The sequence below is a fragment of the Micropterus salmoides genome, unplaced genomic scaffold, assembly GCF_014851395.1.
Source record: "Micropterus salmoides isolate LMB-PRFRI ecotype aquatic unplaced genomic scaffold, ASM1485139v1 Ms_hic_scaffold_21, whole genome shotgun sequence".
In the NCBI taxonomy this organism is placed as follows: domain Eukaryota; kingdom Metazoa; phylum Chordata; class Actinopteri; order Centrarchiformes; family Centrarchidae; genus Micropterus; species Micropterus salmoides.
In genome coordinates this window covers 24283356-24425149 of record NW_024041262.1, presented here as the reverse complement: position 1 = coordinate 24425149, position 141794 = coordinate 24283356, and the positions used below count along the sequence as shown (strand labels likewise).

Genomic DNA, 141794 nt, shown 5'->3' with positions numbered 1-141794 from the left:
CAAGACAAACTTATCAGCCCGGTTAAAATGACAGTTAACATGAGTTACAGTTGCACCTAGCTAAGCAAGCTAGCTAGCTCCGCACACGGCCGTTAGCTCCGCCGTATCGTCACTTCCGGGCACTTCCTGGTTGCAAAAACTCGACATGGCGGCGCCCTAACGACCAAACTCGAGGCTTCAAAACGGCAGTCCACAGACCAACAGGTGACATCACGATGGACTACGTCCATTTCTTATATACAGTCTATGGTTTAAACATTAATGTGTGTGATGTTATTTTGAGGGGACAGCAAATTTACACTGTTATACAAGCTGTACACTCACTACTTTACTTTGGTTTGGGGTTTTCAGGTTTTATTTTGTTTTTTTTGGTTCCATGTTTTGTGTTTCTATTGTTTTGCCTCGTATATTTTTTGATGATTTTATGTTTGGTCTAGTACTGTTTTCACCATCCCCTGTCATGTACTAATTCATGTCTTAGTGTCATACCTGCAAGCGCTCCAGCGGCAGCCACCCACCTGTTTCCTGTGCAGCTAGCGCCCTGGCAGCTAGCCACCTGCCTGATCTTCTGCCTGCCTCCCCTGGGAAAGGGGATTCATAGCAGGCTAAGGACACTGGGATTATGACTCTCCTGGCTTTCTTTTCCATGAAAGCCAGGGAGTCAGAAATGGCACAGACAGCTAAAGTAAGGCTTACCAGCATGAAGGCTAGTCTTCCCCTGGGTTCCCCGTCTGAACCACCTCCGGAGAGGCCGTTGTTGATCTGATCGAAGCCTGTTCCTGACTCTCCGTCAGTGGTCCAACCGGCACCTGCTCCTGATTCTCTGTCAGTGGCCCGACTGGCTCCTGCTAAGCTGTTCAGCTGCTGCTGTCCCCACATCATGCTGTCAAGCCGCAGCAAGTCCCTGTCTCTACCAGGCAACAGCAGCCTCCAGACCTTGCTGAGCCACAACAGACCCCTGACACCCCTGAGCTTCCTGCCTCAGAAACTCCCTGACTATAACTGCTGTTGCTTAACTGCTCCTACCCTTGGACTCTGAAAAGCAGCTAGCTCTGGTTTCCCCTGGGCTACAGCAGACCCCAGCTCTAGAGTCACTGCTGTCTCCAGTTCCCCTGGCTCAACTGGCTTCTAGCCCAACAGCACCGTCACCAGTTAACAGTCCAGCTCTTGACCTCCAGTCATACCCAAACGCCTGTCTCCAGCCTTGCTGCACTGTTGGTGGCTCTCAGTCCAGTTGTACAGTCATCAGCCTCCAGTTCTACTGTCCAGTTGCCGGTAGCAAGCCCAGCTGCGCAGTTGTCTGTCCAGTCGCCTCTGGTTCCGTTCTACTGGTTCCCTGCTGGCTTTCAGTCCTGCTCTACCCCCTGAAGGTCTTTGCCTTCATCGCCGGCCTCCCGCTCGACCTCAGGAGAGGCCTTGCCTTCATTGTTGTTCATTCTCGTCACAGGCCTCCTGCTTTTTGATCGAAAACGTGAGGGGTGTACTTACTTTGATTCTGGAATTCATCTAGCTGATCTGATTGAACAAAAATATATTTATGTAATTTTAAAAATAAGCACACCTGCAGCGTTAATCATGGCTCATGACATGAACATTTAACATTCAGCTCAATAGTCAAGGGTTTGTTTTTAGCTTTACACCATTATTAGCTAAAGCCTATGGCATTTCACACTACTTCAATTAGCCTTGTGGCTAGCGGACTTTCCCTCTCCTCAAAGCTTAACAAATGACATGTATAATTCATACTATTACTCACCGCTGGTTTAAATCACTGCCTCTCCCGACAGAACACCACAGTTGAATTTCGCTCTGCATTCATGTTGTTTATACAGAGCAGCTGACCTTAGAGACAGCAACAAGCTAGCAAATGATGTCATCAGAAGGCGACATCCCATGTTCTTCGAATGAGTCCAAGTGAAACGAGTCTATTTTCACTCTACCAGCGGAAATTTGTTTCAAAACTTGTGTAGAACTCAGATCAACAAATTGCAAATGCTTTTTTAAATAATTTATCATTTAAAACTGGACTCTCAAATGCCTATTTGAAAGTTGTAAACGTTAGGATCACAAATTATGTTTATTTGTAAATTTTGTATATATATAAAAAATATAGATATCTTTTATTTGTGGAGTTTGTGTATTTGCAGATCTGTTTTCTATTTGCTAAATATTTTTTTGAGTTTACAAATCTTAATTTTGTGGAAAGTGTTTCATTTTTACAGATTACACACTTGCACACGGAACACTCATCTGTAATACAAATAATAATGAAACAAAATTAACTCCATAGAAAACTTTCTTTGAACTTCTAAACGTAGATAGCTTCAGTAGGCAGCATTTTAACCACAATACTTCTTTATACATATTTTAAAATAAATACAAGAGAAAGACAAAAACAAAATACAACAAAACACTGCTGCTGCACAAATGCTGTGGTTCTTACCAATGGGCTTGGTAAATAATTTCTATCCTGTGTGGACTATCACGTGTGTCTTAAGATGTATCAGCTGGTTAAATCTTTTACCACACACGTCACAGCCAAATGGTTTCTCTCCTGTGTGGAGTCTCATGTGTGTCTTAAGATTTACCTGTACTGTAAATTTCTTACCACAAATATCACAGCCAAATGGTCTCTCTCCTGAATGAACTCTAATGTGTCGCTTAAGCTGTATCTGCTGGTTAAATCTTTTACCACAAACATCACAACCAAATGGTTTCTCCCCTGTGTGGACTCTCATGTGTGTCTTAAGATTCCACTGTTCTCTAAATTTCTTACCACAAACATCACAGCCACATGGTTTCTCTCCTGAATGAACTCTCATGTGTTCCTTAAGATGTGTCTGCTGGTTAAATCTTTTACTACAAACATCACAGCCAAATGGTTTCTCTCCTGTGTGGAGTCTCATGTGTGTCTTAAGATTTACCTGTACGGAAAATTTCTTCCCACAAAGATCACAGCCAAATGGTTTCTCTCCTGTGTGCACTCTTGTGTGTTTCTTAAGTTGTATGTGCTGGTTAAAGCGTTTACCACAAAGATCACAGCCAAATGGCTTCTCTCCAGTGTGGCATCTCATGTGTGTCTTAAGATTCCCCTGTTCTTTAAATTTCTTACCACAAACATCACAGCCAAATTTTTTCTCTCCTGTGGGGCCTCTCATCTGTGAATCTACATTTTCCTTCACTCTGAAACATTTCTTATTATCCACACGGTTGGAGGACCTTTTTCCTAAATGACACATAATGTGTTTCTGAAGAGACCCCTTATAGTGATATTGTTTACCACATTCAGGGCAGCTAAAGGATTCTTTCCCAACATTACATTCTGCATCACTTACAGGAGCTTCCTTATATTTCAGAGCATTTCCACCTGACTCAGGTGCTCTGGTCTCCTTCCAACCATTGTCACTGTCTTCAGTTTCAGCTTCAGAATCTGACAAAGGTTCTTGCCAGTCATTTTCACTGACTTCAGTGTCTGAAGCTTTTTCATCAGTATCTGGTTGTAAATGACTATCTGGATCAAGGTTCCCAGCAGGTTCTGATCCTCCATCAGTTTCTGTTTTTATCTGCGTAGCTGAGCTGCTGGCTGAAGGCTCTGCCTCTCTGTTGTCCTCAGTTTGTCTTTGATGAAGCTGTGGAGACTGAGGTTTCTCTTCCTCATCTTCACTCTTCACAGTAACAGCAGTGAATGGGAACCTGGTGATATCAGCCTCCTCCAGCCCATTAAGCTGCTCTCCCTCCTGACTGATCCAGAGTTCCTCCTGTTCTTCTTTTATGTGTAGGGGTTCTGGGTCCTCCTGGTCCAGACTGGGGCTCCACTCAGAGGGAACCTCTTCTTTAATCACCAACAGCTGCTGGACATCTGCAGGCAACACTGAAACACACAGCAAAAATTGTTGGCAGCCATTTTCTAGGAAACTAATACAGTGCATCAAACCAGTTAATACACCCCTCACATTTTTGTAAACATTTGATTATATCTTTTCATATGACAACACTGAAGAAATGACACTTTGCTACAATGTAAAGTAGTGAGTGTACAACTTGTATAACAGTGTAAATTTGCTGTCCCCTCAAAATAACACATCACACAGCTATAAATGTATTAATCTCTAAACTGCTGGAAACAAAACTGAGTACACCCCTAAGTGAAAATGTCCAAATTGGGCCTGAAGTGTCAATATTTTATGTAGCCACCATTATATTCCAGCACTGCCTTAACCCTCTTGGGGCTGGAGGTCACCAGAACTTCACAGGTTGCCACTGGAATCCTCTTCCACACTTCTCCAAAGTCATTGCAGACAACCAAAACAACCCTAAAGTCCTCTTCTCAACAATTGATCGTTTAATTAACCCAGTTTTAACAAAATCTAACAGCATGTCAACAAACTCCAAATGTGAAGACTTTGCACTCCACTTCAGAAGTAAAACAGACACTATTAGATCAAATATATCACTACATCAGCGGGTACATTTTAATAAAGTGGATCCTATATTTACATCTGGGGAAACATATGCATAGTTTTGACCTGGTTGACGCTGACATGCTTTGTAAAATTGTTACTCTACTGAAACCAAAAACTTGCCGGTTAGATCCTATCCCCTCTTCTCTTTTTAAAAACACATTGGGCCTGATTTACTAAAGGTTTGCGTAAGAAAAAACGTGTGCCAACTTGATATCACCAGCAAATTAGCTGATCCACTAATAGTGTGCACACAGAATGACATCTTTCAAAAGCGAAAGATAGCACCTGTTGTTAATTTAGTACTTTTGCCTTTATGAATATGCAATTTGGGACGTCATATGCAAATACATTTATTTACTACACACAACGTGATCTACCAAGCCTAAACGCTATTTCACTTGAGTGCAACAGCCTCTATATTTAATACGTTTGATTGTTGCTTGTTGCATTAACATTCATTCCAATAAAGCAAATTTTGTTTCGACCTGGCTTCTTTTCTCCTTGAGATGGAAGAATTTAGAAAGTAGCGTGGCGCTGCGGAGAACCCCTAGCTGCAGTAGTGCATGGATCACATGTAAAATTCATTCACCCAAAGGGAACGATCACCAACTGTTCACAGCGTGCCGGTGGTAATAGCAGCACAACCCATTCTAGGTATCGAAGAAAGAATGGGCCGTTGGGGCGTACAGGGACAGGAAATCGCGGAGCGACCAGGCACAGTGCGGACGGTCGGTGATTGTTCCCTCTGGCTGGATGAAGCACGATCTGCTGGCATTTTCTGCCGTCTGGGTCATTCCAGCACACTGTATCTGTTTCTGCTGCCGTTTCCCAAAGCAGTTTTTTCAGGCGTTTTGTCCCAAGTACTTGGTGCAATCTCAGGCAGGTTGGGCAGGTACATACGATTTCCACATAATCGGGATGCACTGAACGAAACAAACAAAGGGTTTTACTCAGTGGCTGCTTTCCCTCCTGACTCTCCATGGCGGAAACCATTAAAACAGGTAAAACCCTCATTTAACTTTAACTTTTATTGAGAAATCATGTTGACATATGAAGTACATCACGTTGCTTTACCATTTTTAACTTTATTACAGGAACATCAGAACTCAGGTGTGGGTGGCGGGGTAACCAAATTACTTCAATATTATTTATGTTATTCATTTAAACTTTCAATCTGTGCACAATTATTAAGAAGCAGCAGTGTTTACAAAAAATCTGATCTAACAGGCATAACATATTCCGTCCACTTGGACCATATCCTACAGAAAGTGTCCCTCTGCACTTTGAGTGAAAAGGACAGCTTCTCCATTGTGTAGATCTCTTGCACAATGTTTATCCAGTCCTCAGTTGTTGGTGGTTCTAGTTTGAGCCATCTCCTCGTTAGAGCCTTTTTACTTGCTACCAATAAGATGTATAGAAGTTTCTTGTCCTTCGAGTCCAGTTTATCCGTTCATATATTACTTAACAAAACCCTCATTTAAATACTCCCACCTCCATTGTGTTGTCATCTACGCAATAATTCTGAGTAAATCACCCATAACAGGTATTAAATTTGCACGTGCAATTTTTTAGAATGCACAGGTAATTTAGTACTCTTTATTCGGGATGTTAGTTAATCGGACGCATTATGGCTTTTTAGTGAATATCTACTGACCATCGTGAACCATTCCCTACAGATGGGCGTTTTCCCTACTGCCTTTAAAACTGTTATGTTGAAGCCCTTTCTGAAGAAGAAGAATTTAGATGCTACAGTACTCAATAACTACAGACCGTAATCCAATCTGCCATTCCAAAAGTAAAATTTTAGAGAAAGTTTTTTTTAATCAACTGAGTAATTTTATTAACTCCCACAATATTTATGATAAATACCAGTCTGTTTTTCGAACTAATCACAGTACTGAGACAGCATTAGTAAGAATTACTAGGATATGAAGAAACCATCAATATTAATGCTACTTGATCCAAGTGCAGCTTTTGATACAGTAGATCACTCAATTATTTTAAACACACTGCACAATCTGATTGGCCTCTCAGGTACTGTTTTTAATTGGTTCTGATCATCCACAGGGCTTAATTTTAGGCCCTACCCTTTTTAATCTGTACATGCTGCCGCTTGCAGACGTCATCAGAAGTTTCACAGTTATGCCGATGACACCCAGCTCTACATTGCCGTGTCCCTGATTACCCAGGACCGGTAGATGCCCTTTTTAACTGTTTTCCAAACATACAGTCATAGATGGCAGAACATTTTCTGCAGCTCAATTAGAACAAAACAGAAGTATTGGTCATTGGTTCGGAATCTCAGACAGAGAAACTCAAAATTAAACTGCGAATGCTGGCACTAAATGCCTGAGATAAGGTGAAAAAAACTGGGACTTATCTTTGACTGAGATCTCAGTTTTGAGTCATATTAGAAATATTTCTAAGACTGCTTTTTATCATCTCAAGAACATTGCTAGAGTACGACCCTTTCTCTCTCAAGCAAATACAGAGACAATCCAGGATTGATTACTTTAACGCTCTGCTTTCTGGTCTTCCTAAAAATAAAAATCTCTAAACTGCATCTGCTTCAAAAAGCTGCTGCACGTCTTTTGACCTGTTTAAAGGCAAACTAAAGACATACCTATTTAACCAAGCTTTTAAATGAGCTGTAATTATTTGATTTAGTTTAAACGTTATTTATTTATTATAAATTTATTGTTGATGGGCTACTTTTCTAGTGCTTTTTGTTCAGGGGTCCTGGGGCTTTAGTGTTTCGGGGGTGGATTGATGTTTGGGCTTGATCTTCTGATTTTTCCAGGTTCTTATTTGTGGTTGCAGGGTTGGGCTTATGGGCATTATATGGGGTGGTACTATTACATTACTGTAGTTTTTAACCTATTGTTTTTAAATGAGTCTGTAGTGTGAAGCTCTTTATGTTACATGTATTTGTATGAAAAGTGCTATATAAATAAAGATTGATTCATCTTCTACTCCTCCATGACGACATCACGGAGCTGTTGGATGTTAGAGACCTTGCGCTCCTCCACTTTCCGTTTGAGGATGCTCCACAGATGCTCAATAGGGCTTAGGTCTGGAGACATGGTTGGTCAGTCCATCACCTTTACCATCAGCTTCTTTAGTGAGGCAGCGGTCGTCCCTGCTCAGTTTCAGGGGCCATCTTGATGTAGAGCAACCATTCTTTTTTCAGTTCTTTACCATGAGGCGCCATGTTAAACTTCCAGTAACCAGTATGAGGAAGTGTGAGAGCAGTAACACCAAATTTACCACACCTGAGTCACATGACACCGGGGAAGGAAAATGGCCAATATGACATTTTCACTTGGGGATGTACTCACTTTTGTTGCCAGTGGTTTAGACATTAACGGCTGTGTGATGTGTTATTTTGAGGGGAAAGCAAATTTACACTGTTATACAAGCTGCACACTCACTACTTTACATTGTAGCAAAGTGTCATTTCTTCAGTGTCATCACATGAAAAGATATAATCAAATATTTACAAAAATGTGACAACAAAGTCATACCTGTCTTCCTTCTAGGCATCCCCTCTCCACTTGTGATTCTCCTCTTTAGAATCCTTGCTTGCAGCTCGGAGATGATTTTTTCAGATTTCAGGGCATATAAGTTGTATCTTCTGCTGTTTTTTTTGTAAAGCCTTCTGAAACTAAAATTACATAAATTTCCATTCAATATCAGTTAAGTCATTTTAACAATAACCTTGAAAGCAAATGTAAAAAAACGTGTAAAACGTACATCTCTTTGCCTTCTGCTGTTTTCATTGTTGGTCGGTTTCGGTGGAAGTTATAGTCCAGAGCAGCAAGCAGAACTTTTGCCTCATAAACTGGGGGACTGAAGGTGAAGCGCTTGCTGACATACATCAATACATGATTCTGAAATGCCTCTAGGTCTGCAGTTGATCTGATTTAAAAAAAACAAATAAAACATTTATATAATTTAACAAAAAAAACCCACAAATAGTCATAATGTACATCTGTGTGAAACATGTATACACTTTACCTGAAGCGCAGGTATTTATGCACATCCTTCAGCCAACGCTTACTGAGAACAATGTCCACTAAAGCTTTGTGGCACCTGGAGTCTTTCTGGATCCACGCCTTTCTTTCTTTCAGGTACCCATGTTGACACCTTCCATTAGTCCAGGTGGAAGTGTCACAAACATGTTGAGTGATGCCAAGCCACAGTGCCTTTGAAAAACAGAACAGCACTATTAAATGATCCATCATATGGAAATGAAAAAACAGACGAAGATGAAAAATATACAATTGCAAGAAAAAGTATGTAAGCCATTTATTACCTGGCTTTACGTATAAATTGGTAATAAAATGTGATCTGATCTTTATCTAGATCACAAAAATAGACAAAAACAACCTGCTTCGACAATACCACACAAACAATTATCTACAAACACTGAGTGCAACAGGAAAAATGTACTGGTGGTGTAGGCTAATAGTGTAATAATTACAACAATTATTGTTTTGTGGATTTTTTCACAAAAAAACAAAACCAAAAAAAAACCTGATTTGAAAACTTTCCTTTGTCAATTTAATTTAAAATTAAAAATGTTATTATTAATAGTTAGCTCAAAGGAAATGGCTAGTCCCACAACTCTCTCCCTCTCCCCTCCCTCTCCCTCTCTCTCAGGCTGAGCCACCTGCACTGTACTTGCAAATCCTCATATGGATCCTCTTTATGTGAGAAAACAGTCAGGGCGGGGTATCCAGGTGGACCCTTAGGCAAGGTCCTTAATGCTACTTGCCTACCACCAGGGCAACCTGATGACAAATGGGCTACTGGAACAAGACATTCATGGACTAGAGCAGAAAATATGGATCTGATGCTACTATACTAGCAATTCTGGTGAGAGGGGTTAATGCAGAGACTGTGGGATATATGGATGCTTCGAAACCCATCATCAACACTGACAAAAAAAACAACTCCTAGCTCAGTGTTCTAACATCCGCAAACGGGACCCAACCAGAATGGGTAACCCAAGGACTGACAGTCCTGATCATGAAGGATCCCCAGAAGTCAACAATCCCATCCAACTACCGGCCAATTACCTGCCTCTGCACAACATGGAAGCTCCTGTCAGGCATCGTAGCGGCTAAGATGAGTAGGCACATGGCTCAATACATGGACAGGGCCCAGAAGGGAAAGGGCGGTAATACCAGGGGTGCCAAGCACCAGCTACTGGTTGATAGAGCAGTCACTCGAGACTGCAAGACCAGGCAACTACTACAAGAAAGCCTACGACTCAATGCCACATACATGGATACTGGAATGCTTGGAAATTTACAAGATCAACAAGACACCAATAGCCTTCATCAAGAACTCAATGGGTTGTGGAAAACAAGTCTGGAAGCCAACTCTAAGCCAATTGCACAAGTCACTATCAAGCGCAGAAAATACCAAGGTGATGCACTATCCCCAGTGCTCTTCTGCATAGGCCTGGCACCCCCTTAGCCAGATCATCACAAAGACTGGTAACGGATACCAGTTCCAAAGTGGAACAATCAGTCACCTCCTCTACATGGATGACATCAAGCTGTATGCCAGAAATGAGCGAGACACCACCAGGTGTCTACAGCAACGACATTCCAATGTCACTGCTGTAGATCCTGGTAGTCGTTTGGACTGGACAAGTGTGGTCACATGGTATCAAAAAGAGGGAAAATGATCAGAACCAAGGGGGTTGAACTACCAGAAGGCCACAATGCAGATGTTCAGGACAGCTACAAATACTTTGGGATGCCGCAGGCTAACGGAAACCATGAGGAAGCAGCAAGGAAGTCCGCTACAGCCAAATACCAACAGAGAGTGAAGGAGGTCGTGAAAAGTCAGCTGAATGGGAAAAACAAGATCCGAGCCATCAACACATACGCCCTGCCAGTCATCAGATACCCCGCTGGTATAATAAACTGGCCAAAGCAGGAGATAGAGGCCACTGACATAAAGACAATGCTCCTCACAATGCATGGAGGGTTTCACCCCAAATCCAGCACCCTGAGACTGTACACTAAGCGTAGCGAGGGAGGCCGAGGGCTAGTGAGTGTCAAGACCACTGTCCAGGATGAAATGATGAAGATCCAGGAGTACATCAGGAAGATGTACCCTTAGTGAATACCTCAGGCAGCAGAAACCCAAGGGTGAGGACAAGGAAGACGAAGAAACTTCATGGAGGGACAAGCCGCTGCACGGCATGTACCACAGACAAATATCAAGAAATCCTACCAGTGGCTGGAAAAGGCTGGACTGAAGGACAGCACAGAAGCACCATGGCGGCACAAGAACAGGCACTCAGTACAAGATCAATAGAGGCTGGGGTCTACCACACCAGGCAGGACCCCAGGTGCAGACTGTGCAAGGATGCCCCTGAGACAGTACAGCACAGGTACAGGCAGGAAGTGCGTACATGGAACGCCATAACCAGTCAGCTGTCATAGTGTACAGGAACATCTGCCATGAGTATGGGCTGGAAGTCCCAAGGTCAAAATGGAAGACACCTCCTAAGGTAGTAGAGAATGAGCTAAGATCCTGTGGGACTTCAAGATCCAGACTGACAAACTGGTGATGGCTAACCAACCAGACATCGTGTTGATCGACAAACAGCAGAAGAAGGCTGCAGTGATAGATGTGGCGATCCCAAGAGACAGCAACATCAAGAAGAAGGAACACGGGAAGCTTGAGAAACACCAAGGGCTGAAAGAGGAGCTAGAAAATATGTGGAAAGTAAGAGCAACAGTGGTGCCAGTGGTAATCGGAGCACTCCCAAACTGGGAGAGTGACTACAGCAGATTCCAGGTAAAACATCAGAGGTCTCTGTCCAGAAGAGTGCAGTCCTAGGAACAGCTAAGATACTGCGCAGAGCCCTCAAACTCCCAGGCCTCTGGTAGAGGACCTGAGCTTGAGGATGACACATACCACCCCACAAAGGTTTTTTTTATTTTTATATATATACACACACACACACACACACATATATATACAGTGGGTACGGAAAGTATTCAGACCCCTTTAAATTTTTCACTCTTTGTTTCATTGCAGCCATTTTCCAAAAATCAAAAAAGTTCATTTTATTTCTCAGTAATGTACACTCAGCACCCCATCTGGAAAAAAACAGAAATGTAGAAATTTTTGCAAATTTATTAAAAAAGAAAAACTGAAATATCACACGGTCATAAGTATTCAGACCCTTTGCCGTGACACTCATATTTAACTCAGGTGCTGTCTATTTCTTCTGATCATCCTTGAGATGGTTCTACACCTTCATTTGAGTCCAGCTGTGTTTGATTATACTGATTGGACTTGATTAGGAAAGCCACACACCTGTCTATATAAGACCTTACAGCTCACAGTGCATGTCAGAGCAAATGAGAATCATGAGGTCAAAGGAACTGCCTGAAGAGCTCAGAGACAGAATTGTGGCAAGGCACAGATCTGGCCAAGGTTACAAAAAAATTTCTGCTGCACTTAAGGTTCCTAAGAGCACAGTGGCCTCCATAATCCTCAAATGGAAGACGTTTGGGACGACCAGAACCCTTCCTAGAGCTGGCCGTCCGGCCAAACTGAGCTATCGGGGGAGAAGAGCCTTGGTGAGAGAGGTAAAGAAGAACCCAAAGGTCACTGTGGCTGAGCTCCAGAGATGCAGTCGGGAGATGGGAGAAAGTTGTAGTAAGCCAACCATCACTGCAGCAATCCACCAGTCGGGGCTTTATGGCAGAGTGGCCCGACGGAAGCCTCTCCTCAGTGCAAGACACATGAAAGCCCGCATGGAGTTTGCTAAAAAACACCTGAAGGACTCCAAGATGGTGATAAATAAGATCCTCTGGTCTGATGAGACCAAGATAAAACTTTTTGGCCTTAATTCTAAGCGGTATGTGTGGAGAAAACCAGGCACTGCTCATCACCTGTCCAATACAGTCTCAACAGTGAAGCATGGTGGTGGCAGCATCATGCTGTGGGGTGTTTTTCAGCTGCAGGGACAGGACGACTGGTTGCAATCGAGGGAAAGATGAATGTGGCCAAGTACAGGGATATCCTGGACGAAAACCTTTTCCAGAGTGCTCTGGACCTCAGACTGGGCCGAAGGTTTACCTTCCAACAAGACAATGACCCTAAGCGCACCGCTAAAATAACGAAGGAGTGGCTTCACAACAACTCCGTGGCTGTTCTTGAATGGCCCAGCCAGAGCCCTGACTTAAACCCAATTGAGCATCTCTGGAGAGACCTGAAAATGGCTGTCCACCAACGTTTACCATCCAACCTGACAGAACTGGAGAGGATCTGCAAGGAGGAATGGCAGAGGATACCCAAATCCAGATGTGAAAAACTTGTTGCATCTTTCCCAAAACGACTCATGGCTGTATTAGATCAAAAGGGTGCTTCTACTAAATACTGAGCAAAGGGTCTGAATACTTATGACCATGTGATATTTCAGTTTTTCTTTTTTAATAAATTTGCAAAAATTTCTACATTTCTGTTTTTTTCTGTCAAGATGGGGTGCTGAGTGTACATTACTGAGAAATAAAATGAACTTTTTTGATTTTTGGAAAATGGCTGCAATGAAACAAAGAGTGAAAAATTAAAGGGGTCTGAATACTTTCCGTACCCACTGTATACATAAATAACAGCGTACCTAGAGAGAGGGGGTTTGGGGGTGCAGCAACCTGGTTAAAATGTAGAAAGGGGTGGCGATGGCTCAATGGATAAGACACAGGCCTTTGGTGTGAGAGACCCAGGTTCAATCCCCCACTGTGACACATCCACCACTGAGCAAGACACTTAACCCTTAGTTGCTCCAGAGGCGTGCAACCTCTGACATATATAGCAATATGTCGCAATAAGTCGCTTTGGATAAAAGTGGCAGCTAAATGAATAAATGTAAATGTACAATAACATGAGCCACTTATTGAACTTACAGCAGCTCTTTTTTTGACCAGGTTCTTGGCACTACGCCACATGTCCTGACTGTGATGAATTCCAGGGTCCTTGTTTCTGCCTTCGTCTGGGTCTGTGAAATGGACAAGCATTTAATTTTACATTTATTTATATTTCCATCATCTTCTCAACTAGGGCAGCTCGATTAATCTAATTACAATGTGATGTCACCCTGTGCGATTACATAACCGCAAAAGGGTGCATTTACAACAAAAGAGTGTGCTGTGTGTTTGACACTGAAGTATCTGTGTGCACTGCAGTGTTCTCATTATCCACACCGGGCAGTATTGTAGAATTTGTTTCTCTTCTAATGCTAGTTTAACTGATTCTAATCTGAGTTTACAAATATACATTTTAAAATTTCAGTATTTTGTGCATTTTCCATGATATTCAAGTAAGTAGACTTGTAGGTAATTTGTTACCATTATACCACAAATCGGAATCAGGCGTGCAAACTGGTCAGGGGTAAAAAAGGTGAGAAGGATACGCAAGCAGATAAACACACAGAGACGGTGTCAGAGGGGTCTGTTTAAGCTTACATGTTTGTAAAGATAACTTGCAATTGAATCCTGCAAGAAGAGAAAGATACCGACACGCAAGAGCGACACTCTGTGTTGAGAAGCGGTGACATAAGGGCTCAGATTAGGGGTGTGAGGATACACTGAGCTCATGAGAGGAGATGATATGCAATATTGGTGTCACAAGAACATGACAAGATGATATTTTAAAACTACTTTATAAAAAACAATTAATGCCAAAGTATATGAGTTAGGGGGGTCTGCATTCTGGTGAAATTTTCTGCTCCAATTTTTTTTTCCTGCAATAATTTATGGAAATTTTTTTATTTATGTAAAAAAGGAAACACAACATTCAGGTGGCATGAACAATTCAAAATCTAAAAACATAAGAGAACAGAAAACTTGGCCAAAAAGAAACTGTGTGAAGAAGTTCTTAAAGTTACTGTCTGGTTTGTGCACATTTTGGGGTAATTTTATAATCGGTAGCTTGATTTGTTTTTTAGCTTAGTTTAAATAAATAAATAAATAAGTGCAGATTAACCTAAAGCTTTTTCATGTGTTATTTCACATTGCTTGTTGCAAGCTATTCAGCAACATTTTTAACAAATGCTTTCAAAAAGTGGTGAGGACAAAATGAGCCATTTCAAAAAGGGATGAGCCATTAGGAGTGGTTAGGCATAAAGTTGCAAAGTTCATGCTAGGGAGAAATAACTGTCCGACGACCAACAGCCTGCCCCAAAATATTTTATCGGATCCGCACAAATCACATAGGTGACACATTTTGGTTTCAAAACAGCGAATTTCGCTGAAAGGAGTTTGCATGCCTGCGCAATATTGTCCACAATAATCGTAATATGACCTTTTCTCTAAATCGTGCAGCCCTATTTTCACCACATGTATTCATACATTATATCAGATGAGTACTTACTCATAAGGGCTGTGATCTGGGCATTAGCATCTGTGCAGATCTCCACTAGCTTTATCTCTGATGTAAGCTTGTCTACAGTCTCGATAAAACCCTCCTTCTCCACGACGACAGAGTTGCAGGATGTCTGCTGCTTGTTGATGGTGGCAACATGAATGATCTCCTTGGTGTCATTCTCCATGGTGGCGAAGCTGCAGTAATGTGCACAATGGCCTGGAGAGTCATTTCTGCCATCTGCTGAAAAAAAAAAACACAAAAACATATATATAAAATCCAAAAAATAAATAAGAGTTAGCTGCTTACATACAGTCACACTGCCTAATGTCTTCACTATTTGTACTATGGTAAAGTTTCAGCTACGCACCTAGGACCACAACATCTTTCCCCTGAAGGCCACTGAGGGCCTCAGTCCTCCTCTCTTCCCAGAAGGCCTTCACTGTGTCCACACAGTAAGCGTCCTGAATGGACACGAAGGTGTTCTTCTTCACCATCCCCATGTTCATGAACTTGAACAAGAGGGCGACCTTCGCATAGTCGTTGCCAGACAACAAAATGTTGGTGGACAAGAGAAAATCTCCAGCTTGCGTCCCACACTTCATTACAGGCTGGGAATTCCACCTCCACAAGCTGTGTCCATTGGGACAGATCTGAAAGTCCAAGAAAAGGCAGGATTGCATTTGGCATGTACAGCACTGGCTTTCACTACAAATGTGTTTTAATGGGAATTTACAGTTATGATACGCTGCGACTGTCAGGACTTACCCATTCGACACTCGTTGCTGTGCCCTTGGAAGTGATGTTGATCTCAAAGGGGGCAACACAGTCACACACAACACCAGTCTTTAAACGGCCTGTACATTTTTTCACAGGCAGGATCAGAAATGTAGCCAGCTGTCTCAAGCAGTCCTCGTATACTATTGAAGCTCTGGCACCAACGATGTCATCTTCACAAAGGACCTGCTGTGGGGATGGGAAAACAGGGTCCTGATCACAGGGAGAAGCCTCATCAGGAGGGTCTTCACGTGCAGGCTGGTCATGCGCTGCCTCGCCCGTTCCAATAACTGGAAGTCGATCGATCGATGGTGCTTTCTTTAATGCTCCACCCATTCTGTTGAGGCACAACATGAAGGCATATGTGTAAAGATTTGAATAAAAGCTGGCATCACAGAACAATAGCAGAGTAAAGACTGACTGATAACACACCGTATACAAATGGGTGGAAGATCCTCTTCATCAGAGCTGTCATCTTTATCTCCATCATCTTTTTCATGAAAGTAAGAAGAGCCTTCATCTGTCCAATCAATTCTGTAAAAGGATGACATATTCAGAAAACATTAACTTATAGAGAGAGAACACTAAATAGTAATAAATTATTATGTCATTATGAAGCACTACTTATGGCCCTTTTCCACCGTATTGTCCCAGCTCGACCCTACTTTTTTGGTTTACCATTGGGGAGTTGTACTTTTTTTTCGTATCACCTCCGCTGAGGTTCCAAACCAGCTGAGGCGATACCAAGTATCAGGTGGCGTTAAAACACTGTAGACCACCGATTGGTCAGGTAGAATCGTGACTGTTCACTGCATCATCATTACACGCACCAGACGAGCACCAGTGTCTTATATTTTACAATTTTCGTACGCCATTTTATCACTAAATCCACTTCTGATAAATTTGAATGTGTGATTTCGGAGTTTGGCAGGAACACACACAGTCAAACACGGACCACTTCAGCCAACACAGCAGACAAGTCCAGCAGTAACGGCAGATCAAATGCCAGTCGAATCGAGCTGAGCTGGTAGCAGTGATGGAAAAGCGCCATTACACACTGTTCAAGGGGTACTGAAAACATTGTGCTTCTCATCCATGCTCATGTCATGTAAGCTGTAGAAAAAATTTAGCATTAAAATATATAAATTATAAATATATACAAAACATAGTACATGTAGTGCAAAGACATTATGACAGTTGAACTGTTTCCTTTGTTCAAGGTCCATTTCTGTGGATTCTGCAATGACATTAAGACGCTCATCTCTGAAAAGAAGAACCAGGGGCGTACGCTACCTCCCAAGCAGAGGTTATGATTTATAAAATACAAACTTGACGGGAGAATGTGCGGTCCTGTAAGTAAACTCTGAACCATGCATACGCACATAAACTGGAGAAATGAGAAACAGTGACTAACATGGAAGAATGTTGAAACGGTTTGAAAAGAATAGGCCTACTATCGTGTAAAATAAATCGAAATATTACCTCTGACTATTATAGGCTTAAAGCATTTCTGAATAAACAAAAAAAAAAAAACATAATTTAAAAGGTTAAATTTCATTTTTTTTATCTTTTCTGTCAGAATCCGCCTCCTTTTCTTCCTGCAGTCAGAACGTATTAATATTAATGAGTTTCACTGACCATTTATAGTCATTTATGGGTGTTTGAAGGGTCAACATGGAGCTCCCACACATGCGCCACATTTCAAGTTCATTGTGATTTATAAAGGGAACTTGCTTACAGATGTGCATACGCACAGTTTTATAAGTCTGAATATTTTTTGGCTTTTGGGCGCACGGACACTTTCAGTGAGTATTCTACGCAGTTTTATAAATGAGACTCCAGAGCATGATACATCCCACATATGGAGATACAGCAGCTATACTGTATATATTATATTAATGACTTGCCTGTTCATCCTTCCAGAAGCACCGATGCTAGACACTGCTGCAGCTGTGAGTTGAACAGGTGTTTCCTTCATGGGAGTCGTTGCTGCAGAACCTCTCTCATAGCTGGAGAAACAGCAGCAACATCAAGAGAATAAGTGCTACATGACACAGCTGCACACCCCTGTAATACATTCTGTTACGTCCTAAGGTGCTGGGAGGGTCGGCTCGCCTGGACAAACTCACCAAAATAAATCAGGAATAGCAACTATCAGGTCAAATACAAGCATGAATCTCAGGCAAGGATAGTGAACAAACTGGGAAATATATAAAAGTGTCTGTAACATAAATTTAATTTTGTTCACTTGGATGAACAGTTTCTTTATCTCTTAGAATATAATCTGAACACAAAGCACTACTTATATCCATTAATGGAGGCTGTGTGCTCACAATGCAACCTTTGCCAATGGCTCTGACCCTGTGCATCATCAGATTCCACCCATGTGCAGAAAAAGCAATGACAAACAACAACATCGCTCCTTTTTGTAAACAAACAGAGCAAGTAAACAACATGTTTGACCTTTGATAAGCACTCAAATATGAGGCGTGTGTCTCACATTTGGCTAGTGCAGTACTACAATTCGGCATTGGTTTGGAGTCTCTGCGTCACATGACTTGAAATCTATTGAAATAAATAATGATTTTCCCATAACACTGTTTTCACAATTTGAATTTATTGATGGTCCCTAAGCTAATGCCCGTTGGTTTAAAGCGAGCCGTCAGAGGTGAGCTAACCGCACTTATACAACCGTCACTGGATCCTGGGAGAATATCCAACTTAAAACTAACTTCACCGCGGTGCGTTTAGATCGGGCTAAATTACCTGTGCAGCAGAAAACAGGCAACTTCGGCGTCACTCTGAAAACATTTGTCCCTCATCAGAGATTTCCATTTGGGGAAGGCCGCACCGATGTTGATCATTGTTTTCTGCCGTCGTCTGTCCACATTTAGTTTCACTTCTTCCTCTTTTCGCTCCGTCGCTTTTTCTTCTGCTAAATAACACGTACGATCCTCCATTTGTCAAAATGTTGGCTTCTCGGTTAGCCAGCAAACACTTCAAACTCATCTCATCTTCTTTCTTCTCCTCCGTCTGTTTTCTACCATCTGCACATGGATGCAGGGTCTGCAGGAGAGGAAGGTTCCGGTTTCCGCCTGTAGTCCGGGGAGTATTGACCAATCACGTTGCAGCGGGCTTTGGTTGCATGCAGGTAAACAGTCCGTGTGGAGCGCAAAAGAGGCGGAACACATCGACTGCAGGTCATTTCCCATTTCTCAGTTTGTTTGTCTTTATTTTATATTTTATTTTATTTATTTTAGAAAACACAGTATTTACACAAAACTGTGCACATCAAGGGTCAAATTAAAGAAAAAAAAAAAAGACATGAACAGAGTGACGCAAATTCAAAATACTGTATCATCGGTTCAAAAAAAGTATGAAGCACATCTTAATTGCCTTATTCTTAATTAGTCGTCTTTAGCTGGGTGCTACATTAACCCAGTTCTTCGCAAAACATTCCATAATGTGGTTTGAAGCCTATTTCTTCTTGTGAATGTGAAATTTTCCCAATAATAAAACTAACTGTACAAAAAAGTAAAAGCTTTTTCTTCTAATTACTTTTAAAACATGTAACAGTATATCCTACTATACATACACAAATGACAGATTGGTTCTTCTTGTAGTTCACAGAAAGAATACTTAGTATCAATTCTAAACCATTCAAATGTTTTTCTGAGCCCTTGAGTACAATAAATAAATAAGAAATGTCATCATCAATTTAACCATCTCACTGGTGCTTTGGTACAGGCTACTTTGTGTTTTAATATTGTTCAGTGTTTTGGAATAAGAAGTGTTTCATCACTGTGCATCATCTTAGAAATGTGTAACATTGTTATTTGTAGGGAATGCACTTCGCTTTGCTTGTTGATTAACTCTAATTTTAGTTAATAAAAATAAACTCGCTAATTTCCATCAGAAAGCCATGCTCTCCGCAACAAGATGATTCTGTAAAATGTAGCAGCAGAATCCAGTCCGACTGAGTAACATTAGTAGAACAAATCACTTCTTAAACTGAAAACTATTTGCCTGATTTTCTGAATGTTTGCATCTGTCCAGCTTATTAATATCTGGCACAGGTGCACCGGCTAAATCTCTACTGCGTAATCACTCGGCTTGTAGATGAAAGACTAGTTCAGTAATGAAGGTATGAATGACAAATGTAGCAACATTAAATGTAGATTACTGGCCCCAAAAAATACCAGCGTAAAGAGAAAGTTGCGTTTTTTTTAAAAAAGGAACATGAAAAGTGCCTTAAACCTGCATTCTTTGTAATGGCCAACAGGGGGCGACTTAATGACAAAATTACCCTACTTCTCACTTGTTTATCACATAAGTAAACACTTTCCTAACATGTTTATGGTCTCAATCGCTAGTTTTAAGTCTTCTTCAATACAGCATGATGTTAATTTAGTAAATTATGGTCCCATTTAGAGGAAAATAGACAATAAAGCTGGGGCTAGGCTGCTAATTTTATGCTTTTAAAGACTTGAAAAAAGGCTGTAATAACAGAGGATGAGCTCAGCATGATGCAAAAACACTATAATCAAAATGAAAACACAATGGTGCAGTTGAACATGTTGTCGGGGAGGAATAAAAGCCCATATTTACGGTACAGTGACAAGAGCCAAAATTTATTAATTTCCCCAAGATTTTCATCTGTTGTCTTCCCCAAAAACCAGCACTCCTATGTGGGGACACGCCTGCTATCTTTCCTGGGTCCCATGGTGGTCATGGCAGGAGACGTGGCCATTATGGCTGCCAACTCCATCAGCGGCCTGTATATCTCCTCACCTCTGAGCCTCCACTGCCCAGCTCCTCGTCACAACCCAGTGCAACAGAGGTGCCTACTGTCCTGCCTGGTACGTCATGGTCTGACCACCTACCACTCCACGTGTTCCGTTCTGTGGTCCGACCAACGCCAGCTCCAGTTTCTCTGTCGGTGGCACGACCGACTCCTGCTCCATGTGTCCAGTCGGTGGCCCAACCGACACCTGTCCCTGGTTCCTCGTCGGTGGACCAACCGACACCAGCTCCATTGGTGGTCTGACTGATCCCTGCCCCCCATGTTCAGTCGGTGGCCCGACCGACTCCTGCTCCGGGTCCTTTGTTGGTGGCTCAACCATCTCCTACACTCCTGATCCCTTGTAAGTGGCCCGACCGACTCCTGCTCCCGGTCCCTCGTTTGTGGCCTGACCAACTGCTGCTCCAAGGTCTCCGTCGGTGGCCCGACCCACACTTGCTCCTGGTTCCCCTTCGGTGGTCCAACCAGGTTCAGGCCACAGTGCATCGACACCGGTTCCCAGCCCAGCTGTCCAATCGCCAGCCCTCAGCCTGGCAGTCCAGGCTCCGGTCCTCAGCCCTGCAGCCTTGTCTCTGGTTCCATGTTCTGCTGCTTCGTTGCTGGACTTTAGCCCTGCCTGGTCTCTGGAGAGGTCTTGCCCTCGTTGACGGCCTCTTGTTCAACCTTCTAAGGTTTACAGTCCTTGTCGCAGGGCACCTGCCCGACCTCAAAAAGGTTTTTGCCCTCGCTCTCAACTTCCAGGCCGCTCACCTAATCTTCTCGGCCTGTCGGGTCGACCCCCCCAACTGTCTGTTTTCCCCAGGCCGTCCGCCTGAAGTCACCTGCTGTCCCCAGTTCTGTGGCTGTCCACCAGGGATTTTGGTTTGGACTCTGTTTGTCTTTTGTTTCTGTGGTTTCCTGGATCCCTCCTACTTTATCCCTCCACCTACCCTAGTTGGACTTGTGTTTTGGTTTCTGTTGTTGGGGATGGGTTTGTTTTGGAATGCTGGGAGTCTTTCCTTGTCTTTGTGGTCTCACCCGTGTGTAATTAATTTCTCCCTCACTGATGTATTTTAGTGGTTGTCTGTCTTTCATTCAGTGCCAGTTCATTGTGGATTTAGTTAGTGTTGATTTTGTGCTAGTTGCTTTAGTGTTTCCAGTGCTTCCAGTGCCTTTTGTGGATTTATACTTTTGTTGGACTTTCGGACTACGCAACCCTTCGTGTCTTGGATTTTTGTGCTTTGTGTTTTGGACTGCTCACACCACATCACCATTAAGTTTCACTGCCTTTACCCTTACCGTCTCCGCATCTGGGTCCAAAACCACTGTCGCCTGCGTTCAGCCCTTGAGCTATACGTAACACCATGGCCCTTACCATGCGTTCCTATCTCTTGGATATGTCAAACTCCTTCTCGCTCACGAAGTGCAACCTAGGATCTGTAATGTGAGGATCCGGTGACTAATGGGTGTAGAGGGGGAACATACACTGGTGGTGCCTGACGTTCCAGTGAGAAGTCAGGGCAATCCAGGTCATGGTCAGGCTACGCCTCAGTCAAGCGACCTTTTCAGGGATGGTCCACCATTCCGTCACCAAGGTGATGTGATCCCGACCGGGTTGGTGTGGTAAACTTTGGCTTGTCACGGCTAGGGCGGACAATCATCGGGTTCCACCCACTGTTTGTATGTCACGCACATCGGTGGTGATGTCCTATTGGTTGGCTACGTGCACAATAAACATTTCAGTGGGCAAGAGTGTGCGTGTGACTGGAGGTGGTAGTACCCATAGAGTCCAGTAGAGGGCTCCGCCAGTGCTTATAGTACTAAGGTTACCATATTGTAACCTTCGTTTTTAACTTCACACCATTAATACTAGCTTAAGCCTATGACATTTCACACTGCTCAAATTAGCCTAGCGGCTACCGGACTTTCCCTCTACTCAAAGCTTAACTAAATACATGTATAATTTATACTATTTCTTACTCACCGCTGGTTTAAATTGCTGCCTCTCCTGACACAACACCACAGCTGAATTTCAGGCTGCATTAAAGTTATGTTAAAACAGAGCAGCTGATATATCCTTAGCGACAGCAACAACCTAGTGCTTTCAGGCAGCTCTGCTCTTCGAAAAAGGCCAAGTGAAACAAGCCGATTTTCATTCCACTGGCAGAAAGTTTGTATCAAAACGTGTGTGTAGAACTCAGATCGACAAATACAAGCTGGTCTCACAAATGTCTGTTTGAAAGTGTCAAATGTTAGGAAGATATTCACAAATGCTTTTTTTTTTAACAATTTATAAATTAAAACTGGACTCACAAATGCCTTTTTGAAAGTTGTAAATTTTAGGAACATTCACAAAAGCGGTTAAATTATTTGGAAATGATTTAATATATTAATTGGAATTTATTTGTGTATTTGAAGATCTGTGGCATGTACTACAAAGGGAGTTCAACCTACTTGGGGTTATCAGGCAAACTCAGGGTTGATAAACTCTGACCGTTTACACTGGAGTTAAACGGTACTACGGTGGTGAATAAGATGTTGGTTAGTTGAATCGGTGTTAAACTTAATTGGAGTTGGTGCGTGGCCGCATAAAAGGGGTTACACCCAACGTCACAGAGTTACTCCTGAAGTTACCTGGACAAGCCAGTTACCCCGCTTTGTAGTACAGGCCACTGTTTTGTATTTGCAAAATATGTTTGAGTTTACAAATCTTCATTTTGTGTTTGTGGAAAGTGTTTTATTTTTACAGATTACACATTAACACACAGATTGCTCATCTGTTCACACAAAAAAGTATTGAAACCAATTAACTAAATAGAAAAACTTTATTTGAATAACTTTTAAACGTAGATGGCTTTAGTAGGCAGCATTTTAACCAGAATACTTTTTTATACATATTTTAAAATAAGAGAAAGCCAAACACAAAATACAACAAAACCCTAAAAGACAATAAAAACTGCTGTATTTCTATCCTGTGTGGACTCTCATGTGTGTCTTAAGATTTGACTGCTGGTTAAATCTTTTACCACAAACATCACAGCAAAATGGTTTCTCTCCTGTGTGAACTCTCATGTGTTCCTTAAGATGTGACTGCCGGTTAAATCTTTTTCTACAAACATCACAACAAAATGGTTTCTCTCCTGTATGAACTCTCATGTGTTCCTTAAGATGTATCTGCTGGTTAAATCTTTTACCACAAACATCACAGCCAAATGGTCTCTCTCCAGTGTGCACTCTCATGTGTGTTTTAAGATTTGACCGCTGGTTAAATCTTTTACCACAAACATCACAGGCAAATGATTTCTCTCCTGTATGAACTCTCATGTGTTCTTTAAGATTTGTTTGCCGGTAAAATCTTTTACCACAAACATCACAGCCAAATGGTTTCTCTCCTGTGTGCACGCTCATGTGTGTCTTAAGATTTCCCCGTTGTGTAAATTTCTTACCACAAACATCACAGCCAAATGGTTTCTCTCCTGTGTGGACTCTCACCTCTGAATCTACATTTTTCTTTACTCTAAAACATTTTTTATTAACCAGACGGTTGGAGGATCTTTTTCCTGAATGACACACCATGTGTCTCTGAAGAGACCCCTTGTGTTGATATTGTTTACCACATTCAAAGCAACTAAATGATTCTTTCCCAGCATTACATCCTGCATCACTTACAGGAGCTTCCTTATATTTCAGAGCATTTACACCTGACTCAGGTGCTCTGGTCTCCTTCCAACCATTGTCACTGTCTTCAGTTTCAGCTTCAGAATCTGACAAAGGTTCTTGCCAGTCATTTTCACTGACTTCAGTGTCTGAAGCTTTTTTCATCAGTATCTGGTTGTAAATGACTATGATCAAGGTTCCCAGCAGGTTCTGATCCTCCATCAGTTTCTGTTTTTATCTGCGTAGCTGAGCTGCTGGCTGAAGGCTCTGCCTCTCTGTTGTCCTCAGTTTGGCTTTGATGAAGCTGTGGAGACTGAGGTTTCTCTTCCTCATCTTCACTCTTCACAGTAACAGCAGTGAATGGGAACCTGGTGATATCAGCCTCCTCCAGCCCATTAAGCTGCTCTCCCTCCTGACTGGTCCAGAGTTCCTCCTGTTCTTCTTTTATGTGTAGGAGCTCTGGGTCCTCCTGGTCCAGACTGGGGCTACACTCAGAGGGAACCTCTTCTTTAATCACCAACAGCTGCTGGACATCTGTAGGGAACACTGAAACACAGCAAAAAATTGTTGGCAGCCTTTATCTAGTAAACTAATAAAAACAAATAGAAATCATCATCAAATAGAAGTTGTACAAACTTCTCTATAATGTGAAAGATGGAGTTACTTTAACAAATATTACAGGTCAAGAACATATTTAACCATAGTGATGGTGCACACCATCGATGACAAGTAGGTGGTCTTTAAAAGTCTTAAACCACGGTTTGCTTCAAATTTTGCACCCTTTTTTCTCAACAAGTCTTCCAAATTAAATGACCCACTGTGTCAATGTCCCTCCGGAACAGCACACATAAGTTCTGTCTGATCCAAGTCACCATAAACTTCAGGCCTGGAAGAAAACAAAGTCTTACCTGTCTTCTGCCTTCTAGGCATCCCCACTCCACTTGTGATTCTCCTCTTTACAATCCTTGCTTGCAGTTCAGAGATGTATGCATTGTTTTTTTCAGATTTCAGGGCATATAACCTGTGTCTTCTGCTGTTTTTCTTGTGCAGCCTTCTGAAACTGTAATTACATAAATTTCAACCATTCAATATCAGTTAGTCATTATAACAACTGATAACCATGAAAACCAATGTAAATTAAAGCTGCAAGTAGCGTTCAGCAGGCCCTCGCACTTGTAGCGCGTCCGGGTGTGAGTCGGTCGCGTTGCATATTCTGGAGCTCTGCTGTTGCGGCTGTGAATTTGCTACGCACTTCGGACGTTGCATGAAGGTGTTATACGTCACTTCCTGTGTACCCTTTGTGGCGCAACATAGCAATTTGTCGCTATGTATATAAATGAATATTGGCATGTAGATGTGTTCGGGGAGGGACAGTTACGTCAAGCACGTAAAGATTTGTGCACATGTGTGCATGTACACTGAAGTTACAGCAACTTCCTGTGTCATGGCAAAGAGCTGATCTTTGATGCCACGCCACGGACACGCCCATCGACGAAAACTCACAGATAGCCCAACTTTTCATCATCAATGACTTTAGAATGCACAGTAGAAAATTTATGTCAATCTGATTAATTCCCTAGGAGGAGTTTATCAAAGTAGGGACCTTGTAAAAGGCCATAATTAGGCTTTAATTGAACATTCAAATAAAAAATGGCTGAATTCCTGTCTGATTTCAGGTATGGCTCCAAGAGGCTTTTTTGTGCGTCTTGGGATGATACATGTACCACAAACTTTTTGTGTATCTTTGTGATTCAGTGCGCAGGGGCTGCATCTTTGAAGGAACACTTCCTGATTCCAGCAGATGCCGCTATGAGGTAGGGTGAATTTTGACCTGTAGATGTGTTGAGGGCGTGACCCTTATCAAATGTGTGAAGATATGGTGGAGATATGAGCATGTTCAGCAAAGTTACAACAACTTCCTGTGAACTTTGACACCACGCCAAGGACATGCCGTTATCCGAAAACTCACAAGATTCACAACATAGCATCATCAATGTCTTAAGTACAGTTAGAACAACTTCCTGTGTCATGGCAAAACATGGCACTTCGCTGCCAGTTTTGAAGTTCACATGTCAAACCTGCTCGGAGTAGTACAGCGTAAAACGTGTCATTTCCTGTTGCCAGCAGGTGGTGCTATGAGTGAACACAGACTGCACAACACAAATCTGAAATCGGTTGGACTAAATCGCTAGGAGGAGTTTGTTAAAGTGTGTCAATTGCCAAAAATGACCATTGTTTGACTTCCTGTTTGGTTTAGGCAATGGCTTTTTTGTGTGTCTGGACTTGATAAATGTACCACAGAAATCTTGTACACGTAAGTGAAACTTTGTCCAGGGGCTGCTCTGTAGGGGGCGCTAGCAAGCCCTTTTGCCACGCCACGCCCATGCGAGAAACCCATAAAATACGAAATCTTTCGCCACTCCTGAATTTTGTGCAAAGTTTGGTGAGTTTTCGAGTATGTTTAGGCCCCCAAAATTGAGGTTACTTTGAAGAAAAAAAAAAGAAAGAAAAAAAATAAATCCCTCCAGTCCCTCGCACGGTTCGTGCTTGGGCCCTAATAATGAATCACTTGCACTGAATACATTGATAGTCCAGAGCAGCAAGCAGAACTCTTCCCTCATAAACTGGGGGAGTGAAAGTGAAGCGCTTGCTGACATACATCAATATATGATTCTGGAATGCGTCTAGGTCTGCAGCTGATCTGATACAACAATTTTTTTTTTTAATATAATTTAACACAAATAGTCATAATGTACATCTGTGTGAAACATGTAGTCACACTTTACCTGAAGCGCAGGTATTTATGCACATCCTTCAGCCAACGCTCATTGAGAACAATGTCCACTAAAGCTTTGTGGCACCTGAAGGCTCTCTGGATCCACGCCTTTCTTTCTTTCAGGTACCCATGTTGACACCTTCTATTAGTCCAGGTGTAAATGTCACAGACATGGTGAGTGATGCCAAGCCACAGTTCCTTTGAAAAACAAAACAGCACTATTAGAAGATCCATCATATGAAAGTGAAAAAACAGATGAACATTATAAACATACAGTCCCAAGTCCCAGTTACCTGGATTTCTGTATAAATTGGTGAAAAAATGTCTTTATCTAAATCACAAAAATAGACAAACTCTGCATGCTGAAACTTATACCACACAATCAAATTTCATGTTTTTTTGGACACACTGTATAGACATTCACAGTGCAGGGTGGTAAAAGTATGTGAGCCCCTAGGCTAATGCTAATGACTTCTCCAAAAGCTAATTAGAGTCCGGCAACCTGGAATCCACTCAGTGTCCAATTTCCCTAGGAGTGGCCGTCCTATAAGGATGATTACATGGTAACAGTGCAGAATGTTCAATGAGGTTAAGAAATATCCTAGTCAGCTGAAGACTTACAGAAATCTCTGGAACATGCTAACATCTCTGTTGACGATTACGTTATGTCAAACATTGAACAAGAATAGAGGTCATGGGAGGACACCATAGAGGAAGCCACGCTGTCCAAAAAACCCCCTGAAGTTTTCAAAAGAGCACTTGAATGTTCCACAGCACTACTGACAAAATATTCTGTGGACAGATGAAACCAAAGCTGAGTTGTCTGAAAGCCGCACAACACAGAAAGGCACAGCACGCTAACATCAAAACCATAAAACTGTAAAGTATGGTGGAGGGGGCATCATGGTTTGGGGCTGCTTTACTGCCTCAGAGCCTGGTAAGGGTACTATCATCGATTGAAAAGTTTATCAAGAAATTTTACGGGAGAATGTAAGGCCGTCTGTGCACCAATTGAAGCTCAACAGGAGATGGGTGATGCAACAGGACAACAACCCAAACCAAAGAAATACATCAACAACAGAATGGATTCAGCACCAGAAAATATGCTTTCTGTAGTGGCCCAGTCAGAGTCCTGACCTAACCGAGAACGCACGGACTCTGCAAGTGTGAGGCCGTTTACCAGCAACCTGCCGGGGAGAAACGCAAGCAGTAAGACCTACATTCTGTGGTAAGTGACGTCGAATAGTTGCTAATCCATTTATCTTTAGCCCAGCATATGTCATCTTTAAACCCCTAGACAAATTTAGTTATCATCTAATTGCATTCATTAGTTGCCGTTTGAGTAAAATCCTCTCACAATCAAACCTTCATTCTCATTGTTTAGCCATTGTTTATTTCTCTGATTTATTTAACCACCTTTCTATATCACCTTAGTTAGTTAATAAATTCACTGTAATCAAGGAATTGTGTGTATTGCCTAATTCTAAGTCCCTGCCAAGAGAATTTACCCTTTAGATATGAGACTGACTGATGGATTTATGATAACTGAGCGATTATTAACTAACTGATCACTGGTGAATAATTGTATAATTATTAAAAGCTACCTAGAGGTCCGGAGACTCTAGATTAATTAACTCTAGATAACAACTCCGGTGGTGCCCCGCGAAACGAGAGATAGATTAATATTGTCTGAATATTAAAATTCATATTCGGGTATTCTCATAAATTTATTAAAATTCATAGGTAGTTTAGACATGCCACAATTACACCAGATCATTTCAGTGATTAACACACCTTCAGCCAGAGAGGAGGAGCTCAACAATGAAATCAACTTTTTTGTCTTTGATTGGAAAAAACCCATTACTGCGCATCTGAAATTTGCAAAAGAGCACTGTGCTCCACAGCACTACTGGCAAAATATTGTGTGAACAGATGAAATGATTGTTTGACAGGAGCACACAACTCTATGTGTGGAGGAAAAAGGCACAGCATGCTAACATCAAAACCTCATCCCAACTCTAAAGTAGGGTGGAGGGGGCATCATGGTTCGGGGCGCTTTACTGCCTCAGAGCCTGGAAGTGTTATCATCAGCGGAAACATGAAATCAACAAGAAATTTGAGACTGTAAGGCCATCTGTCTGCCAATTGAAGCTCAACAGAAGCTGGGTGATAGAACAGATAACGAGCCAAAGCACAGAAGATTGGAATGAAAACATACATACTCTGTCAGGAATGGCACATAGTTAAATACCCCTGATGTAAGATATAGTCACTTTTTGATGAATACATACTGTAGACAGTAACATGAGTCACTTATTCAACTTACAGCAGCTATTTTTTTGACCAGGTTCTTGGCACCATGCCACATGTCCTGACTGTGATGGATTCCAAGATCCTTGTATCTGCCTTCATCTGGGTCTGTGAAGTGGGGAAGCATTTATTATTACTACAATATTTCAATCATCTTTTCAACTAGGGCTGCACAATTAATCTAATCTCAATTGCGATGTCACCCTGTTCAATTACATAACCGCTAAAGGGTGCAATTATATTCAACAAAAAAGTGTGCTGTGTGTTTGACACTAGTGTCTGTGTGCTCATTATCCACACGAGCAGAAGTGTAGAATTTGTATCACTTCTAATGCTAGTTTAACTTTAGAAATACACGTTTTCAGTATTTTGTGCATTGTTAATGATAATCAAGCAAATATACCACAAATTGCTATATGACTTTATCTCTAAATTGTGCAGCCCTATTTTCACCACATGCATTTGTACATATCAGATGAGTAACTTGAGAGATGACTTACTCATAAGGGCTGTGATCTGGGCATTAGCACCTGTGCAGATCTCCTCTTGATTTATCTCTGATGTAAGCTTGTCTAAAGTCTCGATAAAACCCTCCTTCTCCATGACGACAGAGTTGCAGGATGTCTGCTGCTTGTTGATGGTGGCAACATGAATGATCTCCTTAGTGTCATTCTCCATGTTGGCGTAGCAGCATGAATGTGCACGATGGCCTGGAGAGTCATTTCTGCCGTCCGCTGAAAATAAGTAATAATTAAAAACCCAAATTTTAAAGTCACACTGCCTAATGTCTTCAATACTTGTATAACATGGTAAAGTTTCAGCTACGCACCTAGGACCACAACATCTTTCCCCTGAAGGCCACTGAGGGCCTCAGTCCTCCTCTCTTCCCAGAAGCTCTTCACTGTGTCCACACAGTAAGCGTCCTGAATGGACACGAAGGTGTTCTTCTTCACCATCCCCATGTTCATGAACTTGAACAAGAGGGCGACCTTCGCATAGTCGTTGCCAGACAACAAAATGTTGGTGGACAAGAGTAAATCTCCAGCTTGCGTCCCACACTTCATTACAGGCTGGGAATTCCACCTCCACAAGCTGTGTCCATTGGGACAGATCTGAAAGTCCAAGAAAAGGCAGGATTGCATTTGGCATGTACAGCACTGGCTTTCACTACAAATGTGTTTTAATGGGAATTTGCAGTTATGATACGCTGCGACTGTCAGGACTTACCCATTCGACACTCGTTGCTGTGCCCTTGGAAGTGATGTTGATCTCAAAGGGGGCAACACAGTCACACACACCAGTCTTTAAAAGGCCTGTACATTTTTTCACAGGCAGGATCAGAAATGTAGCCAGCTGTCTCAAGCAGTCCTCGTATACTATTGAAGCTCTGGCACCAACGATGTCATCTTCACAAAGGACCTGCTGTGGGGATGGGAAAACAGGGTCCTGATCACAGGGAGAAGCCTCATCAGGAGGGTCTTCACGTGCAGGCTGGTCATGCGCTGCCTCGCCCGTTCCAATAACTGGAAGTCGATCGATCGATGGTGCTTTCTTTAATGCTCCACCCATTCTGTTGAGGCCCAACATGAAGGCATATGTGTAAAGATTTGAATAAAAGCTGGCATCACATAACAATAGCAGAGTAAAGACTAGGGGTTGGAGAAAAAAATAGATTCTTAGATGCATCGCGATGCGGACGTGGAAGATTTTGAATCGATTAACAAATGTCAAAAAATAGATTATTTAAATGTTAATTGATAACATAATGTTGACGGAACACAAAAGGCGGGACTCGCGGAAGTGCAGTACTAATTTTCAAATTATTATTTTGATTGTTTGATATTTTAGTAATTGTTGTGTTTTTAAATCTCACATTTGATACTGATTGTTTGAATGAACTAAATAATTAATTTTAGTTTTTTTCCCCTATTAATACACACACACATATACGGTTTTATCTATTCATTTTATTTAAAAATTAAAAAATATTATTATAATAACACACGTTACTGTGTCATTTACTTAGTTTATTAAATTTTTTTAATTATTATTATTATTTTATTTTGTATCAACACAAACACAACTTTTGCTGTTTTATTTCCTTATCTAATGAAATTTATGAAATTAACTGTCCTTATGTACTTTATGTATAGCTTTTTATATATAGCTTTGGCAATATTGTTGCTATACATTCATGCCAATAAAGCTAATTTGAATTTTGGTGACCAAGGAGCTGAGGTTAATGAAGTAAATTAGGGATGCAAACTTTCATGAACCTTCATCTGTCCAATCAATTCTGTAAAAGTAGGACACATTCAGAAAACAATAACTTCTAGAGAGAGAGAACACTAAATAGTAATTGTCATTATGAAGCACTATTTGCTTTTTTTTTTAGTTTCCAGTGAGGAAAAGTTGTCCCTGGTACATAGAATTGTGACTATTCACTGCATCATTATTGCGCTCACCAGACGGGGGCAAGTGTTTTATATTTTACAATTTTCGTAGACTATTTCTTCACTAAATCCACTTCTTGGACGTTTTGAGGCAAGAAATTTAGAATTTAGTTGATGTCCAGTAAGCTGTAGTAATATAACCATTAAAATATTTGAATTATGAATACATTAAGGATTTACATAGTCGAATCAGAAAAGTATTGCCTCTAGTCGACTGCTAGTTGATTCGTGTTGTATGTGTGTATATCGGGAGGGAGTGGATGTTACACACAGTAGCTCCGCCTTAACCTTGAGAAGCTGCAGTCTCTGTTCATTAGCCACTGTAAATTACACTGTACATTTCCAGCTAAACTGAGGCTTACTCTTGACTCTTCTTCTCTCTGCTTGCCTGCCATTCGCTGGCCTTTTGCAGAGCTGTGCATGTCCGCCAACTCGCCGGATCTATTCCATAGACTGTAGGTTTCTACTGTTTAAAAACAATATAATATCCTTTGTGTTATATCATAATAGACTGTATATTAGGAGAAAATCGGTAGTTCTATGCAAAATATGACAGTGAGCTCCCCATATAGTCAGAATAGTCTGATCCTCGTTTCATAGTGGCTCTGCGAAGGTTCGACTGGAAGACTGGGAGTGAAATCAGGCTACTGCTATCAAATCATTGAATCTTCTTGAAAACACAAGACATGTAGTGCAAAGAAGTTATGACAGTTGAACGGTTTCCTTTTTTAAAAGGTCCATTTCTGTGGATTCTGCAATGACATTCAAACAGAATAAACAGAGCATGATACATCCCACATATGGAGATACAGCAGCTATACTGTATATATCATATTAATGACTTGCCTGTTCATCCTTCCAGAAGCACCGATGCTAGACACTGCTGCAGCTGTGAGTTGAACAGGTGTTTCCTTCATGGGAGTCGTTGCTGCAGAACCTCTCTCATAGCTGGAGAAACAGCAGCAACATCAAGAGAATAAGTGCTACATGACACAGCTGCACACCCCTGTAATACATTCTGTTAAAATATGAAGTGTGGCTGTGTTAGCAGCTGGCTGACATGAGCTCCAAGGTTTCTGGTTAACGTTACACTTTGATTGGCAGTAATTTTCGGGTCTGTTGGGTCCAAATAACGAAGATAAATTGTAGGATTTGTCGCATGAAAGTAAAACTACAGTCCTGGTAGTAATTACTGAGTTGGTAAGTCTCCCTGTGGCCATGTTCCAGCTGAAGCTACCAAACAACACGTTGCGTTTAGATCGGGCTAAATTACCTGTGCAGCAGAAAACAGGCAACTTCGGCGTCACTCTGAAAACATTTGTCCCTCATCAGAGATTTCCATTTGGGGAAGGCCGCACCGATGTTGATCATTGTTTTCTGCCGTCGTCTGTCCACATTTAGTTTCACTTCTTCCTCTTTTCGCTCCGTCGCTTTTTCTTCTGCTAAATAACACGTACGATCCTCCATTTGTCAAAATGTTGGCTTCTCGGTTAGCCAGCAAACACTTCAAACTCATCTCATCTTCTTTCTTCTCCTCCGTCTGTTTTCTACCATCTGCACATGGATGCAGGGTCTGCAGGAGAGGAAGGTTCCGGTTTCCGCCTGTAGTCCGGGGAGTATTGACCAATCACGTTGCAGCGGGCTTTGGTTGCATGCAGGTAAACAGTCCGTGTGGAGCGCAAAAGAGGCGGAACGCATCGACTAAAATGTAAATCTGAACCCATCGGCTATCATCTGACAACCATTTAGCGTTTAAAAAATATGTATCTGCATTCATATGCAGATGTCTGTTTATAGAAATGAGCTGAAATGTCATCTGGATTTTACAGAATGGGACCTTCTTATTTCTCCTCTTCTCTTGTCTCTTCTCTCCTGTCTCCTTGACCAAAGCGAATTTATGGGGTAATTTTGTTGTTGAAATTCAGGAGCATTGATTTAGGAGGGGGCACTAATTAAGTGGGGGTCTATGAAAATTTAGAGCATTAAAAACTTCATTTCTTGTATTCTGGTGAAAATTTCTGCTCCAATTTCTGGTGGAAATGTCTTTATTAATTCAAAAAGAAACACAAAATTCAGGCGGCAGGTGACAATTCAAAATATAAAACTATTAGTAGTACTATAAGTACTGTGGTATAAACTCTCTGCTGAGTCAACACACGCTTTAGTCTTCTCGCCTTTTATGTGTCTTTTAAATGTGCATGTGGTACCTTTTCACGACAATGAATAATTATTATTCATTATAATATTATAATTCTTCTTTTGTTATTAACTGATGTACTCTAATGTCTCCTGTGTTTCATTGGGTTTTCTGTTTTCCACCCCTCATTTATCTCTTCTGTTCTTGTGTTGTTTTAAAGTCATCATTTAGTGAGAATTCATGATATTTTTACCACCTGCCCTGTACTGTGAATTAGCCTGTGTTAATGCTGTGCTGATATGGTAGTTTCCTCTTCAGACCGTCTAAAGGACACAGAACTGGATGAGACCTCGAGGTGGAAACAAACTGAAAACACTTCTGATCATTCATGTATCTCAGCACAAGTGCACACAAATGTTCTCTTCAGCATGATGAAGTGCAGTTCGCACCTTAGTTGTAACTTTTTTCATTGAACCCAGTTATAACACTGAGCTTAATGACAGCTTGCCTGGAAAGACTTACAGCTTTAGGAGATGGGAGGCACCGACTACAGAGGTCTTTTTTACATTCTGCCCTCTCTGGTGCACTGACCTGTTATCACCACTAAGGGTCAGCAGTTAGTTACTCTTAATGTTGCTGCTGTTAAGCGTTTTTAAAAAGGCTCTGATAACAGAGGAAGAGCTTAGCATGATGCAAATACACTCTCAAGGGCGTCAAAGTGGGGGGCACAGTGGAACAGCTTACCCAGGGCCCCAATGGGGGGAGGGCCCTTGCAAAAATTGCTGGAATGAAAAGTTTTTTTTTGTACGTAAAGTTTTACTTCTAAGCAAGTAGTTTCCTAACTAAGTTGAACAAATCGGTTAAGAGACTGAACTTTGTATACCCCCCCAAAAAAATTTAAATTAGTGGAGGCTCTGGGGGCCCTCTGAACCCTTCCAAAAGATGTAAAATGATATAGTCCACCCTGCACTAGGATTCATCTCTGAACTCTAAAGCCTCGTTTACACTACATGATTTTAAGCCAGATTTTCCGGTCAGCAAGCTCCGCCAGTCGTTATGTGTGAACTCATCAAAACGACTCCCCAACGCATCGCAGATGTCAGCCAGATATCTAACATACCAAATATCTGGCAGAGTATACGACATCCACATCCAGCCAATGAGAGCAGGTAGCTACTTTTTACCTCCACCTGTAGCTCATACAATACCTGCTACCTGCGTGTGCTAATCTATTCTTTTACCCATATTCTTCTGACTTTATAATAACAAACAACAGCTGTTTCGTGTGTAGTTTTCTGTTTCACATTTAACGTGCGTCTTCTTGACCAAATGTGGTTTGGAGAGCAGCCGTCGGGTGACAGTGTCATTGTCAGCTCGTGTAGTGAGTGACTTCCTGTCAGCGATCAGCCGCTTTTTTTTTGTCTCCTTGTTTCTGTAAATGTAACATGACTCTAGTGAAGTCTTGTTCAGTTGTCTTTTATGATACAGTTTAACAGGGACGTCACTAGGATTGAAAGACAGGGGGGGCTTAGCCCCCAGGGTATCTGTAACTCTTTGCACTTGCATCTTTTTTACTGGATTAGAACCACACTTATGTTAACAACCAGTGAATAAGCCAAGATGTTAACAGTTAAAAAGCGACAGACATGTTCTCTTCTTCCATTTCTCCTCTGTTGAGCAAAAGTTACTGTAATGTTGCTTTTCAAAGCTGCATGGGGGGCAATTTACTGAGGCCAGACTTACTTTACTGAGATGTTCATTATTTCTAAACTTCGCTCCGTATGTTGATGTCAGGAATATGATTTATTTTACTGACATTTTAGATTTGTTTCTAGTGAGATATTAGTGACGTTGCTATTGGAAATCATGTTGCTGCTCTAGAAATAACATTTAGTTAATAAAAACATTTTTATTTCTTTTTTAAAATAATATATGCAATTATTTAGTAATAAATAGGACTGATAAGACCATCGATAAAGAACTGAACTGTATGTCAATAAAATCCTAATGATTCCAACTCCTGAGTAAATCGCAACACAACCCGTACGGGAGAGGGAGTGGGGCGGACAAGGGACAGGAGATCGCAGACTGGCCTGCTGCGAATGGTCGGTGATCGTTCCCTCTGGCTGGATGAAGTCTGACGCTCCGCATGATCCATGATGATAGAGAAATATAGATGTCATTAAAGCATGCTGTCAATATTTTAGAGACCCCCCAAAATATCACAAATCATGCTTTTAGGTGAGCTGATGTCTTATTAAGGGGAGCTAAGCTACAACTGGCTCCCCTGTAGTTCGCACCCTGGCCTAGCCTAGATTTTGGCAACATCAACATATTTATTTATTACAGTCAATAAATGGAGAAAGTTAAATGAGTCAGAATATAGCAAATATAATAAATATCATGAAATAATTTAGTTTAGGATATGCCTTGGTGCCTAGACCTGCCAACAAATGCCTATTATAAGAAGAAAACAAAACAGCCCTCATTTCCTCAGACCTTTAGACCACTACTGACCTGTAGACCACTACAGACCTGCAGACCACTAGTTACTAACCTGCAGACCACTAGTTACTAACCTGCAGACCACTACTAAACTGTACATTTACATTTACTCATTTGGCAGACGCTTTTATCCAAAGCGACTTACATTTGAGGAACAACATACAAGCATCAACAAAACATCAACTACAGATCTACAACTGACAATACATACTAGTAAGAACAGCAATAAATACTAGTAAGTGCTCACAGTACATATCACATCAATGGGGTAGATACCTACGGAAGGAAGTAAGAGTTAACAAAAAGTGCAATCAATACAAAATCATTGTAGGGGATAGAAGAAGAAGAAGAGCACAGGAAGTGTATGTTAGAGGTTAGGAGAGAGGTGTTATAAGAGGAAGTGTTCTCGGAAGAGATGAGTTTTCAAGAGCTTCTTGAAGTTAGAGAGGGACGCCCCTGCTCTGATGGCGTGTGGTAGCTCGTTCCACCATCGTGGTGTCACAGATGAGAACAGGGACTGGGATTGCTTTGTGTGAAGGGATGGCAGAGCCAGGCGGCGTTCGTTGGAGGAGCGTAGCGGCCGAGAAGGAACGTAAGTTTGTATTATGGAGTTTAGGTAGATGGTGCAGACCCAGTAGTCACTCTGTATGCAGCATTAGTGACTTGAATTTGATTCTGGAGGCCCCGGGGAGCCAGTGGAGGTCACTGAGTAATGGAGTGACATGAGTCCTTTTGGGCTGATCAAAAACCAGACGTGCTGCTGCGTTCTGAACCATTTGTAAGGGTTTCACCGCACAAGCTGGGAGACCTGCTTGAAGGGCATTGCAATAGTCGACGCGAGAGATAACCATGGTCTGTACCAGAAGCTGGGTGGCTTACTGAGTGAGGTAGGGCCTGATTTTCCTTATGTTGTATAGAGAAAAGCGGCATGACCGAGAGACAGTAGCAACATGGTCTGAAAAGGACAGCTGGTCATCAATCATGACACCCAAGTTTCTCACCACCTTGGATGGAGTGATGGTTGAGGAGTCAATTTGTAGTTTGATGTTATGGTGGATAGATTGCTTGGCTGGAATGACCAAGAGTTCAGTCTTAGAGAGGATTAGTTGAAGGTGGCAAGCCTTCATCCATGCAGATATGTCCGATAGACAGTCGGTGATCCGCGCCGAGACAATGGGATCGCCTGGTGGGAAGGATAGGTAGAGTTGTGTGTCGTCTGCGTAGCAGTGGTAAGAGAAGCCGTGCGAGTGAATGATCGGCCCCAGTGAGGTGGTGTAAATTGAGAAGAGAAGGGGCCCAAGCACTGAGCCTTGGGTACCCCTGTGGAGAGGCAGTGGGAGGAGGATATTTGTCCTTGCCACAAAACATTTTAGGAACGCCCCGAGAGGTAGGATTCGAACCACAGGAGTGCTTTACTCGAGATGCCCATTGCTGAGAGAGCGGATAGCATGATCCTGTGGTTGACTGTGTCAAAGGCCGCTGATAGGTCAAGCAGGATAAGAACTGAGGATTGGGCTGCAGCTTTAGCTGACCTTAGGGCTTCTGTTACAGACAGAAGAGCCATTTCAGTAGAGTGGGCACTCTTAAAACCAGACTGATATGGATCTAGGAGGTCATTCCCTGAGAGGAATTCTGAGACCTGAGACTGTAGACTACTAAAGACCTGTAGACCAGTTGACCTGTAATCCACTACTTACCTGTAGACCACTACAGACCTGCAGACCACTACTGACCTGCAGACCACTACTTAGCTGTAGACCACTAACTTACTGACCTCATAATCAGCTGCCCTGCCATTCTCCTGCTTCTCTCTCCTAAAATATCTTCAATATTCATCTGGTCAATGAATTAAAGGATATACCAGAGCAGGGACACCATAACATTTAGTTTTCACTGAAAACAACATTCTAGGGGGACTGATATTGTTTTGAAATAGGCTACTAGAGATGGGTAATATTAATGGCATTCACACTACCAACACTAGTGTTTTCATAACCAACTAAAATATCCCTTTTCCTTTGCTTCAAGTAAACATAGCTTAAGTTCAGCAATAACCTGTCACTACACAACACTGTGTCTTTCATAAATATTAATTATATTTGTATTATTCAATAGTATTTATCAATATTCGTGCTTCCCTTTGTTGATAAATGTCTGCACTGTAAAAATTATTTTATTATTATTATTTGGGGGGGCTTAGAACCATGTTAGGGTAGCTTCAGCCCCCCTAAAATAGGCATCCATGCAATATAATAAGCATTTTCTCAATGTAGGGCTATGACAACTAAGACGGTATTTTTCAGCATTGTCTTATACTATACTTTGGGAATGATGAATGCTTCAATAAACATGAAGAAATTGTTATTTTGAGCATGATACTCACAGCAAACCTCATTTAACCATAGTGAAGTAATTGTAGGAGACAGTGTGTTGAGTAAAGAGGGTCGAAATGTGGTGCACTGGAGACGTTGGGGACATTCCCCCAGCATATTTTGTAATTGCTGATTTTGTCGCCATCACTTTTTGAAAGTATTTGTTAAAAATGTTCTTGAAAACTTGTTTGCACCAAGAAATATTAACTAACAAATGAAAATGCTTTGAGTATTGTTTATTTGCACAATAAGAAAACATGCAATGCAATTTAAATGTAGAGGAATAAATGTGCATTGTCCATTTTTTGTTTTGTTTCCCTCCATAAACTGGAGCAGAAAATATCTCCAGAATGCAGGAAATTTTATTTAAATTTTCTAGGTGAGGACAATAGACTGTATATAAGAAGGACCCACAGCCCCCGTGCATCATCACATCCCTTGACCCAAGCATATCATCACACTCCTAATCTGAGCCCGTATGTCCCCACCACCTTTCAACACAAATGGCCCTTTTCATTAGTTGTTTAAATGTAGTAAGAAGGGTTCATTAGTGACTACCCTAATCACCAACACAGTTTAATGTGTACAGTTGTTGGCTCAATTATTTGTCGATATTTTTCAAAAGATGCATCAGAGACAGGGACCAAGAGAGGAAGGGAGCCCACAGAGACCCAGTTTTTTGTGCTACACCCCTTGGACCATACAGCTTAGATGACAGCTCACTTTGGTTAGTGAAGCAAAATGTATTGTAGATAAAAGACTAGTTGAGTAATGAAGGTATGAATGGCAAATGTAGCAATGTTAAATACTTTACTGGCCCAAAAAATACTCGAGTAAAGAGTGACAGTACAGTTTTTATAAAAGAAACGTGAGAAGATGCTAACGCCTTTTTTACTCATTTGCATTACTTGTAACGAGTTACTACCCACCCCTGCCGTTGGTATCCTGACTGATGGCGATAAAAGTAGCACCAGCACCAAAAGAAAAGCCTGTCATGTTGAGGCATTTTGCTGCACCTGCTTCGAACCACTACTTTTGTTTCTCCCCCTTAATTTTTCAGCACCACCTTTGGTTTCGATGCATGTTTTTTATCCATGATTTTTGAGCACAAATAACCGGGCAAGGTGTTGCTGATGTTCTGATGTGGAGTGCGTGATTGACTGAAATAGCCAATCATATTAAAACGGGTCCGCCCCACACCCGTGTGGGCTAGTACCCATACACTGTGGGCCAGTCGATCAAGGCGCATACCAGTCGAATTTCAGTAGTATGCGGTTTATAGGCCCAATTGTCAAGCGGCCCACAGGGAAAACTCACGAAATACTCCCAATGGCCTGTCCGCCCCTGGAGTTACAGCTTGTATGCAATTCCTGATATATTTATTTGAGAATTTATTCTTAGTAATGTCAACTTTTCCAAGGAATATACAACTAAGTTGCCTGTAAGAACATGTAAGAGGTTGCAGCTCACTCCTTGGCACAGCATCAAAAATGACTACATATTCTTTGGGCATAACTGGTAACCTGAATTTGACATTTCTCAGTTTGTATCTCCTCGACTCCTCACATTCTCATCTGAAAAGAGAAACCAATATAGAAGTGCTTTAAACCTGCATTCTTTCCAATGGCCAGCATGGGGCGACTCAATGACAAAATGTCCCTACTTCTCACAGGCAGCAGGATGTTGGTAGAGTGCAGAGATAACACTTTACAGAAAGGGACAGTGTCAGAGATCAGGCTACAGACACAGAATGGAATTCATGGGTGGGCTGGCCAGAGGCGAGGCAGGAGGTCCTATGCCGCGAAGATGTGGTCCACTGTTTCAAAGAGCAGCTGAGCAGATGTGATTTTGTATGGCTGCCTCTTTGTTTGGTGCACTTTGTTTTTTTCAGTTTTCATCTGTGATACCTGAAGCTCTCCCGCCAGAGGAGAAGTCATAACCATCAGGGGAACAACACCAGTGGATTTATTTCCCACTTTTTTCGTGTCGTCAGTGGAATTTTTGGACATTTTTTGTGGAGGACACACTCTTTGTTACCCAGGCTGTAAAGCACCAAAGGAAGAGGTAACCATGCTGGGGCTCCCATGCGTTTCCAATGGTGGGGACCTTGTAGACAGCTACTGGGATAATGTTTCCAACTTGTGCTCACTGCGCAGTAAACTTGACAAACTTCAGCTACTGGTGGGGAAAAACAGAGACTTTTATTCATCTTCTGTTCTATGCTTCAAGGAGACGTGGCTCTGTGGATTGATACTGGTGTCTGTGCTGCTGCTGGCCGGCTTCCGAGAGAACTGTGACACAGAACTTTCCGGCAAAAAAAAGTGGAGTGGTTTCTGTTTTTACAGTAACAGTGGCAGGAGACACCACCTTCATTGGGCTCATCTCTGCCTTCAACCTCATCAACAACAACCATCTGGTGACCTAGTGCAGCCAGAACTACCTAGAGCTCAACGGTTGTGGACTTTAGGAAGAACTCAGCCTGACTCTTTCCCATCATCCTGTGCGACTCCACAGTTAATACTGTGAAGTCTTTCCGCTTTCTGGGCAACATCATCTCCCAGGACCTCAAGTGGGAGCTGAACATCAGTTACCTCACCAAAAAAGCCCAGCAAAGGACGTACTTCCTGCGGAAGCTGAAGAAGTTCAGCCTGACAATGATGGTGCACTTCTACATCACCATCATTGAGCCCATCCTCACCTCCTCCATCACCATCTAGTATGTATCATCCTTTCCACAGATAAGGTGATCAGCTGCAATCTTCCATCTCTCCATGACGCCTTCAGGACTCTGAGGCGTGCAGGAAAGATTGTAGCTGACCCCTCCCACTGCGGACACAAACTGTTTCAGGTGCCTCCAGCAACCCCACCATTCCAGTAGGCCTCCTCCCCAACAAGTGCTTCTTCATCTCAGGTACCATTAGCACCTCCTCAGTTGCCTCCTGCTCATGCAGGCTGGTCAAACTCTGTAATGCAGCCCCAGTATCCTTATGACCATAACCAAGCTGATCAATAATACTGTAATGTCATTCCCCCATTAAGGCCCCCAAGCTCTGATACACAACCCACAACTGTACGCTACGTTATATTGCATTGGTCTAAGCTCATGACCCACTGCTTTATACGAACTCATTGGCCACTCTAGACCAACAGTATGGGCAGCCCCACCATTTAGCCTTGATATAGATGACCACTATATGAGGTCTACAAAATGTTTAACCTGGTGATTTTCAGGCGTTCCACAAAAAGCAATTAAGAGTCCAATCCCTAGTAGGAATGATGCAGGCTATGGGGGAGTGTGAGGGAGCAGCTGAACTTGCCTGTTCATCTCATGTAAAGCATCTCTTTAGCAAGCTACCAGCTGATTCAGTAGCCAACTTCATATGCTATATCCGTTCAGCCCGGCCAGAACCCACTTTACCCTGGTGGATTTTGCTACATGGCTCAGTGTCAGTTAGTGGCGGCTCAAGACACACATCTGACTCTTAAAACCACCATTCAGATCAGGAGTTTAGCACCAAGGCCTGCCCCCAAAAGCAGCCACCATACTGCATGGTACCAACACCCAACCCCATACCTCTTCCCATTCAGGTAAACTGGCCAAAAGCATGCCAATACAGCAACTCAGCTTTTCAATTCAATTATCTAATGCAAAGAGCTGAAGGGTCTGAGAACAGAGGACATATTAGCCTGGATTAAACAGGAAATGAAATGTTGGAGGTGTGCAGGACCACATATGGCAATGAACTGCAATCTGAAAGAGCAATGTCCCCCAGTGAGAAACATGTGGGCATTCTTCACCATGTTAACCAAAGAGAGAGAGACTCCAAGTTCCTATATCTGAATCCCCAGTCCAGCGCTCCCAAAATCCTTCTAAAGATGGTCAAAGTGATCCTATGGAAAAGACAACGTACTATAGATACCTATGCAATTTTGGATGGCTCTCAGCGAACAATGCTCAGCAGCATGTAAACTTCTAGGGCCCACAGAACACCTTGTAGTACACAGAATCTGGGCAAAAAACTGAAGCCTTAGATAGGACTTCAGTTGGTTTTGAAATTTCACCCTAAACCAGTAGTAATGGGGAATTAAGGCTCTTTTTGTTGAGAATTTATTTGAGAGAACATATTATTTATAAGGATTAATAAGTTAAGATATAAGTTAACATTTATATTCATAAATCTGTTGAATATGTAGTTAAAGGGAGAACTGCATTTCATTTCATTTGGAGTTACATTAAAAAGGGGACTTCATTACCCAGGAGGCTCTAGGAAAAAGAGTACGTGAGGTGATGACATCACTTGTGTGGCCGGAAGCACTGCTGTAACTCTTGTTTAGCACACGCTATATATGCATGTATTTTTGGCCTTTGTTTACTCACTAAAGAACGTCTTAATGGGATTAAAAGTCTTGCTTCGTCATTTTTAGTCAAGAGTTCATTTCTGCCTCACTCTTTCAGGGGAGCCGGATCTTATGGCTCCATTGCTGTCCGAGAGCCAGCTCTTTCCACTCCCAAACATCTCTTTATTTAGGACCACTTCTGCTTAGATTACAATCAACTTTATTGTGTTATGCAGAGTACGGGTACAGAGCAAATGAAAGGCAGTTAGAATCTAACCAGAAGTGTGTGTCTTCAGTCTTCAGATGGCCTGGCTCGCAATTTCCGACTAGTCTGTGCACAGGGGCCTTGTCATTTTGAAACAGGAAAAGTTCAAACACAAAATGTTGGAAGAACTATTGTCAAAGATTGTATGCTGTAGCATTAAAATTTCCCTTAACAAAGAAAATAACATGCAAAAACAGCCCCTCCCGTAAGTATTGGTACAGGGGTGTCCCAGTACTTTTGTCTATGTAGTGTATTTTAAAATAAACACAAGAGAAAGCCAAAAACAATATATAACAAAACACTAAAAGACAATGAAAACTGCTGTGGTTCTTCCCAACGTGCTTCGTAAACAACTTCTATCCTGTGTGGACTCTCATGTGTCTCTTAAGATGTGGCTGCTGATTAAATCTTTTACTGCAAACATCACAGCCAAACGGTTTCTCTCCTGTATGGACTCTCATGTGGTTCTTAAGATTTTCCGGTTGTGTAAATTTCTTCCCACAACCACCACAGTCAAATGGTTTCTCTCCCGTGTGGAGTCTCATGTGTCTCTTAAGATGTGGCTGCTGATTAAATCTTTTACCACAATCATCACAGCGAAACGGTTTCTCTCCTGTATGGACTTTCATGTGTTTCTTAAGATTTCCCTTATGTGTAAATCTCTTCCCACAACCATCACAGCCAAATGGTTTCTCTCCTTTATGGACTCTCATGTGTTCCTTAAGATGTACCTGCTGGTTAAATCTTTTACCACAACTGCCACAGCTAAATGGTTTCTCTCCTGTGTGGAGTCTCATGTGTGTCTTAAGATTCCCCTGTTCTGTAAATTTCTTACCACAAACATCACAGACAAATGGTTTCTCTCCTGTGTGCACTCTCACGTGTTCCTTAAGATGTACCTGCTGATTAAATCTTTTACTACAAACATCACAAGCAAATGGTTTCTCTCCTGTGTGGCCTCTCATGTGTGTCTTAAGATTCCCCTGTTCTGTAAATCTCGTCCCACAAACATCACAGACAAATGGTTTCTCTCCTGTGTGGACTCGCATGTGTTTCTTAAGATTTCCCTGGATATTAAATCTCTTCCCACAAACATCACAGCCAAATGGTTTCTCTCCTGTGTGCACTCTCGTGTGTTCCTTAAGATGTACCTGCTGGTAAAATCTTTTACCACAAACATCACAGCCAAGTGGTTTCTCTCCTGTGTGGACTCTCATCTGTGAATCTACATTTTCCTTCACTCTGAAACATTTCTTATTAACCAGACGGCTGGAGGACCTTTTTCCTGAATGACACTTCATGTGTCTCTGAAGAGACCCCTTGAGGTGATATTGTTTACCACATTCAAAGCAGCTAAATGATTCTTTCCCAGCATTACATCCTGCATCACTTACAGGAGCTTCCTTATATTTCAGAGCATTTACACCTGACTCAGGTGCTCTGGTCTCCTTCCAACCATTGTCACTGTCTTCAGTTTCAGCTTCAGAATCTGACAAAGGTTCTTGCCAGTCATTTTCACTGACTTCAGTGTCTGAAGCTTTTTCATCAGTATCTGGTTGTAAATGACTATCTGGATCAAGGTTCCCAGCAGGTTCTGATCCTCCATCAGTTTCTGTTTTTATCTGCGTAGCTGAGCTGCTGGCTGAAGGCTCTGCCTCTCTGTTGTCCTCAGTTTGTCTTTGATGAAGCTGTGGAGACTGAGGTTTCTCTTCCTCATCTTCACAGGAACAGCAGTGAATGGGAACCTGGTGATATCAGCCTCCTCCAGTCCATTAAGCTGCTCTCCCTCCTGACTGGTCCAGAGTTTCTCCTGTTCTTCTTTTATGTGTAGGAGCTCTGGATCCTCCTGGTCCAGACTGGGGCTCCACTCAGAGGGAGTCTCTTCTTTAATCACCAACAGCTGCTGGACATCTGCAGGCACTGAAACACACACCAAAAAATGTTGGCAGCCATTTTCTAGGACACAATATCGTACAAACATATCTATAATGTGTAAGATGGAGTTTCCTTACCAAATATTATATATAATATCACAGTATTGTAAAAAATGTGCCAAAAAAAGATTAAAATGTACTGATATACACAGTGAAACCATTTCAACAAGTTTTATATTGAAAACTACAAATAAATTTGACATTTTGTTTGCATAAACAATAAAATAACAGCCAATACCTTTTGCAAACATATGAAAACCATCTAAGTGAGCATTATCATTATCAAGATTTTATATTTTATAGTATAGAGGTAATGACCCCATGCACAATTACATGAAAACAAATAAGTCTTTAAAAGACAGTGATAGTAACTGCAATGAGCCCGACAACTGACATAAATACAGAGGAGTCTGCAGTGTTTCTCCTGTTCAGACACTTTTACAACTAATTTGATAGCTGCTGGATTTAAAAAAACAAGATGTGCTGGTTGGTTCACTAAATTGCTTAACGTGTTCTCGTGCAGTGGACGAACAGAGTCTGCAGACACACAGCGCACACAGACGCAGAACAACGTGTAGCGTTTTTACAAGAGCAGCTAACACTGAGAGCTTTAGCTTACAAACTTCCGCCGTGTTGTCACTGACCCAAACAAAGCCACGCTGCATATTTCTGGGAGACTGACACTAACTTCGGTTGATGCTGGACAGTATTTCCTGTAAGTTTATAATAGAGCGGTAACCAAACCCGGTTATCATGGTAATTAAAATGTGCACGGTAATAATAAACCTCGGGAATTTTAGTCACCATCAACTTTGGGTCTGGAGGAAAACAAAGTCTTACCGGTCTTCTTTTTAGGCATTGCCACTCCACTTGTGATTCTCCTCTTTACAATCCTTGCTTGCAGATCAGAGATGTATGAGTAGATTTTTCCAGACTTCAGGGCGTATAACTTGTGTCTTCTGCTGTTTTTCTTGTACAGCCTTCTGAAACTGTAATTATGCAAATTTCAACCATTAAAAATCAATTAGTCATTATAACAACTGATAACCTTGAATGGCAAAATGTTAATAATTACCACATTGAATACACAGATTGTAAATGGGAATGTAAATATTTCAAGTGTAAAACGTACATCTCTTTGCCTTCTGCTGTTTTCATTGTTGATCGGTTCCGGTGGAAGTTATAGTCCAGAGCAGCAAGCAGAACTCTTGCCTCATAAACTGGGGGACTGAAGGTGAAGCGCTTGCTGGCATACATCAATATATGATTCTGGAAAGCCTCTAGGTCTGCAGCTGATCTGATACAACAAAAAATGTATTTATGTAATTAAATAAGCACAAATAATCATAATGTACATCTGTGTGAAACATGTGGACATTTTACCTGAAGAGCAGGTATTTATGCACATGCTTCAGCCAACGCTTATTTAGAATGATGTCCACTAAAGCTTTGTGGCACCTGGAGTCTTTCTGGATCCACGCCTTTTCTTTAAGGTGCACATGTTGACACTTTCCCATAGTCCAGGTGGGAATGTCACACACATGGTGAATGATACCAAGCCACAGTGCCTGTAAAAAACAGAGTAGCACTATAAAAAGATGCCTCTCATGGAAATGAATTAACAGAGTAAGATAAACAATATAGAATCTGAACTTGTTTGAATAACAATAGACAAACAGAGTCTGCTTAAACTAATACCACACAAACAACTATATGTTAAACACACCGTGTAAACATCCACAGTGCAGGGTGGGAAAATTATGTGAACCCATAGGATGAAGACTTATTGGACTAATTTTAAAATTGAAGTTAATTGGAGTCAGCCAACCTGGAGTCCAATGAGACAAGATTGGATGTGATTATAAGAGCTGCCCTACCCTATAAAAAATACACACCAATTATGAGTTTGCTATTCTTAAGAATCATTGCCTGATGTGAACCACGCCTCGAACAAAAGAGCTCTCAAAAGACCTAAGATTAAGAATTGCGGATTGCATGAAGGTGGAGAAGGTTAGAAAAAGTATTTCTAAAAGCCTTGCTGTTTCACTGTAAGACAAATTGTCTATAAATTAAGAAAGTTCAGCACTGTTGCTTCGCTCCCTAAGAGTTGCCATCCTCTTAAGGATGATTGCATGGACACAGTGCAGAATGTTCAACAAGGTTAAGAAGAATCCGAGATTGGCAGCTGAAGACTTACAGAAATGTCTAGAACTGTGTAGACAACTCTACGATATGTCAAACACTAAACACGAATAGAGGTCATGGGAGGACACCATAGAGGAAGCCATGCTGTCCAAAAAAACCCCATTACTGCGCATCTGAAATTTGCAAAAGAGAACTTGGATGTTCCACAGCACTACTGGCAAAATATTCTGTGAACAGATGAAATGATTGTTTGACAGGAGCACACAACTTTATGTGTGGAGGAAAAAGGCACAGCATGCTAACATCAAAACCTCATCCCAACTCTAAAGTATGGTGGAGGGGGCATCATGGTTTGGGGCGCTTTACTGCCTCAGAGCCTGGTAGCCTGTAGCATCAGCGGAAACATGAAATCAACAAGAAATTTGAGACTCTAAGGCCATCTGTCCGCCAATCGAAGCTCAGCAGAAGCTGGGTGATAGAACAGGACGACCCAAAGCACAGAAGTACATCAACAACAGAATGGATTCAGCAGCAGAAAATCTGCTTTCTGAAGTTGCCCAGTCAAAGTTCTCACCTCAACCCAATTGAGATGCTGTGGCATGACCTCAAGAGCGATTCACACCAGACATCCCAAGACTACTGCTGCACTGAAACAGTATTGTAAAGAGGAATGGTCCTATTTTAATCCCAACCACAGACTACACCAGATGATTTCAGTGATTAACACACCTTCAGCCAGAGAGGAGGGGCTAAACAATGAAATCAACTTTTTTGTCTTTGATTGGAATGAAAACATACGTACTCTGTGAGGAATGGCACATAGTTAAATACCCCTGATTTAAGATATAGTCACTTTTTGAAGAATACATACTGTAGACAGTAACATGAGTCACTTATTCAACTTACAGCAGCTATTTTTTTGACCAGGTTCTTGGCACCATGCCACATGTCCTGACTGTGATGGATTCCAAGATCCTTGCATCTGCCTTCATCTGGGTCTGTGAAGTGGGGAAGCATTTATTATTACTACAATATTTCAATCATCTTTTCAACTAGGGCTGCACAATTAATCTAATCTCAATTGCGATGTCACCCTATTCAATTACATAAAGGGTGTGATTATATTAAACAAAAAAAGTGTGCTGTGTGTTCGACACTCTGGTCTCTTTGTGCACAGCAGTGTGCAGTGCACTGCAGATCGCAGTATTTGTTTTGCCATTTGCTGGGACCCAATGACCAGGATCTCTGTTTTGTCTGAGTTGAGCTGGAGGAAATTATTTGACATCCAATTTTTGACATCACAAAGGCAATCGGTAAGTGAACTCAGCATTCCAGGGTCTGTGGATCTGAGTAGATCTGTGTGATCAGCATAAACATGAAAAGAGACACCATGTTTCTCAATAAAGTCTCCAGGGGGAAGCAAATAAAAAGGAAAATAAAATGGGTCCTAAGACCGACCCCTGAGGCACAACATATTTTACTGGACAGAATGAAGCGACATAGTTATTCACAAAGAAACAGAACCTCCTATTTGACAGGTAGGATGAAAACCATTTTAAAGCTGTACCAGATATCTCCACCCAGTACCACAGTCTGTCGAAACATGATGTTGTGATGAATAGTGTCAAATGCAGGGTTACGGTATAGGAGTACTAGGACTGAGCACATGCCATCATCAGCAGATATTAAAAGGTCATTAGTGGCCAAGTGATGCTGTCACCATACAATGTTCTAGACTGACAGTAATCTGCTGCTGATGCTTTTATCCAAAGCGACTTACAATTGCTATATATGTCAGAGGTCGCAAGCCTCTGGAGCGTGCCTCAAGTGTCTTGCTCAGGAACACATTGGTAGACATGTCACAGTGGGGAATTGAACCTGGGTCTCTCACACCAAAGGCATGCATCTTATCCACTGCTCCATCACCACCCCTTACTCCATAGCCCCCACCACCCTGAGCAGTCGACCGTTGCTGAGCACCCGCTGCTACAGAGCTATACTTGACTATTTACTTAATTGTAAAAGAAAGTTACGACCCTAAAACTATGCTTAACAACATCCAGACAACATGCCTAACACTAAAGCCTCCAAACCTGCAGCGAACAAGCCGGCTGAGGAGCTACACCTCCTGATGCGGATACTGGAACCCTCGCTATGGAAATATGCCAGCGGTTTAGACATTAATGGCTTTGTGATGCGTTATTTTGATGCGTTTATTTACACTGTTGTACAAGCTGTACAGACACTATTTTACATTGTAGCAAAGTGTCATTTCTTCAGGGTTGTCACATGATAAAATAATCAAATATTTACAAAAATGTGAGGGGTGTACTCACTTTTGTAAGATAGTGCAGCTACAGATGCCAACATGTTGCTCTGCAAAGATTTGACATGTATTTGTACATTATATCAGATGAGTACTTACTCATAAGGGCTGTGATCTGGGCATTAGCATCTGTGCAGATCTCCTCTTGATTTATCTCTGATGTAAGCTTGTCTACAGTCTCGATAAAACCCTCCTTCTCCATGACGACAGAGTTGCAGGATGTCTGCTGCTTGTTGATGGTGGAAACATGAATGATCCCTTGGTGTCATTCTCTGCTGAAAAAAAAAGTAATAAAAATAAAATCCAAAAATTATATAAATGAGTTAGCTGCTTACATACAGTCACACTGCCTAATGTCTTCAATACTTGTATAACATGGTAAAGTTTCAGCTACGCACCTAGGACCACAACATCTTTCCCCTGAAGGCCACTGAGGGCCTCAGTCCTCCTCTCTTCCCAGAAGCTCTTCACTGTGTCCACACAGTAAGCGTCCTGAATGGACACGAAGGTGTTCTTCTTCACCATCCCCATGTTCATGAACTTGAACAAGAGGGCGACCTTCGCATAGTCGTTGCCAGACAACAAAATGTTGGTGGACAAGAGAAAATCTCCAGCTTGCGTCCCACACTTCATTACAGGCTGGGAATTCCACCTCCACAAGCTGTGTCCATTGGGACAGATCTGAAAGTCCAAGAAAAGGCAGGATTGCATTTGGCATGTACAGCACTGGCTTTCACTACAAATGTCTTTTAATGGGAATTTACAGTTATGATACGCTGCGACTGTCAGGACTTACCCATTCGACACTCGTTGCTGTGCCCTTGGAAGTGATGTTGATCTCAAAGGGGGCAACACAGTCACACACCACACCAGTCTTTAAAAGGCCTGTACATTTTTTCACAGGCAGGATCAGAAATGTAGCCAGCTGTCTCAAGCAGTCCTCGTATACTATTGAAGCTCTGGCACCAACGATGTCATCTTCACAAAGGACCTGCTGTGGGGATGGGAAAACAGGGTCCTGATCACAGGGAGAAGCCTCATCAGGAGGGTCTTCACGTGCAGGCTGGTCATGCGCTGCCTCGCCCGTTCCAATAACTGGAAGTCGATCGATCGATGGTGCTTTCTTTAATGCTCCACCCATTCTGTTGAGGCACAACATGAAGGCATATGTGTAAAGATTTGAATAAAAGCTGGCATCACAGAACAATAGCAGAGTAAAGACTGACTGATAACACACCGTATACAAATGGGTGGAAGATCCTCTTCATCAGAGCTGTCATCTTTATCTCCATCATCTTTTTCATGAAAGGAAGAGGAGCCTTCATCTGTCCAATCAATTCTGTAAAAGGAGGACATATTCATAAAACAATAACTTATAGAGAGAGAACACTAAATAGTAATAAATGTCATTATGAAGCACTACTTATGGCCCTTTTCCACCTCATGGTACCAGCTCGACTCGCCTCTACTCACCTTTTTTAGTTTCCATTGGGGAAAAGTTGAACCTGCTCGTATCACCTCCATCGAGGTTCCACACCAGCTGATTTGAGCTGAGGCTAGGCCTGTGCGATATGACTGACAGTAGAAAAAAACGTCTGTCGTTTATATATTTGTTGTTTTAAAAATCCCACACTTTACAGTAATATTTTGTTGAGGGAACGGCGCTTTGCACCGCGATGAAGTTAGTTTGAAGTTCTATGGAACGTCCAACGTAAAACTAATATCCAACTTTCATCACTAAATCCATTTCTGGTAAGTTTTAAGGTGTGACTGTGTAGACTGTGTAACATAATCAACTTTACACTCACAGAGCCCCCAATCCCACAGTCACACAGACCACTGCAGCAAACACAGCAGACGAGTCCAGCAACAACGGCTGATCTAAAGCAAAGCAAGTCGAGCTGAGCTGGTAGCAGTGATGGAAAAGCGCCATTACACACTGTTCAAGGGGTTACACACTGTTCAAGGGGTTACTGAAAACATTGTGCTTCTCATCCATGCTCATGTCCTGTAAGCTGTAGAAAAAAAGCATTAAAATATATAAATTATGAATATACAAAAAACAGAAGACATGTAGTGCAAAGAAGTTATGACAGTTGAACTGTTTCCTTTGTTCAAGGTTCATTTCTGTGGATTCTGCAATGACATTCAGACGCTCATCTCTGAAAAGAAGAACCAGAGCATGATACATCCCACATATGGAGATACAGCAGCTATACTGTATATATTATATTAATGACTTGCCTGTTCATCCTTCCAGAAGCACCGATGCTAGACACTGCTGCAGCTGTGAGTTGAACAGGTGTTTCCTTCATGGGAGTCGATGCTGCAGATCCTCTCTCATAGCTGGAGAAACAGCAGCAACATCAAGAGAATAAGTGCTACATGACACAGCTGCACACCCCTGTAATACATTCTGTTACGTCCTAAGGTGCTGGGAGGGTCGGCTCGCCTGGACAAACTCACCAAAATAAATCAGGAATAGCAACTATCAGGTCAACTACAAGCATGATCTCAGGCATGGATAGTGAACAAACTGGGAAATATATAAAAGTGTCTGAAACATAAATGTAATTTTGTTCACTTGGATGAACAGTTTCTTTGAATATAAACTGAACACAAATCCATTAATGGAGGCTGTGGGATGCAAATCAACCTTTGGCCATGGCATGGACCTGTGCATCAGATTCCACCTATGTGCAATGACAAACAACAACATCGCTCCTTTTTGTAAACAAACAGAGCAAGTAAACAACATGTTTGACCTTTGATAGGCACTGCACAGCGTTTTGACTGAATAATCAGCATTAATAAATAAATCTTTCCCAGCAGGACTGTAAAATATGAAGTGTGGCTGTGTTAGCAGCTGGCTGACATGAGCTCCAAGGTTTCTGGTTAACGTTACACTTTGATTGGCAGTAATTTTCGGGTCTGTTGGGTCCAAATAACGAAGATAAATTGTAGGATTTGTCGCATGAAAGTAAAACTACAGTCCTGGTAGTAATTACTGAGTTGGTAAGTCTCCCTGTGGCCATGTTCCAGCTGAAGCTACCAAACAACACGGTGCGTTTAGATCGGGCTAAATTACCTGTGCAGCAGAAAACAGGCAACTTCGGCGTCACTCTGAAAACATTTGTCCCTCATCAGAGATTTCCATTTGGGGAAGGCCGCACCGATGTTGATCATTGTTTTCTGCCGTCGTCTGTCCACATTTAGTTTCACTTCTTCCTCTTTTCGCTCCGTCGCTTTTTCTTCTGCTAAATAACACGTACGATCCTCCATTTGTCAAAATGTTGGCTTCTCGGTTAGCCAGCAAACACTTCAAACTCATCTCATCTTCTTTCTTCTCCTCCGTCTGTTTTCTACCATCTGCACATGGATGCAGGGTCTGCAGGAGAGGAAGGTTCCGGTTTCCGCCTGTAGTCCGGGGAGTATTGACCAATCACGTTGCAGCGGGCTTTGGTTGCATGCAGGTAAACAGTCCGTGTGGAGCGCAAAAGAGGCGGAACGCATCGGCCGAAATGTAAATCTGAACCCATCGGCTATCATCTGACGACCATTTAGCTTTTTTTTTAGCTAAACAAATGTATCTGCATTTAAAGGCGGATTTCTGTTTATAGAGTTTAGCCGAAATGTCATCTTGATGTCTCCGAAGTTGCTAGTCGGACTGTAAACAATGACCGGCGCGCGAACCTCTGATTGGCTCTGCCTGGATAACCCTGTATTCTAGAGTTAGGGTAAATAAATAAATGTAGGTAGTAATTAAATTATACAAGGAGACATAAATGTATATATCTATTTTAATAGCTTCTTTACTATTCACCTTTGTAATAATTACCTTATTTATTTATTGTCCATTATAATCTTCAACTTTATTTATTAATTACTTCTTTTTTAAATGTTTTTATTTATGTGTGTGTTTTAATATTTTTGTCTGTTTTATTCTTCTGTTGCATTTTCTACCCTATTTATTTCCCCAATGGTATTTATTTCTGCATGTCCTTTTTACATTTCTCTATGCATTTCTGCCTCATTTTACAAATGAGGAGGGGCTGTGTCTCAAGGGGTGAACTTCTCCCCCATTGGTGGACCAGTCAGATGGGAGAGCCTACTTTACCTGCACACATCAACAAGCTTGCTCCCCACACAGTCAGATGGCTTCCTTCCCTTTTTGTGTGGACGCTTTGACAGAGTGTTTTCAGTTTGCTGCATGCATGGACACAGAACTGCAATATAGGGAGAAGCACACAGTCTCTCCGGGAACCATCACCTTATCGTGGTGGAGAGGTTTGCGTGCCCCGGTGAGCCTGGAGGCTGTGTTGTCTGGAGCCTAGTGCTCCTGGTAGGGTCTCCCAAGGCAAAGTGGTTCCAGGTGAGGGGCCAGACTGAGAATGCTTCATAAAGATGCCTGATGAAACAACGAGGAAGAGGAGGAGAGACCCTGCCCGGAGGAAGCCCCAGGCCCTCGTCTGGAGCCAGGCCCAGAGAGAGGCCTCGCCGGCGAGGCACAGCCCGAAAAAGCAACGTTGCACACCCCTCTCCATCCTTTGGACTCACCACCCATCAGAAGATCTGCAGGGGTCGGGTGCGCTGCCACATGGGTGGCAGTGAAGGACAGGGGCCTCGACGGACCAGACCTGGGCGGCAGAGGCTGGCTCTGGGGACGTGGAACGTCACTTCTCTGTGGGGGAAGGAGCTTGTGCGGGAGATGGAGCGCTACCAGTTAGATCTGGTGGGGCTGACCTCCACGCACAGTCTTGGTTCTGGAACCGCACTCCTTGATAGGGGATGGACCCTATTCTTCTCTGGAGTTGCTCAAGGTGTGAGGCGCAAAGCAGGTGTGGGGATACAAGTCGGAATCGGAGCAGTGCAGATGGCAAGAAGCAAGCCTCGGGTCATCTAGTCAGAAAGCTAGCACTCCTGTTAACCATCCTGCACCCGGGTCAGCGAACATCCCCGACAATCACTCTTGTGGGGACCCGCCTGGCCATCTCCCCTAGGCCACAAGAACCGCAATTACCTGTTGCCCCTGTGTACTTGCATCCCCCAGTCTCCAAACAGATGCAGCTAGCTTTAGTTTCCCCTGGGCAACAGCAGACCCCCGCTCTGGAGTTATTGCCAACTCCAGTTTCCCTGGCTCAACCAGCTTTCAGCCCAGCTGTTGACTTCTCCGATCCAGTCGCCAGTGGAGTCCAAGGATCCAGGCATCCAGCTGCCCAGTCGTTGATCGTCAGGCCGGTTTTCCAGTCCCTGGGCCTAGCTGTCCAGTTGTCGGTTCCCAGCCCAGCTGTCGTCAGCCCTGCGGCCTTGTCTCTGGTTCCCTGCTCTGCTGCTTCGCTGCCTTCAGTCCTGCTCAGCCTCCTAAGGGCCTCCTGTCCAGCCTCTGGAGAGGTCTCACCTTTGTCGCCAGCCTCCTGCCCAGCCTTCTCCTGGCCCTGTGCCTGGTCTCCTGCCTGGCATCCTGAGATTTCCAGTCCTTGTCGTTGGCCTCCTGGCCTCCTGCCCGGCCTCCTGCCCGGCCTCCTGCCCGGCCTCCTGCCCGGCCTCCTGCCCATCCTGAAGTTTCTAATCCTCGTCTGTCTTCTGTCTAGCATCTGGAGGGTTTCTTCCCTCACTCAGTGAACTCAGTTCCCCTGTTCTGCCTTCAAGCTATCCACCTGATTCTCCCTGTCTGGTCCCGTTCCCTTCCACCGATCACCATCCTGTGATTCCCTGCTCTGACCCTTTCCAACCATGGACACAGAGACTCTATTTTGTTTTTCCACCCCTGGACTCTGACCCTCCTTCTGTCTACCTGCCTTTGTTTGGACTTCTGCTTCACCTTGAGTAAGCCTGAGAATTTCTGTTGGAGTTTTAATCATCATGTTCAAAGGTAAAAGCTCCTAAGGAGGGCAAAAAATACGTTATTTTCTGCTGACTGCCAACTAGGGAGCAAGCGATACACTGTTACTTTGAGTTTGTTACTTTTGTGTTGCCAAAATGCAAGATGGTTATTGTGCTATCCAATGCGCTAATTGAGAAGGAGACAAGTTTGGACTGTGTTAGGTGAGGGATTCCCCACAAGGTAAACATAAACATCACTGTAGTCGAGTGCTGACAGGGACCTGGCAGTTTTTAACAGAAGAAATACAGCAGCAGGTACTGTATATGGATTGCAAATGCCCACACGCGACTCTATGGGGAGTCCGGTGTGAGTCCCCATCCGGCTCTGTTCTGTTCTCCAGGTCACAGCACATGCTCTGGTGTCCTGCATTTGGGCCCACACTCTATATTCCTGCCTCTGCCCTCAGCGAATCTTGACATGCCTTGTTGTCATGGAGGAATAACAGCCCACATTTGTTAACACAGTGACAAGTGCCAAAATTATCTTCTTTATTTCCCCAACAAATGAAATGTTTTAACCTCCTGATAGTGGAAGAAAAAAACATTTCGAATGAGATCATGAGGGCGTTTAAACAATATCCATAAGTTCAGCATCATCCACTGGAAACAGTCTGTTTTGCATCTGATTTTAAGGGAAATTTATGCTAAATGGGATCCAAACCATGCAGGCTGAGCATGCCTAATCAAGCCCCCACCGACCACACCATACAAGACCACCATACAGAGAGCGTGTGAAAGAAAGGAGGCGAGGAAGACATCACTGTATGGTTGGTTCCCCACCTTTTCTCTGTGTGGCGACCAACTTTCACCATGAAAGGCCCAAAACAGTCAATGCCCGTAGACCAGAAAGGGAGTTTAAGCTGTTTAAGATGGGCTGGATGAAGGCCTGCCATTTTGGGAATGATTGGGCTAGCTCTCGATTTCAGTCTTGACACTGGTGCTGATGTTTGCTAATGGCTTGGCAACCACGCAGAATCCAATACCTGCGTCTCATTTCCCTTAGAACACGTTCAAGTCCTGGATGGAGCAGTTTCTCATCATAATGTTTGTTAATGAGTTTGGTTATGGGATGTCTTGGATCCAATAAAATTAGATGGACATTGTCATGGTCAAGTGTCTCTGCTCTTCGAAGACAACCTCCCACTCTGATGAGACCAAGATCAGGGTCATATTCAGGAGACAGGGAGAGTAGTCTGCTACCTTTACCTTATCAATTTTGAGGGCAGTGAATTCCTCAAGGAAGCACTCTGATTGGACCCTTTGAAAAAGATGCCTTTCTGAGATTATGCAGCATTTTGAGTTCTGATCTGCACATTTTTGGTTTCTTTTATCAGATCATCCCAGCTGTTGTATTTGTTTGGATCAGGGAGGTCGGTGCCATTTGACGTCACACTGATAGCACAGAGCCACAGAATATGGATTTCCTGAGTTCCTCAACAGGCTCTAATTCGGCTGGCACACATGGATTTGCAGGCCAGCTGTCAGTGTTCAGCAAAAGGAATGCAGGGCCATTATTCCATCTACGTTGCTGAGAAAGCCCTTGGAGGGTTTTGTCCCGTGTTATGTGATCGGCTGGATTGCTTTTTGAATCAACATATCTGCAGCACTTTGTGTCAGTCAGTCACTTGTTTAGGGTTTGTACCATGTATTCAAAGGAGCAGTCTAACACAACTCCATTGTTGTTGTGTTCAACAATTTGATGTGGGAAATACCATGTTTCCTGTGGTTGATCTACATGCTCACTGGGATCCTCCTTTGAACATAGCCAGATTGCACATGTTTACCCAGTTCCTCTTGGTATGTATCAGACAGTCTGGGATCTTTGGACAGACGTTTTTCTGTAGCGCACAGATAAGAAGACAAGACAGCTTCCTTTGGAGAATGAAGAACAGGAATGTTGGAAGCTCTAAGCAGTGGGGTGGCAAATCACATTACACCATCTGTCTCTACTCTAATAGTCTTTGAATTGAGTATATCAAGAGCTAGTTTGTCTTGTTTTGACCTTGTAGCTGTCTTCTCATTCACATACGACAAAATGTCAATCTGCCAGAGTTTTTCTACATTCCTAAGCAATTCACTTTTGAAGCAGGTAAGAGGGAAGGCAAGGGTGCACCGGGTTGGGATTAAGCGGGCTGGACCTTGGAGATCCCATCCTAACCTGGTCTGTACTGCCAATGGGCCACCATGGGGCCCCATGAGTATCGGCTCTGTTGCTGTGATGAGATGGGCATAGAGCCAATGAGGACAAGAGGGCATGCATGATCAAAGGATACAAGTAAAACCTCTGAGATGGTGATACTGCTCTTGTAGCTGCTTCACGGGTATGTGTGCTCAGACAGTTCAAGGTTCTCTGCAGTGAATGCTAGATTGATAACATACCTTTCAGTTCGTTTGTTAATGGCGGAAATTTCAAAGGATACAGATGCTCCATTCATTTGCACTATATCGTGTCTCACTGTGCGTAGTGGACTCTCATGTGTCTCTTCAGATTTCCCTGGACTGTAAATCTCTTCCCACAAACATCACAGCCAAATGGTTTCTCTCCTGTGTGCACTCTTATCTGTGAATCCACATTTTGCTTCACTCTGAAACATTTTATATTAACCGGACAGCTGGAGGATCTTTTTTCTGAATGACACTTCATGTGTCTCTGAAGAGACCTCTTGTAGTGATATTGTTTACCACACTCAAAGCAGCTAAAGTATTCTTTCCCAGCATTGCAAAAAAGCTTGTAGCCTGATAATCAGACTGTTAATTTTTAATGGCTGAACAAATTAAATGTGTGAAGTGATTCAGAGGTCTGAAAGCAGACAGACAACATAGTGCCATAGTATAGAGTTCAATTCTGACCTTTGAGAAAACAATCTCACTACCAGGTCCATTTAATAACAGTTCAGGAGCTTCCTCACCAGATGGAGTTTGCCAATTTGATATGATATTGCAGATAAATTGGAGACATTTTCATCACACAAAGCATAATGGAAACCCTGTCTGTAAAATATCAAAACCTGTCCATTAAGCTGCTTCAAACATGAACGCGGATGAAAGTCCCTGTCCTTGCACCATTACACAAACACCTGCCAGCTTGTCGTGTGGGCCCTGGAGGGCGACGGTGAACTCCTTAATAAACACCCTGTGGTATGTACCACGGCTAGACAAAACTTCGCAGAGAGCTGTGACCTTTTTTGATTTTTTTCTCAGGTGATGAGGCGGAAACTTTTGGTAAACCAACAGCTGTTAGGGCAGTGATTCCCAAACCAATCAACAGTATTTGTACTCCTGTAGCTGCCAAAGGGTAACTTTATGTGGAAAAATTGCAATGTAGCTCAACTAATTAGATATATATATTTACACTGCTCAAAAAAATACAGGGAACACTAAAATAACACATCAGCCAGGAAGCATAGGAACTGAGAAGTGGTCTGTGGTCACCACCTGCAGAACCACTCCTTTATTGGGGGTGTCTTGCTAATTGCCTATAATTTCCACCTGTTGTCTGTTCCATTTGCACAACAGCATGTGAAACTGATTGTCAATCAGTGTTGCTTCCTAAGTGGACAGTTTGATTTCACAGGAGTGTGATTGACTTGGAGTTACATTGTGTTGTTTAAGTGTTCCCTTTATTTCTTTGAGCAGTGTATATATATATTTTTTAGGAATTTCATTTAAAGTTTACATATATTTGAAACTAGATAACTACCTGACAAAACAACAAAAATAGATTAACAATGAAAATGTACAAACCTGATCTGTGTAGCAGACATGTTGGTTTGAAAACAGCATCCAGCAGTTAGCTGTAAAAATGGAGTCAACAACAAAAACAGTCAAATCAGTTAAAATCAGTTTTAATCCGTTAAAATCAGTTTGCTCTCTTACAAACAATCACTAACTGATGCTGTTGCTAGGTTACGAGCCTGCCATTTCATTTTCTGTTAGTTTAGCTAAGTCCAGCAGACAGTGTGGGACAAGTTTATTTTAACCCCTGTAGGAAATGCACACTATGTTTATGTTCACATGCACAGACACTTTGATTCCTGTTGGCATGTTATGTTAATACAGGTGATTTTCCCCCATCAGAGTAGTCATGTTTGCTAAAAAAGGGGCTGATGTGATTTGACAGTTTTTATGGATTAAGTTAGCAGAATTCTACATTTTCTTATCACGAACAAATCCCACAAAAAGACCCAAACCAGCAATGAATGTATCCACTAACAAGCAGCCTACTGCATGTGTATCACGGCCTGATATATCTTCTTCCTCTGTGCCGCAGAGCTCCCTTTTAGTCCAAAAATTATTAACATTAAAATAAAGTTAATTAAAATACTTTTTGCACTCAAAATCCAAGGTATTCAATATATGTAAAATGTTCAAGCTGTTAAGAATCTCTCAGATCACAGGTAGCTCTCCTATCTGAGGAGGTCGTGATCAAAGATGTGATTGAAATGGAGGGGCCGACTGCAGAGGTGAGGGTCTTTCCTGCGGTTTGTCTCTCTGGTGCACTGAACTGTTATCACCACTAAGAGTCAGCAGTTAGTCACTCTTTATCTTACTGGTGTTTTAAAAAGGCTCTGATAACAGAGGATGAGCTCAACATGATGCAAATACATTCTAATCAAAATGTAAACAGGTTGGAGTAGGACGTGTCGTCATGGAATAAGAGCCCACACTTTATTATCACAGTCACAAGAGCCTAAATTAACATTTATTTCCCCAAGATTTTCCACAACAAATCAATAAATCAAATATTTTAACAAAAAGAATCTTGAGTGAGCTCATGAGGAAGTTTTAGTTTCCACACCTTCAGCACCATCTACTGGAAACTGTCTGTTTTGATAGGAAACCTATGCAAACAGGGATCCACATAAAGCAGGCTGGTGATCTGTTCCCATTCCCACATGCATCGGTTTATGTTCCAGTCTGAAAAAGGCCTCGTCTCGCAGGCTGGTGGCGGCTCTATGTCCTGCTGCCAGACATTTTGGCAGCGCTGCAAAGCCTGACTCGTGGCTTTGGTAACTCCCTGATGCAGCCAAACCAACCACACCATCCACATCTGGCTTCATGTGTCTGCCTCCACTCCTCGCAGTGTTCTCAGACATGATCAAAATGGAGAAGGAACCAAAGAGGTCATGTGGTTAATCTGCACTCCAGAGTGTTACTACAGAGAAGAGGAGGACAGACAGGCCCTGCATACCAGATCTGCCCTCCCTAAAGAATGCAACTTCCTCGACCTGAGGACTGCTGTCATCAGCAGTCTGCTAAATGAAACAAACAAATAGGAGTTGTGAAAAGCTAAAGTTGTTTAAAACAGGCTACATTATTGGCTGACTAAACTAATGATTAACCCATGATCTCAGTTTGTCTGCTAAAATGATAGAGGTGTAAGCACACAGCTGCCCTATGATTAAACTGTATTTTCCAAGCAAGGCAGCACCACCTTTAGCAGAGTCTTTGTTCCCGTTTCCTGGGGAAAGTCATGTAATGGCTTTAAGGACACGGGGGAAAAAAACAAATATGTTTGGTCAGTTGAGCTGAGTTTATAAGAAGTTGTTGATCTCAAGAGTGAGTTTCCTCAGAAGTATCTGAACTATGGAACTATTCTCCATTTGTAGTGAATGGGAATTGCTTGGAGACAAATTTCACATTTTTGCACATTGAACTAGGTTAACAGTCACTATTTCCTCTATAATTAGTACCAATTTGCCTAATCCTTTCCAGTAATCTTACAAAGAATTTACAGGTACTCTGGGAAATTATGGGACCTGTACATTTCAGTGACAAAAATCAAGAAAGAATCACAAAACACACAGAAATAAAGTCAGTTTACTTTTATACTGATTTAAGAGGGTTATCAGAGTTAGAATATGTACTGATTGGATATTATCCCTGATTTACAGTGTGTCTTTGGTTTCTTTTCTCCTCCTACTAGCAGACCTACAGTTTGTGTCATTGCTGTCAGCACAATACAGACTTATTGAGGATCTGATGCCTTAGTCCAGTTTGAGAGGAGTGGCAATACATTTTTATGGACTTCGACCCTTCATCACAGCGCAGAGAGGAGTCCAGGTCTGGCAGGTAAACAAGCAGATTCCATAAGACGAGTCCTCGGGGAACGTCCCAAAATCCAAACCGAGGGACGAGGACACAGACTTCCTCGTTTGTCTTGTTGTGGGAAAATCCTGAATTTCTACTTCAGTCACCAAACAGATTCACATTAAAAAAAAGGCACTGAAAGTCAAGTAGAGCCCGCACACAGTGTTCATATCATCACAGTGTGGTAACATGTAAAAAAAAAAAAAAAAAAAAGTACACTTGTGGGCCTATGAAATGTAAGAAAAAAAAATATAATAAGTTACATGCCTTGAAATGCCCTCTCATGTTCAAACGTGTGTCCCAAAGAGCTTTATAGTTACACTCCGTGGGTTTTTGTGAGCTTCTACAGTACAATATACAGAGACAGACTCCGAACATAATCTGACTAAATGTCAGAACAGACTTTGGCCACTGCCAGCAGTGCACCGTCATTTTAGGGCCGGGAGACAGGATATTTTAAGCAAGTGGCCAACTCAATTGCAGCCTTGTCCCTTGTCAACAAACTGTGTACCACTAACAAGAACCTCCACTGTAACTCTGGCAGAGACTGATTGTGTGATACGCTCTAGAGTCATCCCAGAAACATGGTTGACAAGCTAAAACTAGTAAGCCAGGCTAAATTTTTAATATGGATTGAAGTCCAAGAAGGTTTTTGATTCTCTGCAGTCAGAAATATGAACCATGAAAACTTCAGAGTGGTAATTCTATACCCTCAATGTAAAACCCATCCCGTTATCTGTTCAAATAAACACTCGGGGCAATAAAATGTGACAGATGCTCCACCTGCACTGATACCCCTTAAGATGTTCCCTCTAAATGTAAATGCTCTGTACTTGGATAGCGCCTTTTTAGTCTTTGACCACTCAAAGCGCTTTTACACTACATACTCTAAGAGCATGTTAACTCACTTTCATAAACATGTTCTTTCAATCCCTCCCTCTTTGTGTCTCTTAATTATACTCTGAAACATACTAAAAACACAAAGAGCAACAAGAATTGAATTACTGGAACAAGCTATTTAGCCTGGTTTAAAGTTAAGTGTCTGGACCCATTTTGACCCTCAAATCACCAAAACATGCGTTCTGGGATAATGATTTAAAAAAACACAACAACCTTATACTGATGAATAAATCAGTCAAATTCATAGCAGCAGTAATTGTAGAAGAAAATATTTCCTTCATAAAAAAAACAAAAAAAAAAACACACAACTCCAAAACAAACAAACTCTTCTCAAAGTCTTCTTTGTATTATTCTTAATTCAGAAAGTCCTCAACATTTTAAGACAAGACTGGCAGGGTTGTCCCGTTATCACGTTCCCACGCTGGTAACTCGTGCGCAGACAGTTTTCGGTTGACGTGACTTCACTTGTGCATGTACAGTTGTATGAGACCCGCCTGGTGCAGCTGCTGCCACAGAATCAGTTCCATACGCATGTCGTGGTTGGCGAAGAAGGCCACTGGGTGGTGCTTGATGTCGAAGTAGTGGTCAGAGTAGCTCTTATAGTCTGGGGTCATGAAGCCGTACGCACTCACCTTCGACAGGAAAAACAAAAGGCAGTCAGCGCATGAAACAATCTGTCATCTGACTGCCTAAAAATCTAAACAGATCTCAGCTGTGACAAGCTCTTTGATTTCATGTTCCGTTACTTTCATCTTATTTTTCATTCCTGCCAGACAGGTGAAAAAGCAGTTTTTAAAGTCATGACATGCTTTGGCTCTGTGGGAACCTGCCAGTGATTTGATAAATACAGAAAAAGCACTACTTCATGTTTCCTGAAAGCACTTCCACAAAACTGGTTGGAGCGAGTCATTATCAGCACTATGACTACACATCGTCATAGAAATGTGCATTTACAAGGCCAACAGCTTAGTCAAAACATTCTCACGGTATCAGGCAAGTACAGACTTGTCAGTGAATAAACAGCTGGCTGGCAGAAATACGCAGTACTGGTGAATTCCACCTTGCTGCAGGTGTGCAGTGCAGCCAGCAGCATCACAGCTCCCGTTGTCGGCCGGTAAATGTTCCTAAATTTTTTCAGACTTGGAGAACGAAGGAATCTGAAACAAGAAAAAAAAACAAAAAAAAAAAAAAAAACACAACATAAATAAATCTGCTGCTGTGTTTGTGCTTTCAGACTTCAAACTTGAGCCATGCTTTCATTCTGTTCGCCTGCTCTGCAGATAATTCGCTCACCTGTTTCTGAGGTAACGGATGAAATCGGGGTGGTACATCTTGAACTTTTCTATTGACAGGTCCTCTCCAAAGTACTTGGAAGGACTGTGGAGAAAAATACTGTTTACTGTACATGCTAATGTTAGCACAGTGACTATTTTCTCCAGAAGAGTTGCAACACCTACATGGAAGTGGTAAAGATTAGACAGTGTGCAATAGGGAGGTTTGAACCACACACAGAGCGCTGCTCTGTAAGCCCATAGTGTGAGAAAAACACCTGTCTTCACTGGCTGCACACGTTTCTCTGAATGTAATGGAGTAAAAATAGTATAAAATACACACTGTAGCTACGTCAGTACTTTGGTACATGTGCTGAAGTATGTTACTTTCCACCACTGCTCACATACAAGAGTGAAAATAAGAGTGGAGGAAAAAAAAACAAAAACATGACAGCCTGCTTAAAGGTTCAGTGGGTAATATTTCCAAGGATCTATCGACAGAAATGAAATACGAGATCCATAACCATGTTTTCAGTGGTGTGTAAAGACCTTCCATAAACTGTTTTTATTACCTTAGCATGAGACGTTTCCATCTATATAACCATGGGTCCTCCCTTCCATGAAGGTCACCATGTTTCTACAGTAGCTGAAAACTGACAAACAGCGCGTTTCGTCACTGCGTTCTTGTGGAAGTTTTAGCAGTGTAGACGCTCATCACTATGTTGAATATGTAGAGTCGAAGTAGTACTAGTTATAATATCCGCCGGGGGGGGGGGGGGGGGCAAATAAGTTTTGCATCGGAGCAATTTTTTTTAGCCATTATACGGAGGGTGAGAGTATCAGACAAAATGTTTAAACTGCATGTTATGTTGTTTGGTTAGCTCATCCAGTAAAGTGCAAGACTCTCCTGGAAAGTTGCGTGTTTGATCCCACATCAGGTGAATTTATCTCCCCCCTCCTTAAATTATGAAGCAACTGTTTAATAAAGAGTTAACTGCAGTGTGTTTGATCTTCATCCAACAACTAACTGGCTGACTGAGATTTATTTCAGCACCGCTATCAAAGTATTTTTTTGCCGCCATGTTATCCAATGTGGCAGACTGTTCAGCCACTACAGCTAACCTATGCTCTGAAAAAAAAAAAGAAAAAAAAAAAAAACAAGGGGAGGTGGAAAACCGTTTGTAGCTATTCGCAACCTCGCTGCTAGATACCACTAAATCTTTCACACTTAACCTTTAAATGGATGGACGTGTGAGCGCACACAGTGGACGATACAGATTATGTACATGAAGATGATTAGAGGAATGAATAGCAAGAACAATGAGCCTGTAAGTGTTACTTACTCTTTGTTCTGCTCAGACCCTCTCTCTACTCGAGTGTGTGTCACTGCAGCCTTCATCAGCAGGTAGTCACGGTCGTGATCTGGCAGAAAAATGTATCGCGTTTCCTGTTGGAGAGCAGCAGAGTGTGATGCGACTCCGATCCTTTTACGTCATGATTTTAGCCTTTTATGGGAGGATATTTTAGTTTTTGCCCTCACCTTTGACTGAGGTGGTCCTCTATACCCGGCACCTGCGTAGCTCCTCATGGAGTTGACCATTGTGTTGGTGGAGAACGTGTAGTGGGTGGTACGAGACCCCACATCCTTCTCAAAGCCCTTAATGACTGCGCCATTGGTCCTGAAGATCACAGGAGCCCACAAATATGACACTTGACAGAAGGATCCCTCGTTATTGACTTCGTTTTAGTGCCAAAACTGCTGCACTTTAGGATGTAGGGGCATTATAACAAGTGTTATGATTTTAAAATATGTATGTTTGTGTGTGTGGGGGGGATAATGACTTGGGTGCATTATAACAAAATCATTGATGCGTTTTATTCACTTTAAGTGCACATATGATAGAAGTTATTTTCAGGAGGTTCATTTGTCGTTTTAAAAATAGTTAAACAATTTTAAAACAAATCTCCTTAGAGCCTGAAAAAGGCTTGGGTGGGGCCTCGACAGACCTTTGCAAACATGTGGCTTTCGAAACATGTTTTGCTATTGAGCCCGAGTCTGTATCTACCTGAACACATAGTGATGACCGTCGATCTCCTCCCCTTTCTTTGAATTATTCAGGATCCCACCGTTCCCCACCACAGCACAGCGGATGCACTCTGGTTTACTGCTGCGATCCTTCCAGTCGTCGAACATCTGCCAGTTAGCAGACGAATTGAGGACAGACAGAGTTTCCACCAATGCTGTTGACACATTACAGAATTAATCTAGATGGGAATTGCAGAACAGTCTTAAGTTGTTTTTTTTTTACAAAAATCCTTAAATCACAAATAAGATTTTGTTGCTGAACCACTGATTTGTTTGTCTATGTAATTGCATCCGCCTACAGATTCCGTTCAGTCTGAATGAAAACCGCTGTGGCTACATGTGTGGGCACAGAGAGGAAAGCTACCATTGTCTAAACGTGATAAGCATCTTGCATGTCCTCAAATGATCCAAAATCCTTAACATCTTCTGTGTGGAATGCAAATTTTAGATAACGAATCAAAGAGTACACAATCTGCTTTAGACAAACTTCGGTGTCTAAACATTTCTAATATGAATGTACTTTGCTGTACAAAAAAAAAAAACAAAAAAAAAAACACCCCGTGTAAAATCTCACACAGAAACTCCTGCACTCTACTTGCAGTCCCCCCCCGTATAAATATGAATTTCTGCAGTTAATGAAAAATCTTTTGAATTACCAAATGGGCAAAGTGCCGTGGGACCCCAGACTCTGAGGTCCAGGCCTGAGCTTCATTTTGTTTTTTTTTTGGTTGCAATTTGATGAATTACTGTGTGTAGTGTTATGCACCATTAAATATATAAAACAAATGAAATCCTGCATTTTTAACTATTGAGTCTGTCAAAAATCAATTTTAAAAGCTGAGATCATTCACTTGGTATTATGTTCATAAGACCAATCATCCACAGACTAAATACAACGAAGCTGCCATGTGTTGCCTGATGACTACTCAAAGTAAACACACAGTACACAATGCACAGATTAGGTTTTCTAGACTCACTCTGATCAAAGTACTTGCCAACCACAAGTGTTGGTGAGGGAGAGTGCACTCATTCTGCAAAAATAAATCATGGCTCTTTTATTAACCAGAGCAACGCGCTGCACTCAGCACCTCAGGCTTTTTGAAAGTGTGTAAATTTGATAACTGAAGAAGTCTCTTGGATGAGGGATGAAACGTCTTCTAGGATCTTCAGCCAAGTCCAGTTGCCCTTGACCTCAACCTTTGTTAGATCAGCTTCATTCAGGTGTCCAAAATAGGTTTGACCATCTCAGACAATCAATATAGGTGAACATGGCATTAAAAATATAAAATATAGTATAGAACCAACAGAAACTCACTCTCATAGTCGACCCCCCCCCAGCCATGTGCCCCTGGGTACCGGCTCAGGCGCTGGTGCTGTTCAGGAGTGACGTGTTTGGCCCACTGCAGGACTGGGATGTTTTTCAGAAACCTCTCACCAAATTCCGTTTGTGTGACCCGACTTTGGATGCCGTCTGGGCAGTCCTGAGGGAAGCAGATAACAACCTTGTTATCAAACCATATACAGAAAGTCTTATCTCCTCTCTACGACCTCGTACACACCATGTCCCACATGATCTTTACAAGCCGAGCATCATCTGTTCAACTTGCAAAAGCCGCCAACATTAACCTCCAGACTCCCACTGGAGGCAATTACCGAGTAATTAGCAACACACACCACCACTAACGACAAGAGGCTTCAAGAGACATTATGAATTACACGTGTTAGAGAATGTTCTTCTTAGGGGGCTTAATTGGTCCAACAGTGAAGGTAAGACAGGTCTAGCTTGGAGTCATTAGCTCACCCCACAAGTGTTCACTGACCTCCCAGCTCTAGTTATTTCTCACACGTAACGGTCCTTGTTAGGGAGGCAACGGTTTGATAAAAAAAAAAAAAGAAAAAAAGAAGGGTAGAGACAGCAGCTCAGGCGTCAGATCTTACAAGGTTGAGTCTCACAAGAACTCACTGGCTCCACAGATTAGAGTACAGCTCATGGATAGCAATAGATTACAATAAGACGTAGCACTGGAGACTAAACAGCAGATGGATGTTGTTCTAGGTTAAGGCCAGTGAAGATAACCCAAGAGGGAACTGGCTCACAATATTTCAACCACCACCATGGACATGCGAACACGTGGATGATGGCACCAAGCTTCTTGTTAGCAACCTTATCATCTTGTTAATCGTGTTATCTGAGGAATCAACAAGCGATTCGGTCTGTGGCCTCCCTTTTCTTAGGCAACAGCTCAAAGCATAAACTGCAGCGCCACAAAGTTTATAGTCTTTCCTTTAAAAGCTGTATCGTACAGAAGTACAGTGTGTGCATGGTAGGAGAATAACATGAAAGATTGTGCGAGTTGCCTTGTTTAAATTAAACTCTTCTGGAACCCTGTGATCACTCCTAACAGACTTTAAGGCAGATTTTTCCCTCATTTTATCTTGTGTGTTTTCTTATCCTCCCTCAGTTTTTCCTCCCAGAAGACAACTCATGAAGAGATTCAGGCTTGATGACACATTCAGAGCCAGGCTGTAGGAGACAGGACTCCGTTTTCCATGAAACATTTACTTGGAGGACAGACCCACCCAGTACAAGTGTGGCAGCCGCCCTATGACAGCGTTGTGAAACACATCACAAGTTTAAAAGAGGGATGTGTTACAACTTTCACTACCTGTTGGTTTGTGTAAACACAGCGTCTTTCCCACCATAATGAATGTTTACTCTTTAAGTGCTCTATTTGGTGCCATAAAAGGCTAAGACAGGTGACATTTAATACTTTTGTCAAACCCCACAAAACCAGACCCACGCCAACAATGAATGTAACTTACTAAGTATTGTGTTTGTCAAAGCAAAGCCCAGTGGTCTTGTTAAAAGCAGCAAGCCTCACTCTGCACCAGTTCCTTTTTTACCATGGGAAAAAAAAAACAACCCCACACACACCCCACCAAAATGCTCCATTTCCTCCTATTTGAGTAATGTTTATTTAAATATACAGTGACAAAGTTTTTAAAGAAAACAGCCTTAAAAAAAAAAAAACAAAACAATTTTTCCTGATGCAATTTTATAGATTTGTAGCTGCAGTAGTGACCTGTGGTCTTGGGACTGGGCACCAGAGGGAGGTCAAAGTATTAAGAGAAAAAACACAAAACAATGAACTCACCGTTTGTGGGGGGACGTCTTCACTCATGTAAGTGTCTCCAATGTAGGAAGGCTCTGTTGTCCTGGCTGCCTGAGTGATCCACTGAGGCTTCGGTGTAGGGCCTTTGGTCCTGATCCAGGTTTTATCCAGGCCATCAGAACTGGAGCTGGACTTTGAGACATCCAGGACGTTGTTCTCTACTTTTTGTTTAGAGACTTTGGATGTTTGAGTCTTTAAAGTCTGCGTGGCATGTGTGTGTTCATGCAGAACCTGGTGCTCTATGTGAAAGTGTAAGGCAGAGGGCGGCCGGGTCGCGCTGTCAAGAGGCTCCTCGGAGTCTCTTGAGACGCTGTGGAAGACAGAACAAGATTTGGCAGTGAGCCCGGCAAGTCACTGCTGGAAATAAAGCTCAGTCTCATTCAAGGTCAGGAGGGGATCTGTTCCCCAGAACATAGAAACCCAGACTGTAAATGATTATGCATCCCTTTGCTCGGGGCCAGACGCTTGAAACCGCTTTAGACCGCAGGTTTCTTGACCAGCTGATTTCCTTTTTAGTACTTCTGTTATTCTCTATTACTAAATTCTTCAAAGAAAACGGCTTGATGCAACCATTATTTGCTCAAGCTGTCACCAGCAATTTAGCTACTGTGGCAGGTCAGCGTATGTGTTTTGTTTCTAAGATAGCTGTGGGTAATCCCCTGTGAAACAAATACAGGTTTTGTGGGGACAGTTTGAGAAAACTTTTGACAGAATGTGTCCAAAGCAAAAGTTAGTCTAAAATGTGAAATTGGGAGGATCTGAAGTTTATGTAGAAAAGTTGATTTATGTCTTATTTTCACACTGCATAACTTGGAAAGCACATTACAGTCATAAAGAAGAGGGTGGAGGCTGCATTTTTCTTGAGATACCAAAAGGCTTAAAGGCACAGAATATATATTCGAGTCAATCAGCTTCTTACTAGAAGCGATGGAGTGAATTCTCTGGTTTTGGGTGCATGGGTTCTTAATAGAAAGGGGGAAATAAAAAAAACCACTTATTTTATTTATATTTTCTATCAAAATTTACCAACATACATTACCGGTCAAAAGTTTTACAACACCCATTTTTAGAGCCCAAGCAAGGTCCCTATTGAAACTGAAAGGATTATTATTCCCCCCCCTCCTCCAAAGGAACCTCAATATCGGGGGCCTAAAGATATTCGAAAACTCAAAAACTTTGCGCAAAATTCAGGAGTGGCGAAAAATTTCGTATTTTATGGATTTCGCAAATGGCCGTGGCAAAATGGCTCGCTAGCGCCCTCTACAGAGCAGCCCCCAGACTAAGTTTCACCTACGTGTATGCGTAAGCCATTGCCTAAAACCAACAGGAAGTCGGCCATTTTGGATTTAATGGTCATTTTTGGAGATTTACACACTTTGTACTTTAACAAACTCCCCCTAGGCAATTAGTCCAAGCGACTTCAAATTTTCAATGTGCAGTCTAAACCCATTGACAATAAAAAGTTGTAGAAACCGTTATTACCAGTCGACTGGTTTACCTGTGGTGTGCTGTCAAAACAACAAAACCACACACAACCCGATGAGTTGCCATGAAACAGGAAGTTGTTTTAACTTCAGTGTACATGCTCATAGACACAGAAAGTGAAGATTAACACATTTGTGCAGCATCTGCAGCCCATGGCAAATTCACAACCACACTGGCAGAGCGCCAGAATCTGCCACGCAGCCGCCTCACAGCTCAATGTGCTACAAGTGCGAGGGCCCGCCCATCGCTGCTTGCAGCTTTAATTCTAGTTTTTAAATTGAAATATAAAAGTAGTTCAAGTCCAGTGAAAGACCTTTTAAAAAAACCCCGCGAAAGTAATAATTTAAGCCACCAAAACAGACAGTTCTCAGCTATAAAATGAAGGAGTTTTGTTCATTATTTCAGTGTGGGATCAATTGGTGACCAGCTGGTTCGTCTTTTGTCAATTGCCTTTTAGTTGCAACATTGTACAAATAAGTGTTCAGAGGATTTATTGATACAAGCGGTTTACACATGACACCTGTTGAAAGTGTTTTTTGAATCAACTTTCAAGGCTTCATTTACTTTGATTGCTGCATAATAACCAAAAAAAATAATTTAAAGACAAGTTTACATTATTTCTCTAAACTTTAAGAACCCTTTAATTTTTCAGGGATTACTGGGCAGTATTGAGTTAACAACTTTGTGATTCTGCAGCAGTGGAAGTAAGTGAAGCCTGGAAAGTTTGTGCAAAAACAGGTTTCCTAATGTGTAAATACCTTGGAACAGTCTGTTCAATTCAATTTATATAGCGCCAACCAACAACAGTTCTCTTCATAAAAGAGCAGGTCTAGACCGTACTCTGTTCATACAACCTCAGATGCTCCATTTTTATTAAAACGGCAATTAATGAGGGAAGACAGCAGTTGGATCTCAGCTGATTCTATAGTGAAATGAATCAAACTTTAATTCAGTTAATTTTATCTGAAAATCTGATCTAAACGCTGCTTTGAACTTACTTTTGCATCATTAATGTTTTCACTGGACTTGAATTACTTTTCAATAAAAACTAGAACAATGGGGGTGGTCCAAAACTTTTGACCGGCAGGGTATATAAAGCAAAATCTGACTGTAGTTGCAGGGTTGCGCAAAACTCGTTGAAAGTTAATTCTCGACTATGGCTGCAACTAACAATTTTCTCATCATCAATAAAGATTAAAAGATGTCAGGAAACCGTGAGAAATCACAATCTCCCACAGCCCAACGTGTTGCCTTCAGAATTTCATGTTTTGTCCAAACAACAGCCCAAAACCAACCAACTTCTAGATTAGACAAGAAGCAAATAAACTGTTGGCCATTAATCGAAGAATTGTTTCAGTAGTTTCACTCTCACAAGAAACCAGCAAAATGCATGTACTCCTCAACTATGAATATTGTGCATTTAGTCAAATATTTAACTTTATATTAAAGTAGTAACTAACCCTAGTGTACACGACAGAAAACAAAATTGCAGTCTCAGGTAACCCCGGCCCTCGCCCTAACTCTTATTAGCTCTTCATTAGCAGCCCGACGCACCAGATGCTGCTGAGGTCACTCTCTCAGCAGAGAGTAAACCTCGTAAAGGCCCGTAACAAGACAAATGTAATAAAGCAGCTGAATTAAAGCTCAACTGGAACTTGTTAATGTTGAACAAAGATCAATAGGGTCAACTGCAGAGAGGCAGGAAGTCTGTTTGCATTTCATGTTGCCATGAAAGAATTTGTAGAAACAGGAACTAAAATTAAACTGCATGTCCCCAACCATGTGCACACGCTGCTCCCCTCGTCTCATTAACTTTTGTTCCCTCTTCTCTTAAAAAAAAAACTAAAACATATTTCCTTTATGAATATTTTTTGCATGCGTTTTGTTTTGAGGGTAAGAGAAAGATGTGATTCTCTTACGTAAATAAGAGGATTAAGAGGTTTATTTCCTCCCATTATCACCCCCCCCCCCCCCCCCCCCAAACAAGAGTTACATATTACAAGAATCTTTTGTCCCTTACAGTAGGTTTATTTCAATATTTACAGTGCTTTGACAATATTCTTTCGCAATGGAGTCCTTTGCATTTATTAAATGCAAAGTACTCCACAGTCCATTAAATTAACACAGGGTCTCATTAAAGGGGAAGAGCAGAGGATATTCACATTTTTTTTTTTTTACCCAGCTGTTCAGATTAAGAGAGCAGCTTTTAAAATGAAAGACCTGCGGGCTCCACATGCCAAACGTACCATTTAGTGTCTGAAGCAGACCTTTGAGAAACAGACGTCCTTCCCCCTCTAAGACTTAATGCATCTTATCTGGACCCGATAGCTTTTAAAGCTGGAGCACTGCCCGTTATAACAAAGCGTACGTTTCACACACGCGTGCAAGAGACCACCTCCAGTGAAATAACTCCAGGGGCTTTTCTTCATTAGTGCAGCCGGAGCGCTGTGTGGCTCCTTTGTTAAAACCACAATGATACAGCTAGAGGGGGAATAAGTGCTGGTTACAAAAATATAGAGCCATGGAACTTTTCATGCCACTCATGATCTAAGAGTTTAACCCGTTAACCCCGTCCCTTTTTACTGCTGAAGCTGACCCCTCAAGTCTGTGCTGAAACTGCTGCCTGGTCTCCTCATCTGTCTGTGACTTAAATGTTCAAACATGAAGTGCATTTGATTTTAAATGAAACCGTGACAACGAGGCCCTGTCAGCCTATTTTCTCAATCACTTTCTTACTATGAGCGATGGAGGTCTACATGAAAGCCAAACAGTTTCGGTCATTTCCATAAAAGATTTGTGTATTTGTTCCTCTCAGTGGTTTTAAGTGGGTGGGGCTCACTGAATCAAAACCCCATTTAAAAACAGATTAACTGAGTGTTTGTGGATGTTCATAACAAGATGCCATTAAATTGCAAGTCTCTGTTTGAGTCAGTCAGGAGATCTCCGTCTCTTACAAGACCCCAAAGCTTATGGAAGTGCAACGCTTGGTGGAGTACGCTTTTAAATAAAGTCATATTCATTATCTGTTCATTTGCAGTCAGTGCCTTTCTGAAGGCTCAGACATCAGCAGACACTGTGCTGGGGTTTCTGGATTTAGTTTGCTCTTCAGCAGGTGAAAAACAACATCTTTGATTTAGGTCTTGTGACCAACATGGCCTGTAATGTAAAAATCCCTATCCTGCTGCTTTTCCCCACAAAAAGGGAATATACTTCATATGAAAAATGGCTACAGTTGTGACACAGTTTACATAATTAAATGTAAACACCCTCAGATTAAAGCTGCTGATGTGTCAGAGCGCCACACAATGAAACACATAACTGCTCATACTTTCTGATTATTACCCTGTAAAATATTAAAATAATCCCCAACTAACAGTGCCGGTTTTGGGCCTTCACTCACTTGCTAGCGCCCGCTGTGTAGTCGTGTTTCAGAGGCGTTAAGGACCAGGACAGTGGCACCTCCAGGTTCACACACAGGATGTAGACACAGAGCAGGGAGATGACGGTCAACACGCCAACCACCAGCCTCCTCTGGAGGGCCATCCCCGTCAAGGTGTGTGCGACCGGCAGACTGAGTGTGTTCGCCCTGCCTGAAGGAACATCAGGAGGCAGAGGAGGCCGGCGAGGATGGTGTCCTGCTCTGGACTGTTTCCGGTCAACCAGGGAAGGCGGGGTGTCAGCGGAGGTGGGGATTTAATTAGCCCACAACAGGAGCTTGGCTCCACTCTGGGCTTCTCTCAGCACAACTACAGCAGGAGGGAGATTGAGAGAGAGAGTTGGAACGAGGGCACGACAGAAGGGGAAACTATATCCTTCAGTGTCAGAGTCCCAAATAATCCCTTTTTAATGAAACCTTTGCTCGCGACCTTGAACACAAAGTGCAGGGTCACAACAGTCATATCCTTTAACATCCTACTTCGATTCCTCACTTTTCTGCTCTCACTGTACAAAAAGGAGGAAACAAAAGAAACCTTTTGATCGCTCAAGTCAGCTGCAGCTGATGGGAGATGACACCGACACAGGAAGCCAGAAACCTTACAGGAAACCCGTTTGCCCCGCTTTTTGCAGTCAAACGTACGTTGAGAGTCTCTAGAAATTTCACCAGAAGTTGAAAACATTAGCATCCACCACGAGCAACTCCCCTCTCCACTTCCCAGCTCTTTGTTAAGTACTGTAATAAAACAGGCGCTGAAATCTGCTCTCTAAACTTCTGAAGTCAGGTCTCAAGATGCTTTCTCAAGTCCAAGCAATCCTCAAGAGATAACACTTGATAACTGGGTGAATTTGGAAGATAACAGCACTGACGACCAGGTGACGATACAATTTCACAGGCTTGGGGGAGTAGGTACTCCTGTGGCTAAATGGGGAATGGAAAGAATGTGTGATGCAGTGATAAACTCAGCTTCCATCTCTCTGATAACAGACATAACAGAAAACCTCTGGGGAATTTGTATTTTTCCTAGACCAAAATAAAAATTTGTAGTTTTAGCAGAAAATGTTTACTTAAACTAAGTGTTGTAAAAAAGGGATTAAACACAACATGGCTGAAGAAAAGAGCAGAATATAAGGAGGAGAAACAAAACACATGCATCAGACTGTGACAAATCATGATTCAACCTCCCCCTTCCTCCTACAGTCAGGACTCTCTGGTGTCTGTCTTTCCGTCTAACAGAAACAAAGCTCTTTAAATATAACACAAAAAGAAGAAATAAAGAAAAGTGAACGTTCTCTCACCAGTAGAAAATCTCCTGTGTTCTGTAGTCTCAGCCTCTCCTTCATGATGGTAGACATATTTCCTCTAAGTTGGGAGCTCTGCTGCTCATATACTGTGGAGCTGCTGCGCTGCCAGGCTCGGCGCTGTCTGGGCGGGACCATTGTGAAATGAGCAACAGCTGCTGGCAATTGGTCAACCCCCTCTAACTCCAGAGCATGAGGGGTGGGGGGAGAGAAAGAAGCCCACTCCAGGCTGCAATAAAGTTAGACATGAGCAGGCAGCTCTAAAGATCTTTGCAATGTGGGAAACCTTTTACCTACACACGTATACGAATGTACATGCACACAGAGACTGTCAGGTGACAAGCAGGAGCATGCAGCATGAACGTCTGCCACACAGCTGACAGCTTTCAAAAATCAAGACAGGATGACAGTTCACTCTCTCCACAGTCACGAGAGCCATTCACGCCATCCACACAGCCCTCCAGCAGGCAGGCAGTCAGCTGGGCACCGCAAGCCAAGCGAGAGTCAAGACTCGGTGCGCCTCTCCGGCTTCGGTGTCCTCTGTGAAAAGAAGCTAAATGCGCTGAGAGGGGGAGACACGGTTCTTTACACACCACCGGTCTGGAGGAAGTGAGCTGGGGGGGGGCGGGGGAGAAGTGGGTCAGCTCTGGACATTATTCCTGATGTATAGGCTGAAACATCCGTGAGGTGGTTTTAACTTGTCTCCATAAAAACACAGCTGAGAAGAAAGGAAGGACTGCAATTAGAGAACAACTGTCAAAAAACCCCAAAAATGTAAAATTAGAGAACATTTTTTTAAAAGAAAGTTTAATATTTTGAACACGACACTTTAGAAGTCAGTAAATATTTTCAGCTATTTTGGCTCATGATTTGGATTCCACAGTGGGAGTGGATGTGACTGAAGACACTTCTTCATCTTCGTCTCCAAACCCGTGAGTTACGGTCTGACAGCGAGGGATGATGGGAGGGCGGGGGACAGAAACAAGGAAACAATTGTCTGTTTTTTTCCACAGTGAACAGAAATGAGAAACACAGTGTGTCTTCCAAACACTCTTTGCTTTTTATTCTGTTTGCTGATAGATCAGCCGCCACCTTCTTCACAGTTTTCAAACCATCAGCATGAATAGCAATATAAGAAAACAGTGGGTTCAAGAACTACGTGTTAGGGCCCAGAGGTTACCAGACCGTATGAATCGTGGATGTAGTGACGTTACCCATAGGTTTCCATTGGCCCGATCCCAGTCTCCACACTCACAGACTTTAAGGTGCGTTCCTGTTAAATCTGAAAGTGTATGAGGGCCCTCTCGCAGACCTTTAGACCCCTTTATGCACACTAACTAACTCTGCATCCCTGCAGGCTGAGGGCGGAACCCACAGTTCATAGCATAGTGGCATTATCCAGTGACATTACTCCCGGAGGCGTAAAAAACAAACAAAAAGGAAACAAACATGACAGGACTTGAATTTACATGCAAGTGTATGATGATGTTTTGAAACTCAGGCAGCTGCCCCCTTAAGTGCCTTGGCCGTGAAAAAAATAGCCTAAACAACGTAAAATAAATAGTTCCAAACCCACCATTGCACAGTTGTAAATAACATGTTTTGGCGTCATCAAGGCCCTTGCAGCCTCTGGCGCCCAAGCGCTTATCAGGTGACGCATGTCAACAAAGTCTGTGAGGGTCCAGGCTTTGGGATGGAGACTGGGATTCGGGCCGTTGGCAGTGCCTGACTCTGGCTCATTAAAATATGGACACAGCGGTGGAGTTGAGGCGGGTTGCTGAACCACCTAGCAGCCAGCCACCTGAGAGGGCACCCACCTGTCAATCACAGCAGCCACAGCAGCCACATCCTTAAAGCTCGGGTAGGCAATGTCAAAGAATCAGCAAGAGAAGGCTAGATTTTGAAACTATAAATCTGAAAAAAATCCCCCACCCCCGCCTTCAAAGCCACTTCCCCAAAACACTGGGGCTCAGTTTGCGCAGGTATGAGAGAATTTCAACAAATATTGAAATAAATTGCCTACCCCAGCTTTAATTATGCATAACTGTAAACCTTAGTTTAAGCCCCGGAGGTTGAGACCTGGGTTTTACCTTCATACATGTAGAAATGGAAATCAAAACAATAACCCGACAACAGCTGGAATGGTTTGTACACAAAGTCACAAATAAGAAAAAAAAACAAACAAAAAAACAAACAGAGGGAACATTGTGAGTGTGTATCTGACACCACGAGGGTCATCTCAGGTCAAAGTGGGAGGGTGGCACACAAATACACAAAAGGCAAAGCTCATTGGCACTTGTAGGACGGGCATGCGTGAGGAATGCCAACAGCAGCAGAGCAGCGAGAGGCTGCGAGCAAACTGTGGCGCTTCGAGTCCTTCAGGCCTCCGCAACATGGTCCTCATGACTCAGCGAGTCTCATTTAGTGAGCGTGAGACCCACAGGGACATGTGACACACACCCACAACGCTCCGGTCTCTTATCTTATTTTTGTTCCATAAGGAGGGTTGGAACTGACTTGAATATTTGGCTTAACAGTTAACAAGTTGGACCTACCCCTCCACTACATCACACTTCATATGAACCCTTTACATTTTGGCTCGGACAACTTCCATGTCAGAAAAACCTGACATACTGTATTTAAACCATCTAAAAATGGCGTCGGTATAACATTCTGCCACAGCAGTTATCAGGTCTGCCGTGTAACTGTTTAGTGTTTGTGCAAAAGGAATGAAAAACACTCCATGTGTTGGCTCGCTCAGAGAAAAATGACTTCAAATCCTCGACCTCACTGGGGGCCAGTAACGCTACAAAGGGAGCAAGTGGGAAATAAATAAAGAACAGAGAAACAGAATAAATATTTTTCTGATATGAGGTCTAATTTGGAGGCTGTGGGGGATTTACAGCCACACCAGAATGTGGTCTTTGACATCAGGTTGCACCTAAATAACAGGCTTTACTTCCAGGTTTAGAGTTTCTCTCTGCAGCACAAACTCCTGTTACAGCTCCCCACCCCGCACCAACTCTATGGACCGTTGTTACTGAAATCTTATCCACAAAGACTTTCTGTGTTTGCGATACGACGGGCTTCGATCATCATTATAAGAGTTAACAAATTAGGAAAGAAGCAGGAACATTTTTTTGGAGAAAAGTGCTGAGGGTTCCCAGAGAGAATTACAAAACAGAAGCGGAGCATCCGAACACAGATAGTTCACATGTGAGCGTGACTCCAGGTCCCTCTTGAGTCTGATGTGTTTTGTCGCAGTGCGGCCTCTGAATCAGGCCGGGCAAAACCCATATGGCTTTTAACATACCTCTGGTCACATGCCTCGTGCCGCCTCAAACCCTCCTGCCGCCCGTCTCTGTCCCAGCTCTGCTTTCCTAATCCTACAAACATTTTCTATCCGCATTCCTTCTTCCCTACACCCCCCCGCCCCCCCAATCCTGTTTTTTTCTTCTTCACATCCAGAAACTTCGTCATCTCTCTTTGACGTGCCATCAGATCTGCCACTTTTCTTCACTCCCTTTGCTTCGCTACACATCCCGTCGCTCTTTCTAGCAACATTCTACTCGCACGCACTCTAACTTTAGTCTGTAACCGGTGTTAGTAAATGACCTTCTAACGTCTTTGTTAGATCCTAATTTTGGTTTAAGACACACATAAACTGTTCAGAGCTGGACACGGGGCTGTAGCTGAGGAGAGGTTATAGATCCTGTAATTAGCACTCGCCTCGAGGGCGCACTGGGACAAATCACACGACTCAGCAGATGAACGGCATCAGGAGCACGACTCGGTACAGATAGGAAGTCGTGCTGTAGCTCTGATGCTGACTGGTCCTCCAGACAGAGCAACCCCCCCGCCCACCTTCTCTTCTTCCACTTTATTCGAGGGCAGGCCTGGGCGGGTTTCAGGAACATCTGGAACAGTTCTGTGGCAGCTCTGTGGGGAACAAGGAGGCACTCCTGCTCCAGACTGCAGAGGGAGGGAAGAGGTGCGTACAGTCACAAAAAAAACAGCAGCAGGAGAAGGGAAGAAGAATGGGGAGTCCATCCCATGTCTTTTCATCTGGTACCACCTCGTCTATGGCATTCGAGTGAGGGAAGTTCCAACACAACATGCTCCTTCATGCCTGCAGGGGAGGGGGGGACCTATACAGTGAGGCCCCGTGCATCTCCCCATTTTGTATTTTTCAGATGAGGTAGGACAAGGTTCACTCACTTATTCAACCCTCTGAAGTTCCACAGGTTCAGTCTTGCTTGCAGGAACGACATCCAAAGGGGGGTAAAAAAAAAAATCAGGTGGTGGTCTGAGCCACACTATACAGCTCAGAGCAGAAGGAAGAGGGGGAAGATGGAGGGCAGAGAGCGGAGGTCCAGATGAAAACAGGCCTTCCTGACAGTCACTTCTCCAGCAGCTGCTTCCTCTGCTGCTCCCACAGGGCCTCCAGATGATCCGCCCTCTTCAGGGCAGCCTATCAGAGGACAGGGGCGATATTTATACATGCTGTCAGTCGTCTCTGCCCAACTTTGTTTTCTTGTTTATCATGCTCTGACAGAAAGACGCTGCCTGCGCTTCGTCAGGCCACTCACCTCATGCTGCTTCCGGAGCTGACTGACAGTTTCTTCCTTCTTCAAGATGGCCGACTTCACTCTGGCAAATCAGGAAAAAGAGGTCGTTAATTAGGGGCCACTTCTTGACAGAAAAAAAAATAAATAATAAATAAAAGGTGAGATGATTTGATTTGCTGTTTTCCTATTAGACAATAATAATGGAAGTTCTAACATGAATCAAGCAGGAAGCTTCCGATCAGAGAACTGATGCGAGCGCGGACGTCCCTGAAACCTGCATTCTATCAAACGGCCAGCAGGGGGCGACTCTTCTGACTGCAAAAATAAGTCCGGTTCCTTTAGAAACAATGGTAAAATGTTTCTACTTCTCAGCTGATTTATTCCCTCAGTAAACTCTTTCCTGATGAGTTTATGGTCTCAGTCGCTAGTTTCAAGTCTTCTTCAACACAGCGTGATGTTCATTTAGTAAATTATGGTCCCGTTTAGAGGAACAGAGACCAGGAAGCAGGGGAGGCTTTAGGGCGGGATTAACTATGATTGACAAGTCGTTACCATGGGAACCTCACAAAATTATCAGCCCTGTTAAAAATGACAGCTAACGTGAATTACAGATGCACCTAGCTAAGCAAGCTAGTTTGCTCTACACACGGCCGTTAGCGCCACCGTCTCGTCCAAATATGGTCACGTCCGGTGCCGCTGGTTGCAAAAAAATCTACATAGCGGCACCCTATTGGCCAAACTCGAGGCTTCAAAACGGCAGTCAGTCAGTCCACAAACCAACGGGTGACGTCACCATGACTACGTCCACTTGTTATATACAGTCTATGATGCAAATACACTATTTTCTGATTTTTTAAATCAGCGACTGGATTTGCAATCATAAAGAAGCCCTGACCTCAACCCCATCCAACACCTTTGGGATGAACGGGAACGTTGTGTCATTAATGTCAGAAGGTTCTGGATGTTTAACTTCATATTATGCTGTAATGTTTAGGCATCTAAATGCTTTTAGTGTACATGTGATGTGAAAAAATATACTGCTGAATGCTGACATTCTTTAGGATTACTCCAACCCTCCATTCTACTTGTATTTCTCTTCTTTTAGAAAATGAAAGACACCTAGTGGAGGGCTTAAATACAGAAGTGTAATGCATTCACAGACTTTCTGAATTAATGAGATAATTATCTCAGAATGACCAGAGAAGTTTTCGTGGGGGGAAAAAGATTTTGCTCGGTTTTTCTAAATTAACGAGATACATCAACATCCCAAGAGAAGCTCTCATTTAGCTCGATTTGATGGAAGCAAACGTGTACGGCCTGTTTAGTTTAATCCAGTTTTATTTTAGTTTGGGAGCTACTCCAGTCTTTAAATAATATAGATGGTATTGTTATTAGTATATTGACCCCGTACTTAATATTATATAGGCCTGAATTTTATAGGTTAGAGGCTGTTTAGCATGAACAGCTGGGGCCAACTTAATGCGACTGAGAGCTTCAGGCAGGATTTTGAGGTTTGGTAATTCAGAAAAACAGAGCATAATTTGTTCCCCATAAAAACTTATGTTGTAATTTTGACATAATTATCTTGTTAAAGCTGGGTTAGGCAATGTTGGAGAATTTGCAAGCGACAGCTAAATGCTTCTGAAAAAAATGACCTCTCCCACCTCACTGCATCAGATTTTATTTTGCACAGAGGCACAGGGCTGCTCACTCTCCCCAGGTTAAGCATGTCATGTCTCTAATTACAATTAAAGTAACATAAAAGTCACATTTTTACATAATCTTTAAAATTAGAGTGTTTTCAAGTTCAGTCTTTAGGGGGTGAAACAAAACTAATTAATAAAGTGTTATTCATCACTCTGTCGCTTCCTCATTACCGTTGGTGGACTTCAGCCAGTTCCTCTTCCTTCTCCCTGGTGACTCTCTCCACCTCCAGCCGTAACCTCGCTCGAACTTCTGACAACTCCACTTTCATCCTGCGGTTCTCCTCCTCCGTTATCACCAGCCGGTCGGCAAACTCCTGCCTTATCACCTCCGCCAGACTGCGGCGCTCATCCACCAGCTTGTCCCTGGTCTGAACAGACAAGTTCAAATGGAAATTTGAGATTTGATTTGTATTGTATTCGACTTTTAATCTGATATAAAACTGCTCTCTGGCTCTGAATACACATGCAGTCAAAGCCTGGGTCACAGGAGGGGCGGGATGTTGATCAGCCTGCCCAAACAAGCAGCGGAGGGAGGCTTCGGCAGACTACGCTGGATGCGGCGTGTAGTGGGAGACGTAGATAAACAAAAGCAAGACAAGCGATCAAACGCCACAGCGAAGTGGAGAGCTGCACCCTGCACGCTGGTTAGTGTTGGGGAAGATGTCGGTCTGGGGAACGTCCTTAAAATCACAACGTAGTCGCTTGGCCCCGCAGGGTCGCTCTATTCTCCGATGATCAGACAGACAGGGAGACAGCGCTACTCGAGTAAACGGCAGGCGCTCTAGTGAGAGTAACCATGGCAACGGCTTCTGTGCAGTACGCAGCTGTAGCCTATTTAAAGCCTATGTTGATGTCCTATTTACAAAACAGTAACAGATTCTGGAAACTCACAAACAGCGAGGACAGGGTACCCGCAGGATTCTCAAAGTTAACTTTAAGACTGAAGTGTAATACCAACATTGGATGGGGATGGCGCAATGGATAAGACTATGCCTTGGTGTGAGAGCCCCGGGTTTAATTCACCACTGTGTCCCTGAGCAAGACACTTAACCCCTAGTTGCCCCAGAGGCGTGCGACCTCTGACAGCAATTGTAAAAGTCGCTTTGGATAAAAGCGTCAGCTAAATGAATAAATGTAACTTCACTGCCGTTTAATGGAAAATCTGTATTAATTTTAAGCCCGAGAAAATTATTTACATATTTAAATGATTTACATGAATTTAATAAAACATTTTATTATAATACATTCATATTTAAGACACTATAGCTTGGGGAGTGTTTGTACTAAAGATAAAATGAATCAAGGACGTCACTTTGTGTTGAAAAGTGGTGGGGACATAAGGGTTCAGATTAGGACTGTGACGATACACTTAGCTCACATGCACAATTCACAATATTGGGTTCAGGAGAACAAGACAAGAAGATATTTTAACACAATTTGATGAAATATTCAATGCTGAAATATACGAAGTTAAGTTTGAGTACTAAACACTTAATTTCCAGCATTCTAGAGACATTTTCTGCACCAATTTATGGTAGAATTATCTTTAAATAAAGTGATTCAGATTTTTGTAGCTTAAATCTTTTTTTGAACAATGCACATTTGTGTCTTTTATCTTTAAATTGCATTGCATGTTTTCTTATTGTGCAAATAAACATATTCATAAACACACACAAACATATTTAACACATGCTTTAAAAAAAGTGATGGAGACATGTCCCCAGGATCCACAGTGTAAATGACACCTACGAAATGAACACAATATTTGTGGTATGAGTTGTTGCAGTTAGTAACACCTTAGCTAGATAAGGTAAAGTAATATAATGTGATTATTCATCCTGGTCTGTTTTTCTAAAGCATCTAAAGGCTGCATGAAATATAGTGTTATATAGTACTGGCTTGAAAGCAGCGGGGATGAGGTGTTGGGCTCCGGTTTGTTTTTCCCTCGTTCCCGTGATGGTGATGTAAGTTTAATGTGCGTTAGTTTGATGTTTCCATTCACATAACGTTAGCCTACAGCAGCGGCGCAACGCCGACACACAGACCCGTCCTCGTCTCATGCACACCTGTCTCTCTGTTGTATCATTCACTGACCGGTAACCTGCAGCGGGTCTTCCAGCTGTTTAATATTTTGGTAATGAAATTTAAGACTTTTAAGGCCTTATTTTTGGAATATGAAATTTAAGACTTTTTTAAAATACTTTTAAGAGCCCGCGGGTTTACCTGGAGGATCAGTTTCTCTTCCAATGATTTGTGCTGCGTACAAAAAGTTCAAGACAATTCAACTTCACATGGGCGGGCGTGTGAGGCGAGCACATCCCCTCACTCTAACAGGGACACTGGCTACTAAACACTAGACTGTTTCTGCAGCTCCCTGATAAAAAAAAAAATGTTTCTGCTGATACCTGTTCAGAAAAAACCCCAGACAGATTCATATACTTGTTGCTCAGAAGGTGCCTGTTATGACTGTGGCTCTGGACTCTAACTTGTTTTAACAAGCTAGATATAAAGTAATGCCATACTTTTAAATTAAAAGTGTGCAATACACCACTTTAGAATTCATTATTCAATTTTGTGCATAACAATGTGATTAAACGCGATTAAAAAAATTTTAATCGTTGCCTAGCACTAGAAAGAACATGAGAGTTGAGGGTTGAGGAATCTGCTCCTTACCTGTGTGATGTCCTCAGTCTCCTGTTCTTTCTGTCTGAGCGCAGCTTGTAGTCGAATCAGCTCTCCCTCCGTCTCCATCTGCTGCTTCCTCAACTCTTGTTGTTTCTCCACTGCCGCCCTCTCAGAGCGCTCCAGCTCCCTCAGCTCAGCCTCGTATTTTTCCCTCACACGCTTCAACCTGAGAAGAGAGAAGCGGTGAAACTAAGATTTGAAAAAGTAAAATGGAACAATGTGCACACTTGCGGGAGATGCAGGTCAACAACAAAAACACGTTTGTGTCTGCAACAGTGAGGAGCTCTCCCAAATTAAAAAATATATTTAGGACATGACTGATTTAGATCAAAAGATTATTCACGTGTTCATTTTATTGGGAACCCAAAAGTGATTTGGTGACTAAATCAGTGTATGTGTAAACTGGATGCCACATACTCTTCATGTGTCTCACAAACACACACACACACCTGTTGTCAGCCGCCCTCTCACACTCCTCTTTTTCCTTGCTGGTCTCCTCCTCCAGTGTCCAGATGGCGAGCTCGATCTCTTTATCTCGTTCTCGCCGCAGTTCTTCTTTGAGCTCGCGCTCGCGGCTCAGCAGCCACACTTCCTGTGGACACACAAACACACGTGCCATTGTCTCCGCCTGGGTCACTGAAATGTTTTCCTAACAACCCTTGACTCATTAACTATGTTCTTCCTCATTACATGTGATCTATAATCCCAGTGACATTTAAGTAGCTGTGAATCTGCTACCTGCCTACGTCACTGCATACTATGGAAAAAGACAATTTTTTTGCAGAAAAGCTCAGCTGCTGTTCTTTTTTTTTATGCTGGCAGTTATGTTTCACCTCTTTAATTTGAAACAGCTGCTTTAGGAACACTAGAAATCTCACATTTGCCTGCCAACAAGAATGAGAGTGAGATCCAGAATGAGCACAGTACTTAATATTTATAGTGTATTCAGTGGTTTGTTTCACGTCACTGTGAACAAATGAAGGAACGGGGGAGATCAGATTCATGCCAGCTTGTCAATAAACCTCTTTTTTCTTGTAGTTTTCTTCCCAGGTCTGCTTTTCAATGTCCAGACGTTCTTGTAACGCCTTCATCTCCACCTAGTTACGCAAACAACACTCAGTTATTTTGACCGAGGTGCAGATACGAGACTTCTGTAACGGATTCTGTTGAAGTCTGAACTTAATGATACTGATGTTATTCTGCACCGTTTGTACTCATCACCTGGTGTCTCCTCTCCTGCTCCTCTCTGGTCTTGTCCAGCTCCTCTCTGAGAGCTCGTCCAGCCAGAGAGCTGTTCTCCTCCAGCTGCCTCCGCAGATCCTCCAGCTCAGCGCGCTGCCTGCAAGACGAACACAAACAAGAGCCCTGAAAAGGAGAACTTCTACAATCCCTGTATACATCATCAGTAAAAACACAGTTGATTCACCCAGAATTCTTTGGGCAGCACTAAAGCTGCAACTGGAAAGTTAATAATGTTAAGCATCGCACAATCAGGACCCGGCAAAAAAAGTATCGCATAAGAAAGGTAGAGGTCAAATCCACAGGAGGCAAATTACAAGCAACACTGTTGAGTCCAGCATCAGTAACATGCACACACGTTGTTAACAGAGTGAAATATAGATAACCTAAATCTGTGAGAAGACGAGACGGATCTCAAGGAAAGAGAGAGATTGTTCCAATCGCAAGTAGCTTTATAATGAAAAGCTTTACGTCCAGCAGCTGAGAAGATTCCTGGTGCAGTAAAGACAAGATATTGCATATCCCCAAGTAGATATGTAGAACTACAGGGAACCAAGAGTTCTTTCAGATATGGAGGACAATCGAAATAGGCACATTTGAAAATAAATTGAAACCAGTGGAAGTCTCTTCTTGAGTTTGGTGAAGCCAATTTAGTGATTAATAGAGCTTATTTCAGTCTCATGTGTTTAACAGCTGAGCAGCTGCAATAGCATTTCTTTAGGGTAAAACAATCTTTAAGGGCTACATGTGTTTTATATTCCCTGCAGATTTTCAAGCACAGACACTTACACATGGGAATGAATCAGGAGCAGCATGGGGAGGATTAAACGAACAGTTGCTCTACTCTGTAAAAATATCTTGTTGTGGAAACTGTATATTGCTGGTGAGGGATTAAGCAAGTGATGGAGCGATTTTGTCTATGAGGGTGTGATATGTTAATGCCAGACTATCTTTGCCTCTCCTTCAAAGTTCATTCAAGGCCGGGAGAGTATCTCTGTTCCCCAACACACCTGTGAACAGACTAATACAAAGAGTGTAATAATAAGAAGGCAACCTTCTGGACCATGTTTGAAACACTAACATTCAACAACATGGAGTGAGCTGGATTCAACAGAAGGCCAGAGCGGTGGTCAAAGCCCTAACTAGCCTAATAACTGAAATTTATCTCAAGATTTCTATGTTTTGGGGAACAGAGATCCTCTCCCGGCCCTGAATGAACATTCAAGGAGAGGAGAGGAACAACAAGAGAGGAAAACACTAAAACAATCTCACAGCTCTGACCTAAACCTTTGTTTTTATCCTTCAGCTTTTCTTTAACTATCTCTAGGCGGCGGCGACAATGTGCATAAACACTGACTGTGACTATGTTAACAAGCAATATTGTTGAAGAAAAATGTCTAAAACTCTCTCTTTTTGTCAGTATAATAAAGAGACAAAATATTACAGCCCATATTTTCTCCCTCGTTCTTTTTTTCTTCCCGAGCTTTGCACACTGGGGTGACGCCTGGAAAACGTTACTGTACGGTTGAGGATACAAACTCTGGTGATGAACACAACACTCTAGGGAGAAAGAGGTGCTTAGATATTTGGTCAAACAGAGTGCCTGGATGGCATGAAATGTGGTTTTAAGATTTCCTAAACAAACAGCATATCGAGGCTAACCGCACGGGAATTGACATCAGTTAATGTCTCCTTTGCAATAAAGATGTGAACAAAGCTAACATTCGAATTTTACAAAACATTTTATCTATATGTGAGATGAGTGAAATAAAGACTAAAATGATAAATATCTCTATTTTAGTTAGAGCATATTGACCAAAATGCTAATCAACACTATACTAATGATGGCTAATGACTAAAACTAGACTAAAATACCCAACTAAATAAATAGTATACTAGTAATAGTATAGTGGACTAAATATGACAAAGACTAACAAGGACATTTGACAGAGGACTAAGACTAAATTTTTAAAAGGCTGCCAAAATGAACAAAGCCAAACTAGCCTGGAAACTAACCATAACACTGCACTGAACACCCAGAAGATTTAAATTCTTATTCTGGCGACCAGGTGATGACTGACTACTGGAATATTCTGCTCCACAGTAGTTTCTGGGGATGTCTCTTGTACGATTCACAACTCTGGTTTATGACTTCAGACAGGTGACCTTTGACCTCACCTCGCAGCCAGCTGAGCCAGCCTCTCCTTCTCATCAGCCACCTCCTTGTAGAGACGCCTCCTCTGCTGCTGCAGGCACAGCTCCTCCTCCTGAAGCTGCTTCTCATATCTGACGCACACAAACAGAAAGACACACACCTGAATGTGACAACATGTCCACAAACACTGGTAGAGCGCCCAAACATGTAACTAATTAACAAAACTCCTTTAATCTAATAGACGCATTAACTCTACCAGTTTGTTCCTACAATGTTTATTGGTCCATTTCTTGTATGCAGTCCTTAAAATATACAATTATAAATGAATGTAAACCGAGGAAGAAAAAAAAGACATGCATGCATCTTTATGTGCTCATGTAAAGAAGGATGAGTAATGACGATGTGACATGCCTACCTCTGTTTGGCTAGCTCCCTCTCTCTCTGACACTGCTCCTCCTTCTCCTTCTCCAGCTGCTGGCGGAGCTCCTCGCACTGGCGGACGTAGCGCTGGGCGGCTCGGTCGTCCGCCTGCAGCAGCTCCGCCTCGTGGAGCGTCCGCAGCTTCTTCAGCTCCTGTTTGTGCTTACAAATCAGCTTCTGGATCTCGGGCTCTAGACCTAGGGGAGGAGGTGGGGGGACAGAAAACACTTCAGGTTCTGTGGCTAGTCAGGGCCGGCAAAATGATTAAAGCTCACTGGATAAAAAAAAAAAAAAGTGATGATTCAGGGTTGTTTTAAATAATAATTTTGGGTTCAACATTCATGAGTCAAATTACTGTCAGGCAGGATTATTTTATGTCTAAATATTGGTGAAAAGAGATGTAAATATACCAAACCAGTCACTAAGTAAACAAACAATTCTGCGTTCCGGAGCCCTGTGGCTGTACAAACACCTCATCGGCACTGGCTGACAACTGACTGTGACTTTTCATGGAATCAGCTCATCACAGGCGGGACAGAGTGGAACAACATGGTACGTTTCTGGAAACAGAACAGTACGTCTTTGTTCACACAGCCCTGAACGAGCCAGAAAATGTGAAAACCAACAGCTATATAACTGATGATTTTACAATGCTTAGTTTATTCATCAGTCCAGTGGCCATATAAACAACACTTCCACACAGATAAATACAATGCAGCGTGCATCTTTTGAGTTTGATGGCATGTTAAGCTACAAGCTGCTGGAAGGTCAGAGCATGACAGAGCCAGCATGAACACTGAAAAGAAGTCATGTCAGCTGAAACCCCCAAATACATGTTGTAGATCGGTAATCAAAGCCGACATCTTTTTCAACCCTGTGTCCAGTACAGTCAATTAAGTTAAACCGTCACCTCTTCTAAATGTTTAATAAGATTACTTAATTAAGCCAAATATGCAGAAATCATGATATGACCAGAGTCTGTCGAGTTAAGTTGGGCTTAACCTTTACGACACTATTTAAATTGTGTAATCTGAGAGTTGTAACATAATCAGGGGAAGCCACAAGTAGACGACATTATGCCACATTACTGCTGAAGGGTTTTGGTGTATATAAAAGTGTACTTGATAAGGGCAGACAGTAAAAGTTACCCTCAAATACAGTGGGAGAGTTTCACAATGGATTATTTATGCCCTGATCGTAACAGAGCTTTGGTAAAGATGTTTTAATCTCAGATTTCCGCTCCGAGCTGAGGCTCTGTTTACACTACCTTTGACAGTGATCTCCTTAATCTTCTTGGTTTTCTCGTCGATCCATTTCTCCCGGCGGATCTTCTCTGTGGCACTCATCAGCTCTTTTAACTTCTTGATTTCCTGTGGAGGGAGGGGGCGGAGGAGGCAATAGGGTTAGCTACGGTGGTGGTTTGGTGTCACATGACCACTGAAGCGGAAGGGTATTTGTCTTAACGCAAGGAAGGTACTCAGGTTCAGGTTCAGTTTTAACACGGTCACGACAACAGTGACAAATTCAAGTTTTAATGCATCAAATAGGAAATTCCACATCGGTAATAAGAGGAAGAGGACAGTTCAAACTAATTCTGGGCAAGACAATAAAACATAAAGCAATGTAAGCTTTACATCTAAATCTAGAGATAAATGAGACTGACTCACATGCACACAGACTGTCCGACCGAGGTTGTGTGGTACAGACAAATGAAAGGAAACAGGAATGGTAGAATGAGAGAGATGATCGTGCCAAGGATGATGGGGTTAGAGGGGGAAAAAAAAAAGTTACCTCGCACAAGGGACCCAGAATTTGCCACACCTAAAAGCCAGGAAGAGACAGATGTACAGACAAAGACAGAGAAAGAAAAGTGAAGAAGAAGAAGAAGAAGAAGAAACAGAGAAAAGACAGTTCAACAAAAGCAGCACTGCAAGATGACACAGGATGATCACACAAGGTGCAAAGCAGAAGTAGAGAAGCGGAAGGTTTTTCTAAAAAAAAAATTAGATTTACTTGGCACAGTGTTTCCCGCAGAATGACAGAATGAATGCAATCAAACAGATTTTAAATAGTAAATAAAAAATCGACGGTCAGCATTGATACTGTGGCGGCCCGCCACAAATAAATGAACATATGGGAAACACTGCAACACTGCAAAAACATCTTAATTCATCAAGAATATTTAGGACAACACAGTAAAGTTAAAAAGGATAACTCTCTAACTCTAACCTCTTTCAAGGAAGACAAAGAGAGCAATAAAAGTCACAGATGACTGAGGCACAGTGTCACACCATGCAGGCTACATTAAAAACAATATCTCCTTCCATGAAACTAGAAATCAAAGCAAGGAAAAAGAAAATAAATATATATCTTTCTATATATATATGTATACTTACATGCACACTGTACATACATGCATAAACTACTTGCATACATACCTGCACATTCCAACCAATAACATCAGTAAAAATATACACATACACCCAGTGGCCACCTCACCAGGCCACCCCCTTCTTAGATGTGGCGTATGTGAGTGTACATATTTACGCTCATAACATGTATAGATGATGAGTCATTTAAACAGACTGATTTTATCTCTCCTGGAAGTTTATTCCAGTCTACTGCTGCCATGTACAAGAAGAAATCTAAATCTACTGCACACACACATCAGAGGGCCCTGTCTTTAGTTAAATATACACGGGAGTCCCCAGCTATTCTTAAAATACCATGGCCCGTTCCCTTGCAAGATCTTATGTGTACGTCTCAATTTCAGCTGCCTTATCCTATTTTCTACCATCAACCTTTTAAATTCACGGAATTGGGAAGGGCTGACGTGAGGCATGGGGCAAAGACTAAACACCACCCTGACTAGTTTATTTTGAGGGGTCTGCAGTTTAGTTTTAAGACCCTTGGGGATGCTAACCTACCAAGTAGTACAGGCGTGCAGTGAAAACTGTGGACATGCACATGCCAAGTCTTACATTTTCATGTAAAGACTTTATTATTATTCCGTCTTTTTAGCTTTCAGCTGGTGGGAAATTATCGGCCATCTCACCATTTCATGTTGCTCCTGCATTTGTGCAATCTTCTTGGTGTACTTTTGGTCCACCTGCTTCAGTTCTCCCACCACTCCTTCACAGCGCTCACTCAAAGCCTTCTTATCGTTGATCAGCTGAAGAAAGACGGAACATATTTTAGACCACGCGGGAAGAGACAGAAACAACACGAGAGGAACGCAGCAGGGATCAGATTGTGTTTGTTTACCGACCTGATCAATGAATGTGAGGTGTCTCTGGATGGTGGCTTCATATTGTTCCTTCTGGAGCAGGAAGTTTCTGTTCAGCTCCTTCTCGGTCTCCTTCACATGTCTCGCCGTCAGCTCCCTCTGCTGGGCCTGATGGACAGAAGACAAGATAAAGAATATAAAGCATACCTGAGCTCTAGGTATTGTCGTCTACAGCAGCTAAGAGGGTCGGCAACTTTCCTCTACATTAAAATGAACTGTAATGTGGATGCAGTTATTCCTACCAGAGCGGTCTGCAGCATGTTGACGGTGCGTTTCTTCTCCTCCAGCTCCAGCTTGATTCTCATCATGGAGCCGGTGACTTCAGCAGCAGTGGCCGACGCCTGATCGACACCAACCAGCTCCTCCTCTGACAAAACAGCCTGAAAACACACAGAAAACATTCAGTCAGCACATCAGCTTTTGGCATTATGTTATTAATCATGAAATCCAACGACACCAGAAGTAATATGATCTGAACATGGACAGATTTGACTCATAAAATACACACTAAAAAGGCAACTAGCGAAACTCAAATGAATATACTAACTGGTTAATATAAAACTAGGTAATAAAAACAGACAATGAAGTGGTGTCCGTAGTGAAATCTGTCTATGATTAAACATGCGAGTCCAATAATGTTTCAGTAGTGGTTCCAGAAGCAAACTTCAGACCCCGACCTCTCTGTGTGACCCTGAAGTGACCGAGCGTGGTCTCTCCTGTTCAGACTTCTCCATTTCATCCAGGAAGCTCATGATGCTCTGCAGCTTGGCCTCAGAGAGCAGGGCGCCCCCATCTGGCAGTGCAGGGTGGTGGCTCAGCTGGCCGTGACGCTCAAGGTTGTCAGTGGTCAGAGAGTTGGAGTCTCCGTCCTTCAGTGAGACACAGTGGAGATGCAGATTACATGAGTAGGAAACTAATACTCAGGGTGATAAACACGCCATGTTGAATTGTCTCACCTCGTCTATCCAGGCATATTTTTCTTTGTGGTAGCACTTTGGCTCCGACAGCCTCTCTGGCTCCTCCTCTAACAGCTTCAGGGTGTCCAGCAGCTCGTTGAGGGTGGTTTTAGACTGAGCCCTGCTGGACAAAGCTCCCTGCCTCTGGTCCTCCATACTCACCGACCTCTGCAGGATCTCCTGGAGTGTAGAGATAAAAAAAAAAACAAGCTCATTTTGGGACCAAATATTTATCAGTAACTTGGATCATTAAAGTCCAGTTTTTTGTTATTTACCTGGGAACTCTGGGAACCTCTGCAATTGGACAGCGCTGGGGAAACAGCTCTGAAGCTGGAGAGCTCAACCAACTCGGCTGCAACATTCAAATTGGAGTCTGTGGAAACATTTAACCAGTACAGTTATTAAAGGGTTGCTTCTCTCACATTCTGTTTTTTAGCAACCTACACTGGCTATGAAGATGTTTTGGTGTTCAGTAAGGCTCACACTGCACAGTAGGAGTCAGCTTCATGATACAATGCAAGAGAGACTTACAGACCTGTGTTTTTAGCTTTCACATCTGTGGGTGACATCGGGCTGTTGTTGCTCGGTGAGGCTGGACTTTTGTTGAGCGAAGTAATCTTGGGCGGTTTCTTGCGTCCTGCCACGCCAGTCTGCCTCAGGTTTTCCAGCCCCGCCTCAGCTACATGCTGTGCCTCTGCAACCCGCTGGGGTCTTTTCTGCTCCAGCTCCTGTAAAACACCACCAGAGGGAGACTTATGAGAGTTGTAAACCCAATTCAGTGAGATGTGATAAGGGTTTACAACAAAGCATCAGATGTGTTCACCTGCGTGGCAGCGAGGCGGGCCAGACGAACCTTCTCTTTACGAATCAATTTCCTGTCGTTCTGCTGATGCTGCTGCTCCATGCAAGTGTCTTTCACTGCTCTGTCCTCCTGATCCTACAAGGGAGAAACAGAGAGGATTTGTAAATATCAGAAGAAAGAGAGCAATAGAGAATGAGTGAAGTGCAGAGCTAAGCTGTGAGGGTACAGAGTTATTTACCTGGGAACACTGAGAGCCTCTGTGATTGGACAAAGCTGGCGAAATGGCTCTGAAGCTCAGCTCACCTAAGTCGGCCACAAAGTTCAAATTGTCTGTGGAAACCCATAAACAATCAATACACTTATTACACAATCCTGTCACATTATCCGTGTTTAAAATACCAGTTCTTTGGCATTCATACCAGTCATTACGATGATTTAGTGTTCAGTATGGCTGCTGGCCAGAACCAGTGCAACCAGTGTAATTTCAGTATATAATAGCTATTTTATATGTATGTGTTTATATGCACACCGGAAGTCATTTTCCTACAGCAGTTTTGGGATTCCCAGACTTTTCATTATCCAGAAATAATTAAAAACATCACTTTGCATATTTTAATTACTGTAAAACTTTGATTGATAGCCCGGGCTTTTATTTGCTAAAATCACTGAATTGACCCTGTCTATCTTTGGGACAGGCCTTTAATGCCTCTCGCACAAAACTGAAACAGGCTACTATGAAACAGTTTATTTATTTCAAACAGAAAATTACTTGTATGAAAATGATCAAATAATATCAAATACACGTCGTTCATTTGATCTGGCTCCCACAGACGGCTCATGTGCTTTGATTTTTAGGCAGCAACGTAACGAAAACAACAACACGGTGCAGGACAGGGGCGTACGTATAGACAGTGCAGACAGTACAGCTGCACTGGGGCCCGTTGTTACTACCTTACGCCACAGACAGAGAGCGATGGACTTCACATGACAGGATTCACAACTTGGATTCATTTTTATGAAAAGCTGCTTTGATCCTTTTGATGGGTGGACCCTTACAGATTAAAGGAAGATAAACAATCAATCATCTCTTGTACCAGGCAGGTAAACACCAGTAAATCTATATGAATTAGACTTTGTGGCTCGTCGTTTCGTTTAATGAACTGAACTATTGAATTGTGGAGAATCTAACTGATCTACAGATGACATATTGATCATACGTTTAAAAATTAATATTTGTATTAAAGATCTAAGCAGCTTAGAAGCAGCTAAAGCGGGTGACCATGTGGTGTTTAAAAGGTTTTATACATCCAGAGAACGCCTATAAAAACCAGACCAGGCGTCTAATGGAGGCGTTTATTTGTCAAAATGTGTTCCCATACCAGGCCAGTAAACGGGGTAGGCGGCTGTTTGGGATTCTGCTATTAGTTGAAGTTTTACGGTATTTTCAAGACAGGAAAAAGGAGATCAATTAATATAACCCATCTACTCTTATTGTGCAAATGAATGACGTTTTATCTGAGGTTAAAAGACATCCAGACCTGTGTTCTTAGCTTTGATGCCTGTGGGTGACATCGGGTTGTTGTTGCTCGGAGAAGCTGGACTTCGGTTGGTCGGAGAAATCTTGGGCGGTTTCTTGCGTCCTACCACGCCACTCTGCCTCAGGTTTTCTAGCTCCGCCTCAGCTACATGCTGTGCCTCTGCAACCCGCTGGGCTCTCTTCTGCTGCAGTTCCTGAAAGACACCACCAAGGGGAGACACAGGACAATGTTTTAAACCATCAAAATGCTGCGAAAGCATCCACGAAGAGGCTTAATTCAAATGTTTGAATCAAGATATAATTTGTGCTACATGCCAAGGGGAGCGGGTCGTAACATATACATAATAGTTTCAAGTGAATGATCTAATAAAGTAGATTTGGTTGCAAGAGTAGTGGCTCTGGCATCTATGCAGTGTGGCTCTACAGATTATAACGCTTGTCAGCTGGTCTTTTTAATTTGGTCTAAAAGTCTCAGCAGCTATTTGATGCATTGCCACTGGAGAATCGCCACCTGGAGACTAGAATTATTTAAAAGAAAGCCATTGTAAAATGCTGGGAACGTGATGTGTCTTATTAAAGATTCCTCTGAGTTGTATTAAAGCAAGCATAGGATCATTCTTTTTAAACTATGACTCTCGCAAGCCTCCCAACTTCATGCAAGTGCGATACTACAACCGCTGGAGGGAAATCAGAGGTAGGCACCTGGATGGCAGCGAGGCGGGCGAGACGAGCTTTCTCTTCACGGATACGTTTTCTGTCTTCGTCCTTTTTCTGATGCTGCTCCAGGCGACTGTCCTCTGTTCTCTCCTCCCACTCCTAAGAGGGAAAGACACAGATAGTGTTCACGCAATAGCAAAGGCATGAGAAAGATAAAACCAGTTTAGACCGTGGAGAATAAAAGGTAAAGAGTACGGCAGCCCGGGGACAGATGGATACCTTTCTTTTACTGGCAAGGATACGTTTGAGCGCTGCCTGGTTAGTGTGTTGTCTCTTGGCATGGCTTCTGTACCAGCGCTGGATAGTGACTGCTGCCTGGTTCACCTGCTGAATAAACCTTCAGATACACAAAGGAACTGCAATGAGTCACAGAACGATTGACAGAAGAACATTAACACACATAGCAGTAGGAACACTGTGAAACAGCTTAGTGGCTCTGACCTCTCGGCCTCCTCCTCAGTGACCTCCCTCCTCCGAGACAGGACAGGGCTGCCGCGCTGGGCCGACACCGGAGATTTATTGTTAGAGGTGGGGGAAATTGAAGAGAAATTCTTCTGGGACTTTGTCAAGGAGCCATTCTCTAATGACACCTCATCGTTTGCTGTGGCCTTCAGGATGTTGCTGAAAGAAAAATATGATTGGAAATTCTGAGAAACAAGATACTTGAGTTTGACTTAAGATCTGTTTCTGAATGCAAATACCAAAATGTTTAACTGAAGATGGTACAGCATAGATTTTTCTATTTTCCTGAAATTTCACAAGATTTAATAAAATGCCAAGCACTTAACAATCTCCATAAAATCTCTGATTGTGATCATCACTAATGTATAACTATAACTCTAACCATAACCCATGATATTCATTATTTTGGAGACAGACAACAGTCTGGTATCAAATAAATTAATAAATTCAATTAAAATCTCCAAACACACGTCAGACATGCAGTTATGTTAATTTCAGGACATACTTAAAAGACGGCTTCTGGTTGGAGCTCTTAGGCGTGAGTGGTTTCTCAGAGTAGTTGTTGTGTAAGATGGTGGTGACAGAGTTCCCCACAGCTCCCTTGTTGCTCCTGGGAAAACACAAAAAAGACATTCTCCAGGGCGCCGGTTTCACAAAGATAGACTGTGACTACGGCTTAGAAGGAGTAGCTAGTCAGACTTCAGCTAAACATCTAAATCAGACCGTTCCACAAAGCACTGAAGACCCTGACTATCTGAATTCTGGGTAAAATAAGACACTTTTCAAAACAACAAAAATAAATGGCGGCTTGAGTAGGCGCATCCAACCACTCAGCGTATTTTACACCAGCGGTAAAAATGTGTTTGTTGAAGCAGTATAATAGTTGCAAGGACATTTTACTTGGAAAAGTTAGCAGAGAGCGTAGTAACAAAAAGAAATGCTTGATTTGGGAAAAAATTGCGACGACAGTAAAAAGCGTTAACTCTACCGTTGAGCTGAGCTTCAAAGATAATACAGAAAAGATCCGAGAACATGGTACAAGATGCCAAAAAAGAAATATTTAAGAGGAAATATCCTAAAACAGGGGGAGGCAGAGCTCAGTACCTCAGCTAATCCATCTGTCAGACTCAGGACAGCTTCCTTGGGCAAACGACAGATGAAGTCCTCATTGTTGTGTCTTTCCAGTAGGTTACTGCTGTCCCTAAAAACTCTTTGAGCCATTTCCTCTTGTTTTTGGCTGTTTGTAATGCTTGTTACTGGTGGTTACCAAGGTAACATAATCTAAGACGTTAGAAGTTAGCCCAGGGATAAGTTGTCTAATTTCTTTGGTCTAAACTTAGTCAGTCTTTATTTTTGTGTCTAATGTACATTAGAGTAGTCCAAGGGCGTCCCTCTGTGTTGAAAAGTGGTGGGTGGGGACATAAGGGCTCAGTTTAGGGGTTTGATGATACACTTGGCTCACCAAAGGTGATGATGCACAATACTGGGGTCACAAAAACAAAATGACGTAACACTTCAACAGTATTTTGAAGAAATATTCAATGCAATTCAATTTGAGTGGGGGGGTCTGGGGGTCATTCCCCATTCAATTTGGAGCATGAAACACTTAATTTCCTGCATTCTGGAGATATTTTCTGCACTACTTTATGGTGGAAATGTCTTTATTTATAGGCTTTAAAGGGAAACCAAAAAATCCAGGTGTCAATTCAAAATATAGAAATAGAATGGAATAATCAGTAGCTTGCTTTTTAGCTTAAGTTACTTTTTTTTCGCAATGCACATTTATTTTTTCTATATTTACATTGCTCTGCATGTTTTCCTTTTGTGCAAATAAAACTTTCTCAAGGTTTGTTATCAGTTAACAGTTTTGACAAATGCTTTCAAAAAGTGATGGTGACAAAATCAGCTATTTAAAAAAAAAAGTGGTGGGAACATGTGCCCAGCGTCCCCAGTGTAAATGACACCTATGGAGTAATCTATGAACAAATTTTAGACTAGTCTAACACTACAGACCGGTCTAAAATAGCTTTAGCCCCAGGAGACAGTTCAGACTTAAAAACAAGGCAAAACCTGTGCGTTTGGTGTTTTTGCAAAGTACTGAGAACACCACTGACCCCTTTTTTTCACACACCCCGCAAGGCATTAAAGTAACTGATAGCTAAATTCTTACCGTATCGCAAACTCAGCCCGCACAGATTTGTTTTGGTGACAATTTCCACGGGAGAAAAAGTCTACCTTAGTGTGTGTGGGTGGAATTCCTGACGGCAGTATCAGCTGCCGTGATCAACAGGTATGAAACACGAGAAGCAGGTTGAAATCCAGAATGCAGCAGTGCAAGTAGTCTGATGTTAGGCTTGTCCCGGCTCTATGCGGGTGTTGTATGTGTGGATGTGTCAGAGACGCTGCCCACCTGTTGTTGGCAGTGAATGTGGCAGCCAGAGCCACGCCGGGCTCTCTTCTCTTCAGGCTGGTGGGAGAGTCCACACTGCCAGTGCTGCGAGAGCTTGAGTGCGGGGGAAAGACTCTGGGCTGATCGTCCTTAAAGAAGGGAACATACTCTTGTTACACCCTGACCTACTGTGAAGTCTGACACCCTTAAATCTTATATCTTTTTAATCTCTGGTAAGGAGAAACACCACTGGTAAACATTGGTCAACTTCTTTGTTGTTAATTCTGATATTGCCTTTTAGCTAGTTAGCGTGGATAATAATATCATGACCAGGACGCACAGTATATTAAATCAAATGTGATGACACACGAACAAATGTCAGTGAGCTTGACGCCAAATACCAGGATGTTCCATGTGGTTCTGTCTGGTGAGGCCTTGCTGAGGCTGGCCAGTTTCTTGCGTCCATCTGAGCTGCTGTCAAACAGGGCCAAGTAGTCCTCACTCTGGTCTTGACTGGAAAAAAGCAACACAAGCCAGCTACAGGTTAGGCCCAGTGTTGCATGCAGAACAATACCGCACTATTCTTTTTGCCATTAACAAAATGGTTACTGGGGGACAACAAAAATCATAAAACTGTTACTTCAAGAGCTGGGAAAATAAAAACACAAACAAACATTTGCATGGATCCTAGGGTATAAAGAGTAGGGTGAAAAAACACACACTATTTTTTTGTCTTTTGAAATTTTGGTACACTGACTCTTTAAAAGGCTGGCATGGTAGCTGCGACCCAAAAAATGATTTAAAATCTGTCTTTTTAAGCGGGGGGAAAAGCACATTCTGGGCTTAGCAGTGCACGACACACAATTAAACAACTCGAAACAAAGCTGGAACCCTGAGTCATGCTTTTAGTGGCAGCTTTTATGATTAAATTTTGTAATGACAGCTGCAGAAACGGGACTCATCCCCCCCCACCCACCCAAGTACTGGAATTCTGTATGTAGCAGCTGAACGCCTGCTAGGGGGAATTCCTTTAAGGAGTCCATGTAAATGCATGCATGTATATGTTGATCCCGGTGCCCTGCCAGTCATCTTTCAGATATAGCCTTACACACCAGCGCCACCATCACAGATGTAAGGTGACCTCCCGTCTGGCCTGGCCTCCACGGGCATCTGTGCTGCAGCCTGCCTGTGCAAGTTTCTGTCTGGGTTAGTATATAAATGAGCGTGTGTCTTCGTGTGGGGGGGGGGGGTCGGGGGTGGAGACAGCTGGCCCAATGAAAAGCAATCTGACAACACTATTCAGGCAGCACATTCCTCGACTTTTTGCTTCACAAGAGAGCGATGCATGGAGAAGAGGAAGCATTAAAGAGGGAGAGGCGTGGAGAGTGACCCGATGGCTGCCCCGAAAGACTCGGAGACGTTGAGGGGGTATTGGGGGTGTTTAGATTGTCTTCAAATTTAAAGCCCCTCTGCTCTGCGTCCTCGGAGGCAGTGAGGGGAGGGGGGGTGGCGGCAGCTGACGGACAATAGAACCAGAGCATGCACGCACACTTCTGCTTTCACTGGCTCCTGGTGGAAGGGGTAACCTGACCTCGAGGTCCCGGCCCTCCCCCTTCTAACCTGGGACAAAGCAAGTCCCTGCACCCCGCGAACCTAGCAACAGCCGCCCAGCCTCCCTCTACTCTTTATCATGCAGGAGCTGGCGCGTCACAAATCCCATTGTCCGAACTGCCGAAGCTTCAGGGCTGCCAGCTGTTGCTCACTGAAGAGAAGCACTCTGGTTTTAAGAGCAAAAGTGCAAACCAGCTGAACTACAGAGATGGTTCCTAGCTGCACTCCAAAACTGTCTGACGCACATTATCTAAAAGGCACACATCCTTTTTTTTTTTTGTCACTTCCAAACACATGGCCATAATCTTTCAGTGGCATGTGTGTCTGTAAAGGTCATTTAATGATCTAAGTGAATCTTAAGAGCAAATTTCCCTGAGGCTACATCTGCTGCAGGGTACATACCGTACTGTACAGTTTGTTGTGTCAATGTCAGTGATAAGGAATGAGGAAAACAGGTTTGAAGTGAGAGGGGATCGCTGGAATACTTCTAGTCCAAAATTGTTCCAGTGTTATTACACCAGCAGGTTTGCGTGTATGTTTGTGTTTGTACCTTAAACTGATGTTGGCCTGCTGATTAACATGAGTGGTGCTGTTGGACCGCCTAAGGTTCTTGATGGAGCGGGAGCTCCCAGCGCTGGCATCGCTCTGTGGATTTAAAAAGATTTGTTGAAGATTTGTTTGCGAACACTACACATGGGGAATTCTGAAAGAAGCAACCTCGAAGACAGTGCTGATATTTCTCATTCCTGCATCTTGAATAGATTATCTGACAACTCATAAACAATCAGCAATTCCATTCTGCTGCCAGTACGAAAGCGAACATCAAACAGTGCACGTTACTCACCAGGGTGTTGCGTTTCCCTCTGCTGTCACTAGCCACCGAAACCGACACAGACCGAGAGAAGTATTTCCCAGGAGATGCGCTGCTGGGTCTTTTGGACATAGAGAGCTGGGATCCTGACAAGCTGAGGTCCAGGGCTTCTCCTGAGGCACCTGTCCGGATGGATGAAGGGCTACGTGTTGCATGCATCATCTGAAAACCTGGAATAAAAACGAACTTAGACATAAGACACAACAGGCCACGCATGCACGCATTTGCCTAGCGATTCAGCAGGCGCAACCACAACAACAGAGGAAATAACAACCACGTTCCCATGACTGTTTTGTCACCCTGGGAAACCAACAACAAAACCACTCACTGTTTTTACTACAGTTTGGATAGCCGGAAAATCAGGGAGAACAAACTGAAATCAAAGTACACTGGCAGTCCTTAAGTACTGTAAACGTTATGTGTTTTAACAACTAAATGTTTATTAGCTACCATGTTAGTTAATGAATAAAGCCCTGATTAAAGAAATGCAGAGTTGCTGAGGCTTTGACGTTATAGTATAGTATAGTACAGTTTAGTATAGTATAGTAACGTTATAGTATAGTATACTATAGTTTAGTATAGTATAGTTCAAAGCAGCTCTCCTAAAACATATGCTTAAGTTAAAGTTCTGACAACATTTTATGATAATAATAATTTTTATTTATAGAGCAGTTTTCAAAACCATGTTACAAAGTGCTTTCACAAGTGCAAACACAATAAAACACACATAACAAGATACACATTAAACAGTATTTTCCCATTGCTGCAACACTGTGGCAGGTGTAACGTTATGTTAGCTCTCTGTTAGCCAACGGTTTCGTCTCCCCATCACAAAAACAGCGACTGTGAAGCTTCACAGATGTGATAAACATCGGTAACGTTATGTGTGAAACAGCACTGGAGGACAAAATACAGCCGATTGTTTGCTAGTAAGCATTTGAATACGTCCCAGTTACAGTAACGTTAGTAAACCAACACCGTCATTACACCGTTAATAACGTTATCTTGTTGACTGGGACACATGATTCCCAACTGATGCAAATCGGGATGTTTTGCAAAGTAACGCCATTTCAATACAATCACGTTCATTTATTTGTCAAACCATCCATGTACTCTGATCACTCATAAGTAGGTTTTGAAGAGGAATAAAAACAATTGGTTTTCAGATACTTGTCAAATGAAGCATTTCTAGCTAACAGTTAACGTCAACGTCTTTCAACGTTTCTCCCATCAACTCGCACCCCCCCCCCCCAAAAAAAAATGCTGGTTGCTGTACAAGCAAGTTAAATACTCACTTCAAAAGCCGGATGGCACCATCGCTGATAAGCTCTTGTACGCTTTCACGGTTGTGTTTTTAATTCCCAGCAGCGAAAGTAAGTTGCTCCGTTGATTCAGTGCAGGGAACCAAATAACGCGTAACATCATCTCTGTGGTAACAGCACAGACAATCTCCGCCCCTCGACGTACGTGATTGGTGTGAAAAGAACATTGTCCCTTTCTTCGCGCATCTGATTGGCTGAGCGAAGCTGTCTGTCTACTGTGCAGCTTCAAGGGGGCGTGGCTCAAACGGACGGTTTGGTTGACTTTGCAAAGAGAGGTGTGTTGGCAAATTATTAAGTTATTAGAGGAAATTTTGAGGCCTTGATGTGTTTGTTGTACTTGTATATAAATGTGGAGGTTTTTAAGTAATATTCATGGTGATCACTTTTTCTATTTTTCTATAAATTTCATTGTTACTCAACATTTAAATGAATGAAGTATGAAAATGATTGCGTTTTTAATCACTTGTGAGGTCACATGTTGTGTTTATTACGATTATTTCCTCTATTTATATATTGATGTATTGCTGTTAGGAAGTCACATTGAGATTAAAACATGTTTTACAAGTGAGTCAAATAGCAGGACCTAACAAATAACCAGAATAGACAACTACAAATCACAACAACACTGGGTGTAACTTAATCCCCTACATAATACAGTTCATAGACAAGGCTTCCTTTATTCTATGTTTAAAGTAATTTAAGGTATGTATAGGGGTGACAGCAGTATTTGAGAAAATGTATATCTATGAACACATTTGACTATATATTTTCTGGTTTATACTTATTCTACATCCATCTATTAAAGATTACTCTTTATTTTAGATAGATTTATAATTGTTAATATAAACAGTGTTGTATTTAAGATTAAGCTTGATCTATAGAAATGGAAATGTGAGTGAATGTTTTGTAATGTTGCATTATTTTAAGTGGAAGTCTCCTCAAGTCTCCTCCTACAAAAGATGGCTTCTCGGTATATATATATATATTTTAAGTTGTGCGGGAGTTTCTTTGACCTACTTGTCCCCCTCCGATGCAGCTGTCTCACATTCTCACATTATGTAGGTGCGAGGTAATTTTCTGCTGTGAAGTTATCAGTGTGAAATACGTACGCAGAAAACTCAGAGAATACATATTTATTCACATTTAATGAATTGATTGTTCCCTGACGCCTCACTAACAGATTGAACTTAACATATTGGATAAAAGTAGGTCTGCTTCAAATGTATTTACTTCTCTTCTCAATCACACTCTCTCTAATCTGAACCTTTAACAAATAAGACAAAACTTTACATTTGCAATATTTACATCACAGAAATGCACAGATAATCAAAACGCATCCTTGCATCTGGAATGAAACAGTTGATCGTAATATAACAAATATATCCCATTAGTTAAATATCAACAACAACGACAATCACATAAAAGAAAAATATCAGTAATAATTCAGCCGTCTGTAGAAATCATTTATCTTCTTTTAAACTCTACAGCTGCCCTCCACACGTCAGCCCCTTGTCTGAGGGCGATGTCCTCTGGTAAAGACTCGAGTCCCAACAGAGGTGGAAGGTCTTTCCCCTCCAAATGGACCTCTAAGGTGGACCTGATGCTGGAGACAGCAGGGAGTGAAGGCATGGAGAAAACAACTGTTAGCACTGCATCCACTGTTTTCACCACAAGCATTCCTATTCATTTCCCTGCCCAGCTGCCGCCTCAACAGAAATGACCTGTGGCTGAGGGGATACAATTTAAGCTCTTTTCCAGTGACAGATGGCCGCCTGGAGGGGTCACGCTCTGGTCCTGGATGTCAAAAGGCTCCAAATCCCGGGGGGGGGAGTCCCGGGTGAGACCGCCACACTTTACTCTGATTAAAGCTGTCTAGGATCAATGGATTCCTTCAGACCAGGGTGGTAATCTTTCAACTGACAATAGGCACACTTCTTTCATTCATGGGGTTGCAATAAATTCGTATCCCTAAAAACACCTCCCGAGTAAACTAGGGAATATATATCAATGATGTCTTAGCGTTGTTTTACCATTTGGTGCATTACCTCCTACAAAAGCTGAACTCACAAATGGTAGATCTTGACTTTGTGTTTTCATTATAGAGGGGGGAGGGTTACAAATGGCTTGTGCTTACTCCCAGTGTGGCTTGTATCCCTCGTCCGGCATGGCGTTGCTCGTCTTCAACAGCAGAATTTCATGCAGCTCCAAAGAGAAAATGTCAACATCTGTGAGAGCGAGGAACACCTTCAGCCCTTTCCTCTGCTCTTCAGAGAGCCTCTGCTGAAACTCTGAGGGTAGCCTCCAAAACGGGTCCTGAAACATGATCATAATCAAAGTTTAATGTAATACAAAAAAAAAAAAAAAAAAAAAAAGAAGCAGAAACTGCAGAATTCCTGAAATTTATTTATTGGGGTCAAACTCTGGGCGCTTGCTGTGTCAGAACGGATTACAGCCCAGAAAATTTAACTCCGTCACAGGCAGAGTTCACGAGAAAATAATGACTCTAAAACAAACTACGTGGCTACCGTGGGTGAAGTTTATTCCATGGATTTTGTGTTTTTTTAAGTCTTAAATGGCGTATGTGCAGTTTAACCGTTATGACCAAAAACTGCCACGTCCAGTAAATTCCTGGATTGTTTTGATTTTATTAATACTCACTTGTTTTCTGTTCAGCATAAGCTCAGATTTCCAACAAGTCAAGAGCTGCCAGGTGAATATGCTGTGTTCCAGTTTGCTCTCTCCAAGACCCTGAAAAGAAAATGAAACAGTTTAATACTTCAAAAGACCATCCCAGCTCCTGAACTACAACTCACGTACTGCATTTTAGCAGACCATTTTTGAATGCAGACGATACGGTTTTAATTGTTTTTTATGTACTGTTATCCTTCTACAGCAGCCGTTCAGTTGTGTATGGCAAACCTGTCAAATTGGCTTGACTTGTGTAATTTATCACAATGAACATCACAAAATCTGCATCGTCAGTATTTCACTGTTGTTGAATGGTAATTTAGATTCAGTGGACGATGTGTGGCTGCACTGCAGAACTTCATAATGATAATTCATCTTGTTCACTGTGATGATTACATCCTTCATGCAATAGTCTGCTAATACACTTTACACTTTTAACCTTAGGTGTCACTTTTTGAAATGGCTGATTTTGTCCCCACCACTTTCTTAAAGCATAATTTGTTAAAAAAACAGCTTGCAGTTAAATAACAAATGAAAATGCCTCTAGAAAGGTTTATTTGCACATTATGAAAACATGCAATGCAATTAAAATATAGTAACAAATGTGCTTTTTCCCAAAAAATGAACTTATGCTACAAAAAAAAAAAAAAAAAGCAACAAATTCTAAAATGACCCAAAAACGTGAACTTTAACAAAAAAAGAGGCGGGAAGACTAAATTAGGCCTCAGCAGGGATGATGAGAAACATGAGAAAAGTTGATCTACAGGAGAAACAGATCTGAAAGCAACAGAGAATGCCTGAGAGATGCACTGGCTTATATTTTGCATTTAGCTGACGCTTTTATCCAAAGCGACTTACAATTGCTATACATGTCCGAGATCGCACGCCTCTGGAGGCAACGATGTGAAGGTTAAGTGTATTGCTCAGGGACACAATGGTGGATGGGACACAGTGGGAATCGAATCCGGGTCTCTCACACCAAAGGCATATGTTTTATCCATCACCACCCCTTGATAAATATTCTGTTATATTTACATATTTTGAAGTGTAACGTGCTACCTGAATTTTGTGCTTCCTTTTACATAAATAAAAACACTTTCACCAGAATGCGGGAAATTAAGTCTTTAAACACTGTTTAAGGATCTTTTTAGTCTCTTTCTCGTGAACCTAATATTGCGTATCGTGATGTCTCGCTAACGAAGTGTCTCTTCAAACCCCTAATCTGACCCCTTATGCCCCCCGCAACTTTTCAAAACAAAGTGACGTCCTTGCAGAACAGAAATGAATGAAAGAATGTCTGGACTGGTACATTTCCAAAATGAAACTCAATGTACAATGTAAACTGACTAGTTAATGAACTAAAACATGCAAATTACTGCTATACTGCCTGGTTTAGGTAGAATCAGAGCACCAGAGAAGGCAGTAACATGGCATGATGAACATTTTTATTTCACTTCTTCACACGTTAGTGTCAAAAAAGTATTTAAATGGGGATTTCATAGACAACATTATCACATTCTTTGCATAGCTGTGTTGTAATGGATATAGCTGTGGGTTTCTACCTTGGCTACAGTGCTGGAAATCTGTGGGTCCATCTGCAGCGAATCAGTGAGGTAGGACAAAAGAGGACCCTGAGGATCCCCGCCCGTCTTGCCAAGAAAGCGAAGGCCGATCTCCAGCACATACACAGCATCGCAAACATCTGTGTATGAACGCAGCACCGTTCTCATGGCACTGCTCACCGAACCCTTCAGCAGCTCCTGCAGCACAGGCAGAGAAACTGTCAACAGGCCACCGAGAGACGTGTGAGGGAAGGAATTTGACCTCTAACAAAGTGGCCTCACAAAATCCTACAGGGGGAAACTACTGAGAACATTCTTGGGCTGGCATTCGTCAGTTTCAGATTAAGACTTTGCGACCGTAAAATAGTCAAGTTCAATAGGTCTCACCTGATGAATCTTGCTTCTGACCTCAGTTAGAACCACAGAGAAATCCTGCAGATGTCTGTTCAAGTACCTCGAGGTGTCCTGATACAAAAGAACAACAGTGCTGGTTAGCAGAGTGTTTGGTAGTACCGGACATCTGCATGCAATTGTATGATTGGTTTTTTACCGCTTTGATAAGAGGTTTTCCAGCCAGGAAGCGGCGGGCCAGCTGGGTTTGGATGCCTTTCAGGTCGTAGTTGCTGTCTGTCTCCCCACCTTTCTTCAAGGTGTAGTGGCAGTGGGCTAAAACCAGAGGGAGCAGCTCTCTTTCTGGGTGGCACAGGGTCAGCTGGGTTTCTGATATCCTCTCTAAAGGAACGCTGTATTCACTGGGGAAATAAAACACGCTTAAGTCCACGATCAGCTGTATTAACCATAGGTTTAACACGATGTTTCAGGTACAGGCAAGACCTGACCACATACTGTGGTACTGATCCAGGAAGTCCAGTTGTGCATGACACAAACATGAGTCTGAAGGCTTATAAGATGTCAAAACTCTTCACAACAGTTTATGATACTAAGTTAATTAAAGTTGAGAGTAAGAGAAAGGGGCTTTGTGCACAGAATGTTATGCAGAGCAAGAGGTGCACACAAAAACAGATGTTTGTGATATTTACTGCACACTTACCCCTTACAAATATATGATCAAGGAACCCTGGTGAAGAGAACTGTTTTTCATTCAGCGTTCAGTTCTTTTATCACCTGTTCAGCCTCACAAAAAGTACTTCTTTTTCATGAGCCTGAACATTTGACAAAAGATCCACTCACTCACTTACTGTGGAGTTTTTAAACTGTGTCACACTCAGATCCATGAAGTCAACCTGCTGCTCAAGACTATGTGAAACGGTAAAAAAAGCTCCAGAGCAAGTGATTAAACAGACCTTGATTTGATACTGTCATCCAACTGCTGTTTCCAAAGTCAAGAATAAACTGTCAAGCTCAGCCCTTACTGGAATTATTTTTTGTAAAGCTTGAATGTATTAGATTGTCCGACGCAGTAGCGGAAAACAATCTTCTCATATAACTAAGGAAATATGTACATATTTTTATTTTAAGACACACGAGAAAGCTCTAAGAAAACTTTGGAGTAACTGTTGGTGGGGATAATGTTTCAGATAGAAAAAAATAGCCATTATTATTATTATTAAAGAAGAAGAAACCTGGTTCGCTGGATGAACCCTGCACTCGTATGTTCATGCTTTCAAATCATCTTTACATTTGACTCTGGACCGGGCGTACTGACCTGTCCTCCTGGAGGCTCACGCTCCTGGCCGCTCTCACCAGGCTGTTGTGAGTCTCCAACAGGAAGTCTACGAGGGTTCGCAGACACGACCCCGGTCCGTGTCGACACGGTATCAGAAACTCCCCGGAGCTCTCGGATGTCACCTCCTTCTCACACAAGTTCACATCCACACCCAAGTCTGCTGCTATATATACACAGAGCCATGGGAGAAAGTTATAAAGTCAGGCAGAGAAGGAAACAGACATGAGGGACACTCCGAAAATCTAGATGTAAACGTCTGGTTTCACACCGATTCAACTGAATTTTCTAATTGGCGGTTCAATTTAAAAGTGATTAATATTTTTCTTTCTCAATTCAGTCTGATTTAGAAAATTAGGATTTGATTCAATAACGATACATCAACACTGTATATTCATTATATTTTAAAGTATTATAAAATGTAATGTTTCCAGTTAATCACTAAATATTATGATTCCAGACACTTCAGACTGTGACGACAAACCGATTTTAAACTGACTGGAAACACTAACTATCCTAAAAATCAAACAAACACTTTATTTTTTATATTGTTGTTCAAAAAAACTTAACTTAAATTTTATTCACGCCACTATGCTGGTCTCAACTTACATTTGAGTCATAAATAAATTTATCCCTTCTTAAAATCACACTTTTATAGTGTAGCTTACCCAGAATTTAAAACAATTTAGGTTTTAAATCATGTAGTAACGTTAGGCATAAAAAATGCTCAGTAACTGAAGTTCAGTTGTTATTTGTACTATAGTAGTAGAAGTAGTAACGTAGAGGACAAAACAGTTTTGTTTGTCTAATCGAGTCATATTGATTGATTGATATTGATTGACATTTGTTCCAACTGTAAATGTTAATGGAGACATGCTTACAGTTGTTTGCCAACTCGGCTCTGAGGCAGTTCCACACCTTGATGAATGTCTCCACTCTCTCAAGCAGCATCTTCTTCTGGTGTCCTGATGAGGATAAAGATGAAAGCTCAGTTTGTGTCAGTGTGTGTGTGTGTGTGTGTGTGTGTGTGTGTGATGTTTGCATTACTGTTTCTTTGTTGTTGTACGTTCACATTGAAAATGTAATCACCTGCTGGTATCTGCTGTAACATCAGTGCAATAGTCGGAGGTGTAGAGTCTGACGTCAGAGGAAACACCCTCAGCAGGTCCGACTGTAAAGCAGCCAGCTCAGGTAGGTGATGTAACTGCCTCACACAGTGTATCTGGGGCAAACACACCACAGAGTCAGTACATCTCAAACACTTCACACTTATGTCAGGGCCGCAACTCGCTTGTTAATCAACATATACTAACATGTAGTAATGCAACATACAATAATATTCACTAGGAAAGAACACCGCAAAACCTGAGCTTGAGGAAAGCCATGGAAGCCTGTGGCAAGTAACTTTTATTATTACAGGACTCAAGTTCATCTCAATGACCGTCAGAAAACTTTCTATATTTTCAAAAGACATTTCTGCCTCACTGCTGTCCCCAAAACAGTATTGCATGTTTTTTCTGTCTAATTTTTAACATAAACACTACTCAACAGATACAAGTAAAAGTTGGTGGAATATTAGGCAAGGGGTCCACATAAAAAATAACTTTATGTTATAGCTCTTAAATAAATCTAAACAGCTAAAGTTATTATAAATCTTATATTCCAGAAAAGGCCAAGCCTTCAAAAACTTTCCTCCAGTGTGAAGCAGTAGCTTAAATTCTTCAAATTGACCCTGAACTGGGCGTACTGACAAATTTCATCCAATCCCCCAAAAATTGGTATGTTAAAAGAACCAAATATGTGTTTTGTACGGAAGCCCAAAGTGGCCATCCATTCAAATATATATATATTTTTTACTCCTTTTTTCCCCTTTTTAACTTATGTTTTTTATTATCCATTATCTATATTATTCAACAAAGTTGTTACGAAGAGGTTCAGGGGAATCCAATCACACATTTCCATCCATTCGTCAACCTCTTATCCTGCGTACAGGGGTCGCAGGGGGCTGGAGCCAATCTCAGCTGACATCGGACCCTGGACAGGTCGCCAATCCATCGCAGGGCCACACATAGACAAACAACCAGTATGGACAAGTTTTTACCTGGAGACCATGCAAACTCCACACAGAAAGGCCTGGGCAACCGGGGTTCAAACCCTATTGCTGTGAGGCGCCAGTGCTAACCCCCTCACCACCGTGCCGCCCCAATCACACATTTCCCAATGGCTATTTCCAAACCTTCCCAACAGCCGTCAGGAAATGTGTAACGTTAAATGGATTGCCCTGAATGAGAAGCACAGGAAGTTCCTCTGCCTAATGGGAAAGTCCATAGGTTGACGGATTTGGACCAATCGCCCGGATGCAAACAGTCCAACAACAGACTCTACATAAGAACTTTGTTGAAGAGGATTATGAAAGATAAAATAAAATTAAAATTGGTCTACTGTGAAGATTGAACACCAATCCTGCAACTGTGAGTCCTGCGGTCTACCAACTGAGCTAACCAGTATCATTGAAAATCACACTAAAATTACCGCTGAGAAACGTTCCTGCCGACCCCTGTGTTTACTGTTTTGTTATCTCGAGATCACGAGAAAATGATCCTGTAATCACGGGAAAATGGAGTAATTGAATTGTATTGAATGGATGGCCGCTTAGGGCTTCCGTAGTTTTGTTAAATTTACACACATTTATATTTATAGGCAGCACAATGAATCCTTTCCCCAAATATACCTGGCCAGGATATATAAAAAGCCTGTTACGTGAATAACTGTGTCTCCGGTCTTTGCCCCTGATGAAGATACCTTCTTGAGGAACGTGACCAGCAGGGGTAACGAGCTGCGTCCCAGAGGTTCTCCCACCAACTGAGAGAAGCGCTCCACTGTCATCATCTCGGGAAGAGTCCAGAAGGAGGAGCGATGCGTCGGGCAGTCAGAGGGGAGGGACATGATTTTCCCAGGATCCCTGTAAAGGAGATTCATCAGGGGACTTCCAGCAAGTCCATCATCAGCACCGATTCTTTCCTGAGCTTCAGCCAGATTCTTCTGCAAATCCTAAAAACAGGCAAGTGGAAGAAACAAGATTTTATCACCCTGTCTTATGAAAACATCCCCAGTATTAATTCCACAAACCAAAATCAATGTTCTCCTTACTTGAAGTACTGGATTGATGGCAGAATCACAGACGAGCTTCTCCCACTGTTGCCGTCCTTGTCTGGAGGACAGATCCCGTCCCGTGCCATGGGAACCTTTTTTTTTTTTTAACATTCAGCAGAATTATATCACGTGTGTTTTACATGAACAATAGAGGCAGTATGCTGGAAATTGTTGGTAAGTCAGTATCACCTGTAGAGAACTTTGTGCAGGTATTGAGAATCAAATGAACAGTAACTGCTGTGTTGTCCATGTTCTGATCCAGCGCCTGGCCCAATCCAGTCATGTCCTTTTCAAGGTGGTCCCACAGGAAGTTGAGAACATCACGGGGCCTGGGGTGGATCATGTTACCGACTCCCTACAACAAAAAAGCACCACAGGAGCATAATTACATAATGTGTATTTTTCAGCACCAGTGATATCGGGGGCAAATTTAATTGAAGTCTCACTCTGTTATCTCTTAAAGCGCCTTGAAGCATGGCGAGGTGTGTAAGCAGCCGCAGGATGCAGGACTGAGCATAAGTCATCTGTCTTTCAGGAGCTTCAGATCTCCGACAGGCCTCTCCTATTATGTGTCCTGTCCGAGTTTGATCGACGACACTTTATGCACACGAGGACGAACACAAATCAAATTAAACACCAATATTTGACTGAAAATACTCTCACAAAGCTGGCTGACTGACGAGATTAATACCTTTGTCCCATGTGTTTAGTAAATCCAGAAACTGGGTTGTGATTCTGCCCACCAACAGGAAGTCCACAGTCTGCACATTTTGAGATAACCATGGGTCTACCACACTACGGGACAACAGAGAAGCAAATAATGTGTTATTTATTAAAATGTCTCTATTCTTAAAGAATGCTTCCCAAGACAGACACAAAAAGCACAAACCTCTCCCACGAAGCATGGATGTCCGTTGGCGCAATCTGCAAATGATGTAAAAGACATAATCTATATATATCTTGATAAACTATTAATAGAGAAGTGATGATGGCCCTTTATAATGTAAAATACTTACAGTACATCTGTGTTCTCTCTCTGCTCATCCACTGTCTGACTTCACTCGTGTGATCATCGGGCATGGTCGGCAGAAAGGAGTTCTTGGAGGAAAAAGCAAGTTGAGTTAATGAAAAATAGAATATGAATAAGGTTTATTAGCGTCAGTTTATAGGTTTATCTGGAAATGTATCAGTGTGCAAGTGAAATTTTGATTCTCGTATTATACGGTCAGTGTCACATTTGTAATCTCCAAGGTCAAGAGATAAAGGTTGGTAATAACGATTTGGGGAAAAAATCAAATTGTGATTTTTCTGCCAGATATTGCAATTATGATTTGATTTGTGATTTTTTCTTCTTCTTAAGTTTAGCTAAAGTTCAATATTCACTGGCAGTCTATTTTTGATGAAACTTTGCGTCAAGCGGCAAAATAAAACAACAATAAACACAGTTAAAACAGACAAAGAAGAAACAATTTAACTACGTAGCCTACTTAACCATGGTAGCAGAAGCACTACAATCAAAGACAACTTAACAAATTAACAAAATCTGAACACGTCAGCAAAATCAGGCAGGCAAAACGCTCTTATTCTGAAGTGCTCCACGTGGGATATGTAGCCTGCAGAGAGCGGAGCGGGCTCACAGAGAGCTGTTATCATAAATTGAAGCAAACAAAATTTTAACAACGTGCAGGCTAAACGCTCGTCTGTTCGGCTGGAGCCAATAACCCACATTGTCCTCCAGTTTCGTTTGTTGTTGTAAAATGTGCACGCCCTGTGGCCCGCTCTGATCGGAGACTAGGACCGTAACAGGAGGCGCATTGTGCTTGTGATTGGTGAGCAGATCTGTCACACAAGGACGACAACGGAATGAATTTGTAACTGCATGACTGTTAAAAACAGGTCAGACGCTGTATAATTTACCTACATGTTAATCGCAGTCTTCACGATTAGCTAATCGCGTCCTTTCAAATCGCAATTTCGATTTGAAAACGATTAATCGTCCAGCCCTAACCCAGATGATATGACAATATCAGGGCTATTTTCTCCTCCAGAGGCCCAAAAGTCTTTCCACAACTGTTTTCACCGGCTGAGTGGAACTAACCACTAGTAAACAGACCTTTGTGTGGAAACTTGAAGAGATTAGAAGGGTCTTACTGTAACGTTCTGAGGCTGGGATGCTATCTGATGAAGAGGAACCAGTAGAGGATTTCCACCGAGGAGCACGGAGTCCAGATGGACCAGCAGCTCCAGTGTTTGTCTCTGAAGGGGAAGATTTCTGTTGATGTGGAGATTTGAGGCCGGTCCACCAATCTGATTTGACAGAAGTGCATCGCAGAAAGCCTCGAACTCCTCTGACAACTTGACGTTTTTCAGGAGCTCTTTCAGTCTTGCCGTCTCCTATAAATTCACGTAGAGCCACATGTTAAACAGAGAAAGTAAATTTACAATAGGTAAAATTACCATTTTACATCATAGTGACCTGTGGGGAGGGACGCAGGTTGACCTCAGGTGATTTGTAGCGGCAGGTGACCTGTCTGAACAAAGCCAGGGCCAGGAGGCTGATCTGAGAACCTCTCAGCTTCTACAGAGAAAATAAAACAATAGAGATGGAAAAGAGGAATACCTGATGTGAGCAAAATGAAAAAGACAGAGTCATAATTGTTGACAAATATAGTACATTAATAAACGCTTACAACTACATTAAAGTGTGTTATAAACAATTCATTAAATTTTTATATAGTGTTTAGAAATGCTAAATAAGGTAAGTTATTCAGTGTGTCAACCTCCCTGACCTCTAGTGGTCATTAGGAGACATGACCGTGTCTACAGAAAACACTGAAGCAGGATCATGAATTTGCTACGCGCTCATAAACTAAACTTAACTTAACATTTTTATCAGCCTTCCTAAGATCTCTGAAGTCTCTCTGACCTGTATTTCTGTCATGAAGCTGTCAGATCTGTTTTCCAGCAGAACATGAGCCACGGCGTCTCTCATAGCTCGGTAAGGCGTCCCGCAGCAGAGGAACTGGTCCACGTTGGTTGGAATCATCCTCTTAAAGACAAAAGTTTAACGGTTAAGTGTTTGTTTTCCTTCTAAACTACAAATGAGAAGTTAATAGTATTTAATAAATCAGTAGTTCTATGTTTTAAATGTTAAAAACTCTATTAGCTGATTGACAGAAAATGAATTGGAAACTGTTTTGATATTCCATGAACTATTAGGTGATGAAAATGCCAAAAGTCTTGTGGTTCCACCTTCCCTTTTTTTTTTTTTATATTTGCCCACTTCTTCTGTGATTGTAAACTGATTATATTTGTAGACAAAGTTATTAATCCAGCAAAAAAATCTCCACATTTATTAATAATGAAAATAATCATTAGTTGTTTGTTAAGTGTTAAAAATACCCAAACTCCTTCTCCACCTTCTCAATCTTTAATACAGTATTTGCCCATTTCCTCTTCTGTGATTGTAAACTGATTATATTTGATCTGAATACATCAACTTGGGCTCTAGAAAATTAAACATTTTCAGTATTTTCAGATATTTATAAACATAAATAATTAATTCAGAAAGAAATTGCCGGATTAATTAATTATAACAGTAATGATTAGTTGTAGTTCTAAACGTATAAAAAAATATCAACACTGTAAAACAGCACATATCTGCCATTGTTCAAAGATGTTTTGTTGAGGAACAAACAAACATTTCTTTAGTCATTATACTGAGGGACACATGAAGCGTCTCTGAATGAACTGATCAAGTCTATTGACTGGTTAAACTCTCATTCAGAGTGATTAAAACCACTATAAACGAATATAAATAAAGTATCATACTGACAAGAAAGAAAAATAACTTTCTTGTTATAACAAGCCAGTGTCAGAATAATTTTGCAGTTTCTTTAACATACCTGAAGTCGAAGTAGATCTGCAGGGAAGACCCATCTCCAGGCCGGATTGTTCATCAGGGACAGTATGCAGTCCACACCAGAGAGCCTGTGGAGGGCTCGAAGCAGGTAAACCCTGTGCCAGTCATTACCACAGTACTCACACACTGCCTTCACCTGCAGCAGGTACTGAGCCTCCACTCCATGTCTGCCTGCATTACATGAAGAAACATGAAAACTTTACATGGGCCTTTACCACCCTCTATCCTGAAACTACAGTTCATCTGAGAACATTTTAAATCCCTGTGCAAATAAACAATGAGTACAGTCTAAATGATGAGCTGCTGTGATTTAAGTTAAAGTTCTGCATTACACACCTTGACGTGCAGCTTTCTCCAGCAGCCGAGCAGCAGTGCTCAGGCATATTCTCAGCCTGGCGATGTTGAGCAGGAACTCTGCTGGGTCTTCTTTTCTGTCTGGAGTCTGTTTCCTGGCCATCCGGCTCAGGAAACTAGTTTCTTCTTGCCTTTGCTGTTCTGTGCTCTGTTGCACTTCCCTCGCTTCTGAGCACAACAGAGAGTCCTGGGAAAATATAGAGTATTAATAACAAGTCATGGCATTTAACTGGGACTCTATACGTAAATGTTTTGCAGAGAATCTGTGGTGAAAGAAATGTTGATACATGTGAGACGTGTGATCTCTGGGGAAGGCACGTCAAAAACAACAATACTACTTACCGCCAAACCCAAAGCCAAAATGAAAGAAACAAACATAACGATCACAGTTATCATCACTCTGAAGACAGGATTCATGCAGAAAACACAAATGCTGTGAAGTTTGCGTCTTTTACCTGGAAGCAGTTCACAAACAGCAGGTAGAGTTCAGTATGGTCTTCTCTGGTCAGAAGATTCTCCTCCAGATTCTTTAGGTAGATCTGAATGTGACCCTTCACCTGGTCAAAACTGACAGACACAACGATTCACAAACATGCAGTTTCTAGAAAGACTTCCTGTAGTTACAGTAAGTACAAACATTTTGTACTTTTTAAGAGACTGGATCACAAAATCCAAATTTCCAAGACGTCTGTTTTTCTCTGATGGCCTTGACTTTTTGATTTTATCTGTTTTTGAAAATCTACCCAACCTGAACAGAAGCATTTCTCTTTCAACTGAGCTGAGAATATAGAAATCCACACAATTGGAAATAAGAACATTTTCCCCTAGCAGGGTTAAATCTACATTTTCATTTTCATGTTGTATCTCCATTTTTGGGATTATCATAATGAATTCATTACTGCTGGGTGTACCAGCTGCAGGTTTCTCCACTGTCAGTTTTTCTATGTTCACTTCTAACGCAAAAATTTGAAAAAAAGGAAGTACAGTGGACCCACCTGTACTGCAGCAGCAGTTTTGGCAGCACAGATCGCACCACTGGACTGTTATCCACACACTCCAGGAAGGGCGTGAGCTCTCTGGTCCTGTACACATCGCCTGCAACACACAAACGAACAAAAGTGGTAAATGCCCCGTTATCTCATCAATTACCTAGTTTTTATGATTCACTTATTCGCTCACTGACCTTTAGCAAAGACAAGTAAGGAGAAGAGCAGCTCCACCACTCCCTCTCCGGGCCTCTGCCCCTCTGATAGACAGAACCTGGACACCACCTCCAGGAAGAAGGAGTTACAGCAGCCTCTGATCGCTGCCTGCTGTTCAAGTGCTGCCCTGAAGCATGAAAAGGAAGAAGTTACTGAAAAGCTGAACAATTTCTTAGATGACAGTTTCAGATAACCAGACGCTTGTGTTCCTTTGGGCTCAGGTAAAGAGAGCCTGCAACCTCTCCCTGGCTTTAGAAACAATTGGCTCTCACTGTGTTCTCTCCTATTAGTAGCTGGTATAAATTCTTCTAGGTGTAACAACCAGTTCTACCTGTACAGCCACAGTAGGAAATTGATTATTTAACACCTTCATAGACAGAAAAAGAGTTCCACTGAGCAGCAATGAATATACTTCTATGATGGATTTTCCTGAACTCACTTGATGGTGGCAGAAACAGTCGGATTGAAGTCGGGCGGCAGGTCTGCCCTGCATTTAGGGCATGAACGTCTGTGTGGCTGAATGCACTGTTGGAGACACGGCAAACAGAAGACGTGCTGGCAGGGCAGGACGGACGGCTCTGTGAGCTCCGACAGGCAAACTGGGCAATGAATGCCAAACCTTTACCAAACAAAACACCATGTGAGATCAATTACTGCACTGGGAGAAAAGACATAACATTTGGTTGCTTAAAAGAGTTACGGTGACGTGTTTCTACTTGTTTCCAATGAAATGTAAATGAAAAATAAACCATGTTTTTGAAATGTCTTACTGGAATACATCCAGTTCCCTTAAATTGAAATACCAACTGATATAATAATTTGAATACAAATTACAAAAATCCTGACCTCAGCTCCCTGCTGATGCACTCATTATGAAAAGAATTGAGGATCCGGATGAGCTGCTGCAGTGTGTCCACGCTCCTTACATCAGGTGACGCCTGCATCAGCTGTAAGAAAATGAGAAGACAAAGTCAGTGAATAAAAAGCAGTACTGTTTGGGCTCTTATCTGCTAACTAACTTTATCCTGAGACAGGACGCATCAGGATTTTAGAGGCTTCTCAATTCGGCTAAATCACAGACCCTAAAACCATTTTACTTACATTTAGGTGAAGGTTGCAGTGTTTGAGAGTCAGTTCTTTCAATCTTGAGTCATTCTGTTTAACTTTAAAAATGACATGCTGGATGAAAGATGCAACAACCAGCATCCCCTGCCACAGTGACCTGAAGGGGCAAAATAGGTTAGAAATAAACCTTGAAAAGCTTTTTTCTCACTGTTTCTGTACATCTTTCCAGACTCACCTGATGGAGTCCAGATGTTGCACAGTGCTACGGCTACAGAGTGCACTGTATCTCTGACCAAACACCCTATCCAGACATGGCTGCAGAAACTCCACTCTGCTCACAAAGGACTTGCACTCTTGCACGGACGTCAAAGTCAGCAGTCTGGTCTGCTCCACGCAGACACCAAGAGCTAAAATGTCCTCCACCTGCCAAAAATGACGACAGTACGACAAAGGGTGATCGAGGGTTACAGAAGTATCCCATCAAAACTAAACTCACAAGAGGAAATTTGACCTGTTGGTGTCACCAAATAAATGCAATAGTCACAGAGACGTTTAGAGATTTCAAATGATGAAGATGTTTAAAATGAAGCCAAAAGGTTATTCTCACCATTTCTTGGGGCTCCCTCTTTGACCCCTGCTGAAAGACGTCAGCGGCTAGCTGGGGCAGCAGCAGAAATATGTGGCAGAGAGTGTCCAGTCTGGGGGCAAAATGTTTGGCAGCAGCCATTATCCAAGCAGGAGAGAGGTCAGTCACGGCACCCATGGATGTCTGAAGCTCAGACACGCAGCCCAACATGGCCCTGGTGAACACCTGTAAATGACATGTGTAAAAAGTCTATTTGGCTGTTCCAAATATATGTTTCACCTAAATTTGTGACTCATAATGTCTATACCCTAAGCTCGTCCTTTGACTTGATCTTCAAAGAAAGCAGCAGAAAGTCTTGTAGAAAGTAGTGGCCATACTCCAGTCTCTCCTCATCTGAGAGTTTCTGTAAGTGACCGCCCAGCCTGCTGTTGTTGAAGGCGCTCACAAACTGGAGAATCCTCTCTGTGCCATCTTCTCTTGTTACTGGGGATCAGTCATAAAAGATAGAAAAAACTATTGGAAACTATACCATATACATAGGGATGTCACATGTGTATCCTAAATTCATCAAGTCTGACCCAGTTTGATAAATAATGTTGTATGTGGTTCTTGCGTAACATGAAGACTTGACAGCCTCTCTTCAGGTAGGACTCTCATACTGTAACACTTATCTTTGTAAAGAGACAAACTGACAGGATAAAGTCTCTAACCTGCCTGTCAGCTCGCTCTGGGCTGTTTCAGTTGATTTACCATAAAGGCTTGAATACGTGTGCACTCCAGCTTAATCGCCTTCTCACAAACGAGTGACAGAAACACTCAAAGCGGGTCAGACCGTTTGTTGCCTTTTCTAAGAAGTCAGCCACAGATGGAGTGAATGTGCTAGGAGACAATTCAGCAGAACAGCGACTGCAAACGGCGATTTTTGCGTCTTTCTCAGAAACTTTAAAATGCTTCCACACTGCCAACATGTCAACGTAATGACATGACAACGACTGAACACCGAAAGGACTTTTTTTGCTATTTTTGGCTGATTAATTTCGGTGGCCGAACATTCGGTGCATCCCTACATATTTACTTTATGATCTGTTCATGGGTTTATACATTTAGTCATTAAAAAACTCAAACCTGGCATGAATTCGGATTCTTCCCAGAGGCTTTCAAGGTGCATTTGGATGAGCCAGCTGAAAGCAGCAGCACAGGGTTGTTCTTCACCATCCAACATGAAGTAGTGGTTCACAAGCACCTCTTGGTCTGACTCGCTAGAAAGTACAATAAAGAAAGATTATGCATTTTGTTGATTAAATTCACAGTGGGGATAACACAGAACACGTAATCAACGATACCTCGGGCTTTGGAGAGGTGCTAGGTCTAAAATCTGTGAATCTTCCAGGATGTCCAACCACAGCTTTATCAGGCCCTCGCTGAGCCTGTCATCAGAGAGCAGGTCCAGATTGGCAAACCTGTCCATAACCTCCAACATGCTGGCCAAGACTGGAGTCACGCTGGACTGAAGACAGCGCCACAGGGTGTGTCTGTCAGTTAAGGAAAACAAAAGAAAGCTGCACTTTATCAAATCTTTGAATACAAACAAGAAAGCACTTAAAGAGTGCACATGAAGTGCCAATATTAAACAGGATCTGCTGCTGGATCTGAATGAAAATGCACTTAACAACCTTGTCCAGTTTACAAGGAACAGGTTACACGGGGTTATTAACTTTACCTCAGAGTTCCCCCCTCCTGCAGAGCCTGGCGTTTCTTGGCTTCTCTGCTCACCCACTCCTTAGGCGAGCCCATCCTTTCTTCTCTCTGTGCCAGAGCCTTTGCCAGTCTACTCAACAACACCTCCTGAAAGTGAGCTTTAATAAAGTATAAAGTTAACATCTATCAGAAACCAGTCGCAGATGCAACAAGACTGATAAAACTGTTTCCTCCCATACATTAGAATCAGATGTTGGCTTCTTACAGACAAAAAATAATTCACAAAATAAGTGATTGGTACTGATTAACAAACCCAGTTAGACTCCTTCAGATACATTCTGGTGAATTTTGAAGGATTATTTTACAAATTAAAATCATTCTCAGATAACTATATTCACCTCCTATTTTCCCTTGACGATTTCCCAGAAGAGTCAGAAGGATGTGCATTCGCTGCATGCTTCGTGATGTAACGCCATTGGTGTCTCTCAGCAAACCCACAGCTTTTTGGATACATGATCTCACTAGGGATAGGCTATGGAGGTGGGCTCTATCTGCCTATACAAACACAAATAGCACTAAATTTAAGCAACATTAAAAACTAAGATTTGTTTTACACAAACATATAATGGAACATAAGGTGTATTTGCTCATAAGATCACATTTGTATCTACCTGAGAGTCATTTGTTTTCCTCACTGTTTCACCATCTTCAGGGTGTTCTATTAAAGATCAAGAATGCTGTTTATTTAACTGTAAACATTAGTCAAGAAAACAATAAAACCACCTCTAACACATCACACATTTTGTCCAGAAGATGCGAGTTTCTACCTGATGGTGCAGGGTTGAGTAGGTTGCTAATGAGAGTTCCACAGAAACCCAACAGATTTAAGCTCATGTCCTCTGAATCCCTCAGGTCATCAATATGTACTGAGTGCCAGACTCCTTTGATACCAAAGACAAAAACATGGCTTTAATCTTGTCAAACTTCATGCATAATGCAGTCACCGAATAGTTACATTATAATAATGATCATAATCCACTTAGTACTCACCTCCTTGGAAACCAATGTACTGAGACTGACTTGGGATCCTAGAAACCTTCACAATGAAAATCACCCAACAGGTCTGATCCTCCAGTGACATCAGGTAATTCATGGTGCAATATCTGGAGGCAGATGGCACCATAAACATAAAGAGAGGAATTCATGCAATGTCCATTTTACCACTCAGCATGCATAAAATCCCACTGCTATCTGTTCAGGATCTTGACATTAAGCCCTACTTTGCTGATGCTATGAGCTCATCACTGCAGTGGGATTCCTCGAGGTCCATCTGGATTAACAGGATGTGAAGAGAGTGGCCAGCATCTTGAAGGAAGCCCCTGACACAGAGATGCAAGTATTACAAATATTAAAATACAACAATATAAATAAACAGTGCTGCTGTTATATAAATAGTTAGTACCGTATCTTGTTGCAGAAGGAGACCTCGGTGTCAAACTGGTGGAGAGAGAGCAGGAGGATTGTGTCTGTGTGCAGTCCTAGGGCATGGGCTACAACCTTGACATCTGATCTGGTTAACAAGCTGGAGAATGTTGTTATCTATGGAAGAACACAAAGGGGATAGTGATTTAAACGGTTTGTAAAGATGGTAAAGAAATGAGAAAAACATAAGTGGAGCAGTGATTTTTGGCCTACCTCTAGAAACTTGCTGAACCCCCGATACTTGTTCAAGCAATCTTCCAGGAAGTCTCGGAGAGAGTGGTGATGCTGCTGTTGGAAGTACATTCTCTGGAGCTTCTCCTTCTCCTGGTTTGCTAAATCTGAATCCTTGAGCCTCACCACAGCATCAGGGGTGGCACAGTTCAACAAGAGACATTTAGCTAAATCCAAGACTTCTTCCTCGTTTTCCCCTGCAGACCCAACATCGTTTTCAGTCTCCATCATTTCTTCGCTCTCAGACATCACTTTAGTCTCGTCATCAAATACCTCAGTAGATTCCTCATCATTCTTTTCCAGTGACTCAATGTCTTCTCCACCATTCTCTATGTCAATTGCATCCCCCATCTGCTCGTCCTCCATATCTGTTACCTCTTTCTGGCTGTTTGAATTTGATTCAAGTGTTTCATTTGGTTCATCTTCTTCCAGTGTGTTATCTTTTTCATTCTGTTGTACTGCACTGTCTTCAGCTTTTTGCGCTCTCATTTCTAGTGCTTGCAGGAGAGCACTGGCACAGGCATCACCATGGTAGCCAACAAAAATATCAGACAGCTTGAAATCCTCTGAGGCCTCACCTGAGAATTCCTTCAACCACTCCTTCAGTTTGTGGAGAACCCTGCGTTGCCATGGTTCCAGATCAGTGCTCCTATCCACCCTGTGTTTTTCAAGCCGGTTGATGAGAGGCATGGGAAAGTGCTCATAGACCTTCTTTTGGTCCTCCACTACCACCAGTCTGAAGTTTGTATGGACACGACATTTGACTCTGTGGGAGCCGAGACCAAGGTCAACGTACTGCTGCTTACTGAGGTAAACATAGTACTGGTTCAAGGCGTCGTACAGGCTTTCATAAAGATTTTGCATGTTGAGGAGGATGACGGTGCGTCCGGTCTCCATGCAAGTTTTCACCCGGTTAACGTTACGGCAGATTTGGGCATATTCCTGGTCCTTTGGGAATCCTGAGCCAAAGACAATTTCAGGAGGTGGACAGTCTCCTTTGGCAAAGATTTGTTGCTGAAGGATATGAAGAGCAGCATTGTTGGTGGTCAGCAAAAGGAGGTAACGGCTCTCCTGATTGGTGTCATAATCAAGATTCTTTTTCACCATTTCCAAGGTGCTTGGTCTGGGAATTTCCATTAAGTTTTGGAGAACCTCTTGGAAAAATATGACAGGGTCAAAACCCTCTGGCTGTCCACTGAAGTTACGCAAGATGGCCTCTACCAACTGTCTGCCATCTGGTTCTTGTTGTGTGGATTTGACTGCGGCAAAGAGCATTTTCACTAGGCTATAATAGTCCCTTAGACCAAAGAACTGATTCTTTGAGGTCTCTGTACAGACACATAAGAAGGCCTTTGCCAAAGATGGAAAGAGGTGTTTGATTTTCAGGAGAATTTGTTTGGAGGATGAACAAATTCCCTTGGCAGTTTCTACAAGTTCATCTTCACTTGGATCCCATCTGGACACAAATATTCCTCTGTTCATCTTTGCTGGGTCGAGAGCCCAGTTGGAAATGCCCACAAAGCCAACCTTCATGTGCGGATCTGGCCTCTCATTGTCAATGCAACCATCCTCCAAGAGAGGATGAAGGGTCTTCAGGGGCATCTGAGGAGAATCTTCTGCTAATCCTATCTCATCAAGCACCACCACTGATACGTACTCGTCCATGTTTTTGTCTTTCTGGAAGCGGGCACAGTTTTTGAATGTCCCTATGATCCCCTCAGGACTTGAGTGAGGACTGCACTGGAAGGAGACCATATGGACTTGCTTGAGTTCCTTGAATAGTTCACAGTGGGAGTTCTGGCCCTGCATGGCATCAGCAACCACTGTTTTAGCAAGCGACTTAGAGCTGCCTGGCTTACCAACCAAAAAGAGTGGGATCCTGAGCTCAATGCAAACCACCATGAGAAACACATTCTCTTTGAGTGCAACATTTTTGGCTATTGTCTCCCTTGTCTGTATGTTTTGAAGGAAGAAGTCTTGACAGGATGAAATCTCTTCCTGCAATGCTGCTGCAGAACGGAAAAAAACTGGAAAGTACTGACAAATTTCAGCGAGGTACTCCTCTTTGGCCACCAGGGATGGGTAGTAGCAGACTCCAACTGAAAGAATCAAGCACTTCAGTGTTTTGTAATCCTCATGGAGATAAGAGAAGTTGTTGAAAAGGACTTCGCTATGCTGGTAAAACCAAACTAGCACTTTCATAGACCTCTCCACATCTCTGAGACTGACAAAACTGCACTCATTTTTCCGACTTCGCATGAATTTCTGGGAGGCTCCAAGCACATTTGATATTATGTCCTTGCAGGCCACTGGCAAATGATGGTCGTCAACTATCTTCTGGACAATTTGTTTGATGTAGGAACGTTCAGTTGAATCACTCAACTGACCAAAATCCCACACCAAGGAAGCCATGCTGGGAGGCAAAGCATGAACCCTGTACACCAGCTGCCTCAGAGGGACTTTGCCAAGGCGTTCTTCTGTTTCATCTGCCTTCACCCTGTATCCTAAACCTGCCTGTTCCAAACGTTCCACCATTTCAGGTGAGTGCTTCCTGTAAGGATTGCAAGCAGCTATTATTTTCAAGCCACTGCCTGACTTCAGTGGTTCCCCTTTCATTGATAGGTCACACAGGATTTCCTTGATGGCAAAAATGGCCTCTGTGGTGTTTGCTTCGTCAAAGAACAAAATGGTGTCTAGCTTGTGCATTCTACTGTTCTTCTCAGCAAGTATCTCTGCCTCTCTAACCTTTCGGTAGATCATGTCTGCTGTAGTTCCACCATGTACCTTGACAAGTACCATATTCTGTACTGGTCTTTCCTCCCTCTGCAGAGCACAAAGGAAACTGACTAATCTGGTTTTTCCACAGCCAGTCTCTCCCATGATGACAACTGGAATTCCACACCGGAATCTCATGTGTATGGCCAACATCTTCATCACATTGTCAGCAGTGAGCTCATATGTTCGGTCCGGATCAAATTTCCTGTCACGCATTCCTTTCTTTGCACCAACAACGCATGAAATCCTTCTGATTTTGTCCGCCCTGGGCAACTTATCAAAGTCTTCAGTGAGAGAGATCCCTTGCCGTTCCAAACCTTGAAAAAGTTCTTCTGACATCACATTTTCTATCAGGACCCTTTTGCTGTGAGGATCAACTGCACTGAGTGTTTTTCGCCTCTGACATGTCTTCACATTAAAGCCAAGGAAAGACATTGAGGATCGGTCAGCATTGAAGAAAATGTATGGATGAGACTCGTTTTCCCAATGCTTCCGAATTGTCAAACGGGCAAGAAGGTCATCCTCCAAACTGTTTTCAATGTGCGGCATGGGACGTTCAGGTGTGTTCAGCGATGGTGAGGCAAAATCTCTTGCCATTAGGATCATGAACTTCACAATGAAGCCCTTGAAACCAGGTAGCTGGTCAGCCAGAAAATCTGGGTCACAGAAAATTGAGTTCTCACAGTCTTTCAATTGCACATTGAGGAACCAGGAGAAGTTCTTCAGCTCAGCCCAAGATGGATCTTGCATTCCACAGTATGACAGAAAATGATTGACACAATCACTGGGATCCCCCGTTATGGATCGTTCCTGGTAGTTAAAATGATCCAGATTCAGATTTTTTTTGTAGAGCTTTAAGTATTGGTAAGGTCTTTGAATTCCCTCACTGCAAAACTCCTGCTCATCCATGAGTGGATCCAAGTTCTGTTTTCTCAACACATCTCTATTGGCCAACAGCTGCTTCACCTCTTTTGGAGGTCTACATTGGATGGTAGGCAGAATGTCAAGAAGTCCAAGTCTCATCTGTTGGGGCAAATTAAACACATAGATTTATAAAAATCAATTGTATCCTGAGGTAATTTTTGAAATTTTGCTTTACATTCAAAGTGTCTGACATTCAACCTTACATTTTAAAATGACAGATAAACAACCATATTAAAAATAAATTATGATCTGAAGTACATTTGTACCTGTTTTGTTTGGGTTTGAGCGGATGTGTATGTTCTCATGACCTCAACAGTGATCAAGTGAGCTACATTCCTTCTCCACAGCATGCCATGGCTGTCGCTCAAACAGCCCAAAACTAGCAGATGGAACAGGAGCTCTTCCAGACCTGAACGAACCTGACAGGTAACACAAGTGAAGAAGACAAGACTCTCAAGTACATACAACAGAACAAGCCATTGGTAGAGATACTGTAAATGCTTGCATACTTACTCCAGCGGTGTCAATGTGCAGGAGAACAGGGTCCTGTTCTCTCAAGCTTGCCAGTTTCTCTGATAGACTCTTAATCAAGGAGTCTGTATCAACACATGGCTCAATCAGTCTGATACTAATGTGTTCTGCTCTGGGAGATATCTGCTGGAACTTCTCAAACAAACGATCCACATAAAGGGATTTCCCTATTGACAAAAAAATATTTTATAAATTTGTCATTTTACTTGCTAGCATTTAACAAAACATAATTGATTTTTACATTTCTATTATTGCCACTACTGTGTAAGCATTTCCGGCTTGCCAACTAGGGTTACCCTTACCAACTGCCGGGTGAAAAGATGATACCATCCAGACTGAGAGCTGATGTGGAGAAACCAGTGAGACAGGGCTTTGTGGGACCTTGCTTTGTCTGAAGTGGTGAAGTAGATATTTCCTGGCAGTCTCTGCTGTTAGACTCACACCAGCCTGTACTTTGTCAGTGCTGAAGAAAGAGGGCACATATCGGTGCTGGTGCTCAACCGGACTGACTATTATCAAACGGTAATGCGGGTTGGCACTTCTGTCAAGACTCTCGAAGAGATCCCCCAAAACCACACTGACATCATATCCCAGCAGCCCTGGATTGACAAGAGAGTAAATCTTCTGCGAGTTTTGTCTGGAGCCCTGGCCAAGAGCTCTGCGGAGAAAGATCTCCACCTCCTCCTCTGTGGTTTCCTCTCTGCAGACTAGAACCTCATCAGTAGATGGCAGAGGCTGCTCTGGACTCTCCATGTAAAAAGACAGGATGGTGGTAAAAACTTCTGCACTGGGACAAACCACAAGATTGGGCTTTCCCTCCTGGAGAACCAGTGGAAGGTTCCTGATCATGTGTTGCTGATTCATTTCAGAGAGGCAAAAGAGGAAATGGGCCAAAGACGGGATGTCCAAGTACTCGTTGAGGTACTGTGGCATGTCGTCCTTGAATTTACGCCAGAGCTTTTCAAGACTGTCCTCATTGCACTTCCTGATGCCATCAGTGTGTCTGAGCGGTGAGCCCTCCGCGGCATCATCATCTTCATCCTCTGAAGAAAATTCCTTCAAATCACGGGGCTCTTCGATATCCTCTTCAGAGTGTCCCGGTGAAGCTGGTGTTAAGTCCGTAGAAGGTTTGTAATCTTGATCTTCATTGTCAAACTCAACATCTTCCAATTCATAAAACTCTGAGGTTTTACTTGCTGCATTACTGTAAGCGACTCTCACATCAGTATGAGTGCACTGAGGCTTTATGGGAAAAAGTAAATGCCATAACTGTGCAGGAGCTGGCACCTGTCGTTCACACACTTTGTGTATCCAGTGACACAGGTACACCAGCTGCTCTGAGGTGTAGTGGTTCAGCAAACTGAAGTTGGAGCGCATCTCACTAATGAAGGAACGCCATTCTTTTTGGCAGCTTTCCATGGAGTTAGCCAGCTTTTGTAGCTGCTCGGTCACCTCGCCGTGGTACACCATCTCTTTACCCATCAGGGATAAGAAGGTAACTTTGATACACGGTTGCTGTTGTGGGCTGCACTGGACCTCAGCATGCCATTTCCTGAAGAGCATGTTGCCGGATGTTTGCATCTGAAGAAGAATGGTGCCCAGTCTCTGAACTCCTTCAAAAACCTATGATACATGTAGACAGGAGTGTTGTTTTCAGTAAACAAGCTCTGTAAACCCACTGTACACTGCCTGCCCAGCATCAAACAGCACCTTAAAGTTGAGCCCAAATCAGAGCTTAAAGAAGACTTTATAACATGACAACTGTTTCTACTAGGTGTTTAATTTTAGTGTTGTTAGATGTTAAAACTTTTCTGGCTGACAACGTCAATAAGTGACTGTAAACCTACTTTACATTACATACACACCGCGTGCCACTTAATGCGTAATTTCATAAATTAAGAAATTTTAATTATCAAAGACTAGACTACCTGGTTGGATAAGAACATTTATATCCAGCTAGCTTGATAGCTGTTTACATATACAACAGACCGCCCTGGATGCTCTGCCATTTTTGTTGTAGTTCACTCATCACCTCAATAACCTCTTGCCACTGTACATTGCATAGAAAGTTACACACTTCAGCTTTAAATTCAAAATTGCCTTTTCTCTTTTCTAAATGCCACTGACCTCTGTGAACCTGTTGACTTGTTCTCTGCCGTGCTCCCCTTTGGACGACATGAGCATGAGCTTGTTCTGTAGCTCCAGCAGGTCTTCAAGCTTGTAGCTCTTCTCCTCTCTGCCCTTTCTCACTGTGACATGTACCATGTTTTGTAGACATCTCTGCAAGCGAGTGAACGGTCTCATAAAATTCTTAAATCATTTTTATGAATTGCGTCAGCAAGGCCCTACATCATGGTATCTTTGACCTATCTTTTAATGGAAGATTGTCCGCTTACCTTGTCTGTGTTTTCATCAGACCATCCTATGTGATAAACTCCATGAGCATTAATAGAAGAAGCCAGGGAGAGAGAGGATTGCTCCACAGAGCCGTGGGTCTCCTTTAATGCTTTCAGCCAGCTCAGCAATCGAGTAGACTCTCTCTGGAAAACAAACCCAGTGGCATCATCGTCACTTTGCCTCAGGGCTTCATGTTCTGCCTACAAATAAGGGAGAAGTAAATACCAATTTGTCTGGTAGCTTCTCATCTCTTCTTTGGGTGTCCCACACCTGCTGAGCACACTTAATGACCTCCTCAAAGCCAGCTTGAGGGGGGAGGGAGTAGAGCAGAGGGGCATAGCCCATCACTGCATCATGGAAGCAGGCCACCTGGTCGATCTCTGTGTCATTCTCTCCAGCAGATATGGAGGCCAGCTCGACATAAACCTTCACATCGCTCATAGCTGTTGAGGGGCAGAAAAGTGAGCACACAGGCATCGTCTGCAAAACTAAAGATTTTTTTACTGATGTGAAGACTTTTTATGTGATCGCCTTACTTTTCAGGTTCTCTCTGACCCAGCTGACCAGAGTTTGGCTTGCTAGAAACTCTTCAAGACAGTCAGTGTGCTGCTTGGTGACTGTGGAGAGTTGCTGTTTGGCACGAAACAGGCCGTCACTAAGGGTCCCCAGGGCCCTCTGCTTAAATGTGTCTTCTTCCTGTTAAATAAAGTCATTTATTTAATTCTACATTTTCCTAGAAAGGAAAGTACATTTAAGAGAAAAGGTGTGTTTGCTTCAGTATGTAAATCATTAAGCACTTGTGTATAATTAGATTGAGACAATGAAATGCAGTTTAGCATCTAACCAGAAGTGCAGGATCTGTGAAGTGTTTGGCCACCAAATGTCACTTTTCATCTCCTGCTATTTATTTCTATTTTATATTTAAATCTACTTTTAAATTGCATGTAAATAAAACAGCAATGAAAATACTCTGCAACTCAATTTCTTTGTAAATACAAATTTAATGTTAGATCTCAAGTCTTTTACCATTTGGCTGAGAGTGTTAATTTCCGTGAAGTTCCCAGAAAGCTTCATTTTTTCAGCTATTTTCAGCATCACACTGGCTGCAGCCGCTGCCTGGTGGAGCTGTCGATACTTCTGGATCTGACCGAGTCTCAGCTCCACCCAGTTCTCCTCAGGTTTGAACGTTCCTGACTCACTAAATGTCACTGACATCAGACTCAGCTCCTTCTTCATTAGTTTCCCGTCTCCCTGGTCGCCAGACTCCACCAAAACCTGATCGAGCTGCTTAAAAGTGATGCTAGCATTTGCAATGCTGACTCCAAGCTGACAGAACTCTGTCAGTAGTGGTTTCCAGATGTTTTCACAGATCTGTGTTAGGGTGACTGGAACAGGGGCTGGGCAGGGGTGCCTCGTTGACGCCAAAGATGCAGCCCCCTTGACCCAGAAGGACAGAACCAGGCTGCTGTGATGGAGTTTGTGCATCTCACTGGCCATTTTCAAGACATCCAGACAGGTTTTATACCAGAGGATCTGCGGAGGGCCCGTCATCCCCAACTTCCCCTCAGCATCAAAGGACTGAACCAGCACCAGCCTGTTCAGGCTCACAGTCTGGAGATCTGCACTGTGCTGCTTCTCGAGAGTCGATATCTCAGGAACTGGTAAAATAAGAACCACTTTACTGAAGAAAACAACACATGAAGCACAATACAGAACCACATTCTCTAACTTAACATAGCTGGTTATGCGGTGCTTAGTTCATTTTCAAGTTATACTTACCAGTGATGCTTTCTGTAACCTTTGCTATCATCTTTATCAGTGTGTCCATCTGCTGTTTCCGCAGCATGAAAGAGTTCAAATCCTGCTCTCTCTGAGCCAAAACAACCTCTGCCATGACAGGAACGGTCTCGGATTTGGTGTTTTTCTTGTCTGTTGAAGACATAATGCAGTTATTATTAATTAATTAAGTTTAACCTGAGAACCTGTGGTGATCACGGAAGGCTGTTTGTGATGGTAATGCTTGTTAATGTTCATACACTGCTGGTGAAGTCTCTTAAACTGCTCTTTATATTTCAGGCAGGTCTGTAGGTGTCCCAGGGCCACGTGCCCTTGAAGCAGAGACTCCACCAGAGATTGCAATGTCTCCAGACAGCTGTGGACAACCTGCCCTGCAGTGTCATCCACCTGCATCGACTTCCAGTCACCTGGGCCAAAACAACAACACCATGACCATTATGAAACTTTGATAGCATTGACAAAATAAGCTTAAGTAAATAATACATAATGACATGAAGTACCGTGAGACAACAGATGGTTCATGGCGGACTGTGGATCGAGCAGCTGGACAACAGGGTTGTCTCTGAATCGTGCTGCTGACTCCACCACAACAGCAGACACGACGACATCAGGGGGAACCTTCACCTTAGAGCTCAGACTCCGCATCAGGTCGCCCTCCTTCCCTCTCTAAAACATGAACACAGTAAAATTATATAATATATGTCATTTATTATAATAAGTGCTGTCAAAGTGTCTCAGCCAGCGTTGAATGAGACGTCAGCACATCAGCACCCAAATGCATCATATGACATGTGATCCATAAATCTAACTCAAGTCTCGACCACCTCATGCGGCAGATTTGGAAAGATAATATAGGACTTTCTCTAGTGACTAAGGATGAACTCTAAACAGATCATTAATATGTTCTGTACCTGGCAGATTGTCTTGATAGCAGACTGACACTGCTCGTCGAAACAGGTTTGTACAACCTCATGGCTTTTCTTTATACCTGCCATGGACGGCTCAAGGCAGCAGACCAGCACTTGATCCTCCTCACTTGCCTGCAAAGGAAACAGTTCAGAAGTGCTGGGAAGCATTTACCTGCTGGCACGAGGTTCTTGTTAAAATTGAAGCCATTCTGGGTTTGATCCCGACCTCAGATAAACAATCACTGACCTTGGAAATCCTCTTTGTCAGGTCTTTTTTCAGGCTGATCCTCCACGTGGATGAAACTTCTTCAAGCGAGCATTCCACCTTCAGCAGTGCATCCCACATCTGATGATTCAACACAGCTATTATCATAAGAGCCATTATAGTACGTCAAACTGGGTTTATAAATATATCTCATAATGTTCCTTTTAGATTTTTCAAAAATTAAAAAAGTCAGTTTATGTATTAGTCTTTTAGCAGCAAAAGCACCTTAGAGTAAACATTACTGTTTTTCACATTCACTTTATCAGAGGGACTATCAAGAGACTTGTAAATGACTGTCAACATTGTCTTTTTGCAGAGAACAAAACATAACACAACGTTGGGTGTTTGATGACCTACAACCTGAGTGAAAAGGGTTGACAACAATCTTTTTCTTTTGAAAAATATGACATTTTTTTGTGAAAATCTGTAAAAAACTGAAAACAGTACATGAGCCTGGCTATAAACGAGAAGGAGTGAAGCTAAACTCAAACTACTACTACTGGATAATATTCTCTTGAGCTGTGTACCTCAATTTCCTTCGGGTAGGTGAGCGATTGCGACATCACAAGGGTTTTTTTCAGCAATCCATCTCTCCATTCACTGACTCGCTGCTGCACGGCACGAAGCTTCGCCAAGAGTTTCTGCTTTGAGGTCTCAAACTCCTCTTCCGAGGACTAAAACACACAAAAGAAACTCTGAATTAAAGTTACTGTTACAATAATAACACAATCAGAGCACATAATAAAGAGATTATTACCTCTTTCCTCAGTTTAGCATCCAAAATCTCTGCCAGTTTCAACGCTAGCTGGTAGGACAGGACTACGGCCTGGTACCACGGGACGAGTCGTGCAATTTCACATGTGCGCTTCAACACACTGATGCTGCTCTCGAAGGCTGCCGCGGTATTTCCAGACTCAATCATTCTACAGACACAAAGCAAAAGTCACAGGGAGCACGATACCACAGGTGTTCAGGAATATTTCAGATGTCCTTACCTGTCCGTCTCTTTGTCTACCTTCAGCAGTATATGGGTCAAGGTTTTCTGAGTGTGCTGCATGTGGAAAGGACAACAATTAACACAAAGACAAAACACAAAGTGTTATTTCAAATGATAAATATCGTAATTGGTAGATTGTTCCACCTTTACGTTCTCCTGTGCTCTGTTGTTATCCATTTCCTCTCCACATTTTTGCAGTCTGTACAACAGACTCTGGATCAGGTGTTCTGCATGTATTCCTGTCAGCTCTGAAAATTCAGGAAGGTCCTCAAAAGCGACCAGAGACAACCAGCCCATCAGGAGCAGAGGCATCTCTTCAGTCAAGTTTGTCTTGATCAAAGTCAGCATTCTCCTGTGAAAAAGAAAAATGGTATTTCAACAAACACGATCGCCATTTCAGGAGAAGAAAGTTAAGGTTGCTTTGAGACAAACTCACTTCCTTTTGTCAGGGTGGGACTGGATATTCTCCCTGAACCTGCTGAAACAGACATTTTGAAGTCCAGACCAGTTCTCCTCCTCCACAGATGGACCCACTTTTGTTGCGTCAGCTCCCGGCTGTCTGAGTCTGAAGAGCAGAGGAACGAGCAGAACGAGCTCCGACACCATCTGCTGCGCACAGTGGTTTATGAGACCCAACACAGTACTGAAAGGAGGGAACACAGTAGTGTGAGAGAGTTATACAAGTTCTTATGTTACAGTACCTCAGATGGATACTCCTGTTACTGCCCCAAACACTTCTACTTACGTCTTACAGTCTTCTCAGTCCTTAATCTTTTTATTTTTATTTTCATTAACTAAATAACTAACTAACTAACTATCTCATGGCTGGCAAACGGTCATGTTTTTCATTGTCTACAGAAAGATTTAATTCTAGCTGAATGGTAAATGAATTGGTAACTGTCATTCCTTCTTGGCCTTTTATTGTGTTGTCTAATAGGTTTTTCTTGTGAAATAAACATCTGACCCAGAAAGTTCTTGTCTAGTAAAATAAAGGCTAAATCTTAGCAGAGATAAACCAAAAAGAATTGTTAATAATCAACAGGTGCACCTCCAATTAGCTCTTGTTTGACTAAGAGATGTAGTTTCTGAATGCTAACAAAAACTGTGTACTGGCTTAAACGGCTAAAGAACTGCTCACTTTATTCCAGTGAGTTCGGCAGTAGGTAAACAAAAAAAAAACTAGTAAGAGGATCTTTTTTTTGTTCTTGAACCTTTTGCAAAACTTACTGTTGTGGACTTTGGAAAGAAGTGAGCAACGCGTCCAGGTCTTTCTTGTCCGTTGCGGTCTCTGAGGACACCAGCACACACAGCTCAGCCCAGCCTTTCACTCCAAGGTTGATGTTACACTTTCTGGTCACCTGGAAAACAGACAGGCCCAGAACAAGAGGACTGGAGCTCCTCCATCTGTCTTTCTCCTTCGGCTGTCCTTTTAAGATCTGAACCAAAGTCTCTGAAACCAGCTCTGACGTCTGTAAGCAAAGAGAGCATTTGGTTACTGGTGTAATACTGGAGGTAACACATAATAAACGCTTTAAATTCTAATCTTGTTGCACCGACCTTGACCATGGGAGGTTGTGTGTTGTCTGGGAATGTCATCCTTGTATGTGCAGAACCGAGACTCGTCATAAAATGCGTCAAGTTGAGACACAAGCTCTCCGTGCTCTGTCTGTCTGACGGGGACCATTTCTGGAAGATGTAGTTGCGCAGATCTCTCGCAGAGGCCTGCCAGGCGTCTGATATCTCTACACCTTTTGATTTCTTCCAGCCGACCATGTGAAGGCCAGTTTGGAACCAACTTTGCATAGTGGAACCAGCCTCCATTCGACTAATGAAGCCCTCATAAAGATGCAACTCTGGATGAAACACAAGCAGTTTCTTGTGATCATTTATGTGAAAAGACACAAAGCTCCAGCAGTGTGATCACATGCTGAAACTAAATGGTTTGCTTGCCTTACCTTTAATGTTGGAGTTGACTGGAATTTGAACGTGTCTTGTGGTAATTCCTGTTATGTCTTTTTGTCGTTGCTTTACACCATACCAATAAGTCAACCAGATGCCTCTCCGCAGGTGGCTTTCTTCGATGGAAAGACTTGCTTCTACCAGATAACCTCCATCTTTTAGTCCACTAAACATAAAACATTTGTTATAATGATAGCGTCACTGTAGCTAGGCTCTGTACTCCAGCACTTTGGATTTAAATTAAACAGAATTTACAAATTCGGCTGAACAGGGTAAGATGTGTAGTCCCATACATATTCAGGACAATGATCCTAAGTATTTACTAAGTATTTATTGTGTACTTTTACCACATACTGTTTACTTATTTCATTACATACTGTGATTATTATGTATTCTTTATGCATTTTATACTGTATCGGTATTGTATCACTGTATCGTCTGTTTTCATTCTTGTATGTTAACGTTTTTTGTGAAGCACTTTGTGAGTTGTGTCTGAGAACAGTGCTGTACAAATACATTTCACGTACTTACTTACTTAGTATAAAATCAAGGCAACTCAGGAGTCTATAGGGCCAAACAGTGGACATTTCATGGCTTACCAAGTAAGAGACAAACACCTCAATCTAGCTCATTATGTATCTCACCTGCCGAATACCAGACTACAGGCAAAAAGGCTCCTGAAGCAAGCAAGAGTTTCATGATGTCTGTGCGAGGAGACTTCAGATTCACTGACTGCAAGGGATTTCATACCAAATATTTAATATAATGAATTCATTTCATTTTTGGCCACTTGCTGGCAAAACAACACTGACAAACTTTAAACTTATGAAGTTGATATGTAGAATGTGTTGGCAAACATTTGCCTGTTTACACATCCAGCAGACATCAGAGAAGTCATATCTCTTGTTAACTGATAAACCAAAGTTCGATATTCACTCCGATATTAGATGCTGCTAAATGCTCCACCGTCTTCACCAGCTAGTCTGTAACTCTGTCTGCCTGCTGTTTGGTGCTGGACAGATAGGATACCGTAGGTTTTTCAGAACCTTTTTCTGAAAACAGCTGCCTGCTGCTGGAAACAAGCTGATGAGAGCCCTGTGACTGAACTAAAACGGGAAAATTGTCCGCTGTAAAACCAAAACAATGAGCTTAAAGACTGAGAAGTGTGAGAGGATCTGCAGAAATTCTCTGTAGTTGGTCACTACATGCTAAACCTCCACATTACATTATTATTATAACATTTCTGATCCATAATTCATTAAATAAATACTGATTAAATCAGTTTTACAGTTTTTCTTCAATTGCTTAAACACACCTATTTCCCTGAACTCAACACACAAATCCCTTCATTTCTCATTGCCTAAACCATGTGGTCATTGGAATATAGATATAGAAATATAGAAAATATAGAAAATATAGAAAATATAGAAAAATATAGAAAATAAAGAAAATCTGTTGTTTCTTTTGTTGTGTTCATCATGTGAAAAGTTTTTTGAGGGGGAGAACCACAAGCAACATTACTTATAACCGTTGTAATTTATCTCACCAGTGTGTAAGACTAAGTGTGTTTTTGAGGGCTTGTGTGTCAATTCTGAGGGCTAAGTTTGTTTTTTCCGTGTGAGCTCCATTTTGACCCGCTGTCATTTCATTTCAAATCTACACTGCTGAAGTACACAGCCAAAACAGTGACAAACATATCACTAGACTAATAGATTCTGTGTATTACAACTTATATACAAACATTATCAATACTCACACAAAATGCTTCATTTCAAAGGGCAAAAATCCTCCTTCATGAAACAGCACCAGCGTGTCATGTTTTTGGTTGAATCTAAACTTTTTGTCCAGCACAGCGTAGATGTGAAAGGTGAACATGGGAGCACCAGGTGGAGGTCTCACGGGGCTCCGATCCCTGTGCAGACAGAAAAACACACGTCAACAATCCCAGGTTCAACCTCAGTATTTGACCTAGCTGTTACTATCAGGTTTAGCCTCACCGTGTGCTTTGGGATGGTTTTGTGCTTTTATCTGCTGCTTTGGAAGCTTCCATACTGGACTGTTTTGAAGACACAGCACTGGCGTAAGACTTCGGTTTGGCACCCTTGTCAGCTTCGGAGTCTGTGGGATCAACTGAGGTTCCTGCAGACGGATTCTCATCTTTAGACTTTGACTCTTTCTTGAGGTTTACATCCTTGGCTGAATCTGACGATGCTCTGTCACTGTCTGGACTTTCATTTTGCCTCAGTGGAGTCTGAACAGCGTTGTCGTCTTGCAGTTTGGGTTCAGGTGAGTCTTTCTCTTCTTTAAGCTGTGACTCAGCAGCGCTGTTCTGGTCGTTTGTGTCGTCTTGTTTTGGCACAGGTAACTCTGTCTGTGTTTCCTGGTCGCTCTGAAAAACAACCTGAGTTTGTGTAGATTTGTCTTTACCTTTAAGTTTCCTTGTTTGAGTCTGAGCTTGCACCATCTTAGCATCTTTGAGGCGTTGTTCTCCACTGTTTTCTAACGTGGCTCCCGCTTGGGGATTGACATGTTGTGTTTCTATCGGCACACTCTCCTGAGTTTGGATGCTTGTAGTCTCCAAAACCTCTATCTTGCTTGTGTCTGTGTTTTCACCTTTGCCACCTGCATCTCCTTTTACGTTTGAGGTGCTCTTTTTTCTTCTTTGATTCCTCCTTTTCCTTCTCTCTTTGTCTCGAGCTTTTCTGCTGAGATCGGTTGGTCCTTGTTCCTGAAACACACATAAACCGAGGATTAAATATCTGGTTTTGAATTCTTTTACGATGGTTCAAATACCGTTAAAAAGGCAGACGGGTTCAATCCTGAAATCTGTTCTTATGACTGCATTTCTACCTTATTTCTTTTATGAACTCTTTTGGTTGCAACTTCCTCCTTTGGCTGAGTTTCCACATTAGACCCAGTGGCACTGGGGAGGTTTCCTGCTCCGTCCTCCATCGGTAGGGACTCTTTTGCCAGGGGAGTCCCTGTTTCCCTGTTATCTGTCTCTGGAAATAAAAATCACACACAGTTACATCCTTCATGTCTGAAATTTACCATTCTAGTTAAGTAAGTTACATTACGGCCGGTAAGGTTGCGGCAAAAAGAGAAATGTAACCATCTATCCCTTATGCATCCTCCTAAGGGACCTTTGTAGCCTACAATCATAAAATAGGTCAAATATTACTCTACTATAATAAACTAATTATGTCACATAGTCTGTAAAACTATTCCACCGTAAACACCACTAAAGATGCAAGTACCAGCTATTTTTACTGTCAATAAATCCTGTAATTTATAGTCTTAAGTAATCAAAGTTCCCTGATTCCAATATTATGTTTTAAAACTTTGTTTTAAACCTTTTTTAATCCAGCCAAACAGTCGATAACACCAAGGATATTAAATTTAAAATGATATAAAAGTATTACTACTAAGAATTGCTGGAACTAGGAAATGTTTGGGACTGAAACAATGGATAAAATATCAAATTTGTTGAGAGTTAATTAAATCAAATAATCGGTTAATTAACACATCAGCACAGAACAAAACACCATAAAGTCCAATGTGGCGACCAAAAACTATCATAACATACAAAAACATAAAAACACACTAATGTGATAAACACCACCGACAAAAGAGAGAGAGTTCAGTAACGGGGCAGAACATTAAATCCATGTTGTGTTTCCAGTGAATCCCCTCTGAGTTTAGGATGCAGCTCGGCTGAATGTGATTGCTAAAGTGATGCAGTGCATTAAAGACCTTAAATGCTCTGTTTGCCTACCTTTTCAGCTGGTCAGCAGGTTTGCACGGCCCGGCTGCAGATGTGTCAGACAACAACTACTGACAAACCATAAGGAAATGTTTATTAAACGACCTACTGTGACCTCCCACAAGTACCGTCAAGGGAACGTCAAAAAAAACCCCATCAACTACTACAGTGGGCGGTAATCTTTCGACTTCAGCTCCAGGATCTGTCTCATAGACAGCCGTGTTAATTAGTAAAATATCATCTGACATATTAATCTTCATTAACACTGTTTAGGGCAGCTAAAACACTGAGTTTTAAATGTTTATCGTTCTTAATATAGTGACAAATTTGTTGACTGTCCCTAAACCAAAAAATACCTTTCAGTTTCATTTCTCTCGCAGTCTCATCAAATGAGAAACTTAATGCTGCGTTCAGGTGCTGATCGGAAGTCTTCAGTTTCAGTATCGATAGTATGGAAAATGATTGCACATAGTTGTGATTTGTCAATGCTGTGTTTAGCATCCGGGGTCCATTGACTCAAGTAGGCTACTGCTCAGAAATATAAATTTGAGGCAGTTGCATATTTACTTATTATATTATATTATAGGGGAGACCGGGGGCATTTTTAACACACTCAATTTCTCCAAACAGAAACAAGCTAGAGTGATGACACTTAATCTGCACATGCTCAGTAGGATTCTCTCTCAGCCTGTGGAAAAGGAGCAGGATCATTTCACCATTTCACCAAGTTTTTAACAAAATACTGATTTTGAGGTATGAAAGTAACTTTTTGGATGTACAGTATTTTTCTTCTGGTGTCTAAAGTTTAAATTACTACAAATTTAAACATACATAGATGTCATCTCTAGGTTATTGATTAACAATTATGCAACTAGCATATGCAACTATGCTAATATAGTTGTGGCTAGCAGGCATACAAGATTTTATCATGGCTGCAACATCGAACCACATGGCCCAATGTAAGCAGCTTGTTTGTCTGTGTTGACTACTTATGTTAGAAAGTGAACATATTTCACTAAATTAAAATGTAAAACTACGTTTTAAAAAAAAGGGTGTATTAAAAGAAATGGATTTGTTCTAGTATAAACAAATCATCAGTTAACACAGGTCAACGTTCTTTGTATAAAATAATGTGTGTTTTATATGTGTTTAACAGAAAGTGTGAATGTTATATAGGCCTAAGTCTGCAAAAGTAAAGTAAAGTTTGTCTATATAGTGGATTTAAAGTAGTTGATTGTATAAGACCCAGCAAAACCAAAGAGAATGACTAGTTCACTTGTGAAAAGCAATTGTGTTCTCTGACTTCTTGCATTTAATTAAATATTATAGGATTTTTTCTTATAAGTGAAAATATATCAATTATATTATTAATTAGTGCACATATATGTGTTTCTTGTGTCAAAAGATGAGTTGTGTATCTCAAGTAGTCTGTAAGTTATTAAGGAAAATGTAAAAAATGTCTCACGTACTATACTTGTAGCTGTAGGAACTAGGCATGTTACAAATGCTCAATAATATATAATAGTGTAATGTTCTCAGGGGCCATTTTCCGCATAATGAGCACTTTTGCTTATGATTACAGTAGTTTTACATCTTGTATTGTTACTTTTACTTACAGAAAAGATCTGAACTCCTCCTCCACCAATGTATGATGCAAAAAAAAGGCAAAAATGAATGAGTTTGCTGACCCATAATATCAGTCATTGCTCCACTGCTTTGGATGACTTTGGTTTGGCTTTTTTTTGGCGACAAATGATTTATTTTATAGAGCAAACTTTGGGGTTTAGTGAAATGTTGCTGCTGGTAAGAAATATGGAATCCCAAATGGGTTTTATTGGAACTTCTACTGTGAATAAACTTCTCAGATAGATAAATAGAAAAATACACAGTAACCCCCCCCCAAAAAAAATAATCTTATTGAGAGGCTAGATGAATAATATAAAGGTGATAATTACAATGTAAATCATGATAACTTGACGGTTGTTATGTGATTGCTGCTGCTGAAAGTGATTGTTGACACGAAAACCAGTTTTGACAAAGTTGTTTTCCAAACCCAGATGAATTTATTGAATTTAATCAGATATAAAGGTCAAATACAGGAAGAGATCATACAAGTCAAATAGCTGAGGTGTGACTGCAGAGACCCAAAATGGCTGATTCATCTCTAAGTTTACACATTTCAATATTCATATTTGAACAGGTGTATTGGTAAAGTAACTGAATATACTATAGCTATAAGTACAATATTATATAATAATGAAATTACTTTAATTATTACAAGAAGAAATAACCGGTTTATCCTCCATATGCAGGAAGGTTATCAGAAGTAGTCCAGTGAGAGAAGATGAATGAATAAATATATTAAACAGTCGAATATGTTTCCAACCTTGTGGGATTGTTCTTTACCCAAAAGGCAAAGTTGAATGAATATGAAATATTATGCACGTGGTGAGTTAACTGTGACAGTGTCGGCTGTTCTCAGAGGAAACATTTTTACTGTTTAGGGTTTCCTGTCTTGTATATAATCTAGAAGTTTCATTGGGAGACTGGAAGAAGAGCAATATCCTGGATTAAAGAAAAGGATTATGATGCTGTGTCTCCATCAGTCCTGTGAACCTGCAGGTTTCTCTAGTCTCCGAACTACAACCCTGGTTCTCCGTCCTTGGGGTCGACCTCGTGCATCAGTTGCAGCCGCCTCCGTCCCTCCTGGCAGCGACCCCGGGGGTCGGGGTTCACCTCGGGGCCGTGCAGGCTTCCTTCCTGACCGCACGTCGTCCACGAAGGCCTCCACTCCCTCAAACTTGGCTGTCAGCTCAGAGAGACGCTCTTTCAGGGCGTTGAACTCCTTGTAGAGATCTCCCAGGGCGTCTGACAGCGGCGGGATCCTGAGGGATTTACAATGATGATGGGAAATATTAAACAAGAAAAGAGTCTTAGTTAAGCCAAAGAATGAAATGACATGATAATGGGTCCTCACCTTCCGTAGTCCGGCAGCACAGTGTTGTGGTCATGCAGCAGCAGATCTTTGACCTGCGTCACGATGGCGTATTTCCAGTTGTCTAAAACCAACGTGAGGTTGGCACATACTCTGGTGTTCACTCTCTCTGCTACAGGTGAGTAAACACAAAGCAGGTAAAGTGTAAGTTCTTTATCTAAACCAAAGTCAATGAGAAAACTTTTATATTTTGCTTCTTTATTACAAAATCCGTGAATAAAAGTCAAATGATCTTTACTTTAGCAACCAATTTGACTTCAAAATCAGCAGTAACAGCAGGATGGAAAATGACAGAACCACTAAAAGTTCTGCGTTCAGTTTATGACTTAAAAGTATTAACCATGAAATACTCAAGAATTCGAAGTGGAAATGTTTCTTCTGCCATTTTTGATCAGAATAGAGAAGGAATAGAAAAGAGGAAATAACTGCAAAATGGAAACAAGGAAGAATAAAAGGAAAACAACAACTAAAAGGCATCTGAGTTAAAACTGGGCGGAATTTAGTTGGAAATGGATTTATTATTATTATCTATCTATAAGTACAGCACAACTCCTTCATTGCAAAGTGCTTCATATGAAAGCCAATAATCACAAACTACTACATTTAAAAAGAGAAGCTAAAGCAATTAATCACTTTTGGATATGACTATATTTTAAAGTGTAGTTTGGGCCCGTCTCACTTTGAAATAGTCATTGAAATACTTTTAAAACAATCATGAGTTAATAGCCAGAACTGGAAATCATCGAAAGTACTTACTGAGACTGAGAAATGAAACACTTCCCACTGAAATGTTGTGGAGCAAAATCGGAGAATCTCCAAACCTTGTTCCCAAAACCTCAAATTTACTTGAGTAGAGATATAAAGAGAGCGAT

General features: G+C 42.1%; 8 protein-coding genes across 18 annotated transcripts; all 8 read right to left on the bottom strand.

The window, feature by feature from the left end:
* Window positions 1-1995: 1995 nt before the first annotated feature.
* LOC119916460 lies at window positions 1996-18743 on the bottom strand. 5 transcript variants are annotated; one of them, XM_038736487.1, is made up of 11 exons: window positions 18402-18742; window positions 17543-17644; window positions 16068-16169; window positions 15627-15972; window positions 15229-15511; window positions 14868-15101; window positions 13403-13494; window positions 8481-8668; window positions 8217-8381; window positions 7988-8127; window positions 1996-3871 (listed from the first exon to the last, which is right to left on the bottom strand). In XM_038736487.1, exons 1-11 carry the CDS (start codon window positions 18593-18595, stop codon window positions 2466-2468), a joined length of 3252 nt encoding a protein of 1083 aa, XP_038592415.1. In that variant the 5' UTR covers window positions 18596-18742; the 3' UTR covers window positions 1996-2465. The 5 variants fall into 5 exon arrangements, with proteins under 5 accessions (XP_038592415.1, XP_038592416.1, XP_038592417.1 ...); XM_038736488.1 differs by having other exon boundaries at window positions 14868-15098; XM_038736489.1 differs by having other exon boundaries at window positions 14868-15041.
* A 4478-nt stretch (window positions 18744-23221) lies between these two features.
* Window positions 23222-24206, bottom strand: LOC119916471 (gastrula zinc finger protein XlCGF49.1-like). Its single transcript, XM_038736502.1, has one exon. It carries the CDS (start codon window positions 23989-23991, stop codon window positions 23383-23385), a length of 609 nt encoding a protein of 202 aa, XP_038592430.1. The 5' UTR covers window positions 23992-24206; the 3' UTR covers window positions 23222-23382.
* Window positions 23677-33246, bottom strand: LOC119916466. 2 transcript variants are annotated; one of them, XM_038736497.1, is made up of 9 exons: window positions 32885-33246; window positions 32458-32559; window positions 30386-30728; window positions 29988-30270; window positions 29659-29892; window positions 29175-29266; window positions 26859-27046; window positions 24981-25132; window positions 23677-24618 (listed from the first exon to the last, which is right to left on the bottom strand). In XM_038736497.1, the coding sequence occupies exons 1-9, from the start codon at window positions 33076-33078 to the stop codon at window positions 24215-24217; spliced, it is 1992 nt and encodes a 663-aa protein (XP_038592425.1). In that variant the 5' UTR covers window positions 33079-33246; the 3' UTR covers window positions 23677-24214. The 2 variants fall into 2 exon arrangements, with proteins under 2 accessions (XP_038592425.1, XP_038592426.1); XM_038736498.1 differs by lacking the exon at window positions 29659-29892 and having other exon boundaries at window positions 23678-24618; window positions 32885-33238.
* Window positions 33247-43166: 9920 nt separating this feature from the next.
* LOC119916470 (gastrula zinc finger protein XlCGF8.2DB-like) lies at window positions 43167-44562 on the bottom strand. Its single transcript, XM_038736501.1, has one exon. It carries the CDS (start codon window positions 44527-44529, stop codon window positions 43585-43587), a length of 945 nt encoding a protein of 314 aa, XP_038592429.1. The 5' UTR covers window positions 44530-44562; the 3' UTR covers window positions 43167-43584.
* LOC119916467 lies at window positions 44334-53059 on the bottom strand. Its single transcript, XM_038736499.1, has 11 exons — window positions 52722-53059; window positions 51878-51979; window positions 51589-51648; window positions 50871-50972; window positions 50430-50775; window positions 50032-50314; window positions 48214-48305; window positions 46546-46730; window positions 46295-46459; window positions 46003-46151; window positions 44334-45148 (listed from the first exon to the last, which is right to left on the bottom strand). The coding sequence occupies exons 1-11, from the start codon at window positions 52913-52915 to the stop codon at window positions 44847-44849; spliced, it is 1980 nt and encodes a 659-aa protein (XP_038592427.1). The 5' UTR covers window positions 52916-53059; the 3' UTR covers window positions 44334-44846.
* Window positions 53060-61326: 8267 nt separating this feature from the next.
* On the bottom strand, window positions 61327-75411 carry st6galnac (ST6 (alpha-N-acetyl-neuraminyl-2,3-beta-galactosyl-1,3)-N-acetylgalactosaminide alpha-2,6-sialyltransferase). The gene is made up of 10 exons (XM_038735148.1): window positions 75256-75411; window positions 73922-74267; window positions 69019-69346; window positions 67179-67344; window positions 65844-66018; window positions 65318-65456; window positions 65121-65224; window positions 63800-63883; window positions 63567-63663; window positions 61327-63138 (listed from the first exon to the last, which is right to left on the bottom strand). Exons 2-10 carry the CDS (start codon window positions 74062-74064, stop codon window positions 62968-62970), a joined length of 1407 nt encoding a protein of 468 aa, XP_038591076.1. The 5' UTR covers window positions 74065-74267; window positions 75256-75411; the 3' UTR covers window positions 61327-62967.
* Window positions 75412-76295: 884 nt separating this feature from the next.
* Window positions 76296-102113, bottom strand: cep131 (centrosomal protein 131). Of its 4 annotated transcripts, none has more exons than XM_038735144.1 (30): window positions 101958-102113; window positions 100636-100832; window positions 100342-100436; window positions 98582-98693; window positions 98202-98329; window positions 96297-96401; window positions 95771-95950; window positions 95549-95666; window positions 95315-95428; window positions 94614-94806; window positions 93314-93405; window positions 93097-93210; window positions 92809-93001; window positions 92549-92646; window positions 92274-92453; window positions 91995-92186; window positions 91560-91697; window positions 91300-91425; window positions 91087-91203; window positions 89823-89852; window positions 89299-89401; window positions 88027-88228; window positions 87635-87742; window positions 85439-85556; window positions 85240-85314; window positions 84667-84809; window positions 84206-84383; window positions 81704-81900; window positions 79848-79908; window positions 76296-79729 (listed from the first exon to the last, which is right to left on the bottom strand). In XM_038735144.1, the coding sequence occupies exons 2-30, from the start codon at window positions 100822-100824 to the stop codon at window positions 79658-79660; spliced, it is 3771 nt and encodes a 1256-aa protein (XP_038591072.1). In that variant the 5' UTR covers window positions 100825-100832; window positions 101958-102113; the 3' UTR covers window positions 76296-79657. The 4 variants fall into 4 exon arrangements, with proteins under 4 accessions (XP_038591072.1, XP_038591074.1, XP_038591075.1 ...); XM_038735146.1 differs by having other exon boundaries at window positions 93127-93210; XM_038735147.1 differs by lacking the exon at window positions 85240-85314.
* A 988-nt stretch (window positions 102114-103101) lies between these two features.
* Window positions 103102-138043, bottom strand: rnf213b (ring finger protein 213b). 3 transcript variants are annotated; one of them, XM_038735302.1, is made up of 65 exons: window positions 137940-138043; window positions 137015-137166; window positions 136162-136892; window positions 135921-136076; window positions 134161-134330; window positions 133763-134058; window positions 133433-133674; window positions 132642-132848; window positions 132350-132557; window positions 132204-132259; window positions 131966-132131; window positions 131736-131882; window positions 131191-131289; window positions 130947-131075; window positions 130536-130701; window positions 130275-130442; window positions 130018-130167; window positions 129265-129896; window positions 128775-128934; window positions 128464-128681; window positions 128238-128381; window positions 127969-128121; window positions 126144-127464; window positions 125824-126008; window positions 125577-125729; window positions 121594-125409; window positions 121361-121497; window positions 121179-121277; window positions 120949-121061; window positions 120726-120839; window positions 120570-120616; window positions 120297-120453; window positions 119921-120056; window positions 119544-119732; window positions 119326-119459; window positions 118508-118683; window positions 118222-118425; window positions 117850-118037; window positions 117651-117771; window positions 117396-117496; window positions 116989-117168; window positions 116531-116676; window positions 116343-116442; window positions 115803-115914; window positions 115330-115534; window positions 114977-115164; window positions 113998-114120; window positions 113548-113649; window positions 113223-113465; window positions 112088-112169; window positions 111961-111995; window positions 111763-111866; window positions 111518-111668; window positions 111261-111426; window positions 111069-111163; window positions 110721-110969; window positions 109008-109140; window positions 108800-108883; window positions 107901-108084; window positions 106785-106986; window positions 106622-106699; window positions 106235-106432; window positions 104643-104732; window positions 104119-104297; window positions 103102-103587 (listed from the first exon to the last, which is right to left on the bottom strand). In XM_038735302.1, exons 2-65 carry the CDS (start codon window positions 137114-137116, stop codon window positions 103449-103451), a joined length of 15459 nt encoding a protein of 5152 aa, XP_038591230.1. In that variant the 5' UTR covers window positions 137117-137166; window positions 137940-138043; the 3' UTR covers window positions 103102-103448. The 3 variants fall into 3 exon arrangements, with proteins under 3 accessions (XP_038591230.1, XP_038591231.1, XP_038591232.1); XM_038735303.1 differs by lacking the exons at window positions 134161-134330; window positions 136162-136892; window positions 137015-137166; window positions 137940-138043 and having other exon boundaries at window positions 135921-136058; XM_038735304.1 differs by lacking the exons at window positions 103102-103587; window positions 104119-104297; window positions 104643-104732; ... (14 more) ...; window positions 113548-113649; window positions 113998-114120 and having other exon boundaries at window positions 114984-115160.
* Between the last annotated feature and the right edge of the window lie 3751 nt (window positions 138044-141794).

What these genes read in the sequence shown, in the direction of transcription:
- LOC119916460 (XM_038736487.1), bottom strand. Translation starts at nt 18,595, where the DNA reads ATGGAGGATCGTACGTGTTATTTAGCAGAAGAAAAAGCGACGGAGCGA. An exon ending in CTTCCACCCATTTGTATACG is followed by an intron (nt 15,973 to 16,067) that starts GTGTGTTATCAG and finishes GTGCCTCAACAG; the next exon opens with AATGGGTGGAGCATTAAAGA. An exon ending in CAGCAACGAGTGTCGAATGG is followed by an intron (nt 15,512 to 15,626) that starts GTAAGTCCTGAC and finishes TTGGACTTTCAG; the next exon opens with ATCTGTCCCAATGGACACAG.
- LOC119916471 (XM_038736502.1), bottom strand. Translation starts at nt 23,991, where the DNA reads ATGGTGTGTCATTCAGGAAAAAGATCCTCCAACCGTCTGGTTAATAAA.
- LOC119916466 (XM_038736497.1), bottom strand. Translation starts at nt 33,078, where the DNA reads ATGGAGGATCGTACGTGTTATTTAGCAGAAGAAAAAGCGACGGAGCGA. An exon ending in GCTTCTGGAAGGATGAACAG is followed by an intron (nt 30,729 to 32,457) that starts GCAAGTCATTAA and finishes GGGCCTCAACAG; the next exon opens with AATGGGTGGAGCATTAAAGA. An exon ending in CAGCAACGAGTGTCGAATGG is followed by an intron (nt 30,271 to 30,385) that starts GTAAGTCCTGAC and finishes TTGGACTTTCAG; the next exon opens with ATCTGTCCCAATGGACACAG.
- LOC119916470 (XM_038736501.1), bottom strand. Translation starts at nt 44,529, where the DNA reads ATGAAGTGTCATTCAGGAAAAAGGTCCTCCAGCCGTCTGGTTAATAAG.
- LOC119916467 (XM_038736499.1), bottom strand. Translation starts at nt 52,915, where the DNA reads ATGGAGGATCGTACGTGTTATTTAGCAGAAGAAAAAGCGACGGAGCGA. An exon ending in ACAGCAGAAGGCAAAGAGAT is followed by an intron (nt 46,152 to 46,294) that starts GTACGTTTTACA and finishes GCATAATTACAG; the next exon opens with TTTCAGAAGGCTGTACAAGA. An exon ending in AATGCCTAAAAAGAAGACCG is followed by an intron (nt 45,149 to 46,002) that starts GTAAGACTTTGT and finishes TGTGTGTTTCAG; the next exon opens with TGCCTGCAGATGTCCAGCAG.
- st6galnac (XM_038735148.1), bottom strand. Translation starts at nt 74,064, where the DNA reads ATGGCCCTCCAGAGGAGGCTGGTGGTTGGCGTGTTGACCGTCATCTCC. An exon ending in GGGGGGGGTCGACTATGAGA is followed by an intron (nt 66,019 to 67,178) that starts GTGAGTTTCTGT and finishes ATGTGTCAACAG; the next exon opens with CATTGGTGGAAACTCTGTCT. An exon ending in GAGGACCACCTCAGTCAAAG is followed by an intron (nt 65,225 to 65,317) that starts GTGAGGGCAAAA and finishes GCTCTCCAACAG; the next exon opens with GAAACGCGATACATTTTTCT.
- cep131 (XM_038735144.1), bottom strand. Translation starts at nt 100,824, where the DNA reads ATGATGCATGCAACACGTAGCCCTTCATCCATCCGGACAGGTGCCTCA. An exon ending in ACATTCACTGCCAACAACAG is followed by an intron (nt 96,402 to 98,201) that starts GTGGGCAGCGTC and finishes GTGTTTTCCCAG; the next exon opens with GAGCAACAAGGGAGCTGTGG. An exon ending in CCCGCCTCGCTGCCATCCAG is followed by an intron (nt 94,807 to 95,314) that starts GTGCCTACCTCT and finishes GGTGTCTTTCAG; the next exon opens with GAACTGCAGCAGAAGAGAGC.
- rnf213b (XM_038735302.1), bottom strand. Translation starts at nt 137,116, where the DNA reads ATGGAGGACGGAGCAGGAAACCTCCCCAGTGCCACTGGGTCTAATGTG. An exon ending in GAGCACAGGAGAACGTAAAG is followed by an intron (nt 132,260 to 132,349) that starts GTGGAACAATCT and finishes TTCCACATGCAG; the next exon opens with CACACTCAGAAAACCTTGAC. An exon ending in ACTGCAACCTTCACCTAAAT is followed by an intron (nt 117,497 to 117,650) that starts GTAAGTAAAATG and finishes ATTTTCTTACAG; the next exon opens with CTGATGCAGGCGTCACCTGA.